At 41.3% G+C, this 144,179-nt stretch overlaps 1 protein-coding gene across 1 annotated transcript; it reads left to right on the plus strand.

The window, feature by feature from the left end:
* The first annotated feature begins 36,912 nt into the window (after positions 1–36,912).
* On the plus strand, positions 36,913–89,356 carry LOC124270294. The gene is made up of 3 exons (XM_046705334.1): positions 36,913–37,010; positions 53,835–53,883; positions 88,887–89,356. The coding sequence occupies exons 1-3, from the start codon at positions 36,959–36,961 to the stop codon at positions 89,317–89,319; spliced, it is 534 nt and encodes a 177-aa protein (XP_046561290.1). The 5' UTR covers positions 36,913–36,958; the 3' UTR covers positions 89,320–89,356.
* Positions 89,357–144,179: the final 54,823 nt, after the last annotated feature.

Raw genomic sequence — 144,179 nt, forward strand, 5'->3', positions numbered from 1 at the left:
TATACGAAATTTCTCAGTTCAATATCGTGTATGGCCGCCCCGCGCATTCACCACTACCAAACACCGTCTCCTCATCGACTGCTTGATGCTTGTGAACACGTGGCTGGGGATTCTGCGCCATTGCTCTTGCAAGGCAGCGCCAAGTTCCTGCAAATTCTGAGGTTAGTTCCTAAGACCACGGAGCCTACAGTTATCTGGCGACAACGCAGTTCGAGTCATCAGAATGTGTAATGCCTGCTGACCGTGTGTATTTGCTCAAAACAGTTATCTGGCGACAACGCAGTTCGAGTCATCTGAATGTGTAATGCCTGCTGACCGTGTGTATTTGCTCCCTTCATTTATCTGGCGACAACGCAGTTCGAGTCCTCTGAATGTGTAATGCCTGCTGACCGTGTGTATTTGCTCCATACAGTTATCTGGCGACAACGCAGTTCGAGTCATCTGAATGTGTAATGCCTGCTGACCGTTCATTGAGTCATCTGAATGTGTATTTGCTCCATACAGTTATCTGGCGACAACGCAGTTCGAGTCATCTGAATGTGTAATGCCCGCTGACCGTGTGTATTTGCTCCATACAGTTATCTGGCGACAACGCAGTTTGAGTCATCTGAATGTGTAATGCCCGCTGACCGTGTGTATTTGCTCAAAACAGTTATCTGGCGACAACGCAGTTCGAGTCCTCTGAATGTGTAATGCCTGCTGACCGTGTGTATTTGCTCCATACAGTTATCTGGCGACAACGCAGTTCGAGTCATCTGAATGTGTAATGCCCGCTGACCGTGTGTATTTGCTCCATACAGTTATCTGGCGACCACGCAGTTCGAGTCATCTGAATGTGTAATGCCCGCTGACCGTGTTATTTGCTCAAAACAGTTATCTGGCGACAACGCAGTTCGAGTCATCTGAATGTGTAATGCCTGCTGACCGTGTGTATTTGCTCCATACAGTTATCTGGCGACAACGCAGTTCGAGTCATCTGAATGTGTAATGCCCGCTGACCGTGTGTATTTGCTCCATACAGTTATCTGGCGACAACGCAGTTCGAGTCATCTGAATGTGTAATGCCCGCTGACCGTGTGTATTTGCTCCATACAGTTATCTGGCGACAACGCAGTTCGAGTCCTCTGAATGTGTAATGCCTGCTGACCGTGTGTATTTGCTCAAAACAGTTATCTGGCGACAACGCAGTTCGAGTCATCTGAATGTGTAATGCCTGCTGACCGTGTGTATTTGCTTCATACAGTTATCATGGCGACAACGCAGTTCGAGTCATCTCGAATGTGTAATGCCCGCTGACCGTGTGTATTTGCTCCATACAGTTATCTGGCGACAACGCAGTTCGAGTCATCTGAATGTGTAATGCCTGCTGACCGTGTGTATTTGCTCAAAACAGTTATCTGGCGACAACGCAGTTCGAGTCATCTGAATGTGTAATGCCTGCTGACCGTGTGTATTTGCTCCATACAGTTATCTGGCGACAACGCAGTTCGAGTCCTCTGAATGTGTAATGCCCGCTGACCGTTTGTATTTGCTCCATACAGTTATCTGGCGACAACGCAGTTTGAGTCATCTGAATGTGTAATGCCTGCTGACCGAGTGTATTTGCTCCATACAGTTATCTGGCGACAACGCAGTTCGAGTCATCTGATGACCGGAGGACATTCCCTTGTTTTGATGAACCGGCCCTGAAGGCGAGGTTTAACATAATACTCGTGAGAAAGACGGACTTTAAATCTACGTCGAACATGCCGATTAATCGAACAGAAGTCAGGTACAGGAATGTCTAACTCGTTTACAGGATGTGCAGGCATTACATTAGGGTTGACACATGACTAATGAAGAATGGCGACAATAATTTTATGGGTATGCAACGTCTTTATTATGTGAAAGGTGACGTTTCGACATAGATTCTAATGTCGTTGTCAGCCATCACTTGCCCGAATCTATGTCAAAACGTCGCCATTCACACAATAATGAAGTTGTATATCCATTAAATTATCATCATTCTTCATCACCATACGTTCTAACATGCCCATCAAAGATCACATGACTAATGTACATACCTTCGAAAGTGGACATCTGGCCAGGGTTTATATGTGACGGCACTTGCAAACGTAAACATGTGACCAGGGTTTCACCCGTGATCGTACTTTAGTACCACTTACAGATGAAAACACGTGGCCAGGGTTTACCTGTGATGGTACTTAGTACTACTTACAGATGAAAACACGGCCAGGGTTTACCAGTGACGGTATTTAGTACTACTTACAGATGTAAACACATGACAAGGGTTTTACCCTGTGATGGTACTTAGTACTGCCACAGATGTAAACACGCGGCCAGGGTTTTACCTGTGATGGTAGTTAAGTACTACTTACAGATGTAAAACACGTGGCACAGGGTTTACTGGCAGATGGTACTTAGTATCTACTTACAGATGTAAACACACATGACAAGGGCTTTACCCTGTGATGGTACTTAGTACTACTTACAGATGCAAACACGTGGCCAGGGTTTACCTGTGATGGTACTTAGTACTCACTTTCTACAGATGTAAACACATGACAAGGGTTTACCTGTGATGGTACTTATACTAGTTACAGAGGTAAACATGTGGCCAGAGTTTACCCTTCATGGTACTCTAGTACCACTTACAGCTGTAAACACGCGGACCAGGGTTTACCTGTGATGGTACTTAGTACCACTTACAGATGTAAACACGTGACCAGGGTTTACCTGTGATGGTAATTCTTACCAGTACTCACTTACAGATGAAAACACGTGGCCATGGTTTATTCCGTGATGGCACTTAGTACCACTTTAGCAGATGAAACACGGGCCAGGGTTCACCTGTGATGGTACTTTAAGTACCACTACTTACAGATGAAAACACGTGGCCAGGGTTTACCTAATGATGGTACATCCTAGTACCACTTACAGATGAAAACACGTAGCCATTGTTTACCAGTGACGGCAATTCTTAGCACTACTCTACAGACGTAAACACATGACAAGGGCTTACCTGTGATGGTACTTAGCACCACTTACAGATGAAAACACGTGGCCTACCCGTGATGGTACCCTTAGTAACTACTTCACAGATGAAAACACGTGGCCAGGGTTTACCTGTGATGGCAATTTAGTGCTACTTACACGAGATGAAAACACGTGGCCAGGGTTTACCATGGACGGTACTTAGTACCACTTACAGATGAAAACACGCGGCCAGGGTTTACTCCGTGATGGTACCTTAGTACTTGTTTTACAGATGTAAACACGTGACCAGGGTTTACCTGTGATGGTACTTTACAGATATAAACACGTGGCCAGGGTTTACCTGTGATGGTACTTGGTACCACTTACAAATGTAAACACGTGACCAGGGTTTACCTGTGATTGTACTTAGTACTTGCTTACAGATGAAAACACGTGGCTAGGGTTTACCTGTGATGGTACTTAGTAATTACTTACAGATGAAAACATGGTACCCTACAGATGTAAATACGTGACCAGGGTTTACCTGTGATGGTAGTTAGTACTACTTACAGATGCAAACACGTGGCCAGGGTTTTACCTGTGATGGTACTTAGTACCACTTTACAGAGGTAAACACGTGGCCAGGGTTTACCAGTGACGGTACCCTTAATACTACTTAAAGATGTAAACACGTGTTCAGGGTTTTACCTGTGATGGTACTTAGTACTACTTACAGATGTAAACACACGTGGGCCAGGGTTTACCTGTGATGGTACTTAGTACTACTTACAGATGTAAACACGTGGCCAAGGTTTACCCAGGTGATGGTAATTCTAGTACTACTTACAGATGAAAACACGTGGCTAGGGTTTACCTGTGATGGTACTTAGTACCACTTACAGATGAAAACATGGTACTTACAGATGTAAATACGTGACCAGGGTTTACCTGTGATGGTACTTAGTACTACTTACAGAGGTAAACACGTGGCCAGGGTTTACCAGTGACGGTACTTAGTACTACTTAAAGATGTAAACACGTGTTCAGGGTTTACCTGTGATGGTACTTAGTACTACTTACAGATGTAAACACGTGGCCAGGGTTTACCTGTGATGGTACTTACAGATGTAAACACGTGACCAGGGTTTACCTGTGATGGTACTTAGTACTACTTACAGAGGTAAACACGTGACCAGGGTTCACCTGTGATGGTACTTAGAACTACTTACAGATGTAAACACGTGGCCAGGGTTTACCTGTGATGGTACTTAGTACTACTTACAGATGTAAACACGTGGCCAGCGTTTACCTGTGATGGTACTTACAGATGTAAACACGTGACCAGGGTTTACCTGTGATGGTACTTAGTACTACTTACAGAGGTAAACACGTGACAAGGGTTCACCTGTGATGGTACTTAGTACTACTTACAGATGTAAACACGTGGCCAGGGTTTACGTGTGATGGTACTTACAGATGTAAACACCTAGCCAGTGTTTACCTGTTATGGTACTTACAGAGGTAAACACCTAGCCAGTGTTTACCTGTGATGGCACTTACATATGTAAACACGTGACCGGGGTTTACCTGTGATGGTACCTACAGATGTAAACACGTGACCGGCGTTTACCTGTGATGGTGGCCTTACAGATGTAAACACGTGACCGGGGTTTACCTGTGATGGTACTTACAGATGTAAACACGTGTTAACCTTAATAGATTTTTCACGATATGGCTAAAATATTTCCAATGTGACTTAAAATCTTACTCACTACATCTTACTTACTTACAATTATGAAGGTGTGGCCTGGGTTTACCGTTGATAGATACTAACAAAGTCGATCACGTGGCCAGGTTTTTTTTATAACTGTGAACAGAGGCCCACGTTTTGTCTCAAAACAGACAAATAGATCAGTGTTCCAGCAGTGTAATGTGCGATTTCATGGTGAGGGAGACGATAAAAACATGTTTCATGGGAATCACTCATGTCCATGACAACGAGTGTCAAGCCAGTGATAGTTAGCTTAGATGTTGCTGGCATTGATGAACAATATACGTCAGTCGGTTGGTGATTGTTGTGATAGTTTGGTAGCGCCGCCAGTGCTGAATCAGAGGTATGGAATGTCTTAAGACGACTGGTGCCAGCAGAAAGGGTTTCCGAGGATGCATGCCTCCTGGGAACCACGAGCTACGTCATTATCTGGGTACACTGCCCGTTTTGACTTTCTGAGTCACTCACTCCTGAAATAGACATATGGTGAATGCTTTCTGAAAACACGCAGGCATGATGGTGTGTATTTCTGTTTGAAGGCCCGGCGGATACCAAGCCGACATCTACCAGACCACGCCACTCATGTCTACATATCTCGTCGCGTTTGTAGTGTCGGATTTTGAATATATAAATGGAACTACCTCCCGTGGTTTACAGGTAAAACCTGCAATGTTAGATATGGATACCTACCTAAAGCGACAAACAGAGCACACAATTAATTCAGCTTTCATAATAGGCGTGTTCTATAACAAGTATCCAGTGTTACAGTCTTCATGCATTTATTATAATATTTATGCATATTCATGGAAAACAGTATTACAAAACGTCACATTTGACGTGTTAGCAAGGGGACTTATCCAATCCTCTATTTACTTCCGATATGGACAAATGCACCCTCGTGAAATAATTCAGTGGGACGTCTAAACGCCCCCCAACCCCACAAACAAACACAGAAACACTGCAGTTTATTTAGAGAAGCAAACATAGCAAAGAAGTGACTCCTTGTGTGGTGCTGTAAGATCAGTTTACAGAAACTTAATGACGGTAACACATGCTGCACGTGCTGCACGTCGTTGGTCGTAACACGTGTACATCCTGTTGTGGTGCACCTGAAGGGTACGAATATCCATACAAATAAACGTCATTATGATATGAATATAAATGGCAAAATGGGGTTTGGAAATCATAGGTGTCTGATGCTTTATTACACATATACATTGTTATCGCTCTCGTCCTTTCTAGCATCCTAATTTTTATCAATGTATTTCTTGAAATACAATCAGCAATCACAGATAGAAAACCATATGTCTGACACATGAAACCAGATATCTCACGTCAGAAACTACATGTCTGACACATGAAACCAGATATATCACGTCAGAAACTACATGTCTGACACATGAATCCAGATATCTCACTTCAGAAACCACATGTATGACACATGAAACCAGATATCTCACGTCAGAAACTACATGTCTGACACATGAAACCAGATATCTCACGTCAGAAACGATATGTCTGACACCTGAAACCAGATATCTCACGTCAGAAACCACATGTATGACACATGAAACCAGATATCTCACGTCAGAAACTACATGTCTGACACATGAAACCAGATATCTCACGTCAGAAACTACATGTCTGACACTTAAATCCAGATATCTCACGTCAGAAACGATATGTCTGACACATGAAACCAGATATTTCACGTCAGAAACCACATGTATGACACTTAAATCCAGATATCTCACGTCAGACTGACTGAGTTTTTAGCTTTTCCGCTTTTAGCAATATTCCAGCAATATCACGGCGGGGGACACCAGAAATGGGCTTCACTCATTGTACCCATGTGGGGATTCGAACCCGGGTCTTCGGCGTGACGAGCCAACCCTTTAACCACAAGACTACCCCACCGCCCCTTCTCACATCAGAAACGTCATATCTTACATCAGAAACCATATGTCTGACACATGAAACCAGATATCTCACATCAGAAACCACATGTCTGACACATGAAACTAGATATCTCACATCAGAAGCCACATGTCTGACTCATGAAAACCAGACATCTCACTTTATAAACCATCTGTCTGACACTTGAAACCAGATATCTCACGTCAGAAACCATATGTCTGACACGGGACACCATATATCTCACATCAGAAATCATATGTCTGACACTTGAAACCAGACATCTGACGTCAGAAGCCATATGTCTGACAACGGGACACCAGATATCTCAATTCAGAAACCACATGTCTGACACGGGACACCAGATATCTCACATCAGAAACCATTTGTCTGACACGAGACACCAGATATCTCACATCAGAAACCACATGTCTGACACGAGACACCAGAGTTCTGAGGACACTTTTACACAGAAACATCTCCACATCCTGTCTTACGAGACATCAAAAGATATCTCACGTTTGGGTTTGTATTGAGCATGGTTTAGATACCCATATCGATAATACTACGGTAACGGTCTTGAAGGAAGTTGGGACCTTATTAAGTAAATGTGATCAGCTCTTCACAAGAAACACGCTGGTAGGGGTGAGGACACTTTATCATCGTAGAGCAGTCATATCAATACACATCATCCTGCAACGTTTGACAAATTATAAATGGACATCAAAATCACCCATCCCATGAAATGTGTTCAGTAATACAACAAATAGGTCTTAATATAATCATATTTTACAGGTTGCATTCAGTAAGCTATGTTTGTGTTATAAAATTACACACCGTAGTCACAACATTCGCCCAGTGTACTGAAGCAATGGGAAATGATAAACCATTTATGGATATTTATTGATGTCTCTACCCTTCTGGCACCTGTAAACAACATAATGTGTAACTACAGGGTTGTTTAAGTATAGGATTGCTCTCGATATATTTCAGTGTTTCTTCCATCAGTTAAGTATTGAGACCGGAATGTATACTGAAAGAAATAAAAGACTTTGTTGTTTGTGCCTGTCACAAAGGATATGTGGAAGAAGAGTACATGGTATATTTACCGTGCAATGAATGTCAACATTTAACCGAATTATAACGTCTCATGTTGCCTACACCAACTGAATGAGGAATTGATCTCACGTCAGAAAACAACTAACCACATCACTCACTTCAGAAATCAGGTATCTTGCATACAAAATGCTATCTTACGTCATAAACCATGTACAGACACATATGTACATCCCTTTCACTACATATTAGACTTCAGCTTGACAAACACGACATAAAGGAAGTTGTTATCCATACAGTCTGTCATATTGTACTTCTCATCTTCAACAAGGACACTCCAAGAAGTAACTTACTATCTGTTTCAGTATCGTGTATGGGCAAGGCAAAACGTCCTGTCTCAGCTGGATTACGATCTGGCTGTGGGGACAAAGGTCATCTCGCATTACGAGACATACTTCAACCACACTTTCCCCTTGCCTAAACAAGGTATGACACAATCCCCTTATCTAAACAAGCTATGACATAATATTTACCTAAACTAGGTATGACACAATCGTTACCTAAACAAGGTATGACACAATCGTTACATAAACATGGTATGACACAATCGTTACATAAACAGGGTATGACACTATCTTTACCTAAACAAGGTATGACACAATCATTACCTAAACAAGGTATGACACAATCGTTACGTAAACATGGTTTGACTCAATCCCCTAACCTTAACAAGCTATGACACAACATTTACCTTTACCTAAACAAAGTATGACCCAATCTTTACTTAAACGAGGTATGACACAATCATTACCTAAACAACGTATAACACAGTCGTTAACTAAACACCCAATAGCAATATCACGGCGGGATTCACACATTGTAACCTTGTGGGGAATCGTCCTATAATTTTCGGCGGGATGAACGGACACTTGAACCCGTAGCTACTCCACTGTCCCAGGGTACTTTGAACAGTATCTCACTGCTGCATGTTTGATTAGGGACGAATACCCCAAATAGTCTTAGAATTTAGAGTGGTGTTTATTTCTTCGTTGTTTAAGGCTACACACAGCAATATTCCAGCTATATGACGGCAGTCTATAAATAATGAAGTCTGAACCAGACAATGCAGTGATCAATGACATGAGCATCGATCCACACAAATTTGGGCGATGATATGTGTCAGCAGAGTCGACGAGCCTGACCACGCGATCCCGTTAGTCATGTATAACAACTAGCATTGGTGGCTGAAGATCATGAGCTTTATCGGAATCGAACACGCACTCATAAGTTTCAGACACGCATATCTTATAGGAAATCATTTCATTGGCATATTGTAACACTTTGTACGGCTGTGCCCCAATGTTACCTGGTCACTGGATCCCTTGACCACTGGTCATTGATAACGACAACACAATTCATTCGGGGGACACGCCATCAGGGCCAGACCTTAATGAGTTGACATTCAATGTATTGTACCTTTTCAAAATGAAATTTATTATATAGCATGTTATTAAAGTAAGTGCAAGCAAATGACTAACGGGATCGGGTGGTCAGGCTCGATCACTTGGTTGACACAAGTCAAGTCAATTGCGTAGATGCTCATGCTGTTGATAACATGCTGTGGCGTAAAACTAAACTCACTCACACACTCACTAACTCATTCGTGTGTTTAACCGCCACGCCCGCACGTGTTGCTTCGATTTAGCGTGTCAGTGTTTTGGGGTAATGTTATTGATTTGAATCAAATGACATTTTCAACTGTTTTAAAAGTGTTACTTTGTTTGTGAGCAAATATCTTTTCAATTATTTAATTTTAGTTATTCTTGATAGGTTTATTTTACGGTAACTATGGGAAGTTACAGTCACGTGTTCTACTATGAATATTCAGAGCCCAGATTTTGCTAATTTTGCTGAAAACGTGCATTTCCGGTTTGGACCGCCAGCCCATGCGATCAGAATTGTTTGTCCTCCCGAGTTCTAAAGAATTGTCAATGCTAGGTGTTTGGGTGGTTCACTCTTCAGGCAACTTTGTTTCATAGTACAAATTACATATCATCTTTACATTGTATGTCTACATTCACGGATCACTGTATTGTCTGGTCCAGACTCGATTATTTACACACCGCCGTCATATAGCTCGAATATTGCTGAGTGCAGCGAAAATCTAAACTCAATCACTCATTCACTCTAATTCACATGTTAATCTTTGTAAAGGGTAATATTTTTAATATTTTCAAAGTGCCCCTGGCAAGTTCATGCTTGGGCGAATCTATTATTATTCAGGGTTGCGATACTGTTTTACGTAATGTAATAGCGTCTTTTAGGATTTCTTTTCATAAAGCAAGTTCAATTTAGGCATATTTCTCTGTTCTAGAGTATGTGTCAGGACAATATTTGTATTTTGCACAGAGAATGTTACATCGTTTTCAATATGAGATATGAGATATGATATATGATATATGAGATATGAGATATGAGATAATTGTTTCCCTTTGAGCAAAGTGGACAAGTCCATGAGTTTCAAGCCACGCTAGTATTTTCATTTAAATGCGCTTTTCAGAGATTATTTTGTGTAATTACTTATTATACATTGCAGAGTTAAGGGTTTTTAGAAGCTGTCAGGGCTTTGTCAGTGGTATATTACTAGCGCTTCACTCACTTTGTGTACTGAATCAGTGAGCATTAGACCCACAAGAGTTACTTCCCTTGAGGAGATAAACAAAGCAATAACAGTGTGCGACTGTATATTGACCTATATTAAAACAGATTCGTGTCAATCTATTTCCTGTTTGTGTATTAGTATTTCTGTATTTGACAGAACTCCAACACTCCAACATTAAAGGCCTTAGAAGAACTCCCAACCAGCCTAGTTGTTCTTACCCAGTTCAAACTAGTTATGTTCTACCCACACAAATCACTCCTGGTGTATGCAAACGTGTGGAATCCATATTTATTATGCCTATTCATTTTATATGTCAGCAAACTCCGTCAAGTAATTCCTGTGTGCCTACGTGAGGTTTGCTTTATCAAGCTTATGATCCAGTTAAGTTGTGTGTTACATTAATGACAAGAGGTAAGGAAATGGTAACATCACTTCAACACGAAGCAAAACCGGAATATAATGATTCATTGAATCTTCCGTGTACTGCCGCAGTCAGCCCAGCGACACCAGGTTGGTCTATCTGTATTCTTATGTTGGGCCTTGTAAACCAGAGGCTAATACCACGGACTACATTCGACATTGGCCAACTTTTGATATTACATTAATGTCAAGGTAATTGCATAACTAAAATCAAAAGAAAATGTTCTCATTTGAGGAGCACTGCACACAGCCCACTCGTTAAACTGGCACATCGGTTATGGAAACACGGCCAATTATATCGTGTTGTCATATGACTACTGACATGACTGTATCGTGTTCTCATGTGAATACTGACATGACTACATCGTGTTATCATGTGACTACTGACATGACTGTGTTGAGTTGTCAAATGACTACTGACATGACTGTGTTGAGTTGTCATGTGACTACTGACATGACTGTGTTGAGTTGTCATGTGACTACTGACATGACTGTGTTGAGTTGTCATGTGACTACTATTGTTGTTTTAATGAATTCCTCCTCTACAAGGTGCGCTGTGTGACAGCGTCATGGAGACACGTATCTGACGCTTTTTTCATAACAAGAGGAGAACACACATATTGGGTGAGGGCTTTTTCCCAGAAACAGGAATTTTCATGTACCCTTGTGTAGAACTAGTATTAACTGTTATAATTTTAAAAAGGGTTACTTCTTGTAATGTTCATCTCTCTGTAAGGGTTACTTCTCTGTGAGGGTTACGTCGTGGGGTGGTCAATTCTTGTATGGGTTACTTCTTGTAATGGTCACCTCTCTGTAAAGGGTTACTTACTCTGTGAGGGTTACGTCAGGGTTGGGGTGGTCAATTCTTGTATGGGTTACTTCTTGTAATGGTCACGTGGGGTGAGTCTCTCTGTAGGGGTTGGTCACTCTGTGAGGGTTACGTCGTGGGGTGGTCAATTCTTGTATAGGTTACTTCTTGTAATGGTCACCTCTCTGTAAGGGTTACTTCTCTGTGAGGGTTACGTCGTGGGGTGGTCAATTCTTGTATGGGTTACTTCTTGTAATGGTCACCTCTCTGTAAGGGTTACTACTCTGTGAGGGTTACGTCGTGGGGTGGTCAATTCTTGTATGGGTTACTTCTTGTAATGGTCACCTCTCTGTAAGGGTTACTTCGTGGGGTGGTCAATTCTTGTATAGGTTACTTCTTGTAATGGTCACCTCCATGTAAGGGTTACTACTCTGTGAGGGTTACGTCGTGGGGTGGTCAATTCTTGTATAGGTTACTTCTTGTAATGGTCACCTCTCTGTAAGGGTTACTTCTCTGTGAGGGTTACGTCGTGGGGTGGTCAATTCTTGTATAGGTTACTTCTTGTAATGGTCACCTCTCTGTAAGGGTTACTACTCTGTGAGGGTTACGTCGTGGGGTGGTCAATTCTTGTATAGGTTACTTCTTGTAATGGTCACCTCTCTGTAAGGGTTACTTCTCTGTGAGGTTACTTCGTCGTAAGGGGTGGTCGTGGGGTGGTCTTGTATAGGTTACTTCTTGTAATGGTCACCCTCTGTAAGGGTTACTACTCTGTGAGGGTTACGTCGTGGGGTGGTCAATTCTTGTATAGGTTACTTCTTGTAATGGTCACCTCTCTGTAAGGGTCACTTGTAATGGTCACCTCCTGTAAGGGTTACGTCGTGGGGTGGTCAATTCTTGCATAGGTTACTTCTTGTAATGGTCACCTCTCTGTAAGGGTTACTTCTCTGGGTGTAAGGGTTACTGTCGTGGGGTGGTCAATTCTTGTATAGGTTACTCTTGTAATGGTCACCTCTCTGTAAGGGTCACCTCTGTAAGGGTTACGTGGTAAGGGTTACTTCTTGTAATGGTCACCTCTGTGTAAGGGGTTACTTCGTGGGGTGGTCAATTCTTGTATAGGTTACTTCTTGTAATGGTCAACTCTTGTATAGGTTACTTCTTGTAATGGTCACCTCTTGTCTGTACTTCTTGGGTCACACCTCTGTAAGGGTCTGTAAGGGTTTCGTGGGGTGGTCAATTCTTGTATGGGTTACTTCTTGTAATGGTCACCTCTCTGTAAGGGTTACTACTCTGTGAGGGTTACGTCGTGGGGTGGTCAATTCTTGTATAGGTTACTTCTTGTAATGGTCACCTCTCTGTAAGGGTTACTTCTCTGTGAGGGTTTCGTCGTGGGGTGGTCAATTCTTGTATAGGTTACTTCTTGCAATGGTCACCTCTCTGTAAGGGTCACCTCTCTGTGAGGGTTACGTCGTGGGGTGGTCAATTCTTGTATGGGTTACTTCTTGTAATGGTCACCTCTCTGTAAGGGTTACATCGGTTGATGGTCACTTCGTGTAATGGTCATTTCTTGTAAAGGTCACTTCTTGTAAGGGTTATTTCTTGTAAGAGTTACGCCATGGAATGGTCAATTCTTGTAAAGGTTACTTTGTGTGATGGTCAGTTCTTGTAATGGTCACTTCTCTTTGATTGTTACTTCGTGTAATGGTTACTTTTATGTAAGTGTCAATTCTTGTGAGGGTTATGTCGTGCAATGGTCACTTCTCTTTGATTGTTACTTTGTGTAAGGGTTACTTCTCTGTAAAATCAGATAGGTATTTCCTGGTAAACAAACAAACACAGACAAGAACATATTTACATTATTATTTATAGGTAACATCACTGCAGATTTCAATCACTCTTGAAATAGATTACTTGATGCACCCATGAATCTAAGGAAGAATTTCATATTGTGTCTTTATTGTCGTAGCTGAATTGACTCAGTGCAAGCATATCCTAGAAACATTTGAGTCATTTTCTCCACTCCATATGCATCTGGGTGTACATCGTTCAAGTGTAGAGCGATGCTCATATCCCAGTAGTTGAGGTACGCCACCTTGTCGTACAGACCGCTGAACTCATCCTTTATGATATCTGCATATGTCGGACCCCAGTATCCGCCTATGAACCGGTTCTTGAGACCAAACGAATGCGGTCCTTTGATGGCTACCACTACATCCGGGGCCCGCTGAAGCAAGTGTGTTACTGACCGCACAATAAGGCGGAGGTTGTTTCGGACCACACCGGGGTGATGGTAGTGGAAATGGGCATACAGATGGATGAGGACGATGTCACGTGACCCAGCTGGTACTTCATCAAGAGCGACATGGACAGGTCTCGCAACGCCACGCCCAGATTCAAAGAAATACAACGGAAGTCCATGAGGACTCCACGACATCTGGAAGTTACTGTCTTCTCTTTCTGCCTCCGTGTACCGGTGCCATTTTTTACCCACCCAGTTCATGGTCACGAACGTCATGTTCAGTCTCGCGTGAATGTACGAGAACATCTGCCTGACTGTTGAGTCTCCAAACATTAGCAGTCGTCTGTTTGAGAGGCAGTGTTTGAGGGCAGTGTCGTCTGTGGGGTACGTACACAGCGCGGGCTGCCACTGTCGGTTGTGGAAGAATCCAATAGGAGATGGCGCGGACCAGGAGAAGAGGAAGTCTCGTCTGCTGCACCACGTGCCTGCTCGCACCGTCTCGCCTCGCTCTGAGGAAACAAATGGACGGTGAGGAGGGGGTCAACTGATGGGGTCAGCATCGATCACTAAGTTGTCATTGCTTCACAAGTACGTATGCCTATTCCCATCATGATAATCACCGGACCATTTGGTCCGAACGGTTTTATATGGACCGACATAATATTGTTGGAATATGGCTTTCTACGGCGTTAAACGGGCATGAATGAACAACATTTTGCTTTTGATTAAGCTAGACCATTAAGCAACTTTGTGGGTTTTGTCTACTTGAAAAAATAGGGTATTTTCCTGGGTTCTTACACAAGATACAAGATACTTTTCTTGAGGAATATTTGCCACAGAATCTTACTTTGGTCACTTCCTGGGATAGCAACATACCTGATCTCACTGTGAGGTGCATCTTTGATTTAAACGTGCGTTTGACCTTTCCCCTGAAATATAACAAAACAAGTTGCTCGTACAGAATATGATTGGCACACAATAGCTTAACCCTGAAATTGATACTTTTCAGTTTGTGTGTTTGCAGAAGTTGAAAAGCTTTTCACTTCAAGATCGTTTCAAGTATTATTGTTCGAAGACTTTTCAAGAACATTTCAAAACGTTTCAGGAACAATTCATGAACATTTGTTAGGAATGTTTAACTATCATTACATTAACTTTTCACTAATTTTTCAAGAACTTTTCAAAACGTTTCAGGAACAATTCATGAACATTTGTTAGGAATGTTTAACTATCATTACATTAACTTTTCACTAACTTTTCAAGAACATTTTAAAACCGTTTCAAGGACATTTCAAGAACGTTGCGAGAGCCTTTCATAACGCAGGGAAATACTAGAGTAAGTAAGATTTGACTTTGTTTACACAGAGCAGTTCATATGCACCAAACTATTGTACAGCACCATGATAAAAAACCTTCAGCATTAATACACATACAACAAACATCCTGCAAACCATCTAACAATGTAACAGAAAAAAAACAACTTAAACATTTTGGCAAATCCAACCATAAAATAACAAAGTCTATACCCCTAAGATATGTTGGGATATTGGGAGAACATTACAACCGGTCGTGAAGTGTTAGGCTGGTGGAGGTGAGCACAGGATACAGTCACCCACACGCCGTCATGGAAGATAAAACGTCTACCCCGTCTAAACTGAACTAATCATCATGGAAGACAAAACGTCTACCCCGTCTAAACTGAACGCATGGTCATGGAAGACAAAACGTCTACCCCGTCTAAACTGAACGCATGGTCATGGAAGACAAAACGTCTACCCCGTCTAAACTGAACGCATCATCATGGAAGACAAAACGTCTACCCCGTCTAAACTGAACGCATCATCATGGAAGACAAAACTTCTACCCCGTCTAAACTGAACGCATCATCATGGAAGACAAAACGTCTACCCCGTCTAAACTGAACGCATCATCATGGAAGACAAAACGTCAACCCGTCTAAACTGAACGCATCGTCATGGAGGACAAAACGTCTACTCCGTATAAAGAGAACACTTCGTCATGGAAGACAAAACGTCTACTCCGTATAAAGAGAACACATCGTCATGGAAGACAAAACGTCTACCCACACGTCGGATGACAAATCGTCTGAGTATGTTGTCTACAGGCTGTGATATTCTCTATCTTGCTGTTTTGCATACAATGCTTGTCGTCACCACTTTTCCTTGTATAGCTTGTAGTACCATGTATATTTCACGATCCCCTCCTTTTTCGGCAGAGTATACTTTATACTGGTAATGAATACAAATGTTGCTCTGTTACTGCTGGAATAGTGCTTGAGCGGCAGAACATTAAGCTCATTCACTACACGCTGTTTTCAACATGTGGTTGAACTGCCACACGTTTCTTGTTTGCCGTTCCAAGTTTAAGTTATCTTAATCTTACGTTTAAGCGACCTTAATCAAGTGAAATGATTACTATTTTACAAATCATAAAGTGTATTTTCACATTATTTTAAGCAATATATTTGCCTGTCAGTTTCCGAGCGTCCCCGTTCGGCAATAGAATTGAGCATAGCATTTCACTAGTCAGCCAATGAATATTTAATAACGCAGCATATATAAGAATGTGTAGATGAGGTATATAGAGAGGTGCGAGATGCATGCCGGCTTGTGCCCAACTCACAGTAAATAGATTTGTTCCAGGAGTTTATCGCTGAAACTTGGGAACTTTTCATACGATAAAGTTGAAACTTTGTCCAGTCTGAGCACAGCAAACCAGGCGTGGTTGGCCTCACGCAGTACCATGGCAACCCGTAGTTCTCCGCTGTCATATTACATAGCCTTTTAACCCCAAACGGCATAGTGGAAGGGTAGGCCAGGGTTATCTCCCTTAGCGACTCAAGTTCGAAAACACAGGTCAAGTTCATGGACGTCCGAAAATCATTTATCAGTTGATACGTCATAGCAAATGATTCCCTTGTACAGAGGATGTTCACCACGATGGTGCAGCTTCCGGTCCACATGGCGCGAAGGATGCCGGTATAACTTCCGTTATGGTGGTCAATGATGTGTCCGGCTGAAGATGAGCCGTTTTGACCATCCATTGCCACAGTGAGTATATCGCCTCCCCGTTGTAAAGGTCTCTGGAATGCGTCGTACAGTAGGATACTGACTGTCACCGTCTCCCCGAGCTGGAACGTTGTCTTGTTGGAGGTGTGCACAACACGTGACTCGACCTCAGATGGAAGTCGGTTCAGGTCAAATGTTAGAGGCTCCTTCAACAGTCTAGATTCGCTTATTTGGGACATGTATGGAGTTCTGCCAGGGTCACCCTTCCAGGGAACATGTGGACCCTCGGCCAAGGCTGAGAGGAGAAACTTCAAGCTGCCGTTTTCATTCAGCCTGGAATAATAATAACGAAATAACGTAATATTGTATTATACTAATGTAGTTGTGTAGTTATAACGTAAAACTGTATTATAGTAAAAAAAGGTAAGATAGTAATATAGTTATGTAGTAATATGTTAATGTAGTAATACAACGTATGGGAGTATTTCTCGACAGCTACACAGGAATCAAAGCGCAAGAAGAAATCGCTCAGTGATAATCGCTGCCTTGACTACATGACAGACTGGAGAGGTGAGAAGAGGGATTGAAAATGCAAACGTCTTCACTTGTAGAGCTGTACATGGTGTGTGGAGAATTTCTGACACCTACTGTTAACGTGTACACACCTTCTGTATGCTGCATGCAGTGTTAGGGTGGGGTGTACATGGTGTGTGGAGAGTTACGGACATCAACTGTTACCGTGTACACACCTTCTGTATGCTGCATGCAGTGTTAGGGTGGGGGTGTACATGGTGTGTGGAGAGTTACAGACATCTACTGTTACCGTGTACACACCTTCTGTATGCTGCATGCAGTGTTAGGGTGGGGGTGTATATGGTGTGTGGAGAGTTACAGACATCAACTGTTACCGTGTACACACCTTCTGTATGCTGCATGCAGTGTTAGGGTGGGGGTGTACATGGTGTGTGGAGAGTTACAGACATCAACTGTTACCGTGTACACACCTTCTGTATGCTGCATGCAGTGTTAGGGTTGGGGTGTACATGGTGTGTGGAGAGTTACTGACATCAACTGTTACCGTGTACACACCTTCTGTATGCTGCATGCAGTGTTAGGTTATGGGGGTGTATATGGTGTGTGGAGAGTTACAGACATCAACTGTTACCGTGTACACACCTTCTGTATGCTGCATGCAGTGTTAGGGTGGGGGTGTATATGGTGTGTGGAGAGTTACGGACATCAACTGTTACCGTGTACACACCTTCTGTATGCTGCATGCAGTGTTAGGGTGGGGGTGGAGAGTTACATGGTGTATGGAGAGTTAGGGTGGAGTTGTGTACATGGTGTGTGGAGAGTTACGGACATCAACTGTTACCGTGTACACACCTTCTGTATGCTGCATGCAGTGTTAGGGTGGGGGTGTATATGGTGTGTGGAGAGTTACTGACATCTACTGTTACCGTGTACACACCTTCTGTATGCTGCATGCAGTGTTAGGGTGGGGTGTACATGGTGTGTGGAGAGTTACAGACATCTACTGTTACCGTGTACACACCTTCTGTATGCTGCATGCAGTGTTAGGGTGGGGTGTACATGGTGTGGAGAGTTACTGACATCTACTGTTACCGTGTACATACCTTCTGTATGCTGCATGTATATGGTGTGTGTAATTTATGGGGTGGTGTACATGGTGTATGGAGAGTTACGGACATCTACTGTTACCGTGTACACACCTTCTGTATGCTGCATGCAGTGTTAGGGTGAGGGTGTAAATGGTGTGTGGAGAGTTACAGACATCAACTGTTACCGTGTACACACCTTCTGTATGCTGCATGCAGTGTTAGGGTGGGGCTGTACATGGTGTGTGGAGAGTTACAGACATCTACTGTTACCGTGTACACACCTTCTGTATGCTGCATGCAGTGTTAGGGTGGGGCTGTACATGGTGTGTGGAGAGTTACAGACATCTACTGTTACCGTGTACATACCTTCTGTATGCTGCATGCAGTGTTAGGGTGGGGTGTACATGGTGTATGGAGAGTTACAGACATCAACTGTTACCGTGTACACACCTTCTGTATGCTGCATGCAGTGTTAGGGTGGGGCTGTACATGGTGTGTGGAGAGTTACAGACATCAACTGTTACCGTGTACACACCTTCTGTATGCTGCATGCAGTGTTAGGGTGGGGGTGTACATGGTGTGTGGAGAGTTACGGACATCAACTGTTACCGTGTACACACCTTCTGTATGCTGCATGCAGTGTGTTAGGGTGGGGACATCAACTGTACCATGTACACACCTTCTGTATGCTGCATGAGTGTTAGTTACATGGTGTATGGAGAGTTACGGACATCAACTGTTACCGTGTACACACCTTCTGTATGCTGCATGCAGTGTTAGGGTGGGGTGTACATGGTGTGTGGAGAGTTACGGACATCAACTGTTACCGTGTACACACCTTCTGTATGCTGCATGCAGTGTTAGGGTGGGGTGTACATGGTGTGTGGAGAGTTACTGGGACATCAACTGTTACCGTGTACACACCTTCTGTATGCTGCATGCAGTGTTATGCAGTGTTAGGGTGGCAGTACACACCTTCTGTATGCTGCATGGTGTGTGGAGTGTACAGTGTGGAGAGACATCAACTGTTACCGTGTACACACCTTCTGTATGCTGCATGCAGTGTTAGGGTGATGGTGTAAATGGTGTGTGGAGAGTTACGGACATCAACTGTTACCGTGTACACACCTTCTGTATGCTGCATGCAGTGTTAGGGTGGGGTGTACATGGTGTGTGGAGAGTTACGGACATCAACTGTTACCGTGTACACACCTTCTGTATGCTGCATGCAGTGTTAGGGTGGGGGTGTACATGGTGTGTGGAGAGTTACGGACATCAACTGTTACCGTGTACACACCTTCTGTATGCTGCATGCAGTGTTAGGGTGGGGGTGTACATGGTGTGTGGAGAGTTACTGACATCTACTGTTACCGTGTGTATGCTGCATGCAGTTAGGGTGGGGTGTACATGGTGTGTGGAGAGTTACGGACATCAACTGTTACCGTGTACACACCTTCTGTATGCTGCATGCAGTGTTAGGGTGGGGTGTACATGGTGTGTGGAGAGTTACTGACATCTACTGTTACCGTGTACACACCTTCTGTATGCTGCATGCAGTGTTAGGGTGGGGGTGTAAATGGTGTGTGGAGAGTTACGGACATCAACTGTTACCGTGTACACACCTTCTGTATGCTGCATGCAGTGTTAGGGTGGGGGTGACATACATGTGTGTGGAGATGGTGTAGTTACTGACATCTACTGTTACCGTGTACCACACCTTCTGTATGCTGCATGCAGTGTTAGGGTGGGGGTGTACATGGGTGTGTGGAGAGTTACTGACATCTACTGTTACCGTGTACACACCTTCTGTATGCTGCATGCAGTGTTAGGGTGGGGGTGTACATGGTGTGTGGAGAGTTACGGACATCAACTGTTACCGTGTACACACCTTCTGTATGCTGCATGCAGTGTTAGGGTGGGGGTGTACATGGTGTGTGGAGAGTTACTGACATCTACTGTTACCGTGTACACACCTTCTGTATGCTGCATGCAGTGTTAGGGTGGGGGTGTACATGGTGTGTGGAGAGTTACTGAAATCTACTGTTACCGTGTACACACCTTCTGTATGCTGCATGCAGTGTTAGGGTGGGGGTGTACATGGTGTGTGGAGAGTTACTGACATCTACTGTTACCGTGTACACACCTTCTGTATGCTGCATGGAGCTTGTAGACGAGCACCGCGCAGAATAGCGACAAACTGGCAACGACCAGCATGGTTGACATTTTGGACGGGCGGGACCTCTGCATTGTTGTTACCTGAAAGGTGTCACGTTAGGTGTGAAAGACATTTAAAACAACTGCGTCTGCTGCTGCTGCTACTACCACTACGCTAACAGTCTGGGTTGGACTTGGTCTTCATTCAAACCAATGCTTTTGTCAATGAGTGTATAGATTTTCTCCTTCCAACCATCACTGACATTGTGAACAAGTCCCACAAAGAGGGTATAGTTCTACAGCATTCAAGCAAGCCGTTGTCGAGACACTTCTCAAGAAGGATAATCTGGATCAAAATGAGTTACAATACTATAGGCCTGTTTCGAACATGTCAAAGGTTCTAGAGAAATGTGTCTGTGAGGCTACAACATCTGAAGAACAACAGTTTATATGAGAACAACCATTTGTTTGAAAAATTCCAGTCTGCTTACAAATGTGGACACAGCACGGAGACTGCTTTGATCCGAGCTACGAATGATATCAAAACCCCTGTTGATGACGGCAAAGTTGTAAGCTTGGTGTCACTAGATCCTTGGATCATAACATTCTCTTAGGAATCCTTAAACATCACCATGGCATTACAGAGATTGCACTTGCATGGTTCAAATCCTATTTAGCCGACCGAAAACAGTCAGTGGTCACAGCTCAACAACAGACTCGTCGGATTTAACTGTGGACTTCTACAAGGTACAATATTAGGTCCTAACTTGTTTCCATTGTATACGCAATCGCTCAGCAACATTGCAGACGTTCATGGTCTACAGCAACATTGCAGACGTGCATGGTCTACAGCAACATTGCAGACAAGCATGGTCTACAGCAACATTGCAGACAAGCATGGTCTACAGCAACATTGCAGACAAGCATGGTCCACAGCAACAACACAAGCATGGTCTACAGCAACATTGCAGACAAGCATGGTCTACAGCAACATTGGAGACAAGCATGGTCTACAGCAACATTGGAGACAAGCATGGTCTACAGCAACATTGCAGACAAGCATGGTCTACAGCAACATTGCAGACAAGCATGGTCTACAGCAACATTGCAGACAAGCATGGTCTACAGCAACATTGCAGACAAGCATGGTCTACAGCAACATTGGAGACAAGCATGGTCTACAGCAACATTGCAGACAAGCATGGTCTACAGCAACATTGCAGACAAGCATGGTCTACAGCAACATTGCAGACAAGCATGGTCTACAGCAACATTGGAGACAAGCATGGTCTACAGCAACATTGCAGACAAGCATGGTCTACAGCAACAGACAAGCATGGTCTACAGCAACATTGGAGACAAGCATGGTCTACAGCAACATTGCAGACAAGCATGGTCTACAGCAACATTGGAGACAAGCATGGTCTACAGCAACATTGCAGACAAGCATGGTCTACAGCAACATTGGAGACAAGCATGGTCTACAGCAACATTGGAGACAAGCATGGTCTACAGCAACATTGCAGACAAGCATGGTCTACAGCAACATTGCAGACAAGCATGGTCTACAGCAACATTGGAAACAAGCATGGTCTACAGCAACATTGGAGACAAGCATGGTCTACAGCAACATTGCAGACAAGCATGGTCTACAGCAACATTGCAGACAACATGGTCTACAGCAACAAGCATGGTCTACAGCAACATTGGAGACAAGCATGGTCTACAGCAACATTGGAGACAAGCATGGTCTACAGCAACATTGCAGACAAGCATGGTCTACAGCAACATTGCAGACAAGCATGGTCTACAGCAACATTGCAGACAAGCATGGTCCACAGCAACATTGGAGACAAGCATGGTCTACAGCAACATTGCAGACAAGCATGGTCTACAGCAACATCAGTACTTTCATTTCCATTTCAAAGCATTTTGAACATCAGCAGAGTACGCCACTATCTTCACATTCAAACCTACAAAATGTTGATGCACTGCCTAGTAACTCCAAAACCTGACTATTGCAACTCACTGTGCGCCAACATGTCATCCAAATCAAGTCAGAAACTTCAAAGAATTCAGAACACAGCGGCCCGATGTATCTCCCGTTATACCTGCTTTGACCATATCTCTCCTGTGCTTCAGTCACTTCACTGGCTTCCCATCTCTGCAAGAATCACCTTCAAACTCCTCACCCTCTCTAACGACTGTCTCTACAATAAAACTTTTCCATCCTATCCTTGGGTATTCAGCTGAGTATGAATCAGACAACAAACTATCATCTCAGAAACACCAGGAAGATCCGTCCATATCTCACCAGACCTGCTGCACACAAACTGACTGTTTTCCTTATTTTATACAGATTGGACTATTGTAATGGTTTACTTGTCAATATCACTAAAGAACAGATTGAAAGCGTCAAAGTGTGACCACGTTTCCCAAGTACTGAAAGAGCTCCATTGGTTGACAGTTTCATCCCTCTTTGACTACAAAATCTTTCTGTAGGCCTACAAGTGTCGCCTCAACATTGCTCCACCGTACCTCACTAAACTGCTCGACATCTATATCATCCTCCGAGATCTCTGAGATATAGAAGCAAAAACTATTATCCATTCCCAAAAAAATCGACCTCAACTTTTGGCAAGAGAACATTCAAATATGCAGCTTCAGAGAAATGGAACTGTCTACCTGAAAACCTGAAATCTGCCTCTTCACTTTAATCTTTCAAGTCACAATTAAAGACCTTTCTCTTCTCCCAGGCTTTCATTCGCTAAGCGCATAGAGACTAGGACTGCGAATGATGCGCAATAGCAATTCATAAATGATTATTATTGATTATGATTAACCAGTGATTGTTTTAAGAGGCGATTAAGGGCATCAGGTGGTCAGGCCAGCTGATATGGTTGACACATGATATCTTAAACAAATGCTCATGATGTTGATCACCGGATTGTTTGGTCCTGACTTGATTATTTACAGACCGCCTCCATTTTGCTAGAACATTGGTGAGAGCGGTGTCAAAACAACGTCCAAACCAAACCGATTCTCGAGTATCATGAAAACCATGCCTGGACAGGAATATTATCTGATCCGTGTGCTTGTAGCCTGGCCGCTTGTTGTAGACTGGAATATTACCTGATCCGTGTGCTTGTAGCCTGGCCGCTTGTTGTAGACTGGAATATTACCTGATCCGTATGCTTGTAGCCTGGCCGCTTGTTGTAGACTGGGACGAGCATGTATCACATACCAAGTGTTGACCGTGTCCAGTGCACTTGTATATTACCTGATCCGTGTACTGTGTCCAGTTGCTTGTCGACTGGGACTGTATCACATGGGCATCCCACGTGTTGACCATGTCCAGTGCACTGGGATCAACGCTTGGACTGTACGGGCGCGTCGGTGTGCGGTGTCTTTCCCCCGACCCAGCGGGTGGTGTCTTTGTCCCTCCCGTATAATGGCGACATCTGTGTGAGTCTGACATAAGTCATGCCGTGTGGCTCTCAGGATATCACACTATATACTCTAGAGGGTATTATGATACGGTGTTCTTAGTCGATCGCAGTTAGATTTACCGATTTGTCCGTCCAACAGACACTGAGCATAGATGATGGATGTCATTTAATCTCATTCGTGCAGATCGATGAACAGGATGTCATTCGGTCGGATTATCTGGTCCAAACTTGATTACTTACAACTAGCATGACGTTGTCATCAAGCTGACGCACTGCACCTTTGTAGCTGACTTTAGTAGAAACACAGCTCCCTTGTAGCTGACTTTAGTAGAAACACAGCTCCCTTGTAGCTGACTTTAGTGGAAATACAGCTCCCGTGTAGCTGACTTTAGTGGAAACACAGCTCCCTTGTAGCTGACTTTAGTGGAAACACAGCTCCCTTGTAGCTGACTTTAGTGGAAATACAGCTCCCTTGTAGCTGACTTTAGTGGAAACACAGCTCCGTTGTAGCTGACTTTAGTGGAAATGCAGACCCTTGTAGCTGAAATGCGGTTCCCGTGTAGCTGACTTGAGTGGAAATACAGCTCCCTTGTAGCTGACTTTAGTGGAAACACAACGTGTAGCTTACGTTGTAGCTGACTTTAATGGAAATAGAGCTCCCATGTAGCTGACTTTAGTGGTAATAGAGCTCCCGTGTAGCTGACTTTAGTGGAAATAAAGCTCCCATGTAGCTGACTTGAGTGGAAAACAACTACGTTGTAACTGACTTTAGTGGAAATGCAGATCCCTTGTAGCTGAATTTAGTGGAAATGCAAATCCCTTGTAGCTGACTTTAGTTGAAATACAAATCCCTTGTAGCTGACATTAGTGGAAACACAGCTCCCTTGTAGCTGACAGCCAAAACTGACAGCTGAAATACAGCCTTCCACAAGTACATGGGCAAGGCTACCTTAGGTATCGCCTTTAGGTGAAGGTCACACTGTGGTCTTCGAGAACTACATGAGCAAGGCTACCTGAAGTATGGCCTCTAGGTGAAGGTCACACTAAATTATTCCACAAATACATGGGCAAGGCTACCTGGAGTATGGCTTCTAGGTGAAGGTCACACTATAGTCTTCCACAACTACATGGCAAGACTACCAGGAGTATAGCCTCTAGTTGAAGGTCACACTATAGTCTTCCACAACTACATGGGCAAGGCTACCTGCAGTATAGCCTCTAGGTGAAGGTCACACTATTGTCTTCTACAACTACATGGGCAAGGCTACCTGGAGTATAGCCTCTAGGTGAAGGTCGAACTATAGTCTTCCACAACTACATGGGCAAGGTTACTTGGAGTATAGCCTCTAGGTGAAGGTCACACTATGGTCTTCCACAACTACATGGGCAAGGTTACTTGGAGTATAGCCTCTAGGTGAAGGTCACACTATAGTCTTCCACAACAACATGGACAAGGCTACCTGGAGTATAGCCTCTAGGTGAAGGTCTCACTTATGGTCTTCCACAACTACATGGGCAAGGCTACCTGGAGTATAGCCTCTAGATGAAGGTCACACTATGGTCTTCCACAACTACATGGGCAAGGCTACTTGGAGTATAGCCTCTAGGTGAAGGTCACACTATGGTCTTCCACAACTACATCGGCAAGGTTACTTGGAGTATCGCCTCTAGGTGAAGGTCTCACTATGGTCTTCCCACAACTACATGGGCAAGGCTACCTGGAGTATCGCCTCTAGGTGAAGGTCACACTATGGTCTTCCCACAACTACATGGGCAAGGCTACCTGGAGTATAGCCTCTAGGTGAAGGTCACACTATGGTCTTCCACAACTACATGGGCAAGGCTACCTCGAGTATCGCCTCTAGGTGAAGGTCACACTATGGTCTTCCACAACTACATCGGCAAGGTTACTTGGAGTATCGCCTCTAGGTGAAGGTCTCACTATGGTCTTCCACAACTACATGGGCAAGGCTACCTGGAGTATCACCTCTAGGTGAAGGTCACACTATGGTCTTCCACAACTACATCGGCAAGGCTACCTGGAGTATGGCCTCTAGGTGAAAGGTCACACTATGGTCTTCCACAACTACATCGGCAAGGTTACTTGGAGTATCGCCTCTAGGTGAAGGTCTCACTATGGTCTTCCACAACTACATGGGGCAAGGCTACCTCGAGTATCGCCATCTAGGTGAAGGTCACACTATGGTCTTCCACAACTACATCCCGGCAAGGCTACCTGGAGTATGGCCTCTAGGTGAAGGTCACACTATGGTCTTCCACAACTACATGGGCAAGGTTACCTGGAGTATCGCCTGTAGGTGAAGGTCTCACTATGGTCTTCCACAACTACATGGGCAAGGCTAGCATGGAGTATCGCCTCTAGATGTAGGTCTCTGTGAAGGTCTCACTATGGTCTTCCACACAACTACATGGGCAAGGCTACATGGAGTATCGCCTGTAGGTGAAGGTCTCACTATGGTCTTCCACAACTACATGGGCAAGGTTACATGGAGTATCGCCTCTAGGTGAAGGTCACACTATGGTCTTCCACAACTACATGGGCAAGGCTACTTGGAGTATATCGCCTGTAGGTGAAGGTCTCACTATGGTCTTCCACAACTACATGGGCAAGGTTACATGGAGTATCGCCTCTAGGTGAAGGTCACACTATGGTCTTCCACAACTACATGGGCAAGGTTACTTGGAGTATAGCCTCTAGGTGAAGGTCTCACTATGGTCTTCCACAACTACATGGGCAAGGTTACATGGAGTATCGCCTGTAGGTGAAGGTCACACTATGGTCTTCCACAACTACATGGGCAAGGTTACATGGAGTATCGCCTGTAGGTGAAGGTCTCACTATGGTCTTCCACAACTACATGGGCAAGGTTACTTGGAGTATCGCCTCTAGGTGAAGGTCTCACTATGGTCTTCCACAACTACATGGGCAAGGTTACATGGAGTATCGCCTCTAGGTGAAGGTCTCACTATGGTCTTCCACACTACACATGGGCAAGGCTACATGGAGTATCGCCTCTAGGTGAAGGTCTCACTATGGTCTTCCACAACTACATGGGCAAGGTTACTTGGAGTATCGCCTCTAGGTGAAGGTCTCACTATGGTCTTCCACAACCTACATGGGCAAGGCTACTTGGAGTATCGCCTCTAGATGAAGGTCTCACTATGGTCTTCCACAGCTACATGGGCAAGGCTACTTGGAGTATCGCCTCTAGATGAAGGTCTCACTATGGTCTTCCACAACTACATGGGCAAGGTTACTTGGAGTATCGCCTGTAGGTGAAGGTCTCACTATGGTCTTCCACAACTACATGGGCAAGGTTACCTGAGTATAGCCTCTAGGTGAAGGTCTCACTATGGTCTTCCACAACTACATGGGCAAGGCTACCTGGAGTATCGCCTCTAGGTGAAGGTCTCACTATGGTCTTCCACAACTACATGGGCAAGGCTACTTGGAGTATCGCCTCTAGGTGAAGGTCTCACTATGGTCTTCCACAACTACATGGGCAAGGTTACTTGGAGTATCGCCTGTAGGTGAAGGTCTCACTATGGTCTTCCACAACTACATGGGCAAGGCTACCTGGAAGTATAGCCTCTAGATGAAGGTCTCACTATGGTCTTCCACAACTACATGGGCAAGGCTACCTGGAGTATAGCCTCTAGATGAAGGTCTCACTATGGTCTTCCACAACTACATGGGCAAGGCTACTTGGAGTATCGCCTCTAGGTGAAGGTCTCACTATGGTCTTCCACAACTACATGGGCAAGGTTACATGGAGTATCGCCTGTAGGTGAAGGTCTCACTATGGTCTTCCACAACTACATGGGCAAGGTTACTTGGAGTATCGCCTCTAGGTGAAGGTCTCACTATGGTCTTCCACAACTACATGGGCAAGGTTACATGGAGTATCGCCTCTAGGTGAAGGTCTCACTATGGTCTTCCACAACTACATGGGCAAGGTTACATGGAGTATCGCCTCTAGGTGAAGGTCACACTATGGTCTTCCACAACTACATGGGCAAGGCTACTTGGAGTATCGCCTGTAGGTGAAGGTCTCACTATGGTCTTCCACAACCATGGGCAAGGCTACTGGACATCGCCTCTAGATGAAGGTCTCACCATGGTCTTCCACAACTACATCGGCAAGGTTACATGGAGTATAGCCTCTAGGTGAAGGTCTCACTATGGTCTTCCACAACTACATGGGCAAGGTTACATGGAGTATCGCCTGTAGGTGAAGGTCTAACTATGGTCTTCCACAACTACATGGGCAAGGTTACATGGAGTATCGCCTGTAGGTGAAGGTCACACTATGGTCTTCCACAACTACATGGGCAAGGCTACTTGGAGTATCGCCTCTAGGTGAAGGTCTCACTATGGTCTTCCACAACTACATGGGCAAGGCTACTTGGAGTATCGCCTCTAGGTGAAGGTCTCACTATGGTCTTCCACAACTACATGGGCAAGGCTACTTGGAGTATCGCCTCTAGATGAAGGTCTCACTATGGTCTTCCACAACTACATGGGCAAGGCTACTTGGAGTATCGCCTCTAGATGAAGGTCTCACTATGGTCTTCCACAACTACATGGGCAAGGCTACTTGGAGTATCGCCTCTAGATGAAGGTCTCACTATGGTCTTCCCACAACTACATGGGCAAGGCTACTTGGAGTATCGCCTCTAGATGAAGGTCTCACTATGGTCTTCCACAACTACATGGGCAAAGGTTACTTGGAGTATCGCCTGTAGGTGAAGGTCTCACTATGGTCTTCCACAACTACATGGGCAAGGCTACCTGGAGTATAGCCTCTAGATGAAGGTCTCACTATGGTCTTCCCACAACTATATGGTCAAAGGCTACCTGGGTATCGCCTCTAGATGAAGGTCTCACTATGGTCTTCCCACAACTTTACATGGGCAAGGCTACTTGGAGTATCGCCTCTAGATGAAGGTCTCACTATGGTCTTCCACAACTACATGGGCAAGGTTACTTGGAGTATCGCCTGTAGGTGAAGGTCTCACTATGGTCTTCCACAGCTACATGGGCAAGGCTACCTGGAGTATAGCCTCTAGATGAAGGTCTCACTATGGTCTTCCACAACTACATGGGCAAGGCTACCTGGAGTATAGCCTCTAGATGAAGGGTCACTACCATGGTCTTCCACAACTACATGGGCAAGGCTACTTGGAGTATCGCCTCTAGATGAAGGTCTCACTATGGTCTTCCACAACCTACATGGGCAAGGTTACATGGAGTATCGCCTGTAGGTGAAGGTCACACTATGGTCTTCCACAACTACATGGGCAAGGTTACTTGGAGTATCGCCTGTAGGTGAAGGTCTCACTATGGTCTTCCACAACTACATGGGCAAGGTTACATGGAGTATCGCCTCTAGGTGAAGGTCTCACTATGGTCTTCCACAACTACATGGGCAAGGCTACATGGAGTATCGCCTCTAGATGAAGGTCTCACTATGGTCTTCCACAACTACATGGGCAAGGCTACCTGGAGTATCGCCTCTAGGTGAAGGTCTCACTATGGTCTTCCACAACTACATGGGCAAGGTTACATGGAGTATCGCCTCTAGGTGAAGGTCTCACTATGGTCTTCCACAACTACATGGGCAAGGCTACATGGAGTATAGCCTCTAGGTGAAGGTCACACTATGGTCTTCCACAACTACATGGGCAAGGCTACTTGGAGTATCGCCTCTAGGTGAAGGTCACACTATGGTCTTCCACAACTACATGGGCAAGGCTACATGGAGTATCGCCTCTAGGTGAAGGTCTCACTATGGTCTTCCACAACTACATGGGCAAGGTTACATGGAGTATCGCCTCTAGGTGAAGGTCACACTATGGTCTTCCACAACTACATGGGCAAGGTTACATGGAGTATCGCCTGAAGTTGGGTCTCACTAGGTGAACTACATCACTACTTGGGTATCGCCACTAATGAAGGTCTCACATGGTCTTCCACAACTACATCGGCAAGGCTACTTGGAGAGCCTCTAGATGAAGGTCACACTATGGTCTTCCACAACTACATCGGCAAGGGTGGAGTATCGCCTGTAGGTGAAGGTCTCACTATGGTCTTCCACAACTACATGGGCAAGGTTACATGGAGTATCGCCTCTAGGTGAAGGTCTCACTATGGTCTTCCACAACTACATGGGCAAGGCTACTTGGAGTATAGCCTCTAGGTGAAGGTCTCACTATGGTCTTCCACAACTACATGGGCAAGGTTACCTGAAGTATGCTAACAACTAAATGTTAATATCAATACCGATTATTTTGTATACTATAGACATTGTGTGCTAACAAATAATTGCTAATATTAATACTAATTATGTTATATACTATATGCATTTTATGCTAACAATTGAATGCTAATATCATTGCTAACTATATCAGATAGTTTATACATTATATACTAACAACTAAATGCTAATATCATTGCTAATTATATTATATAGTATATACATTATATGCTAACAACTGAATGCTAATACCATTGCTAATTATATCATATAGTAAATGCATTTTATGCTAACAATTGAATGCTAATATCATTGCTAATTCTATTATATAGTATATACATTATATGCTTACAACTACATACTAATATCATTGCTAATTATATCATATAGTATATACATAATATACTTAAAAGTAAATGCTAATTTCATTGCTAATTATGTTATATAGTATATACATTATATGCTAACAACTACATGTTAATATGATTGCTAATTATATCAGATAGCATATACATTTTATGCTAACAACTAAATGCTTATATCATTGCTAATTATATCATATAGTATGTACATTATATGCTAACAACTAAATGCTAATATCATTGCTAATTATATCATATAGTATATACATTATATTCTATCACCTAAATGCTGATATCATTGCTAATTATATCAGATAGTATATACATTATATGCTAACAACTAAATGCTAATAGTATTGCTAATTATATCATATATTATATATATATTATATGCTAACTACTAAATGCTAATATCATTGCTAATTATATGATATGGTATATATATTATATGCTAACAACTAAATGCTAATAGTATTGCTAATTATATCATATATTATATATATATTATATGCTAACTACTAAATGCTAATATCATTGCTAATTATATGATATGGTATATACATTATATGCTAACAACTAAATGCTAATAGTATTGCTAATTATATCATATATTATATATATATTATATGCTAACTACTAAATGCTAATATCATTGCTAATTATATGATATGGTATATATATTATATGCTAACAACTAAATGCTAATAGTATTGCTAATTATATCATATAGTATATACATTATATGCTAACACCCAAATGCTCCTATTAATACTCACATTAGTAATATAAATACTTCTAATAACTACACTACATGTTTTATTGATTAGTTGACATGCAGACACGTGACTTCCGTATACACATAAGCATTAATCAAGCTCGGCACAACAACACTTACATGTTTTTGGATATGTTTAGTACCGCGTCCGAAAATCATAAGTGTAGCAATCACTCTAATTGAAACAAATACAAAACTAAACTTGAGTTATAGTCCGAGAGGTTAAATCCTACACATAATGGTGAAATAAGAAATGGCGGAAAGTATGGTTACCATGATTAATCTATCCGTCTCATTGTCACAGTTCCAAATAGTGACTGTTGTGATTGTATGAACCACAGCTGGTGTAACCTCCTCTGGTGTAACCTCCGCTGGTGTAACCTCCGCTGGTGTAACCTCCTCTGGTGTAACCTCCGCTGGTGTAACCTCCTCTGGTGTAATCTTATCTGGTGTAACCACCTTTGGTGTAACCTCCGCTGGTGTAACCTCCGCTGGTGTAACCTCAGCAGGTGTAACCTCCTGTGGTGTAACCTCCTGTGGTGTAACCTCCTGTGGTGTAACCTCCGCTTGTGTAACCTCCGCTGGTGTAACCTCCTCTGGTGTAACCACCGTTCGTGTAACCTCCGCTGGTGTAACCTCCGCTGGTGTAACCTCCTCTGGTGTAACCTCCTCTGGTGTAACCTCCTCTAGTGTAACCTCCTCTGGTGTAACCTCAGCTGATGAAACCTCCTCTGGTGTAACCTCCTCTGGTGTAACCACATCTGGTGTAACCTCCTCTTGTGTAACCTCCTCTAGTGTAACCTCCTCTAGGGTAACCTCAGCCGGTGTCACCTCAGCCGGTGTCACCTCATCGGATGTAACCTCAGCTGGTGTAACCTCCTCTAGTGTAACCTCCTCTAGTGTAACCACATCTGGTGTAACCTCCTCTAGTGAAACCTCCTCTGGTGTAACCTCCTCTTGTGTAACCTCAGTTGGTGTAACTTCAGCAGGTGTTACCTCCTCTGGTGTAACCTCCTCTGGTGTAACCTCCTCTGGCGAAACCTCCGCTGGTGTAACCCCCTCTGGTGTAACCACCGCTCGTGTAACCTCCTCTGGTGTAACCTCCTCTGGTGTACCCTCAGCTGATGTAACCTCCTCTGGTGTAACCACAGCTCGTGTAACCTCCTCTGGTGTAACCTCCTCCAGTGTAACCTCCTCTAGTGTAACCCCATCTAGTGTCACCTCCTCTGATGAAACCTCCTCTGGTGTAACCTCCTCTGGTGTAACCACATCTGGTGTAGCCTCCTCTAGTGTAACCTCCTCTGGTGTAACCTTCTCTGGTGTAACCTCCTCTTGTGTAACCTCCTCTAGTGTAACCTCCTGTAGGGTAACCTCAGCCGGTGTCACCTCATCGGATGTAACCTCAGCTGGTGTAACCTCCTCTAGTGTAACCAGATCTGGTGTAACCTCCTCTAGTGAAACCTCCTCTTGTGTAACCTCAGCTGGTGTAACTTCAGCAGGTGTTACCTCCTCTGGTGTAACCTCAGCAGGTGGAACCTCTGCCCTTATAGCCCTTGTGTAACTTCAGCTGGTGTAACCTCCTCTGATGTAACCTCCTCTGATGTAACCTCCTCTGATGTAACCTCCCCTGATGTAACCTCCTCTGATGTAATCTCCTTACAGTCAATAGAAACACACATCCACATCATCACCGAGTCACCTTACAGTCAATAGAAACACATATCCACATCATCACCGAGTCACCTTACAGTCAATAGAAACACACATTAACACCCTCACCGAGTCACCTTACAGTCAATAGAAACACACATGCACATATTCACTCAGTCATTTTACAGTCAATAGAACCACACATCCACATCATCACCGAGTCACCTTGCAGTCAATAGAAACACACATCCACATCATCACCGAGTCACCTTGCAGTCAATAGAAACACATATCCACATCATCACCGAGTCACCTTACAGTCAATAGAAACACACATTAACACCCTCACCGAGTCACCTTACAGTCAATAGAAACACACATGCACATGTTCACTCAGTCATTTTACAGTCAATAGAAACACACATGCACATATTCACTCAGTCATTTTACAGTCAATAGAACCACACATCCACATCATCACCGAGTCACCTTACAGTCAATAGAAACACACATCCACATCATCACCGAGTCACCTTACAGTCAATAGAAACACACATCCACATCATCACCGAGTCACCTTACAGTCAATAGAAACACACATCCGCATCATCACCGAGTCACCTTACAGTCAATAGAAACACACATCCACATCATCACCGAGTCACCTTGCAGTCAATAGAAACACACATCCACATCATCACCGAGTCACCTTGCAGCCAATAGAAACACACATCCACATCATCACCGAGTCACCTTACAGTCAATAGAACCACACATCCACATCATCACCGAGTCACCTTGCAGTCAATAGAAACACACATCCACATCATCACCGAGTCACCTTTGTCAGTCACATCATCACCGAGTCACCTTACACACATCCACATCATCACCGAGTCACCTTACAGTCAATAGAAACACACATCCACATCATCACCGAGTCACCTTACAGTCAATAGAAACACACATCCACATCATCACCGAGTCACCTTACAGTCAATAGAAACACACATCCACATCATCACCGAGTCACCTTACAGTCAATAGAAACACACATCCACATCATCACCGAGTCACCTTACAGTCAATATCCACATCAAGTCACACAGTCACATCCACATCATCACCGAGTCACCTTACAGTCAATAGAAACACACATCCACATCATCACCGAGTCACCTTACAGTCAATAGAAACACACATCCACATCATCACCGAGTCACCTTACAGTCAATAGAAACACACATCCACATCATCACCGAGTCACCTTACAGTCAATAGAAACACACATCCACATCATCATCACCGAGTCACCTTACAGTCAATAGAAACACACATCCACATCATCACCGAGTCACCTTACAGTCAATAGAAACACACATCCACATCATCACCGAGTCACCTTACAGTCAATAGAAACACACATCCACATCATCACCGAGTCACCTTACAGTCAATAGAAACACACATCCACATCATCACCGAGTCACCTTACAGTCAATAGAAACACACATCCACATCATCACCGAGTCACCTTACAGTCAATAGAAACATCCACATCATCACCGACACATCCACATCATCACCGAGTCACCTTACAGTCAATAGAAACACACATCCACATCATCACCGAGTCACCTTACAGTCAATAGAAACACACATCCACATCATCACCGAGTCACCTTACAGTCAATAGAAACACACATCCACATCATCACCGAGTCACCTTACAGTCAATATAAAACACACATCACCCACATCATCACCGAGTCACCTTACAGTCAATAGAAACACACATCCACATCATCACCGAGTCACCTTGCAGTCAATAGAAACACACATCCACATCATCACCGAGTCACCTTACAGTCAATAGAAACACACATCCACATCATCACCGAGTCACCTTACAGTCAATAGAAACACACATCCACATCATCACCGAGTCACCTTACAGTCAATAGAAACAAACATGCACATATTCACTCAGTCGTTTTACAGTCAATAGAACCCCACATCCACATCATCACCGAGTCACCTTACAGTCAATAGAAACACACATCCACATCATCACCGAGTCACCTTACAGTCAATAGAAACACATATCCACATCATCACCGAGTCACCTTACAGTCAATAGTCAAACACACATTCACATCATCACCGAGTCACCTTACAGTCAATAGAAACACACATCACACATCATCACCGAGTCATTTTACAGTCAATAGTCAAAACACATGCACATCATCACCGAGTCATTTTACAGTCAATAGAAACACACATCCACATCATCACCGAGTCACCTTACAGTCAATAGAAACACACATCCACATCATCACCGAGTCACCTTACAGTCAATAGAAACACACATCCACATCCTCACCGAGTCACCTTACAGTCAATAGAAACACACATCCGCATCATCACCGAGTCACCTTACAGTCAATAGAAACACATATCCACATCATCACCGAGTCACCTTGCAGTCAATAGAAACACACATCCACATCATCACCGAGTCACCTTACAGTCAATAGAAACACACATCCACATCATCACCGAGTCACCTTGCAGTCAATAGTCAAACCACACATCCACATCATCACCGAGTCACCTTGCAGTCAATAGAAACACACATCCACATCATCACCGAGTCACCTTACAGTCAATAGAAACACACATCCACATCATCACCGAGTCACCTTACAGTCAATAGAAACACACATCCACATCATCACCGAGTCACCTTACAGTCAATAGAAACACATCCACATCATCACCGAGTCACCTTACAGTCAATCAAGAAACACACATCCACATCATCACCGAGTCACCTTACAGTCAATAGAAACACACATCCACATCATCACCGAGTCACCATCCACATCATCAGTCAATAGAAACACACATCCACATCATCACCGAGTCACCTTACAGTCAATAGAAACACACATCCACATCATCACCGAGTCACCTTACAGTCAATAGAAACACACATCCACATCCCTCACCGAGTCACCTTACAGTCAATAGAAACACACATCCACATCATCACCGAGTCACCTTACAGTCAATAAAAACACACATCCACATCATCACCGAGTCACCTTTGCAGTCAATAGAAACACACATCCACATCATCACCGAGTCACCTTGCAGTCAATAGAAACACACATCCACATCATCACCGAGTCACCTTACAGTCAATAAAACCACACATCCACATCATCACCGAGTCACCTTACAGTCAATAGAAACACACATCCACATCATCACCGAGTCACCTTACAGTCAATAGAAACACACATCCACATCATCACCGAGTCACCTTACAGTCAATAGAAACACACATCCACATCATCACCGAGTCACCTTACAGTCAATAGAAACACATCCACATCATCACCGAGTCACCTTACAGTCAATAGAACCAAACATCGCCTCCATCACAGTCAACCAAACATCGCCTCCATCACTGGGCCACCGTCAACTTAGAGTCAACAGAAATACACACCACCACTTTTTTTTAATTCTTACGCGAAGCACGTGCTTTACATGTGCTTTCACATATGCTTGGGTATGATCTTTCTTTTGACCAAACTTTTAAAATTTGCCTTTTGTTCCAGGCAGTTCTCAATGACTGCCCAGGTGTATTTGTTCCCAGCACCTACAGTGAGCTGGGGTATCGATCTCGTCACTACCTACTGATGTGCACTATACCTGCAGCTGCTGAGCTTAGGAACAAGTTGGAATCAATTTTGAACAGCTGTTCCACACCGTGACGTCGCAGCGCATGCGCACAACTTGCCCTGCCAACTGTGATAATGTGAGTGATCCCGCTACATGTAAGTAGTTTTATTCTAATGAGGATCTATCAAAGTATAATTGTGAGATGAAGACGATTAAACCGCCGCGTCAGTATTTAACGTTGGCTTTATTTTAACATGGACTGATGTGTCAGTCTTGAGTAACAGATTGCTGGCAAATATCGATTAGGAAAGGGGTTGTATAGTCATCATCCATAACTCGTATTGCAACTCCTTCCTAGTTATATCGATTAGAATTCTTTGTGAGTCATCATCCATAACTCGTACTCATAGCCTTTATATCGATTAGGGTATTGTATAGTCATCATCCATAAACTCGTATTGCAACTCCTTCCTGGTTATATCGATTAGAAAAGGGGTTGTATAGTCATCATCCATAACTCGTATTGCAACTCCTCCTGTTATATCGATTAGGAAGGGGTTGTATAGTCATCATCCATAACTCGTATTGCAACTCCTCCTAGTTATATCGATTCGCTTTGTTGTATAGTCATCATCCATAACTGTATTGCAACTCCCTCCTGTTATATCGATTAGGATCGGGTTGTATAGTCATCATCCATAACTCGTATTGCAGCTCCTCCTAGTTATATCGATTCGGAATGGGTTGTACACTCATCATCCATAACTCGTATTCTCCTCCTAGTTATATCGATTCCAGTGTATAGTCACATCCATGTCAACGTATTGCAACTCCTCCTAGTTATATCGATTAGGAAGGGTTGTATAGTCATCATCCATAACTCGTATTGCAACTCCTGCTGTGTTATATCGATTAGGAAGGGGTTGTACTGTCATCATCCATAACTCGTATTGCAGCTCCTCCTAGTTATATCGATTAGGAAGGTTGTATAGTCATCATCCATAACTCGTAGTGCAACTCCTTCCTAGTTATGGAAGAATTCTTTATTGAAAATCCTCAAGGAATCGTCATAGCCTTTACCCAGCCCGGGTATTGTTAACATCCTATAAGATAAACTTATGTTGATCGCTTTGTGTGTTACACTATGTTAACGTACGTATCTGCTGTTGATCGCTCGGTGTGTATCACACTATGTCAACGTATCTGTTGTGTTGATCGCTTTGTGTGTATCACACTGTGTCAAGGTATCTGCTGTGTTGATCGCTCGGTATGTGTTACACTGTGTCAACGTATCTGTTGTGTTGATCGCTCGGTATGTGTTACACTGTGTCAACGTATCTGTTGTGTTGATCGCTCGGTGTGTATCACACTGTGTCAACGTATCTGTTGTGTTGATCGCTCGGTGTGTGTTACACTGTGTCAACGTATCTGCTGTGTTGATCGCTCGGTGTGTGTTACACTGTGTCAACGTATCTGTTATGTTGATCGCTCGGTGTGTATCACACTGTGTCAACGTATCTGCTGTGTTGATCGCTCAGTTTGTGTTACACTGTGTCAACGTATCTGCTGTGTTGATCGCTCGGTATGTGTTACACTGTGTCAACATATCTGTTATGTTAATCGCTCGGTGTGTGTTACACTGTGTCAACGTATGTGCTGTGTTGATCGCTCGGTGTGTGTTACACTATGTCAACGTATCTGCTGCGTTGATCGCTCGGTGTGTGTCACACTGTGTCAACGTATCTGTTGTGTTGATCGCTCGGTATGTGTTACACTGTGTCAACGTATCTGTTGTGTTTGATCGCTCGGTGTGTATCACACTGTGTCAACGTATCTGTTGTGTTGATCGCTCAGTGTGTGTTACACTGTGTCAACGTATCTGTTGTGTTGATCGCTCAGTATGTGTTACACTGTGTCAACGTATCTGCTGTGTTGATCGCTCAGTGTGTGTTACACTGTGTCAACGTATCTGTTGTGTTGATCGCTCGGTATGTGTTACACTGTGTCAACGTATCTGTTATGTTGATCGCTCGGTGTGTGTTACACTGTGTCAACTGTTATGTTGATATCTGTTATGTTGATCGCTCGGTGTGTGTCACACTGTGTCAACGTATCTGCTGTGTTGATCGCTCGGTGTGTGTGTGTCACACACTGTGTCAACGTATGTGTTGTGTTGATCGCTCGGTGTGTGTATCACACTGTCAACGTATCTGCTGTGTTGATCGCTCGGTGTGTGTACACACTGTGTCAACGCATCTGTTGTGTTGATCGCTCGGTGTGTGTTACACTGTGTCAACGTATCTGTTGTGTTGATCGCTCGGTGTGTGTTACACTGTGTCAACGTATCTGCTGTGTTGATCGCTCAGTTGTGTTACACTGTGTCAACGTATCTGCTGTGTTGATCGCTCAGTTTGTGTTACACTGTGTCAACGTATCTGCTGTGTTGATCGCTCAGGTGTGTTACACTGTGTCAACGTATCTGCTGTGTTGATTGTGTTACACTGTGTCAACGTATCTGCTGTGTTGATCGCCTCTTACACTGTGTCAACGTACGTATGTGTTACACTGTGTCAACGTATCTGTTGTGTTGATCGCCTCAGCGTGTGTTGATCGCTCGTATCTGTTGTGTTGATCGCTCATGTGTGTATCACTGTGTCAACGTATCTGCTGTGTTGATCGCTCGGTGTGTATCACACTGTGTCAACGTATCTGCTGTGTTGATCGCTCGGTGTGTATCACACTGTGTCAACGTATCTGCTGTGTTGATCGCTCGGTGTGTATCACACTGTGTCAACGTATGTGCTGTGTTGATCGCTCGGTGTGTATCACACTGTGTCAACGTACGTATCAACGTATCTAATCACACTGCTGCTGTGTTGATCGCTCGGTGTGTACTGTGTCAACACTGTTGTCTCGGTGTGTCAATGTGCTGTGTTGATCGCTCGGTGTATCACACCGTGTCAACTGTGTCAACGTATCTGTTATGTGTGATCGCGCTCGGTGTGTGTTACACTGTGTCAACGTATCTGCTGTGTTGATCGCTCGTTAATCGGCTCGGTGTGTATGTTACACTGTGTCAACGTATCTGTTGTGTTGATCGCTCGGTATGTGTTACACACTGTGTCAACGTATCTGTTATGTTGATCGCTCGGTATGTGTTACACTGTGTCAACGTATCTGTTGTGTTGATCGCTCGGTATGTGTTACACTGTGTCAACGTATCTGTTATGTTGATCGCTCGGTATGTGTTACACTGTGTCAACGTATCTGTTATGTTAATCGCTCGGTATGTGTTACACTGTGTCAACGTATCTGTTATGTTAATCGCTCGGTGTGTGTTACACTGTGTCAACGTATCTGTTATGTTAATCGCTCGGTGTGTATCACACTGTGACAACGTATGTGCTGTGTTGATCGCTCAGTGTGTGTTACACTGTGTCAACGTATCTGCTGTGTTGATCGCTCGGTGTGTATCACACTGTGTCAACATATCTGCTGTGTTAATCGCTCGGTGTGTGTTACACTGTGTCAACGTATGTGCTGTGTTGATCGCTCGGTGTGTGTTACACTATGTCAACGTATCTGCTGCGTTGATCGCTCGGTGTGTGTCACACTGTGTCAACGTATCTGTTGTGTTGATCGCTCGGTGTGTGTTACACTGTGTCAACGTATCTGTTATGTTGATCGCTCGGTGTGTGTTACACTGTGTCAACATATCTGTTATGTTAATCGCTCGGTGTGTGTTACACTGTGTCAACGTATGTGCTGTGTTGATCGCTCGGTGTGTATCACACTGTGTCAACGTATGTGCTGTGTTGATCGCTCGGTGTGTATCACACTGTGTCAACGTATGTGCTGTGTTGATCGCTCGGTGTGTATCACACTGTGTCAACGTATGTGCTGTGTTGATCGCTCGGTGTGTATCACACTGTGTCAACGTATCTGCTGTGTTAATCGCTCGGTGTGTATCACACTGTGTCAACGTATGTGCTGTGTTGATCGCTCGGTGTGTATCACACTGTGTCAACGTATGTGCTGTGTTGATCACTCGGTGTATCACACTGCGTCAACTTGTATCAACGTATGCTGCTGTGTTAATCGCTCGGTGTGTATCACACTGTGTCAACGTATCTGCTGTGTTGATCGCTCGGTGTGTATCACACTGTGTCAACGTATGTGCTGTGTTGATCGCTCAGTGTGTATTACACTGTGTCAACGTATCTGTTGTGTTGATCGCTCGGTATGTGTTACACTGTGTCAACGTATCTGTTATGTTGATCGCTCGGTGTGTGTTACACTGTGTCAACGTATCTGTTATGTTGATCGCTCGGTGTGTATCACACTGTGTCAACGTATCTGCTGTGTTGATCGCTCAGTGTGTGTTACACTGTGTCAACGTATCTGCTGTGTTGATCGCTCGGTATGTGTTACACTGTGTCAACGTATCTGTTATGTTGATCGCTCGGTGTGTGTTACACTGTGTCAACATATCTGTTATGTTAATCGCTCGGTGTGTGTTACACTGTGTCAACGTATGTGCTGTGTTGATCGCTCGGTGTGTATCACACTGTGTCAACGTATGTGCTGTGTTGATCGCTCGGTGTGTATCACACTGTGTCAACGTATGTGCTGTGTTGATCGCTCGGTGTGTATCACACTGTGTCAACGTATCTGCTGTGTTAATCGCTCGGTGTGTATCACACTGTGTCAACGTATGTGCTGTGTTGATCGCTCGGTGTGTATCACACTGTGTCAACGTATGTGCTGTGTTGATCGCTCGGTGTGTATCACACTGTGTCAACGTATGTGCTGTGTTGATGGCTCGGTATGTATCACACTATGTCAACGTATCTCGATATTTGTGACACTACCTCCGCTGTTCAGTAGGAGCAACTCGACTTGCTGAATGTGTTCGCTATTTTGAAATTTTTAAACAGATTCGTGACTATTGCTGGGCATCTACTACTTGATATTAGGTATTTAAGGTAATATTTCCCTCCTTACGAATTGTAAATATCTGGTTGCAAATACTTACTGTTTCCTCTGGGTTATGTAATCCGAGAAGGGACATTGTCGCGTTGTCGCCCTCTCAAAATCAAGCAAACTAAAGCAAAATTAACCAATGCGCGACAATGCGACAACGCGACATTTCGCCCATTTGTCGCGATGTCGCATGCCCGTTTTGAACAATATATTTCTACTCCTCCAAAGGTCGACAATGCGACAATGCGACAATTTTCAAGGTCAAAATATGTCGCGTTGTCGCATTGTCCCTCTATCTAAGATGCGTAAAAAAAGCCTAAAATTTGACTATGAAATATTGACATTTCACCGATATCAAGCTGACAGGTTGTGAAAATACTGGAATATTGTTAAAATTTAGGCCCCATCGGCATAAACATCAGGTGAAGTCCTGGAGTGGGTCACTATGTTCCACAGTGTGGCTCCTGTTTTTCTTGGTACAGTCCTGTCCGGCGCTGGTGAATGTGTCTGACATCTGCCTCTGTTCAGCCAGCAGTGGTTGGATACCAGGTAGAATGAGATGGTAATATCACTTAACCATCCAGCACCTCAAAGGCAGTTTACGTCGTCTTTGAACGTGATATTCTTCTGGGAAAAGGCCATACAAATGGACTGTTATCATTATGATATTAAAAACGATGAAATCGCTTGGCAGAGTTGCGTACCCTCACTCACTCACTCACTCACTCACTCACTCCCTCCTCTCACTCTACTCACTCCTTTCCACTCAACTCCAGTCCACTGCGCTCAGCTCCACTCCACTCCACTCCGTTCCGCTCAACTCAAGGTTTAGAGAGCTTGGTAAATTAGCAAGGTATTTCATTACAATAATGTGTTGTGATGTCTGTTTTTCATTTCTATTTGAATCCTATATAATTAATCCTGCACATGCCATGATTCACAATATATCGATAATTTTCGCAGACGATACTATACCCAGCGATACACATGTACTTGTTTCGTTTCAAACATACACCTACTCAGTCATAATAATTTCAGCAAAATGGCCAGTTTGAATACATCCAGCCCATTAAACAACGACTCTTAACCCACAGACTTCACGGCCACATGTACGTTCATTTATTATTGTTCTGAGTTCGATCCCTGAGTATACTAGCCCTTTAAAAATATCGAAAAATAATCATGCTTGTGATAGTTTTTAAATTCCGCCGTAACTAATAACCGCTTCACGCGACGATGCGACAACGCGGCATTTTGATGAGGTGTCGCGTTGTCGCATCGTTGGGTGTCGCGCTTTGTTAAAATATTGAGTACAGTATGTATTATAACGTATTGACTAAAACACGACACGCGACAATGCGACAACGCGACATGTTGATACTATAGTATGCATTATAACCACAAGAGTTCGAATCTCTGTTTGGACAATAATATTAAAAAATATAAATCTAGACTTTTACAATATGTTGTTGTTTTTTTAAGTTATGATCAACCTATATTTCAAATTTGAACGAGATCGGTGAAGAAATGAATGTGTAAGAAAATTCTACCTCTACACTCGTTACATAAAATACACAAGGGGTGACACTCGCGATGCTACAGTGCGGTTCAATCAAAATTCCGTTTTTCACAAAACATTGTGTTGAGCTTGTAGGTTCTTCTTACCTTTCTGCTCATCGTATTCAGTTTGTCTACCTGCTTTTGATATTTGGACACTGACCCTCGCATTAGCACTACCCTCTGCTTTCAACAAACGTCTGGCCTCTCTTTGGTAAACATCGACAGTTTCCGTAAATCTTTCAGTGTACGAAGACGTTATTTATGCAGTTTTGAGACACTAAAATCGTTACATAGACATAATGTAGACAGTAACAAAGACCCTATTTCCAACACCGACATGTCAGCTCGCTATTGTGTCGAAATCGTACACATAAATCATAGATCTGAACAACCACATTGATTGAATATAGTTAACATCTTTATTTTAGCATATTTGATGACGTGTAATTCGATGATTTGGTCAATTTTCTCCTGTAGTAGGCTGGAAATAAACTGAACACCCAGTAATAGTAACTAGAAAATTGTTGTTTACCACATTATGTAATTAATAATAAATAGATCTAACACATGTGTAAGACATAACTAATTAATTCATCCATGTACTTTTGACAATGTACATCCCGATGTATGTGCTTTCAAAAAGGGAATAATAATAAAGAAGAATATATATATTATTTTTACTCCTTTTGCATATATCATTTCAAAATAACATCCATATCTATTCTTCCATTTTGCATGGGGTTGATCATGGTGATGCAATAGACATAATGATCTTCAGTGATCATGGCATTACAACATCTGCGTGATGCCCGTTATCTACTGGATACGTAAAATCACATGACTGTGATAAAACTAAAACTTAATGTACCCCATTACCCATCCCACTCCAACTCCAGATACAGCTACAGTTTATTTATGCAATAGGAAAACGGACACATTTTATGGAATATAAATAGAAGGAGTCAGATAAACTGTTGATAGAACAACACCATGATAGTTGAAGGTTGTTAAATAATCATGGTTTAAAAAGTAGAATAAATATCTTCACATTTCCCACCTCTTGTGTTAACCACATATTCAAATCCAAGTCTAAACAGAATATTTTTAATATGAGTAGCCCACGTGGTACAGCCAGAGGCATCCTTTAGGTAGCATTGGCAGTCTGTGTGCACCCAAATACAGTAGCCTGCGCCGATACTTAATAGCCCTTGTGGTGTTGACAAGTTGGAGAGGGGCTGTGCCACATTCTCCCCAAACCATACCATTGTTTTGAGAAACCATTTACACGTTTTATACTGAACATCTTCAATAGTTCAATAATAATGAGGTGCCATATACTTCTGTACCACAACACACTATAGGAACATCTTCAATAGTTCAATAATAATGAGGTGCCATATACTTCTGCACCACAACACACTATAGGAACATCTTCAATAGTTCAATAATAATGAGGTGCCATATACTTCTGTACCACAACACACTATAGGAACATCTTCAATAGTTCAATAATAATGAGGTGTCATATACTTCTGCACCACAACACACTATAGGAACATCTTCAATAGTTCAATAATAATGAGGTGCCATATACTTCTGCACCACAACACACTATAGGAACATCTTCAATAGTTCAATAATAATGAGGTGCCATATACTTCTGCACCACAACACACTATAGGAACATCTTCAATAGTTCAATAATAATGAGGTGTCATATACTTCTGCACCACAACACACTATAGGAACATCTTCAATAGTTCAATAATAATGAGGTGTCATATACTCTCTGCACCTGCACCACAACACAACACACTATAGGAACATCTTCAATAGTTCAATAATAATGAGGTGCCATATACTTCTGTACCACAACACACTATAGGAACATCTTCAATAGTTCAATAATAATGAGGTGCCATATACTTCTGCACCACAACACACTATAGGAACATCTTCAATAGTTCAATAATAATGAGGTGCCATATACTTCTGCACCACAACACACTATAGGAACATCTTCAATAGTTCAATAATAATGAGGTGCCATATACTTCTGCACCATAACACACTATAGGAACATCTTCAATAGTTCAATAATAATGAGGTGCCATATACTTCTGCACCACAACACACTATAGGAACATCTTCAATAGTTCAATAATAATGAGGTGCCATATACTTCTGCACCACAACACACTATAGGAACATCTTCAATAGTTCAATAATAATGAGGTGCCATATACTTCTGCACCATAACACACTATAGGAACATCTTCAATAGTTCAATAATAATGAGGTGCCATATACTTCTGTACCACAACTATAGGAACACTATAGGAACATCTTCAATAGTTCAATAATAATAATGAGGTGCCATATACTTCTGTACCACAACACACTATAGGAACATCTTCAATAGTTCAATAATAATGAGGTGCCATATACTTCTGTACCACAACACACTATAGGAACATCTTCAATAGTTCAATAATAATGAGGTGCCATATACTTCTGCACCACAACACACTATAGGAACATCTTCAATAGTTCAATAATAATGAGGTGCCATATACTTCTGCACCACAACACACTATAGGAACATCTTCAATAGTTCAATAATAATGAGGTGTCATATATACTTCTGTACCACAACACACTATAGGAACATCTTCAATAGTTCAATAATAATGAGGTGCCATATACTTCTGTACCACAACACACTATAGGAACATCTTCAATAGTTCAATAATAATGAGGTGCCATATACTTCTGTACCACAACACACTATAGGAACATCTTCAATAGTTCAATAATAGGTGTCATATACTTCTGCACCACAACACACTATGCCATATACTTCTGTACCACAACACACTATAGGAACATCTTCAATAGTTCAATAATAATGAGGTGCCATATACTTCTGTACCACAACACACTATAGGAACATCTTCAATAGTTCAATAATAATGAGGTGTCATATACTTCTGCACCACAACACACTATAGGAACATCTTCAATAGTTCAATAATAATGAGGTGCCATATACTTCTGTACCACAACACACTATAGGAACATCTTCAATAGTTCAATAATAATGAGGTGCCATATACTTCTGCACCACAACACACTATAGGAACATCTTCAATAGTTCAATAATAATGAGGTGCCATATACTTCTGCACCACAACACACTATAGGAACATCTTCAATAGTTCAATAATAGTGAGGTGCCATATACTTCTGTACCACAACACACTATAGGAACATCTTCAATAGTTCAATAATAATGAGGTGCCATATACTTCTGCACCACAACACACTATAGGAACATCTTCAATAGTTCAATAATAATGAGGTGCCATATACTTCTTTATCATCCAAAACTGTGTTCCACAGGAGATATCGCTTGTGTGAGATCAAACGATATCTCCTAGGAGATATCGTTTTGACAGTAGATTTTGTACAATGCCCTTACAATGCTATGACGTCATGTACTTGATTACATCACAATGCTATGACATCGCTGCACTGCAAGTCTAATGGCAGTACCATGTTCAGAGATGTACATTTTTCATTGAAAATTAATGAAGAGTGATTTTGGATGATAAATAGAATCTCACCCTCGTGTCTTCTGATATCAAATATATCAACACTCGTTGATAAAGTGAAAATATCCTCGGCAAGCCTCGGATATTTATAACTTTATCAACTCGTGTTGATATAATTGATATCAGAAGACACTCGGGTGAGATCCTCTATGTACCACAACACACTATAGGAACAATCATAGCATCAAATATCTTAAATAAATCTGGACATGGTATATTTCCAACTTTGTTTTAATATCCGTACAATGTCATAATAGCCCTTTCACTCTGTACACCAAGCGTAGTTAGTGCTTTAGTCCAAATAGGTCTAGGTGTTAACACGATACCCAGATATCTATAAAAACACTCAACTTCTAGATACACACCATACAATTTTATTTTTTAAAAATATCAATAGTGAACTGGTCAACAAATTCAGAGCACTGTCATTCTCCAAATATTCTAAGCAAAATCAGTGATTATGTGTTGAACTATGTTTGTATGCACAGCCCTCACAGCCCTACAGTATAATAAAGTAATGCAAAAAGACTCCATTACAGCATTAAATCAAACTTGTTAACTGCTGAATAATTGCTGATATCAAATTATATGATTATTAACATGTATCAAATCTATTCTAATATCACCAGGGTTATCATGCTCAAAATGATCCATATACATGTACAACACATGTATACTCTGATACTGGCTTCAAGCCATGAAAACTACATGTACAGTACTCAGGACAAGTTTCATCGGTAAAAATCGCTAATAGCGAAATGTACATCTGTCTTAAAAGTTCATCTTCAAATATATGTACTTTTAAGGCAATGTATGTATTTTTATGGTAGTGTATTAGCATACTGATCATACTGTACTATATTTTTATATGTTCATTGTAGTAAAATACTGTGTCAAATTCATTGAATTCAGCAGTATAATTGTGTGCATTTTTATGTACAGATCATTTAATTCCCCATGTTTATATTAATCATAAACATTTCTGAATAATATTGGTAAAACCTGTTCATGTTGTTTTGCAAACCGATCCAGACAACCTTCTTCGAAAAAAGTGTGTACATGGATGGATCTGTTTAATTTTATTACAAATTATATGCACAAAAGTAACTCAAGATAAGGAATATATTATTCTGCATTATGTTACTGAGAGCCGACAATTTTACAAGCACACCCACAGTTAAAAAACAATGGTTAGAACTATATCAATTATCCTCATAATTCATTAGAAAAGAATCAGATAATAAATGTTTTCAGTGTCGAAGCGTTAGCGCAGCAGACCATGGGAACCAGGCTGAGCCGTTTTCTGTTTCCAAGTCATTAAAAAATCCACGGAAACTGTCGATGTTTATCGAAGTGAGGCCAAACAGTGATCGAACCCCTGTGGTTATAACACATACTACAGTCAATATTCTAACAAAGCGCAACACGCGACATTTCATCAAAATGTCAGGTTGTCGCATTGTCGCGTGTCGTGTTTTAGTCAATACGTTATAATACATACTGTACTCAATATTTTAACAAAGCGCGACACCCAACGATGCGACAACGCGACACCTCATCAAAATGCCGCGTTGTCGCATCGTCGCGTGAAGCGGTTATTAGTTACGGCGGAATTTAAAAACTATCACAAGCATGATTATTTTTCGATATTTTTAAAGGGCTAGTATACTCAGGGATCGAACTCAGAACAATAATAAATGAACGTACATGTGGCCGTGAAGTCTGTGGGTTAAGAGTCGTTGTTTAATGGGCTGGATGTATTCAAACTGGCCATTTTGCTGAAAATTATTATGACTGAGTAGGTGTATGTTTGAAACGAAACAAGTACATGTGTATCGCTGGGTATAGTATCGTCTGCGAAAATTATCGATATATTGTGAATCATGGCATGTGCAGGATTAATTATATAGGATTCAAATAGAAATGAAAAACAGACATCACAACACATTATTGTAATGAAATACCTTGCTAATTTACCAAGCAGATCTGTGCAACATTACCCGTAAACCGGTATATACAGGTACAGTATCTCGCGATACAGTTATCGCCATATAGTTCAGATTGTGCAATATATTGGGTCATTTAGAGTTAGCTCCCTTTGAATTATCTGCCCTTGATTTCCATACCATCAAAACGTGCCCTAAAAGTGCCAAATATACTTTAATTTCTGTTGGTTTCTTGTAACATTTTACAAGTGGAAATGTCTTTATAAGTGGCTCTAAAGGTTCCCAATATTCTACCAAATGCTTTAAGTTTCGTAGGTTTGAATGGTTTTATATGTGACGTTTTGGATGAATTAAGTGGCCTCAAATGGACCAATCTTTGAAGAAAAGCGAGATTAAAGGATGCCAACTTCTTGTTGTGAATACCACGACGTATCGGAATGTATGTTCACTCACTCCTTCATCAGATCAGGAAGGAGCAAGCATACAGTCCGAAACGTCGGGCTCTTCACAATAAAGAAGTTGACATCCATAAATCTTGCTTTTCTTATGCATTCCACTTCTAAATGCCCTTCAAAGATTTGAACAATCTTTTATTTGGATTTATTAGTACAGCTTCTGGTTCTGAGTGACCATTTTGTTTGTTTTATAATGGGACATATTTTATCAATTTATCGAAAAGGCCAAAATCTTATATATTTTGTACTACTGTATAATGACATTCTTGTCAAGGATCTAAGTTATTGGAGGTCACATGAAGTTTTAAGCTTCAAGTAGTTCACCTGAATCATATTTTTTTTTCATTTTGCAATAGTTCTTGTTATCATCATGTTATAGTATTACCCTTATCATCATGTTATAGTATTACCCTTATCATCATGTTATAGTATTACCCTTATCATCATGTTATAGTATTACCCTTATCATCATGTTATAGTATTACCCTTATCATCATGTTATAGTATTACCCTTATCATCATGTTATAGTATAACCCTTATCATCATGTTATAGTATAACCCTTATCATCATGTTATAGTATTACCCTTATCATCATGTTATAGTATTACCCTTATCATCATGTTATAGTATTACCCTTATCATCATGTTATAGTATTACCCTTATCATCATGTTATAGTATTACCCTTATCATCATGTTATAGTATTACCCTTATCATCATGTTATGGTATTACCCTTATCATCATGTTATAGTATTACCCTTATCATTATGTTATAGTATTACCCTTATCATCATGTTATAGTATTACCCTTATCATCATGTTATAGTATTACCCTTATCATCATGTTATAGTATTACCCTTATCATCATGTTATAGTATTACCCTTATCATCATGTTATGGTATTACCCTTATCATCATGTTATAGTATTACCCTTATCATTATGTTATAGTATTACCCTTATCATCATGTTATAGTATTACCCTTATCATCATATTATAGTATTACCCTTATCATAATGTTCGCAAACTTTTGTTGCAATGCAGTACTTCAAGTAAACATTCTACATTGAGACTCTATATCATTTGATGTATCTGTAAACCACTGACATACAACCATACACAATGGGGACAGGGAGCCTGAAGGTTGGTACGTTGTAACAGCAACTTAGAAGATGATGTCGCACACAGAGAGGTATTATGAATTTATGATGTACGCACTTGGACAGAAACCATCCAGTCAATATACCACAAATTAATGAATGTGTATTGCTATATCTATTAAATTACTGCAATATACCGCAATATGAGCATCAGGGCAATATCCAGCCCTATTACCAAGCTCCCGAAACCGTGAAAAGAACGGAGCGCTTTGGAGTGAAGTAGAGTGAGAGGAGAGAGTGAGTGAGTGAGTGAGTGAGGGAAGGAGGGAGGGAGGGTTGGTTTCTGGCACTCCAAGGGTTCTCAACTCTGCCAAGCGATTTCATAGCTTTTAATATCATAATGATAACATTCCATTTGTATGGCTTCCGGAGAAGAATATCACGTTCAAAGGCGACCTAAACTCTCTTTGAGGTGCTGGATGGTTAAGTGATATTACCATCTCATTCTATAATAATAATAATAATAATAATAATAATAGGCCATTTATATAGCGCCTTTCCACGTCAAAGGGATATGCTCAAAGCGCTTCCTCAGCTCAAGTTAAAACTATATACAGCTGGCAGTTACAGTAAGGTGAGGTGAGGTGAAATTGGTTTTACGTCGCACTTGAGAATATTTCGCTCATATGACGAAGTGCATGCGTGTGTATGTGTATGTGCGGCTGCTTGTACTAGCCCAGACTTAAGCTGGTTTTATAGTGCTAGCCCACTGAGATACCATGCCGCGGTGAAGCATGAATACCCCACTCAGACACATTATACTGACTCCGAGCCGACGAGACCTTGTTGTACCCATTAATGCCGAGCGCCAGGCAGGGACCAACAAGTACCATATTTTAACGTCTTTTGGTATGACGCGGTCGGGGATCGAACCCGCGACCTTTCGCTCTCCGGGCGGACGCTCTAGCAACTACACCACGGAGGTGGTCCACAGAAAGGTGGTAGCTGTTACACTAGCATCACAGTAAGGCGTTAGCTGTTACACTAGCATCACAGTAAGGCGTTAGCTGTTACACTAGCATCACAGTAAGGCGTTAGCTGTTACACTAGATTCACAGAAAGGTGATAGCTGTTACATTAGCATCACAGTAAGGTGTAAGCTGTTACACTAGCATCACAGTAAGAAGTTAGCTGATACACTAGCATCACAGTAAGAAGTTAGCTGATACACTAGCATCACAGTAAGAAGTTAGCTGTTACACTAGCATCACAGTAAGAAGTTAGCTGATACACTAGCATCACAGTAAGAAGTTAGCTGATACACTAGCATCACAGTAAGATGTTAGCTGATACACTAGCATCACAGTAAGAAGTTAGCTGTTACACTAGCATCACAGTAAGAAGTTAGCTGATACACTAGCATCACAGTAAGAAGTTAGCTGATACACTAGCATCACAGTAAGAAGTTAGCTGATACACTAGCATCACAGGAAGATGTTAGCTGTTACACTAGCATCACAGTAAGAAGTTAGCTGTTACACTAGCATCACAGTAAGGCGTTAGCTGTTACACTAGAATCACAGTAAGATGTTAGCTGTTACACTAGCATCACAGTAAGGCGTTAGCTATAGCTGTTACACTAGCATGACAGTAAGGTGTTAGATGTTACACTAGCATGACAGTAAGGCGTTAGCTGTTACACTAGCATCACAGTAAGGCGTTAGCTATAGCTGTTACACTAGCATGACAGTAAGGTGTTAGATGTTACACTAGCATGACAGTGAGGCGTTAGCTGTTACACAAGCATCACATGAAGGCGTTAGCTGTTAAACTAGCATCAGAGCAAAGCGTTAGCTGTTACAGTAGCATCACAGTAAAATGCTAGCTGTTACACTAGCATCACAGTAAGATGTTACCTGTTCCACCAGAATCACAGTAAGGCGTTAGCTGTTACACTAGCATCACAGTAAGATGTTAGCTGTTACACTAGCATCACAGTAAGATGTTAGCTGTTACACTAGCATCACAGTAAGATGTTAGCTGTTACACTAGCATCGCAGCAAGGTGTTAGCTGTTACACTAGCATCACAGTAAGATGTTAGCTGTTACACTAGCATCACAGCAAGGTGATAGCTTTTACACTAGCATCACAGTAAGGCGTTAGCTGTTACACTAGCACCACAGTAAGGTGTTAGCTGTTACACTAGCATCACAGTAAGGCGTTAGCTGTTACACTAGCATCACAGTAAGATGTTAGCTTTTACACTAGCATCACAGTAAGATGTTAGCTGTTACACTAGCATCGCAGCAAGGTGTTAGCTGTTACACTAGCATCACAGTAAGATGTTAGCTGTTACACTAGCATCACAGTAAGGTGTTAGCTGTTAGACTAGCATCACAGTAAGATGTTAGCTGTTGCACTAGCACCACAGTAAGATGTTAGCTGTTAGACTAGCATCACAATAAGATGTTAGCTGTTACACTAGCATCACAGTAAGGTGTTAGCTGTTACACTAACATCACAGGAAGATGTTAGCTGTTACACTAGCATCACAGTAAGGCGTTAGCTGTTACACTAGCATCACAGTAAGGCGTTAGCTGTTACACTAGCATCACAGCAAGGCGTTAGCTGTTACACTAGCATCACAGTAAGAAGTTAGCTGTTACACTAGCATCACAGTAAGATTTTAGCTGTTACACTAGCATCACATGAAGGCGTTAGCTGTTAGACTAGCATCACAGTAAGGCGTTAGCTGTTACACTAGCATCACAGTAGGATGTTAGCTGTTAGACTAGCATCACATTAAGATGTTAGCTGTTACACTAGCATCACAGTAAGATGTTAGCTGTTACACTAGCATCACAGTAAGGTGTAAGCTGTTACACTAGCATCACAGTAAGATGTTAGCTGTTAGACTAGCATCACATTAAGATGTTAGCTGTTACACTAGCATCACAGTAAGATGTTAGCTGTTACACTAGCATCACAGTAAGGTGTTAGCTGTTACACTAGCATCACAGTAAGGTGTTAGCTATTACACTAGCATCACAGTAAGATGTTAGCTGTTACACTAGCATCACAGTATGGTGATAGCTGTTACACTAGCATCACAGTATGGTGTTAGCTTTTGATATTACTATAGTGTTGGAGTATGGTTTTAGCTATTACTTTAATGCTATGTTATGGTTTAAGCTACTGTGTTAGTGTCACAGTATAGTTGGAATTGAACTGCCTGTATGTTTCTGGATGTTTTTTAAGCAGATACAAAAGCGAGAAAGAACAAACCCTATTTATCAAATGAAATCTTTTGTTTCAGTGAATCCAAGTGAATCCGAGTTAATGGATGCAGGAAACTATGATGACAGGTAGGAATCCAAATTCCGCCAATAACGATAGTCTGGTAACACGTAACCAGGAACCTGTAACTATAAGATGGAGGTTCCTCGACCTTTCATACATCTATAGTATCATTGAAACCTGTTGTTGAGGCTGTTCCACGGCCTTCATACATCTATAGTATCAGTGTAACCTGTTGTGGAGGGTGTTCCTCGACCTTCCATACATCTATAGTATCATTGTAACCTGTTGTGGAGGGTGTTCCTCGACCTTCCATACATCTATAGTATCATTGTAACCTGTTGTGGAGGGTGTTCCTCGACCTTCCATACATCTATAGTATCATTGTAACCTGTTGTGGAGGCTGTTCCTCGACCTTCCATACATCTATAGTATCATTGTAACCTCGACCTTCCATACATCTATAGTTCATTGTAACCTGTTGTGGAGGGTGTTCCTCGACCTTCCATACATCTATAGTATCATTGTAACCTGTTGTGGAGGGTGTTCCTCGACCTTCCATACATCTATAGTATCATTGTAACCTGTTGTGGAGGGTGTTCCTCGACCTTCCATACATCTATAGTATCATTGTAACCTGTTGTGGAGGGTGTTCCTCGACCTTCCATACATCTATAGTATCAGTGTAACCTGTTGTGGAGGGTGTTCCTCGACCTTCCATACATCTATAGTATCATTGTAACCTATTGTGGAGGGGTGTTCCTCGACCTTCCATACATCTATAGTATAGTATCATTGTAACCTGTTGTGGAGGGTGTTCCTCGACCTTCCATACATCTATAGTATCAGTGTAACCTGTTGTGGAGGGTGTTCCTCGACCTTCCATACATCTATAGTATCATTGTAACCTGTTGTGGAGGGTGTTCCTCGACCTTCCATACATCTATAGTATCAGTGTAACCTGTTGTCGAGGCTGTTCCTCGACCTTCCATACATCTATAGTATCATTGTAACCTGTTGTGGAGGGTGTTCCTCGACCTTCCATACATCTATCACTACAAAAATAAGTTGGTTTCCGGAACACTGAAACTGAGAAGAAACGACATGGAAACCAACCATTTCCAGTGGGTTTCCAGGTAGCTTCCTATAGTTTCATTGTGGTTTCCATGAAAACTGAAACTGAATTTTGCACCATTTCGGGTTGGTTTCCAGTCCGATTCATTATCCACTCCTCCATGTCGGATCCAGCTGGTTTCCGTGTTTTCGTTTATGGTAGGTTTCAACCTGGTTTCCATGTTTTAGTTTGTTGTAGGTTTCAACCTAGTTTCCATTAAATCTGAAACTACATTTTGCACCAGTATCTGGATGGTATCCATGTCGGGACTTTGCCCACTCGTCCATGGAGGCTCCTGCTGGTGCTTAGTTTATTGTTGTTTCCAACCTAGCTCCCAGCTTATAACCTGGTTTCCATGAAACTGAATCTGTTGTGCCGGCCCCTTACCCACTCCTCCAGGAAAGAGGTTGTGTTTCACGCAACACACATACCAGATCAGGTCTTTTATACAATTGCACTATGGTAAAACCGTCAGGATGACAAATAACAGAATAAAACACAAAGTAATGATAGGTTTATTTACATGCAACAATTTGTTGATAAAAAATGATATTTGGAATGTTCACATTAATAAAAACTGAATTTTCAAAATGCATAAATAATTAAAAGCAATAAGGGAATAAATAGCATTGAGTATGGAATGTTTTCCTAAACTCATCAATGTAGATGAATCCATATTATTTGGTTTCCCAATTTTAGAAATGTTGACTCTTTCTCCAAGAGAGGAAGAACTTTCTGCGTATTCTTCTCCGACAAGTCAATCGCTGTCAGGACCTTCTTCCTGCTTCCCGCTTCTGAAGGTTAGAAAACAATAAACAATCAGTACAAACAAGCATTCGTCAACAATATCGCTAGCTGGAGAAAGGAAACACTGATGTTGCATATAATGAAAGGCATTGCCTGTTTTGTAAATTAAATGGTATCTTCGTTGTTGAAGATGAATGGCATGTGTTTTATACCTGTGACGCATATTCTCATATCAGAAATAAGTACATATCAAAATATTTTAGTAAATGTCCATCAATTATTAATTTTATATCAATATTACAGAGTAAAAATGTTAATATTATCAAGGATGTATGTCTATTTTTATACTTTGTTGACAAGAAACACAAATCTAAATGAAATATATATGTGCTCTACTTATCATCAATTTATGTACATGTATTTTGGGCCGGAGGCCTGTTACTGAAATAAAATTCTGTTCTGTTCTGAAAGTAAAACTGTCCAATGTTCCTTAAGCTTGAGGAAAAATAAACTGTAACCACTGTCCAATAAGCACGAAGTTCAATAAATCAAAACTGATCATTTGACCTGAAAAGTGACAAAAGTTTCAATCGCAGAAAAACTTAGTGAAATTTGTAGTAGAGAGACAAGCGAGAGAAGGACAGATTTTAAGAAAACATTGACATTGAATTAATAACATCTCTTAGGAATGCACACTAAATTCATACTATCATTGCCTTATATTTCCGAGGAATTCTCATGTGAAAGCTATCACTTATTTTCTGAATGTTACATACATTATGCTTTGATATTATATGTATAGAACTACGAATTATCCATTATTTTGAAAACAATGTGAAAAAAAATTCTGGGTTTGAAAAATAATGTGGGGTCATTCTGGCAGACAAGAAATTGAATTGGTCATATGCGGACCTCCATAACTAATATCTCATACTGCTGTTGACAATGTATTTGCAGCTACTATTTAGTGGGGTGTTGTTAATAAATTGTTAATTGATGTGTACAAGGTGAAATATGTCCAGACCAAAACATAATGTACATTGGCGCTTTACTATGTACTATTTAAAACTCATTTAGTTGCATATTTCTAATTATACATTGCACATATCAAACAAGTGTTTATTTTAAAAGTTCTTTGGAATATCAGTGTACATTTTCAAGAAATTACATTAACTTGATTTTTTTTCAAATAAGGTTTTCCTTAAATTTTAACCGGTGTAAGATTAGAATTGAGAACGATTAGAATTTACTTACACATATGAATCTTTTGTTGTTCTTTGCGGACAAAGGCCTCTGCTTTCCCCCTTCTTTGTCTTCTAGGTGAACGAACTCTCTTGTTCGTCCAAAACCGCCAAACTGCTTCTGAAAGGAGATGTGTATACGTGTACAATATTTCAAGTTGGAAGTTACGAAAAAAGCGCTTGTGTAATTTTTAAGTATTTTTCTGATTCACAGGATTTGCATTATTTGGATAATTTTATGTACATCATTTACTGAAGGGTCTGGATTACACATACCTGTTGCAGGTCAAGATCAGTTAGTCATCTTCAGATTTTCCAACACTGCCCCAATGGAATGCTGGAAATGTAGAAATTAAAAAAACAGTTTCCAAAAATATTGTGTTGACAATTTATCCACTTACAGCATTATAGTATCATGATAGATATCGTCATAAAAGTTGGCTGAATTTTTTTTTGTCCATTTTTTGTGTCATAGGCTGTCTTGTAACTCTAATAACTAGACAGAACTTTTTTTTGAAACTTCACTCTAACCATGCACCAAATCTGGTCAGAGAATTCCTTCAAATGCCCAAATGTATTGCTTTCAGTGGTACAAATATCAAAAGCAATTTTCAATAACTTTAAAATAGAACTTCCAATCATTGGATTTCTTGCAATAATATTCGAATTCTTCTAAATACGTTTGGAAGTTATCTTGAGTCGTGACATTGCTGGATATATTTGTGGTTCATTTTGTTTCTTGCAAAAATAATATTTCATACATTACGATAATGAACCATTTAGTCGTATGTGACCTGATCCAAATCTTAATCGAGTCCTTGAGTTGACTAAGTGAAGGAAGCCATATCTCTTGCCAAAACTACGACACGCAATTGCCTATCGAGTTCCATCAAGCCTAAAATTTTAATTTCATATTTATTGTCCTATCTACTTATGTACATTAATCGTTACACATAGCATGAGCTATTGCTTAATTCAAGAAATTTACACTGTAAATGACATAGTCGTGGAATGTTCCATTTCTCCCTCCGCGATCGACGACTGCTCCTGTCTTTCACGTACCCGAGCCTCCAAAGCTCCTAGTGTAACTCGCATTGCCATTTTCTTGATTCAGATAACATGGACAAGCGAAGGAATAATTCATTGTGCTGGGTTCCTTGTTCTGTTAAAAACGGGAGACACTTTGGCCCACTTTCAAAACAACTTCTCATGATCAAGTGACAAAATGGCGGCAATTGTGTGTAGGGACATTGTGGGTAATAACAAATACCTAATCCCTTTTCGATTGGCAGGTATGGAAACATTCTTTGACCCAATGTGGTTGTGATTTCAAGACATAAAAGACGAAAATGACCACTTCAGTACATAAAACCATTGTTTTATTAAATGTCACGAGTTCGCGCGTGCCCACGGAGTACCGACTCATTACTTCTACAGCAATTTAATTTTGATAACAGGTGCCCGTTAAGACGAGACAACCCCACGGAAGCCGACACACAGACCCCGACATACAAATGACATGACACTGATTGTTTGTCAAGTACTTGAACTCACTGTCAAAGCTTAAGCATACTAACTTTAAATGCTTTTAATGGTAAACATTACTCACAACCTCTATTCATAGTACAATTCCCTGATATTCTAGTTATTGAGAAATCCGTAATGTATGTACCGGATTGACAGTTGTTTGAATTACATTATTCTAAACTTCCTAAATGCTTATACTCTTTTACATTCTAAAGCAAACATAATTAAACCGATTTTTCTCTCATATTTCACTTTTTGACGTTTAAGATTTTCCATTACTACAGTGAAAATTGTTACTCATCGTAAAATATCATCCATCTATTTAGATTTTAAAACTTTCCCATCATATGAAATGCCAGGATGGTAAACTTCATGCCAAATACTTGCATATTTTAAGTTACTCAGTTCAAAACAGTGCACAGGGAAGCAACATGAAACTACATATTCTGGTTTTATGTTGGTTTCCATTTAATGAAACTTCAAATGCAAATTCTAGGAATGGAAACCAACAAGAAGCCTCTAACCTTAGTTTCTTGTTGGTTTCCATTTAAAGAAATGCAAAAATCACAGAATCAAAAATGGAATCTACTAGTAGTTGGAAACTCAGTTACTCTGAAACCAACTGGATTCCCAAATTACCCAGTATACGGATGGTTTCCAGGTTTCCGGAAACCAAGCCATTTTTTGTAGTGTATAGTATCACCGTAGCCTGTTGTGGAGGCTGTTCCTAGACCTTCCATACATCTATAATATCATTGTAACCTGTTGTAGAAGTTGTTCCCTAACGTTCCATGCATCTATATCATCATTGTAACCTGTTGTGGAGGCTGTTCCATGGCCTTCATACATCCATAGTATCATTGTAACCTGTTGTTAAGGATGTTCCTCGACATTCCATACATCCATACTGTCATTGTAACCTGTTGTGGAGGCTGTTCCTCGACCTTCATACATCTATAGTAAAATTGTAACCTGTTGTTGAGGCTGTTGCACGACCTTCATACATCTATAGTTTCATTGTTACCTGTTGTGGAGGCTGTTCCACGGCCTTCCATACATCTATAGTATCATTGTAACCTGTTGTTGAGGCTGTTTCACACATCCATAGTATCACTGTAGCCTGTTGTGGAGGCTTTTCCACAGCCTTCATACATCTATAGTAAAATTGTAACCTGTTGTTGAGGCTGTTGCACGGCCTTCATACATCTATAGTATCAATGTAACCTTTTGTGTGGGCTATTCCACAGCCTTCATACATCTATAGTATCATTGCAACCTGTTGTTGAGGCCGTTACACGGCCTTCATACATCTATAGTATCATTGTAACCTGTTGTGGAGGCTCTTCCACGACCTTCATACATCTATAGTATCATTGTAAACTGTTGTTGAGGCTGTTTCACGACCTTCATAAATCTATAGTATCATTGTAACCTGTTGTGGAGGCTGTTCCACGGCCTTCTTAAATCTATAGTATCATTGTAACCTGTTGTTGAGGCTGTTCCACGGCCTTCATACATCTATAGTATCATTGCAACCTGTTGTTGAGGCCGTTACACGGCCTTCATACATCTATAGTATCATTGTAACCTGTTGTGGAGGCTGTTCCTCGACCTTCCATACATCTATAGTATCATTGTAACCTGTTGTGGAGGCTGTTCCACAGCCTTCCATACATCTATAGTATCATTGTAACCTGTTGTTGAGGCTGTTCCTCGACCTTCCATACATCTATAGTATCATTGTAACCTGTTGTTGAGGCCGCTCCACGACCTTCCATACATCTATAGTATCATTGTAGCCTGTTGTCGAGGCTGTTGCACTGCCTTCATACATCTATAGTATCATTGCAACCTGTTGTTGAGGCCGTTACACGGCCTTCATACATCTATAGTATCATTGTAACCTGTTGTCGAGGCTGTTGCACGGCCTTCATACATCTATAGTATCATTGCAACCTGTTGTTGAGGCCGTTACACGGCCTTCATACATCTATAGTATCATTGTCACCTGTTGTGGAGGCTGTTCCTCGACCTTCCATACATCTATAGTATCATTGTAACCTGTTGTCGAGGCTGTTGTAAGGCCTTCATACATCTATAGTATCATTGTAACCTGTTGTCGAGGCTGTTCCTCGACCTTCCATACATCTATAAAATCATTGCAACCTGTTGTTGAGGCCGTTACACGGCCTTCATACATTTATAGTATCAATGTAACCTGTTGTAGAGGCTGTTTCACGACCTTTCATACATCTATAGTATCATTGTAACCTGTTGTTGAGGCTGTTTCACGACCTTTCATACATCTATAGTATCATTGTAAACTGTTGTTGAGGCCGTTACACGGCCTTCATACATCTATAGTATCATTGTAACCTATTGTTGAGGCTGTTCAACCACCTTCATACATCTATAGTATCATTGTAAACTGTTGTCGAGGTTGTTCCTCGATCTTCCATACATCTATAGTATCATTGCAACCTGTTGTTGAGGCTGTTCCACCACCTTCCATACATCTATAGTATCATTGTAAACTGTTGTTGAGGCCGTTACACGGCCTTCATACATCTATAGTATCATTGCAACCTGTTGTGGAGGCTGTTCCTAGACCTTCCATACATCTGTAGTATCATTGCAACCTATTGTTGAGGCCGCTACACGGCCTTCATACATCTATAGTATCATTGCAACCTGTTGTTGAGGCCGTTACACGGCCTTCATACATCTATAGTATCATTGTAACCTGTTGTGGAGGCTGTTCCACGGCCTTCATACATCTATAGTATCATTGTAACCTGTTGTGGAGGCTGTTCCTCGACCTTTCATACATCTATAGTATCATTGCAACCTATTGTTGAGGCCGTTACACGGCCTTCATACATCTATAGTATCATTGTAACCTGTTGTGGAGGTTGTTCCACGGCCCTCTCTACATCTATAGTATCATTGAAACCTGTTGTTGAGGCTGTTCCGCGACCTTCCATACATCTATAGTATCATTGTAACCTATTGTTGAGGCTTTTCCTCGACCTTCCATACATCTATTGTATCATTGTAACCTGTTTCCGAGGCTGCTGCACGGCCTTCATACATCTATAGTATCATTGTAACCTGTTGTGGAGGCTGTTCCTGGACCTTTCATACATCTATAGTATCATTGTAACCTATTGTTGAGACTGTTCCTCGACCTTCCATACATCTATAGTATCATTGTAACCTGTTGTCGAGGCTGTTGCACGGCCTTCATACATCTATAGTATCATTGAAACCTGTTGTTGAGGCTGTTCCTCGACCTTCCATACATCTATAGTATCATTGTAACCTATTGTTGAGGCTTTTCCTCGACCTTTCATACATCTATAGTATCATTGTAACCTATTGTTGAGGCTGTTCCACCACCTTCCATACATCTATAGTATCATTGTACCCTTTGTGGAGGCTGTTCCTCGACCTTCCATACATATATTGTATCATTGTAACCTGTTGTTGAGGCTGTTCCTCGACCTTCATACATCTATAGTATCATTGTTACCTGTTGTGGAGGCTGTTCCTCGACCTTCCATACATCTATTGTATCATTGTAACCTGTTGTTGAGGCTGTTCCTCGACCTTCATACATCTATAGTATCATTGTTACCTGTTGTGGAGGCTGTTCCTCGACCTTTCATACATCTATAGTATCATTGCAACCTATTGTTGAGGCCGTTACACGGCCTTCATACATCTATAGTATCATTGTAACCTGTTGTGGAGGTTGTTCCACGGCCCTCTTTACATCTATAGTATCATTGAAACCTGTTGTTGAGGCTGTTCCGCGACCTTCCATACATCTATAGTATCATTGTAACCTATTGTTGAGGCTTTTCCTCGACCTTCCATACATCTATAGTATCATTGTAACCTGTTTCCGAGGCTGCTGCACGGCCTTCATACATCTATAGTATCATTGTAACCTGTTGTGGAGGCTGTTCCTTGACCTTTCATACATCTATAGTATCAGTGTAACCTATTGTTGAGACTGTTCCTCGACCTTTCATACATCTATAGTATCATTGTAACCTATTGTTGAGGCTGTTCCACCACCTTCCATACATCTATAGTATCATTGTACCCTTTGTGGAGGCTGTTCCTCGACCTTCCATACATATATTGTATCATTGTAACCTGTTGTTGAGGCTGTTCCTCGACCTTCCATACATCTATAGTATCATTGTTACCTGTTGTTGAGGCTGTACCTCGACCTTCATACATCTATAGTATCATTGTTACCTGTTGTTGAGGCTGTGGGCTTTACCTCGACCTTCATACATCTATAGTATCATTGTTACCTATTTTGAGGCTGTTCCACGGCCTTTATACAAGTATTGTATCATTTTAAAATGTTGTGGAGGCTGTCTCACGACTTTCCATACATCTATAGTATCATTGTAACCTTTTATGGAGGCGGTACCTCGACCTTCATAGATCTATAGTATCACTGTAACCTGTTCCATGGCTTTCATACATATATTCTGACAAGCGCAATTACACCGCATACGTAAAACAGTAAAACATTTGAAGTCGTTTACGCATGGTTGAAACGATATAACAGAGTATTAAATTAATATCTGGCGTATTGAAGAGGTGCTTGAACTTTCCAAGTGATTGCGAGATGTTACAAATGGGAGTCGTTTGACTTACATATTCTATTCCTGTGTTGTATGGCACATGTAACTTCTCCGAATGCCTTTAACTCGTCTTATATGACACAGGCTGAAATATTCCTCATCTGATATTCCTATTCCGGTCATATGAAGTGTGAGGTTTTATCTGAAATCCCTGTGCCAACTACTCGTGACATTTAGATCACACGGTATGTTTGGGATCACACATTCTCAGTAAAGCACAGATTCTGGTACTTTTGTTGGGCTGATTCCCATCCAGGATTCGACCACACACACCCAGAGGCAGGCGCCCAGTTTGTGTGCTGGCGGTTAAGTGACTTACTCTGGTTTATGTGGTATTTTCCTAACGATCTGACACATTGTCCTTTCCTAACGATCTGACACATTGTCCTTTCCTAACGATCTGACACATTGTCCTTTCCTAACGATCTAACATATTGTTACACTGTGGTCGTTTCATAAACATTTGACACTTTGGTTTACTGTAGATCTTTATTAACTATTGTTTACTTTGTCTTTGTTACTTCACAACACGTTGTTTTACTGTGTCCTCCTTGGTAATTCACAACACGTTGTTTTACTGTGTTCTCCTTGGTAATTCACAACACGCTGTTTTATTGTGTCTCTTTTGGTAATTGACGCCACGTTGTTTTAATTCACAAGTTTTAATTCTTCGTAATTCACAAATCATTTTTTATGTTATTAACCGTGTCCTCCGTGTTACTTCACATATTGCTTACTGTGTCCTCTATGTTACTTCACATGTTGTTTACTGTGTCCTCCTTTTAACTTCACATGTTGCCTACTGTGTCCTCCGTGTTACTTCACGTGTTGTTTACTTCACATGTTGTTTACTGTGTCCTCCGTGTTACTTCACATGTTGTTTCCTGTGTCCTCCGTGTTACTTCAAATGTTGTTTCCTGTGTCCTCCGTGTTACTTCACATGTTGTTTACTGTGTCCTCCGTGTTTCTTCACATGTTGTTTACTGTGTCCTCCTGTGTTACTTCACATGTTGTTTACTGTGTCCTCCGTGTTACTTCACATGTTGTTTCCTGTGTCCTCCGTGTTACTTCACATGTTGTTTACTGTGTCCTCCGTGTTACTTCACATGTTGTTTACTGTGTCCTCCTCACTTCACATGCTGTATACTGTGTCCTCTTGGTTACTTCACGTTTCTTACTGTGTCCTCTTGGTTACTTCACATGTTGTATACTGTGTCCCTTCTTGGTTACTCCACATGTTGTTTACTGTGTCCTCCTGATTACTTCACATGTTGTTTACTGTGTCCTCCTAGTTACTTCACATGTTGTTTACTGTGTCCTCCTAGTTACTTCACATGTTGTTTACTGTGTCCTCCTGGTTACTTCACATGTTGTTTACTGTGTCCTCCTGGTTACTTCACATGTTGTTTACTGTGTCCTCCGTGTTACTTCACATGTTGTTTACTGTTGTCCCTCCACTGTGTCCTCCGTGTTACATTTTCACATGTTGTTTACTGTATCCTCCTCACATGTTTGTTTATTTTCTTTCATTTTTCCCTCCTATGTCATGTACAACCCTGTTTTCATCTCTGTTTCGTCCTCCTGTGTTATGTACAACCCTATATTCCTCTCATTTCTGCCTCCTTTGTCATGTACAACACTGTTTACTTCTCTTTCTCTGCGTCCTATTTTATGTACAACCCTGTTTTCCTCTCTATTTCTGTGTCCGATGTTATGTTCAACCCCGCTTTCCTCTCATTTCTCCCTCCTTTGCTATGTAGAACCCTGTTCTCCTCTCATTTCTGCCTCCTATGTTACGTACAACCCTCTTTTCATGTCAGTTTCTGTAACCTGTGTTATGTACAATCCTGTTTTCCTCCCTGTTCCTCTCTGTTGCTGCTCAACCTATTATGTACAACAATATGTCCCTCGCTGTTTCTGCCTCCTGTGTTTCGTACAACACTGTGTTTCTTAGTTATATTTTATGTACAACCCTGTTTTTCTCTCATTTCTGCCTCCTGTGTTATGTATAACCCTAGTTCCCTTTCATTTCTGCTGCCTATTTTATGTAAAAACCTACCTTGCTCTCTGTTTCTGCCTCCTATTTTATGTACAACCCTGCTTTCCTCTTTGTTTCTGCCTCCTGTGTTCTGAACAAACCCCGTTTTACTCTCATTTACTCCTCCTGTGTCGTGTACAACCCTGTTTTCCTCTCATTTCTGCGTCGTATGTTCTGAACAACCCTATTTCCCTCTTATTTCTGGCTCCTATATAATGTACAGCCGTGTTTTCCTCTCTGTTTCTGCATCCAGTGTTATGTAGGAACCTATTTTCTTCTAATTTCGGCCTCGTATGCAATATACAACCCTCTTTTCCTCTCTGTTTCTGCCTCTTATGCTATGTACAACTCTATTTGCCTCGCATTTCTGCCTCCTTTGTTGTGTACAACCCTGTTTTCATCCCTGTTTCTGCCTCTATGTTATGTTCAACCCCGTTTTCTTCTCTTTTTTTTGCCTCCTATTTTATGTACAACCTGTTTTCATCTCTGTTTCTACCTCCTATGTTATGTACAACCCTGCTTTCCTCTCTGTTTCTGCATCCTATTTTATGTACAAACCTAGTTTCCTCTCAATTCTGCCTCCTATTTTATGTACAAACCTATTTTCTTCCCATTTCTACCTTCTATGTTAGGTACAACCCTGTTTTCATCTCTGTTTCTACCTCCTATGTTTTGTACAACCTTATTTTCCTCTCATTTCTGCCTGCTATGTTATGTACAGCCCTGTTTTCATTTAAGTTTCTGCCTCCTGTGCAAGATACATTACGTGAAAATATGTAGACCAGCAATCCAACTGAGGCATTAAAAACTTTACAGCCTATCACGTTTCATGCACAATCCTATTTTCTTCTCTTATCTGCCTCCTATTTTATGCATACCCCTATGTTCCTGTCTGTTTCAGAATCCTATGTTATGTACAACCCTGTTTTCCTCTCATTTCTGACTCCGTTGTTCTGTCCAACCATATTTCCCTTTCTCTTACTGCCTAATATGCTGTGTGCAAACTTAATTTTGTTCTCTGTTTCTGCCCTTTATTTGATGTACAACCCTATTTTCCTACAATTTCTGCCCCCTATGTTATGTACAATCCTGTTTCCATCTCTGTTTCTGCCTTATATGTTATGTACAACCCTGTTTTTGCTCTGTTTGTGTCTTGTGAGATGTATCATCCTGTTCTCTTCCCTGTTTATGTGTCCAAAGTTATGTACAACCGTGTCTTCCTCTCTTTTTCTGCCGCCTATGTTATGTACAACCGTGTTTTCCTCTCAGTTTCTGCATCGTATTTTATGAACAACCCTATTTTCCTCTCTCTTTCTGCCTCTTATGTTATGTTCCAGCCGTTTTTCCTCTCATTTCTCCCTCCTATGCTATGTACAACCCTGTTTACACCTGAGTTCTCCCTTTTACGTATGCTCTTTATTTTTCTTCCCTGTTTCTGTCTCCTGTGTTATGTACAACCTTGTTTACAACTCATTTCTTCCTCCTATTTTAAGTAAAAACTTATTTTCCTCTCTGTTTCTGCCTCCTATAGGATCTACAACCCTATATTCATCTCATTTCTCCCTGTTCTGATTTCTGTTTCTGCCTCCTGTGTTATGTACAACCCTGTTTTCCTCTCATTTCTGACGCCTTTTTTATGTGCAGACCTATTGTCTTCTCATTCTGCCTCCTATTTTATGTACAACCCTGTTTTACTCTCATTTCGGCCTCTTAAGTTATCTAAAACCCAGTTTATCTTTCTATTTTATTTTATTTTATGTACAACCCTTGTTTTCCTCCTCTGTTTCTGACTCTCTATCTTATGTAATAACCCTGTTTTTTCATCCTTAGTTCTGCTCTTTTATGTAATAAAGTTATTTTTCTCATTTCCGCTTCCTGTGTTATGTAAAACAAAGTTTCTTTGTTTTATATTCTATTTTATGTAATAACCCTTGTTTTCCTCTCTGTTTCTGCCTCCCTATGTTAGGTCAACCCTTTTTCCTCTCATTTCTGCCTCTGTTTGTCATGGCCAACCCTTTATGTTCCTCTCTTTCTGTGTCCTGTGTTATGGTCAACCCTGTTTACCTTTCTATTTCTGTTTTATGTTCTGTGTTTCATCTTTTTTTGTCTTGTTTCTGTAACTTGTGTTATGCACAACTCTAGTTTCATCTCATTTCTGTCTCCGTTATGTTAGAACACTGTTGTCCTTGTTTGTTTAAACCCTATGTTAGAGGTATAACACTATTTTCCTCTCCTTCTGTGTCCGTGTTATTGAGAAACCTATTTTAATCTCTATTCCTGCCTCCTATCATATGTAAAAGCCTATTTTTCTCTGTTTCTGCCCCCCTATGTTATGCTAACAACCTTTATTCATCTCATATTTCTCCTGGCAGCAGGAGTAACCCTGTGTTCATATTTGTTTGTGTCTCCGAGGTGTTATGTACAACCCTTGTTTTATTCTCTTATTTCTGCCTCTTTATGTTATGTAAACCCAGTTTATCTCTCTGTTTTACATTCTATTTATGTACAAACCTTGGTTTCTCACATTTCTGCCTCTTCTTTTATGTAATAAACCTATTTTCCTCTGTTTCTGCCTCCTTATGTTATGTTGAACCTTCATTTCTCCCTCCTGTGTTATGGCTTAACCCAATTCTTTTTCTGTTTCTGCCTCTGTTATGTATTAACCCTGTTTTCTTGTTTTTGTCTTGTGTTATGTATAACCCTTGTTCTCCTCGATGTTTCTATGTCCAGTGGTCTTTATAACCCTGTTTTTCTCTCTGTTTTTCATCCTATGTTATGTGTAACCTTTTTTTCTCCTATTTCTGCCTCCGGTTATTTATAAACCTATATTCCTCTGTGTTTTGCCTCCTATGTTATGTAATGACCTTGTTTACACCTCATTTCTATTCCTAGTTTATGTACAACCCTGTTTTCCTCTCTTTTTCTGTGTCCAAAGTTATGCTCAACACTCCTTTCCTCTCATTTCTCCCTCCTTTGCTCTATAGAACCCTGTTTTCCTCTCTCTTTTTCAGCCTGCTATGCTATGTACAAGCTTATTTTCCTCCCTGTTTCTGTGTCCAATGTTATGTGCAACCCTTTTTTCCTCTCTATTTCTGCCTCCTATCTTATATACAAAACTAATTTGCTCTCTCTTTCTGCCTCCTATGGTATATACAACCCTATATTCATTCATTTCTCTCTCCTATGTTATGCATAACCCTCTTTTGATTTCTGTTTCTGCCTCCTATGTTATGTACAACCCTGTTTTCCCCTCATTTCTGACGCCTTTTTTTCACGTACAGACCTATTGTCTTTTCATTTCTGCCTCTTATGTTATGTAAAACCCAGTTCATCTCTCTGTATTTCGAGCTATATTTTGTACAACCCGGTCCTCCCTGTTTCTGACTCCCATGTTATGAACAACTCTTTTTTTGCTCTCATTTCTGCCTTTTTTTCTACGTACAAACCTATTTTCCTCTCATTTCTGCCTCCTATGTTATGTTCCACCCTTTTTTCCTCTCATGTCTCCCTCCTGTGTTATGTACAACCCAATTTTGTTCTCTGTTTCTGCCTCCTCTGTGATGTACAACCCTGTTTTTTTCTCTGTTTCTGTCTTGTGTTATGTATAACCCTGTTCTCCTCGATGTTTCTATGTCCAGTGGTCTTTACAACCCTGTTTTCCTCTCTGTTTCTTCATCCTATGTTATGTACAACCCTTTTTTCCTCTCATTTCTGCCTCCTATGTTATTTACAAACCTATATTCCTCTGTGTTTCTGCCTCCTATGTTATGTACGACCTTGTTTACACCTCATTTCTGGCTCCTAGTTTATGTACAACCCTGTTTTCCTCTCTTTTTCTGTGTCCAAAGTTATGCTCAACACTCCTTTCCTCTCATTTCTCCCTCCTTTGCTATGTAGAACCCTGTTTTCCTCTCTCTTTTTCAGCCTCCTATGCTATGTACAAGCTTATTTTCCTCCCTGTTTCTGTGTCCAATGTTATGTGCAACCCTTTTTTCCTCTCTATTTCTGCCTCCTATCTTATATACAAAACTAATTTGCTCTCTCTTTCTGCCTCCTATGGTATATACAACCCTATATTCATCTCATTTCTCTCTCCTATGTTATGCATAACCCTCTTTTGATTTCTGTTTCTGCCTCCTATGTTATGTACAACCCTGTTTTCCCCTCATTTCTGACGCCTTCTTTTACGTACAGACCTATTGTCTTTTCATTTCTGCCTCTTATGTTATGTAAAACCCAGTTCATCTCTCTGTATTTCGAGCTATATTTTGTACAACCCGGTCCTCCCTGTTTCTGACTCCCATGTTATGAACAACTCTTTTTTTGCTCTCATTTCTGCCTTTTTTTCTACGTACAAACCTATTTTCCTCTCATTTCTGCCTCCTATGTTATGTTCCACCCTTTTCTCCTCTCATTTCTCCCTCCTGTGTTATGTACAACCCAATTTTGTTCTCTGTTTCTGCCTCCTCTGTGATGTACAACCCTGGTTTTTTCTCTGTTTCTGTCTTGTGTTATGTATAACCCTGTTCTCCTCGATGTTTCTATGTCCAGTGGTCTTTACAACCCTGTTTTCCTCTCTGTTTCTTCATCCTATGTTATGTGCAACCCTTTTTTTCCTCTCATTTCTGCCTCCTATGTTATTTACAAACCTATATTCCTCTGTGTTTCTGCCTCCTATGTTATGTACGACCTTGTTTACACCTCATTTCTGGCTCCTAGTTTATGTACAACCCTGTTTTCCTCTCTTTTTCTGTGTCCAAAGTTATGCTCAACACTCCTTTCCTCTCATTTCTCCCTCCTTTGCTATGTAGAACCCTGTTTTCCTCTCTCTTTTTCAGCCTCCTATGCTATGTACAAGCTTATTTTCCTCCCTGTTTCTGTGTCCAATGTTATGTGCAACCCTTTTTTCCTCTCTATTTCTGCCTCCTATCTTATATACAAAACTAATTTGCCCTCTCTTTCTGCCTCCTATGGTACATACAACCCTATATTCATCTCATTTTTCTCTCCTATGTTATGTATAACCCTCTTTTGATTTCTGTTTCTGCCTCCTATGTTATGTACAACCCTGTTTTCCCCTCATTTCTGACGCCTTTTTTTACGTACAGACCTATTGTCTTTTCATTTCTGCCTCTTATGTTATGTAAAACCCAGTTTATCTCTGTTTTTCGAGATATGTTATGTACAACCCTGTTTTCCTCCCTGTTTCTGACTCCTATGTTATGAACAACTCTTTTTTGCTCTCATTTCTGCCTCTTTTTTTATGTACAAACCTATTTTCCTCTCATTTCTGCCTCCTCTGTTATGTACAACCCTGTTTTCATCTCAGTTCTGCCTCCTGTGTTATTTAAAACGAAGTTTATCTCTCTGTTTTTATATTCTATTTTATGTACAACCCTGTTTTCCTCTCTGTTTCTGCCTCCTTTGTTATGTCAACCCTTTTTTCCTCTCATTTCTGCCTCTTCTTTCATGTACAACCCTATTTTCCTCTCTTTCTCTCTCCAACTGAGGCATTAAAAACTTTACAGCCTATCACGTATTAGCACAACATATTTACATATCCAAACTGCCAACATTATTTAATATTAATAGACGTTTTTTAGTCTAGAACTTTATTTTATATGCATTAGTGAGATATTATACCCTAAAACTTTAGAAACCATTCTACAACCAAATATAACTAACCTGGTGACTCCTCTGACTCGACCTCACATTATCGGCTCTCAGAATGCAATGAAACTCACAAGACACCACGAGGTATAATCATGTTGAAGCAGACGATCCAATCAACCAATCAAAATCCTCCATGTTATAACAAAGATTCCCATAAACATGAAATGCACGTGCAATGCATATTCATTAACCTGGCCTACGCAGGACAAGCACAAATAATACTGTTGGCCACAAAACTGTATAAAACCAACAAGAAATGTTTTTATATGATTTTTTTATTGACATTTTAAATAAAACAAAATATATAATACAAAGTGAAATGTCACTGCTACATACAATCCTATTTTCCACTAATTTTTACCTCCTAAAATATGTACAACTTTGCTTTCCTCTCATTTCTGACTCCTATTTTATACAGAAACCTATTTTCCTCTCTATTTCTGCCTTACAATTTATGTACAAACCTATATTCCTCTTATTTCTTTCTCCTATGTTCTGAACAAGATTGTTTTCATTTTTGCTTCTGCCTCTTATGTTATGTACAACCCTATTTGCCTATTATTTCTGCCTCCTATGATATACACAACTATGTTTTCCTCGCTTTTCTGCCTCGTATGTAATGTAGAAACCTAATTTCTTCTTAGTTTCTGCCTACTATGTTATGTACAAACCTATTTTCCTCTCTGTTCCTCCCTTTATAGCATGGACAACCCTATCTACCTCTCATTTCTGCCTCTTATGTTATGTACAACCTAGTTTATCTCTCTGGTTTTTCCTCCTATGTTATGTACAACCCTTTTTTCTTTCATTTCCTCCTCCTATTTTATGTACAAACCTATTTTCCTCTCTGTTTCTGCCTCCAATGTTATTTACAACCATGTTTTCATCTCTTTTTCTCCCTCCTGTGTTATGTACAACCCTGTTTTCATTTCTGCTTTTGCCTGCTGTGTTATGTACAACCCTATTCTCCTGTCATTTCTTCCTCCTATGATATGTACAACTCTGTTTTCCTCTCATTTCAGACTCCTATTTTATGTAGACACCTATTTTCCTCTTAGTTTCTGCCTCCTGTGTTATGTACAACCCTGTTTTCCTCTGATTTCTGACTCCTGTTTTATGTGCAGACCTATTGTCTTCTCATTTCTGCCTCTTATGTTATGTAAAACCCATTTTATCTCTCTGTTTTTACATTCTATTTTATGTACAACCATGTTTTCCTCTCTGTTTCTGCCTCCTATGTTATGTACAACCATATTTTACTAACATTTCTGCCTGCTGTGTTATGTACAACCCTATTTTCCTCTAATTTCCCCCTCCTATGATACGTACAACTCATTTTTGTTTTGTTTTCATTTCAGACTCCTATTTTATGTAGAAACCTATTTTCCTCTATGTGTCTGCCACCTATGTTATGTACAACCCTGTTTTCATCTCATTTCTAACTCCTTTTTTATGTTCAAACCTATTGTCCTCTCTGTTTCTGCCTCCTATGTTATGTACAACTCCGTTTTCCTGTCTGTTTCTTCCTCCTATGTTATGTACAACCCATTTTTCCTCTCTGTTTCTGCCTCCCATGTTATGGACAACCCTGTTTTCCTCTCATTTCTGCCTCCTCTTTTATGTACAAACATATTTTCCTCTCTGTTTCTGCACTTTATAGTATGTACAACCCTGTCTTCCTCTCTGCCCCCTTCCCCCTTATGTTATGTACAACCCTATTTTCTTCTCATTTCTTCCTCCTCTTCTATGTACAAACCTATTTTCCTCTCTGTTTCTGCCTCTTATTTGATGTACAACCCTGTTTTCCTCTCATTTCTGCCTCCTGTGTTATGTAGAATCTTCTTTCCTTTGCGATTCACGTTTGTCTTCAATGTAAAATAAATGGTTCGTCTCCTATTTTCTCCGGTCGAGATTAAAGGGCTTGCCTTCGCATAACTTGGAAGCAACTGGTTTTTTTCCTCGATTGACCTGATGTGTTAAATACATGTATTAACTTCCGATAACATCAAGGGAATTGTGACGCGAGGCAGGTGCATGTGACGTCACGCTACTCTCGTACTTAACACAAGGAGTGAAACCCGCTCAAAGAAAATCTCCCAGAAAGCATTGCATCAGTAGCTACTGACATCCGGTCGTGATGTCACCTTGAAGTGGAGTGGAGAAAAGATAACTCCCCCTCGTCATTGCCCGTCTCATCTATGTTTTTATCCTATGTTAGTTTCAGTCATCCATAAAATACGTGGGGCACTTCCGTCATTGATGTGATGTGTGTATCTGAACGCACCCTTGTGATTGATTCACGCCGCTATGTAGAGATCCTCAGTAGGAGCAGTCACTAATTGTACATGCAAAACATACACTACGAGGATCGTGGTATTTATAGCATACATAGTCGATTCCAACGTAATGTGTACACAGCATGTTTGGGCCCATACCATTTTACCATTAATACCTTCATTTATTTCAGGGTGGCCATCACATCGGCACAAGTGAAACGAAGCTTATGGGGGATAAAAACAGCTATTTGTATTCATTTGACTTGTATTTTACAAATGTTTTGTTGAAAACATGTGTGTTTAATACTAATCAAAGTGGATGAACAGAAGTTTATTAACCCGATTGCCAAATATTCCATGGATATACCCCCTGAAATGATTTTGTCTTGGGCTTTATTCGTAATTTTGGTAAGTTGTTTACAAGTGGTAATTTATTCCATTAAAGAAATTCCATTTTGGACACCTTCTGTACACAAGCTGTGTACACCTTTCGTTAGAATCGAAAACATGTTCTTTATATTTTACTTATAAAATACAGGCGAGCTGAGAAATTGATCACATTGTTCAAAACACAAATATACTTGCAGGCAACGATGAGGTCTCCTTGGCTTTACTTTCTATCTATTGTTTCTGAGGGCTTGATATCATCGTCCAAAACGGAGCCAGAACACGTGTTTTGACAGGCGAGCGGATCTCCCAAATACAGCCGGGTTCGCGGGGGTTCATGTACCATTTAAAGTTACGGAGAAGAAATAGTTCCCTCTTTAAAAGGCTGTATCTCAGTTGTTCCTGGGTCTACGTTCAAAACAATTAGTGTTCTGGAATCACCAGGACATCATCTACCATATTGCCATAATGTGCACATTTTGGGAGCAAACTACTCAGAAAAGTGCTGAAAAGCATGGCCAAAAACTGAAAACAAAAATAACTGCCAAACGGTACGTTTTAGCGACTTGACCCGACCAGGCAAAATTGTTGGGAATTCGATTGTGCATCTGTACAAGAAATTTGGAAGTGTTGGAACAATTAGTTCTTGATATATTTGGTGTCAAACGTTGAAATTTTGAAATTAATTTTGAATTATGTTCCCTTTGCTATTGGGCCAAGAGCCTAGAGATTTTTAAGGGGAATATCTACACCTCGGTGCGCATCTGTGGGATCTTTTGTAAACGATTCGGACCATTGGTTTAGGAGTTATGTTTGGTACAACTGACTGACTGAGTTTAGTTTTACGCCGCTTTTGGCAATATTCCAGCGGGGGACACCAGAAATGGGCTTAACACATTTTGCCCATGTGGGGAATCGAATCCGGGCCTTCGGCGTGACGAGCCAACGCTTTAACCACTAGGCTACCCCACCGCCCTGTTTGGTACAAAGATCGGCGGAATAATAAATAATAATAATAATAATGCGAACGATTACAATTGGTCACCTGCCTAGAGGCAAGGAGCCCTAATAAAACCTCAAAGATGAACACACATTTGCCAACACAGGTGGAAGACCAGTGGAGTCATGATGAACAAACAGATAAGTGAACGCAGATGTACATAACATTAAACAGATAGATAAACTATGGGACAGAATATTATTGAGGTTAACTTCTTCTATTCACTTGACGAAGGGGCAAAGAATAGCACAGAAATGTTGTGTATGCAATAAAGAGGAAGTTGACATCCATAATATTTTGTCTTATACTAAAATACAAACTTCTCTATGCCTCCCAAGAACCACAGATAAGATAATACTGATCGGTGAACAGACAGAACCATTCTTAGATGAATCCACAGATTGAGGCGAATAGAAGCACACAAACACAACATTGAACATTGCTAACTCACAATTGAGATAAACGCGACAATAACATATCCGAAGATAAAAATGAACACACACAGTCAGCATTTACGAGGATGAGCTCGGGAATGTAAAACCATTATGTGTGCACGTGCAGGTGCCAGGTAGACTAGCATGCACACTGACAGTACCTGTAGGCACGTGACAGGAACACTAGCATGTAAACTGACAGTAACTGTAGGCACGTGACAGGAAGACTAGGATGTACACTGACAGTAACTGTAGGCATGTGATAGGAAGACTAGGATGTACACTGACAGTAACTGTACGCATGTGACAGGAAGACTAGCATCTACACTGGCAGTAACTGTAGGCATGTGACAGGAAGACTAGCATGGACATTGACAGAAACTGTAGGCATGTGACAGGAAGACTAGGATGTACACTGGCAGTAAATGTAGGCATGTGACAGGAAGACTAGCATGTACACTGACAGTAACTGTAGGCATGTGACAGGAAGACTAGCATGTACACTGGCAGTAACTGTAGGCATGTGACAGGAAGACTAGCATGCACACTGACAATAACTGCAGGCATGTGACAGGAAGACTAGGATATACACTGATAATAACTGCAGACATGTGACAGGAAGACTAGCATGTACACTGCCAGTAACTGTACGCATGTGACTGAAAGACTAGGATGTACACTGACAGTAACCAGATGCACGTGACAGAAAGACTAGCATGTACACTGCCAGTAACTGTACGCATGTGACAGGAAGACTAGCATCTACACTGACAATAACTGTAGGCACGTGACGACAGAAAGACTAGGGTGTACACTGATAGTAACTGTAGGCATGTGATAGAAAGACTAGCATCTACACTGACAGTATATGTAGGCATATGACAGGAAGACTAAGTTGCACACTGACCGTAAATGTAGGCATGTGACAGGAAGACTAACATGTACATTGACAGTAACTGTAGGTACGTGACAGGAAGGCTAACATGTACATTGACAGTAACTGTAGGCACGTGACAGGAAGACTAGCATGCACCATGACAGTAACTGTAGGCATGTAACAGGAAGACTAGGATGTACATTGACAGTTACTGTAGGCATGTGGCATGAAGACTAGGATGTACACTGACAGTAACTGTAGGCATGTGAGAGGAATAGCAGCATGCACATTGACAGTAACTGTAGGCATGTGACAGGAAGACTAGCATGTACACTGACAGTAACTGTAGACGTGTGAGAGAAAGACTAGGATGTACACTCACAGTTCCTGTAGGCATGTGAGAGGAAGACTAGCATGCACACTGACAATAACTGCTGACATGTGACAGGAAAACTAGCATGTACACTGATAGTAACTGTAGGTATGTGACAGAAAGACTAGGATGTACACTGACAGTAACTGTAGGCATGTGAGAGGAAGACTGGCATGTGCACTACCAGTAACTGCGGGCATGTGACAGGAAGACTAGCATGCACACTGACATTATCTGCGGGCATGTGACAGGAAGACTAGCATGTACACTGACAGTAACTGTCGGCATATGACAGGAAGACTAAGATGCATGACCGTAAATGTAGGCATTGACAGGAAGTATGTACTGACAGTAGGCATGTGACAGGAAGACTAGGCATGCACATTGACAGTAACTGTAGGCATGTGACAGGAAGACTAGGATGTACACTGACAGTAACTGTAGGCATGTGACAGGAAGACTAGGCATGTACAGTGACAGTAACTGTAGGCATGTGACAGGAAGACTAGCATGCACAGTGACAGTAACTGCTGACATGTGACAGGAAGACTACCATGTACACTGACAGTAACTGCTGACATGTGACAGGAAGACTACCATGTACACTGTCAGTAACTGCTGACATGTGACAGGAAGACTAGCATGTACACTGACAGTAACTGCTGACATTTGACAGGAAGACTAGCATGTACACTGACAGTAACTGCTGACATGTGAGGGGAAAACTAGCATGTACACTGACAGTAACTGTAGACATGTGACAGGAAGACTAGCATGCACACTGACAGTAACTGCGGGCATATGACAGGAAGACTAGGATGTACACTGACAGTAACTGTAGGCATGTGACAGGAAGACTGGCATGTGCACTGACAGTAACTGTAGGCATGTGTGATAAAGACTAGCATGCACACTGACAGTAACTGTAGGCATGTTACAGGATGAAAAGCATGTACACAGACAGTAACTGTAGGCATGTGACAGGAAGACTAGGATGTACACTGACAGTAACTGTAGCCATGTGACATGAAGACATGTAACTGACAGGAAGACTGATGAACAGACAGACTGTAGGATGACAGGAAGACTAGGATGAACACTGACAGTAACTGTAGGCATGTGACAGGAAGACTAGGATGTACACTGACAGTAACTGTAGGCATGTGCATGTACATGACAGTAACTGTAGGCATGTGACAGGAAGACTAGGATGTACAGACAGTAACTGTAGGCATGTGACAGGAAGACTAGGATGTACACTGACAGTAACTGTGACAGGAAGACTGGCATGTGACAGGAAGACTAGTAGCAGGAAGTAGCATGTACACTGACAGTAACTGTAGGCATGTGACAGGAAGACTAGCATGTACACTGACAGTAACTGTAGGCATGTGAGAGGAAGACTAGGATGTACATTGACAGAAACTGTAGGCATGTGACAGGAAGACTAGCATGTGCACTGACAGTAACTGTAGGCATGTGTGATAAAGACTAGCATGCACACTGACAGTAACTGTAGGCATGTGACAGGAAGACTAGCATGTACACAGACAGTAACTGTAGGCATGTGACAGGAAGACTAGCATGTACACTGACAGTAACTGTAGGCATGTGACAGGAAGACTAGGATGAACACTGACAGTAACTGTAGGCATGTGACAGGAAGACTAGCATCTACACTGACAGTAACTGTAGGCATGTGACAGGAAGAGTAGCATGTACACTGACAGTAACTGTAGGCATGTGACAGGAAGACTAGGATGTACATTGACAGAAACTGTAGGCATGTGACAGGAAGACTAGCATGTACACTGACAGTAACTGTAGGCATGTGACAGGAAGACTAGCATGTACACTGGCAGTAAATGTAGGCATGTGACAGGAAGACTAGCATGTACATTGACAGTAACTGTAGGCATGTGACAGGAAGACTAGGATGTACATTGACAGTAACTGTAGGCATGTGACGGGAAGACTAGCATGTACACTGACAGTAACTGTAGGCATGTGACAGGAAGACTAGCATGTACACTGACAGTAACTGTAGGCATGTGACAGGAAGACTAGCATGTACACTGACAGTAACTGTAGGCATTTGACAGGAAGACTAGCATGTACACTGACAGTAACTGTAGGCATGTGACAGGAAGACTAGCATGTACACTGACAGTAACTGTAGGCATGTGACAGGAAGACTAGCATGTACACTGGCAGTAAATGTAGGCATGTGACAGGAAGACTAGCATGCACGCTGACAATAACTGCAGGCATGTGGCAGGAAGACTAGGATATACACTGATAATAACTGCAGACATGTGACAGGAAGACTAGCATGTACACTGCCAGTAACTGTACGCATGTGACTGAAAGACTAGGATGTACACTGACAGTAACCAGATGCACGTGACAGAAAGACTAGCATGTACACTGCCAGTAACTGTACGCATGTGACAGGAAGACTAGCATCTACACTGACAATGACTGTAGGCACGTGACGACAGAAAGACTAGGGTGTACACTGATAGTAACTGTAGGCATGTGATAGAAAGACTAGCATCTACACTGACAGTATATGTAGGCATGTGACAGGAAGACTAAGTTGCACACTGACCGTAAATGTAGGCATGTGACAGGAAGACTAACATGTACATTGACAGTAACTGTAGGTACGTGACAGGAAGGCTAACATGTACATTGACAGTAACTGTAGGCACGTGACAGGAAGACTAGCATGCACCATGACAGTAACTGTAGGCATGTAACAGGAAGACTAGGATGTACATTGACAGTTACTGTAGGCATGTGGCATGAAGACTAGGATGTACACTGACAGTAACTGTAGGCATGTGAGAGGAATAGCAGCATGCACATTGACAGTAACTGTAGGCATGTGACAGGAAGACTAGCATGTACACTGACAGTAACTGTAGACGTGTGAGAGAAAGACTAGGATGTACACTCACAGTTCCTGTAGGCATGTGAGAGGAAGACTAGCATGCACACTGACAATAACTGCTGACATGTGACAGGAAAACTAGCATGTACACTGACAGTAACTGTAGGTATGTGAGAGAAAGACTAGGATGTACACTGACGGTAACTGTAGGCATGTGAGAGGAAGACTGGCATGTGCACTAACAGTAACTGCGGGCATGTGACAGGAAGACTAGCATGCACACTGACATTATCTGCGGGCATGTGACAGGAAGACTAGCATGTACACTGACAGTAACTGTAGGCATATGACAGGAAGACTAAGATGCACATTGACAGTAACTCTAGGCATGTGACAGGAAGACTAGCATGCACATTGACAGTAACTGTAGGCATGTAACAGGAAGACTAGGATGTACACTGACAGTAACTGTAGGCATGTGAGAGGAATAGTAGCATGCACACTGACAGTAACTGTAGGCATGTGACAGGAAGACTAGCATGCACAGTGACAGTAACTGCTGACATGTGACAGGAAGACTAGCATGTACACTGACAGTAACTGCTGACATGTGACAGGAAGACTAGCATGTACACTGTCAGTAACTGTAGACATGTGAGAGGAAGACTAGCATGCACACTGACAGTAACTGCTGACATCTGACAGGAAGACTAGCATGTACACTGACAGTAACTGCTGACATGTGAGGGGAAGACTAGCATGTACACTGACAGTAACTGCTGACATGTGACAGGAAGACTAGCATGTACACTGACAGTTACTGTAGACATGTGAGAGGAAGACTAGCATGCACACTGACAGTAACTGCGGGCATGTGACAGGAAGACTGGTATGTGCACTGACAGTAACTGTAGGCATGTGTGATAGAGACTAGCATGCACACTGACAGTAACTGTAGGCATGTTACAGGATGAAAGGCATGTACACAGACAGTAACTGTAGGCATGTGACAGGAAGACTAGCATGTACACTGACAGTAACTGTAGCCATGTGACATGAAGACTAGGATGTACACTGACAGTAACTGTAGGCATGTGACAGGAAGACTAGCATCTACACTGACAGTAACTGTAGGCATGTGACAGGAAGACTAGCATGTACACTGACAGTAACTGTAGGCATGTGAGAGGAAGACTAGCATGCAAACTGACAGTAACTGCGGGCATGTGACAGGAAGAGTAGGATGTACACTGACAGTAACTGTAGGCATGTGACAGGAAGACTGGCATGTGCACTGACAGTAACTGTAGGCATGTGTGATAAAGACTAGCATGCACACTGACAGTAACTGTAGACATGTGACAGGATGAATAGCATGTACACAGACAGTAACTGTAGGCATGTGACATGAAGACTAGCATGTACATTGACAGTAACTGTAGACATGTGACAGGAAGACTAGGATGAACACTGACAGCATCTGTAGGCTTGTGACAGGAAGAGTAACATGTACACTGACAGTAACTGTAGGCACGTGACAGGAAGACTAGGATGTACATTGACAGAAACTGTAGGCATGTGACAGGAAGACTAGCATGTACACTGACAGTAACTGTAGGCATGTGACAGGAAGACTAGCATGTACACTGACAGTAAATGTAGGCATGTGACAGGAAGACTAGCATGTACATTGACAGTAACTGTAGGCATGTGACAGGAAGACTAGGATGTACATTGACAGTAACTGTAGGCATGTGACAGGAAGACTAGCATGTACACTGACAGTAACTGTAGGCATGTGACAGGAAGACTAGCATGTACACTGACAGTAACTGTAGGCATGTGACAGGAAGACTAGCATGTACACTGACAGTAACTGTAGGCATTTGACAGGAAGACACTAGCATGTACACTGGCAGTAAATGTAGGCATGTGACAGGAAGACTAGCATGTACACTGACAGTAACTGTAGGCATGTGACAGGAAGACTAGCATGTACACTGGCAGTAAATGTAGGCATGTGACAGGAAGACTAGCATGCACACTGACAATAACTGCAGGCATGTGGCAGGAAGACTAGGATATACACTGATAATAACTGCAGACATGTGACAGGAAGACTAGCATGTACACTGCCAGTAACTGTACGCATGTGACTGAAAGACTAGGATGTACACTGACAGTAACCAGATGCACGTGACAGAAAGACTAGCATGTACACTGCCAGTAACTGTACGCATGTGACAGGAAGACTAGCATCTACACTGACAATAACTGTAGGCACGTGACAGAAAGACTAGGGTGTACACTGACAGTAACTGTAGGAATGTGATAGGAAGACTAGCACCTACACTGACAGTATATGTAGGCATATGACAGGAAGACTAAGTTCCACACTAACCGTAAATGTAGGCATGTGACAGGAAGACTAACATGTACATTGAAAGTAACTGTAGGTACGTGACAGGAAGACTAACATGTACATTGACAGTAACTGTAGGCACGTGACAGGAAGACTAGCATGCACCATGACAGTAACTGTAGGCATGTGGCGTGAAGACTAGGATGTACACTGACAGTAACTGTAGGCATGTGAGAGGAATAGTAGCATGCACATTGACAGTAACTGTGGGCATGTGATAGGCAGACTAGCATGTACACTGACAGTAACTGTAGACGTGTGAGAGAAAGACTAGGATGTACACTGACAGTTCCTGTAGGCATGTCAGAGGAAGACTAGCATGCACACTGACAGTAACTGCTGACATGTGAGAGGAAGACTAGCATGTACACTGACAGTAACTGTAGGTATGTGAGAGAAAGACTAGGATGTACACTGACAGTAACTGTAGGCATGTGAGAGGAAGACTAGCATGCACACTGACAGTAACTGCGGTCATGTGACAGGAAGACTGGCATGTGCACTGACAGTAACTGCGGGCATGTGACAGGAAGACTAGCATGCACACTGACATTATCTGCGGGCATGTGAGAGGAAGACTAGCATGTACACTGACAGTAACTGTAGGCATATGACAGGAAGACTAAGATGCACACTGACCGTAAATGTAGGCATGTGACAGGAAGACTAGCATGTACATTGACAGTTACTGTAGGCACGTGACAGGAAGACTAGCATGCACATTGACAGTAACTGTAGGCATGTGACAGGAAGACTAGGATGTACATTGACAGTTATTGTAGGCATGTGACATGAAGACTAGGATGTACACTGACAGTAACTGTAGGCATGTGAGAGGAATAGTAGCATGCACAGTGACAGTAACTGTAGGCATGTGAGAGGAAGACTAGCATGTACACTGACAGTTACTGCTGACATGTGACAGGAAGACTAGCATGTACACTGACAGTAACTGTAGACATGTGAGAGGAAGACCAGCATGCACACTGACAGTAACTGTAGGCATGTGAGAGGAAGACTAGCATGCACACTGACAGTAACTGTAGACCTGTGAGAGGAATAGTAGCATGCACAGTGACAGTAACTGTAGGCATGTGACAGGAAGACTAGCATGTACACTGACAGTTACTGCTGACATGTGACAGGAAGACTAGCATGTACACTGACAGTTACTGCTGACATGTGACAGGAAGACTAGCATGTACACTGACAGTAACTGCGGACATGTGACAGGAAGACTAGCATGTACACTGACAGTTACTGCTGACATGTGACAGGAAGACTAGCATGTACACTGACAGTAACTGCTGACATGTGACAGGAAGACTAGCATGTACACTGACAGTAACTGCTGACATGTGACAGGAAGACTAGCATGTACACTGACAGTAACTGTAGACATGTGAGAGGAAGACTAGCATGCACACTGACAGTAACTGTAGGCATGTGAGAGGAAGACCAGGATGTACATTGACAGAAACTGTAGGCATGTGACAGGAAGACTAGGATGAACACTGACAGCATCTGTAGGCTTGTGACAGGAAGACTAGCATGTACACTGACAGTTACTGCTGACATGTGACAGGAAGACTAGCATGTACACTGACAGTAACTGCTGACATGTGACAGGAAGACTAGCATGTACACTGACAGTAACTTTAGACATGTGAGAGGAAGACTAGCATGCACACTGACAGTAACTGTAGACATGTGAGAGGAAGACCATGATGTACATTGACAGAAACTGTAGGCATGTGACAGGAAGACTAGGATGAACACGGACAGTAACTGTAGGCATGTGACAGGATGAATAGCATGTACACAGACAGTAACTGTAGGCATGTGACAGGAAGACTAGCATGTACATTGACAGTAACTGTAGGCATGTGACAGGAAGACTAGGATGAACACTGACAGCATCTGTAGGCTTGTGACAGGACGAGTAGCATGTACACTGACAGTAACTGTAGGCATGTGACAGGAAGACTAGGATGTACACTGACAGTAACTGTAGGCATGTGAGAGGAAGACTAGCATGCACACTGACAGTAACTGCGGTCATGTGACAGGAAGACTGGCATGTGCACTGACAGTAACTGCGGGCATGTGACAGGAAGACTAGCATGCACACTGACATTATCTGCGGGCATGTGACAGGAAGACTAGCATGTACACTGACAGTAACTGTAGGCATATGGCAGGAAGACTAAGATGCACACTGACCGTAAATGTAGGCATGTGACAGGAAGACTAGCATGTACATTGACAGTTACTGTAGGCACGTGACAGGAAGACTAGCATGCACATTGACAGTAACTGTAGGCATGTGACAGGAAGACTAGGATGTACATTAACAGTTATTGTAGGCATGTGACATGAAGACTAGGATGTACACTGACAGTAACTGTAGGCATGTGAGAGGAATAGTAGCATGCACAGTGACAGTAACTGTAGGCATGTGACAGGAAGACTAGCATGTACACTGACAGTAACTGCTGACATGTGAGAGGAAGACTAGCATGTACACTGACAGTAACTGCTGACATGTGAGAGGAAGACTAGCATGCACACTGACAGTAACTGCTGACATGTGACAGGAAGACTAGCATGTACACTGACAGTAACTGTAGACATGTGAGAGGAAGACTAGCATGCACACTGACAGTAACTGCGGGCATGTGACAGGAAGACTAGCATGCACACTGACAGTAACTGCTGACATGTGACAGGAAGACTAGCATGTACACTGACAGTAACTGTAGGCATGTGAGAGGAAGACTAGCATGTACACTGACAGTAACTGTAGGCATGTGAGAGGAAGATCTAGACTAGCATGCACACTGACAGTAACTGCTGACATGTGACAGGAAGACTAGCATGTACACTGACAGTAACTGTAGGCATGTGACAGGAAGACTAGCATGTACACTGACAGTAACTGCTGACATGTGACAGGAAGACTAGCATGTACACTGACAGTAACTGCTGACATGTGACAGGAAGACTAGCATGTACACTGACAGTAACTGCTGACATGTGACAGGAAGACTAGCATGTACACTGACAGTTACTGCTGACATGTGACAGGAAGACTAGCATGCACACTGACAGTAACTGCTGACATGTGACAGGAAGACTAGCATGTACACTGACAGTAACTGTAGGCATGTGAGAGGAAGACTAGCATGCACACTGACAGTAACTGTAGGCATGTGACAAGAAGACTAGGATGTACACTGACAGTAACTGTAGGCACGTGACAGGAAGACTAGGATGTACACGGACAGTAACTGTAGGCATGTGACAGGAAGACTAGCATGTACACTGACAGTAACTGTAGGCATGTGACAGGAAGACCAGGATGTACACTGACAGTAACTCTGACCTATTGATTAAAACATGAAGTATGTATAAGACATTTCTGTGTTCATTTATTGGGAACGAAAATGGATGAAAAGCGAAGAAAGATGAAACGTGAAACGTATATATGGCAACTCAATGTATGCAAATCAATGTACTTTTGAACCTGACTGAGTTCACCAGGGACCCTCTCATATGTTCCGTCAAATGCAATGAAATTTACCGAACATACAATCTTCGTTTACTAAAGAGATTCTGAAAAATTCAAAATGTCAACGGATTGAGAGACCACTTGACTTTTCTATAATTGTCTTCTTTTGTAACTGTTCCAAGCGAATCTCTTATATCACTGACGAGATGCTTCTGATAACAATACAACACGTTACTTCAGTGTCTGAGGCGGACCTCCTCGCCGCCAGTAATTATTACCGCCTACAGGCACAGATAGTCCAGTGTTCCAGCACCTACATTATGTGGGTCCACCACCCACCTTTTTATTATAACAGGAAGGTAGCTCCAGAGGGGGAGGTCCACCACGCACTTTGTTCATTAGAGGGGGAAGGCGGCACTAGAGGGGGAAGGCAGCACAGAGGGGAAGGCAGCACTGGGGGAAGAGGGGAAGGCAGCACTAGGGGGGAAGGCAGCAGCACTAGGGGGAAGGCAGCTGCAGAGGGGAAGGCAGCACTGGGGGAAGGCAGCACTAGAGGGGAAAGGCAGCACAGGGGGGGAGGCAGCACTGGGAGAGGGGAGGCAGCACTAGAGGGGAAGGCAGCACCAGGGGAAGGCAGCACAGGGGAAGGCAGCACTAAGAGGGGAAGGCAGCACCAGAGGGGAAGGCAGCACAGGGGGAAGGCAGCACTGGGGAAGGAGCACTGGAGGCAGCACTGGGGGAAGGCGGCACCAGAGGGGAGGCAGCACAGAGGGGAAGGCAGCACTGAGGGAAGGCAGCACCAGAGGGGAAGGCAGCACCTGAGGGGAGGAGCACAGCACTGGGGGAAGGCAGCACTGGGGAAGGCAGCACTAGAGGGAGGGCAGCACTAGGGGAAGGAGGCACTCAGAGGGGGAAGGCAGCACTGGGAGGGAAGGCAGCACTAGGGGGAAGGCAGCACTGGGAGGGGGGGAAGCACACTAGAGGGGAAGGCAGCACAGAGGTGGCTGGGGGAGGCACCCACTGGGGGAGGCAGCACTAGGGGGGAAGGCAGCACCACTGGGGGAAGGGGCACTGGGGAAGGCGCAGCACCAGCAGAGGGAAGGCAGCACTAGGAGGGGAAGGCAGCACTGGGGGAAGGCAGCACCAGAGGAGGAGGCAGCACTGGGGAGAGGGGAAAAGGCAGCACTAGGGGGAGGCAGCACTAGAGAAGGAAGGCACTAGGGGAAGGCAGCACCAGAGGGGAGGCAGCACTAGGGGAAGGCAGAAGGCAGCACTGGAGGGAGGGCGGCGCACTAGAGGGAGGAAGGCAGCACCTGGGGGAAGGCAGCACTAGAGGGAGGCACTAGAGGGAAGGCAGCACTGAGGGGAAGGCAGCACTAGAGGGGAAGGCAGCACCAGGGGGAAGGCAGCACTGGGGGAAGGCAGCACCTGGGAGAGGCAGCACTGGGGAAGGCAGCACTAGAGGGGAAGGCAGCACTAGAGGGGAAGGCAGCACTAGAGGGGAAGGCAGCACTAGAGGGGAAGGCAGCACTAGGGGAAGGCAGCACCTGGGGAGGCGGCAGAGGCAGCACTAGAGGGAGGCAGCACTAGGGGAAGGCAGCACTAGAGGGGGCACTGAGGGGAAGGCAGCACTAAGGGGAGAGGCAGCACGCAGAGGGGGAAGTGGCAGCACTGGGAAGGCAGCACTGAGGGGAAGGCAGCACAGAGTGGCAGGCTCCAGAGAGGAAGGCAGCACTAGAGGGGAAGGCAGCACTAGGGGGAAGGCAGCACTGGGGAAGGCAGCACTGCAGGGGGAAGGCAGCACTAGAGGGGGAAGGCAGCACTGGGGGAGAGGCAGGGGAAGGCAGCACTAGAGGGGAAGGCAGCACACCAGAGGGGAAGGCAGCACTCAGAGTGGGGGAAGGCAGCACTAGAGGGGAAGGCAGCACCAGGGGGAAGGCAGCAGGGGAAGGGGGAGGCAGCACTAGAGGGGAAGGTAGGAGGGGGAAGGCAGCACTAGGGGGGAAGGCAGCACTAGAGGAAGGGAAGGCAGCACTAGGGGGAAGGCAGCACTAGAGGGGAAGGCAGCACTAGAGGGGAAGGCAGCACTGGAGGGGAAGGCAGCACTAAAGGGGAAGGAGAATCCTTGGATCCACTGATAGATCTCCCATCTACCAGACTCACAGATTGTAATACAATACATATTACAGTGTGTTGTACACTTCTACAGCCGCGGGTTAGTATCGCCATTATGTGGGCTTATACCCGTGGTGGACTATCTGTAGAGAGTTTAGTTTCCAGCAATGTCCCAACAGAGGCAGCTAAAGGGAGTTATACACTGTACCCATGTGAGAACTCAGGTCTCCGGAGTGACTGACTTGGTTTGGTTTTACGCCGCTTTTAGCAATATTCCAGCAACAACACGGCGGGGGACACCAGAAATGGGCTTCACTCATTGCACCCATGTGGGGACTCGAACCCGGGTCTTCGGCGTGACGAGCCAACGCTTTAACCATTAGGCTACACCACCGTCCCCAGGTCTCCGGAGTTACGAAGGAACACTTGTCATGTTGCTTCACACAAGTAAACATCGGGCAGTCAGTATCAATCAGTCCCTAAAGGGGGAACACAGCCGTTTTCCGGAAACCATGTCCCGGTAGTTGCTATAGTTACAGGGTTAGGGGGTCCTCCTCGTGTACTCACTATATGTTTGTGTTTGCTACAGTTACAGGGTTAGGGGGTTCTCCTCGTGTACTCACTATATGTTTGTGTTTGCTACAGTTACAGGGTTGGGGGTTCCCACGTGTACTCACTATATGTTTGTGTTTGCTACAGTTACAGGGTTGGGGGGTTCTCCACGTGTACTCACTATATGTTTGTGTTTGCTACAGTTACAGGGTTGGGGGGTTCTCCACGTGTACTCACTATATGTTTGTGTTTGCTACAGTTACAGGGTTGGGGGGTTCTCCACGTACTCACCATATGTTTGTGTTTGCTACAGTTACAGGGTTGGGGGTTCTCCACGCACCTCACCATATATGTTTGTGTTTGCTACAGTTACAGGGTTAGGGTTCTCCATGTGCTCACTATATGTTTGTGTTTGCTACAGTTACAGGGTTGGGGGGTTCTCCACGTGTACTCACTATATGTTTGTGTTTGCTACAGTTACAGGGTTAGGGGTTCTCCACGTGTACTCACTATATGTTTGTGTTTGCTACAGTTACAGGGTTGGAGGGTTCTCCACGTGTACTCACTATATGTTTGTGTTTGCTACAGTTACAGGGTTGGGGGTTCTCCACTGTGTACCTCACTATATGTTTGTGTTTGCTTACAGGGTTGCAGATTTTACAGGGTTGGGTTCCGCTGTACTCCATGTTTGTGTTTGCTACACAGGGTTGGGGGTTCTATGTTTCACCTATATGTTTTGTTTACAGTTACAGGGTTGGGGGTTCTCCACGTGTACTCACTATATGTTTGTGTTTGCTACAGTTACAGGGTTGGAGGGTTCTCCACGTGTACTCACTATATGTTTGTGTTTGCTACAGTTACAGGGTTGGGGGGTCTCTCCACTATATGTTTGTGTTTGCTACAGTTACACTCCACATTATATGTTTGTGTGTTTGCTACAGTTACAGGGTTGGAGGGTTCTCCACGTGTACTCACTATATGTTTGTGTTTGCTACAGTTACAGGGTTGGAGGGTTCTCCACGTGTACTCATTATATGTTTGTGTTTGCTACAGTTACAGGGTTGGAGGGTTCTACACGTGTACTCATTATATGTTTGTGTTTGCTACAGTTACAGGTTTGGAGGGTTCTACACGTGTACTCACTATATGTTTGTGTTTGCTACAGTTACAGGGTTGTAGGGTTCTACACGTGTACTCACTATATGTTTGTGTTTGCTACAGTTACAGGGTTGGAGGGTTCTCCTTGTCCCATCTCATCGCTGCCTTCATTGTGACAGCAGTGTTTGCCTTTGTGGTGTACCTTCTGTGGGACTGTTCGTGCAAACGGAAGAAGGATGAGGAGCGGCACCGTCTGAGTCCAGAGTCCCACAGGATTGACACAAAGACTATGTACGCCCTGGAGCTGGAACCTGGCGTTGTTCTCCTACAGAGTCAGGACGGCGAGTTCTTCAGGATCCTGCACGAGTACGACGCTGTCAAACACGCACGTGATTATGGAACAGCGCCACCTGGTGGTGTGGCTTTGCAAGGGCAGACGATCCATTATATTCCCAACTACACCCGTGCTCACATGCAGACCCAAGCGTCTGCCCCCCAACCCGCTGAAGAGCTAATGGTGTGGGACGGCCAGACTTCCCCTCCCCCGTATCAGTAACAGAAGACACCAGTTTCTCACCTTTATTTTTCCTCATTTGCTAAATCCGTTATTTCTGTCTTTTTTAAAAAGATAGACAGTACCCCTGGCGTGATTGAAGACTGGTACAGCATGAGTGATTGATGATGATATAATATCCTCATATTTAGAACTCGGACTAGAGAAAATATACCGCCGTTTGAAGTTAATAAGGGATAATATTACGGTGATGCGCAAAAATACAAAAAGAAAGTGCCTTAGCAACATAATTAAAATAACATTCTTCAAGTTGTCTCAACGTCCCGTGAATGTCCTGGACAAGGTATATACGGGTTGTCAACTGACTTGTAACTGACTAACTGGCTTGTAATCTTATTAACTGGCTTGTAACTGTCTAACTGCGGGATAAAACACGTGTAACGCTTGGTCACCTACACAAATCCATATATCGTGTTGTGTCATTATTTCTTGGATACATGTACTCCGGTACACTGATGAATCTCAGCCCTGTATGTGAGTACCACGTCGACAACAGAGGACAGCCCTGTATGTAAGTATCACGTCGACAACAGAGGGCAGCCCTGTATGTGAGTTTCACGTCGACAACAGAGGACAGCCCTGTATGTGAGTATCACGTCAACAGAGGACAGCCCTGTATGTGAGTACCACGTCGACAACAGAGGACAGCACTGTATGTGAGTATCATGTCTATAATAGAGGACAGCCTTGTATGTGAGTATCACGTCGACAACAGAGGACAGCCCTGTATGTAAGTATCACGCCGACAACAGAGGACAGCCCTGTATGTTAGTACCACGTCGACAACAGAGGACAGCCCTGTATGTAAGTATCACGTCGACAACAGAGGACAGCCCTGTATGTGAGTATCACGTCGACAACAGAGGACAGCCCTGTATGTGAGTATCACGTCGACAACAGAGGACAACCCTGTATATGTCAGTATCACGTCGACAACAGAGGACAGCCCTGTATGTCAGTATCACGTCGACAACAGAGGACTTTTCCTGCTCGCGTGGCTGTGGTTTCATTGCACATTCAGTTGAAGGGAATATGAATTTATACACGACTGATATGTCCTCAGTGTTATCCCACAAGTTTGCAGTATAGTATGTAGCACATTGTCGACATAGGAATGATTGCTGTATAGTATGTAGCACATTGTCGACATAGGAAAGTTTGCAGTATAGTATGTAGCAAAATGTCGACATAGGAAAGTTTGTAGTATAGTATGTATAACATTGTCGACATAGGAAAGTTCAGTGTAAGGATAACAGACGTATATGATGTTGTTTAACGCCGCAGTTAGAAATGTTCCATGTGTGGAGTTGTTAACGTAGGAAAGTTCAGTGTAAAGATAATAGACTATACATGAATGGGGAACAATAACACTCAGCGGAAGAAAGAGAAGTTAATGTGAACGCGATGGAGATTAACATTGTATATCCAATTTGTGTAGAAGTTATTAGGGGAAGGGAACCCTCGGCAGCTTCGTATCTTCCTGCAAGTTTCCCTCTGAAGTACAGGATCAGATCTGACATTATGGAGGAGACAGAGTATCACCGCTAAATGATTAAATGAAACAGGAGAACTAACTTGTATTATAGTATTGAAATATATTTTTTTCACAGCATCGATTTTGTCGATAAGCTAAAACCAGAAACAAAACATAATAGGGCTATGTTATACACGGATCTCTGTTGTCATTGTGAGCAAACAGGGTTTAAATTGGCGTGTACTGAAGTCTTTGTAATTAAGCGTGATGATATATTGACACAACGATACGGTAGCTGTCTGCCTTTGTCGTACCAACTCACATCAGCTAAATTAAAACATCTCAGGTGGAAGTGTCAGGTGACTCGGCGATGTCTGTCGACTACCGGGGATTCTGTGTCTTCTACTTACTGAATACATGATTACTTGGAGTAGAGAAACAAATGTTTCATTGCGCTAATCGAGGTAGCGATATACCATCAGACTTGACAAACACTGACTAAAGAGACGAAATTGTCAACACATTTATTATCTTCTATGTATTTATATGCTATATATTACCAGTTTAATGTTTGTTCGACGGCCTGTGAATAATATTGAGTGAGTGAGTGAGTGAGTTTGGATCAGATAGTACAACGACTGACACAGTGATCCACACAGCCATAGTACAGTCTACATGGAGTGAGTGAGTCTTGATCAGACAGTACAACGACCGGTACAGTGATCCACACAGCCCAAATACAGTCTACATGGAGTGAGTGAGTGAGTCTGGATCAGATAGTTCAACAACTGATGCAGTGATCCACACAGTCCAGGTACAGTCTACATGGAGTGAGTGAGTGAGTGAGTGAGTCTGGATCAGACAGTACAACGACCGGTACAGTGATCCAAACAGTCAACGTACAGTTTACATGGAGTGAGTGAGTGAGTCTGGATCAGACAGTACAACGATCGGTACAGTGATCCCCACAGTCAAAGTACAATCTACATGGAGTGAGTGAGTGAGGCTGGATCAGACAGTACAACGACCGGTACAGTGATCCACACAGTCCAAGTACAGTCTACATGGAGTGAGTGAGTGAAAGTACAACGACTTATACAGTGATCCACACAGCTCAAGTACAGTCTACATGGAGTGAGTGAGTGATGAGATGATTACCTCCCCTGGTGAATAGACACACTGTTCACTGCAGAACAAATAATTTCAAGAAATTACAAAATCAAAAAAGGCTGGACGGTTGACAAATTGTTCACGTGTACGTAAGTACCCAGTGAGTGATCTGAGAGAAGTCATGATCGACCTACAGACCTACAGAGCTAGGATTGGACATTTAGTCCAACCACCTGGGTCGTGACAGGTGAGACATGTCGCCATTGAATATACACCGTTTACATCTGCGTCTGATATGCCGCTCTGTTAACGGTACGCTTAATGCTATACACAATTAATACATCTGCGTCTGATATGCTGCTCTGTTAACGGTACCCTTAATGCTATCCACCGTTTACATCTGTGTCTGATATGCCGCTCTGTTAACGGTACCCTTAATGCTATACACCGTTTACATCTGCGTCTGATATGCCGCTCTGTTAACGGTACCCTTAATGCTATCCACCGTTTACATCTGTGTCTGATATGCCGCTCTGTTAACGGTACCCTTAATGCTATACACCGTTTACATCTGCGTCTGATATGCCGCTCTGTTAACGGTACCCTTAATGCTATACACAATTAATACATCTGCGTCTGATATGCCGCTCTGTTAACGGTACACTTAATACTATACACCGTTTACATCTGCGTCTGATATGCCGCTCTGTTAACGGTACCCTTAATACTATACACCGTTTACATCTGCGTCTGATATGCCGCTCTGTTAACGGTACCCTTAATGCTATCCACGGAGTGAGTGAGTGATGAGATCATTGCCATCCACCATGGCATTCAGATGCGGGGATCATTATGCTAGTATTGGATTTAATCTCCTTGATTCACACTCATTTGAACACAACTGTGCATACACTCGTGACGTCACAGATCACTTAACCATGAGAAATGAAGCGTATGTTTGTAGTGTACTGTAGTCTCGCGGGTCTATCACATCAGCAAGTGTGGTTAGACTCCAGATACTTCTGTCTAGTGTACTGTCGTCTCGCGGGTCTATCACATCAGCAAGTGTGGTTGGACTCCAGATACTTCTGTCTAGTGTACTGTCGTCTCGCGGGTCTATCACATCAGCAAGTGTGGTTAGACTCCAGATACGTCTGTCTAACGATATGGACCAACCCAGGCCCAGCATATAACCTCAGATATAACCTCAGATATAACCTCAGATATATAACCTCAGATATAACTTCAGATATAACTTCAGATATAACCTCAGATATAACCTCAGATATAACCTCAGATATATAACCTCAGATATAACCTCAGATATAACTTCAGATATAACCTCAGATATAACCTCAGATATAACCTCAGATATATAACCTCAGATATAACTCTCAGATATAACCTCAGATATAACCTCAGATATATAACCTCAGATATAACCTCAGATATAACTTCAGATATAACCTCAGATATAACCTCAGATATATAACCTCAGATATAACCTCAGATATAACCTCAGATATAACCTCAGATATAACCTCAGATATATACCTCAGATATAACCTCAGATATAACTTCAGATATAACCTCAGATATAACCTCAGATATAACCTCAGATATAACCTCAGATATAACCTCAGATATAACCTCAGATATAACTTCAGATATAACCTCAGATATAACCTCAGATATAACCTCAGATATAACCTCAGATATAACCTCAGATATATAACCTCAGATATAACCTCAGATATAACCTCAGATATAACTTCAGATATAACCTCAGATATAACTTCAGATATAACTTCAGATATAACCTCAGATATAACTTCAGATATAACCTCAGATATAACTTCAAGATATAACTTCAGATATAACTTCAGATATAACTTCAGATATAACTTCAGATATAACCTCAGATATAACCTCAGATATAACCTCAGATATAACCTCAGATACAACTTCAGATATAATCAGATATAACCCTTTGATATAACTCCTCAGATATAACGGCTTCAGATATAACTTCAGATATAACCTCAGATATATAACCTCAGATATATAACCTCAGATATAACCTCAGATATAACTTCAGATATAACCTCAGATATAACCTCAGATATAACCTCAGATATATAACTCAGATATAACTTTGATGCTCTTCAGATATCAGATATAACCTCAGATATATAACCTCAGATATAACCTCAGATATAACCTCAGATATAACCTCAGATATAAACCTCAGATATAACCTCAGATATAACCTCAGATATAACCTCAGATATAACCTCAGATATAACCTCAGATATAACTTCAGATATAACCTCAGATATAACCTCAGATATAACCTCAGATATAACTTCAGATATAACCTCAGATATACCTCAGATATAACCTCAGATATAACTCTCAGATATAACCTCAGATATAACCTCAGATATAACCTCAGATATAACCTCAGATATAACTTCAGATATAACTCTCAGATATAACCTCAGATATAACCTCAGATATAACTTCAGATATAACCTCAGATATAACTTCAGATATAACCTCAGATATAACTTCAGATATAACTTCAGATATAACTTCAGATATAACCTCAGATATAACTTCAGATATAACTTCAGATATATTTCAGATATAATCCTCAGATATAACCTCAGATATAACCTCAGATATAACTTCAGATATAACTTCAGATATAACTTCAGATATAACCTCAGATATAACCTCAGATATAACTTCAGATATAACTCTCAGATATAACCTCAGATATAACCTCAGATATAACCCTCAGATATAACCTCAGATATATAACCTCAGATATAACCTCAGATATAACCTCAGATATATAACCTCAGATATAACCTCAGATATAACTTCAGATATAACCTTCAGATATAACCTCAGATATAACTTCAGATATAACTTCAGATATAACCTCAGATATAACTTCAGATATAACTCAGATATAACTTCAGATATAACTCAGATATAACTTCAGATATAACCTCAGATATAACTTCAGATATAACCTCAGATATAACCTCAGATATAACTTCAGATATAACCTCAGATATAACCTCAGATATAACCTCAGATATAACCTCAGATATAACCTCAGATATAACCTCAGATATAACCTCAGATATAACCTCAGATATAACCTCAGATATAACCTCAGATATAACTTCAGATATAACCTCAGATATAACCTCAGATATAACCTCAGATATAACCTCAGATATAACCTCAGATATAACCTCAGATATAACCTCAGATATAACCTCAGATATAACTTCAGATATGTAACCTCAGATATAACCTCAGATATAACTTCAGATATAACTTCAGATATAACCTCAGATATAACTTCAGATATAACTTCAGATATAACCTCAGATATAACTTCAGATATAACTCTCAGATATAACTTCAGATATAACCTCAGATATAACTTCAGATATAACCTCAGATATAACTTCAGATATAACTTCAGATATTACTTCAGATATAACCTCAGATATAACTTCAGATATAACCTCAGATATAACTTCAGATATAACTTCAGATATAACTTCAGATATAACCTCAGATATAACTTCAGATATAACCTCAGATATAACCTCAGATATAACCTCAGATATAACCTCAGATATAACCTCAGATATAACCTCAGATATATAACCTCAGATATAACCTCAGATATAACCTCAGATATATAACCTCAGATATAACCTCAGATATAACTTCAGATATAACTTCAGATATAACCTCAGATATAACTTCAGATATAACTTCAGATATAACCTCAGATATAACTTCAGATATAACTTCAGATATAACTTCAGATATAACCTCAGATATAACTTCAGATATAACCTCAGATATAACTTCAGATATAACCTCAGATATAACCTCAGATATAACCTCAGATATAACCTCAGATATAACCTCAGATATAACCTCAGATATATAACCTCAGATATAACCTCAGATATAACTTCAGATATAACTTCAGATATAACCTCAGATATAACCTCAGATATATAACCTCAGATATAACCTCAGATATAACCTCAGATATGTAACCTCAGATATAACCTCAGATATAACTTCAGATATAACTTCAGATATAACCTCAGATATAACCTCAGATATAACTTCAGATATAACCTCAGATATAACTTCAGATATAACTTCAGATATAACTTCAGATATAACCTCAGATATAACTTCAGATATAACCTCAGATATAACTTCAGATATAACTTCAGATATTACTTCAGATATAACCTCAGATATAACTTCAGATATAACCTCAGATATAACTTCAGATATAACTTCAGATATAACTTCAGATATAACCTCAGATATAACTTCAGATATAACCTCAGATATAACCTCAGATATAACCTCAGATATAACCTCAGATATAACCTCAGATATATAACCTCAGATATATAACCTCAGATATAACCTCAGATATAACCTCAGATATATAACCTCAGATATAACCTCAGATATAACTTCAGATATAACTTCAGATATAACCTCAGATATAACTTCAGATATAACTTCAGATATAACCTCAGATATAACTTCAGATATAACCTCAGATATAACTCTCAGATATAACCTCAGATATAACTTCAGATATAACCTCAGATATAACCTCAGATATAACCTCAGATATAACCTCAGATATAACTTCAGATATAACCTCAGATATAACCTCAGATATAACCTCAGATATAACTTCAGATATAACTCTCAGATATAACTCAGATATAACCTCAGATATAACCTCAGATATAACTTCAGATATAACCTCAGATATAACCTCAGATATAACCTCAGATATAACTTCAGATATAACCTCAGATATAACCTCAGATATAACCTCAGATATAACCTCAGATATAACCTCAGATATGTAACCTCAGATATAACCTCAGATATAACTTCAGATATAACTTCAGATATAACCTCAGATATAACTTCAGATATAACTTCAGATATAACCTCAGATATAACTTCAGATATAACCTCAGATATAACTTCAGATATAACCTCAGATATAACTTCAGATATAACCTCAGATATAACTTCAGATATAATCCTCAGATATTACTTCAGATATAACCTCAGATATAACTTCAGATATAACCCTCAGATATAACTTCAGATATAACTTCAGATATAACTTCAGATATAACCTCAGATATAATCCTTCAGATATAACCTCAGATATAACCTCAGATATAACCTCAGATATAACCTCAGATATAACCTCTCAGATATAACCTCAGATATATAACCTCAGATATAACCTCAGATATAACCTCAGATATATAACCTCAGATATAACCTCAGATATAACTTCAGATATAACTTCAGATATAACCTCAGATATAACTTCAGATATAACTTCAGATATAACCTCAGATATAACTTCAGATATAACTTCAGATATAACTTCAGATATAACCTCAGATATAACTTCAGATATAACCTCAGATATAACCTCAGATATAACCTCAGATATAACCTCAGATATAACCTCAGATATATAACCTCAGATATAACCTCAGATATAACCTCAGATATATAACCTCAGATATAACTCTCCTTCAGATATAACCTCAGATATAACCTCAGATATAACCTCAGATATAACCTCCTCAGATATAACTTCAGATATAACTTCAGATATAACTTCAGATATAACCTCAGATATAACTTCAGATATAACTTCAGATATAACTTCAGATATAACCTCAGATATAACCTCAGATATAACCTCAGATATAACCTCAGATATAACCTCAGATATAACTTCAGATATAACTTCAGATATAACCTCAGATATAACTTCAGATATATAACCTCAGATATAACTTCAGATATAACCTCAGATATAACTTCAGATATATAACTTCAGATATAACCTCAGATATAACCTCAGATATATAACCTCAGATATAACCTCAGATATAACTTCAGATATATAACCTCAGATATAACCTCAGATATAACTTCAGATATAACCTCAGATATAACCTCAGATATAACCTCAGATATAACCTCAGATATATAACCTCAGATATAACCTCAGATATAACCTCAGATATAACCTCAGATATAACCTCAGATATAACTTCAGATATAACTCAGATATATAACCTCAGATATAACCTCAGATATAACCTCAGATATATAACCTCAGATATAACCTCAGATATAACCTCAGATATAACCTCAGATATATAACCTCAGATATAACCTCAGATATAACCTCAGATATAACCTCAGATATAACCTCAGATATAACCTCAGATATAACCTCAGATATAACCTCAATGAAAAATGATCTTGTAGCTGAAACTAAAGAGTTCAGGCTATACATGCAAACAGAACTGACGACGATTAAAAGAACACAAAGTAAACTGTCAGACAAATGCTCAACGCTAGAAAAGGCTGTGTCGGAGCTACGTAAGGATATAGATAACGTTTCGTGTGAGCACAGCGCTATATACAGTGATGTAGATGCGCTACATAGCAAGCTTGAACACATAGAAGAGAGATTAGATTCTCAAGGCACTGAGCTTGATAAACTAGAAGCCGTTAGTCACAGAGACAATGTCGTGTTCTATGGTTGTCCTGAACGTGAAAACGAAACTTTTGAGGCTTGCAAGCAATATATTGTAGAACTATTAAACACGCATGTCAACACTAAGGTGTGGCAACACAGTGACATTATACCTGCGCATCGTATTGGTAAACAACAACAATCAAACAAGGTCACGCCCCCTTATAGCGAAATTCGCGTCAACTGATGACAAAATTGAAACCTTAGGACACCGAGGGCAGTTTAAAAAGTCTAATATCGGTGTTGCCAATGACTTAACGGAAGTACAACGAGAGACACTGGCTGGTCTGAAACAAAAGGTTTGCTTGGCTACTACAAGAATGGCCAACTATTCACTAAACCAGCCCGACTTGACACGTTCAGGCGATTCGCACGCCCCAGACCTACATCATCGACACCCAGGGACACGGCCGCTACTCCAGTCGCATCCAGGGACACCGCCGGTGCAGAGACACCAACCCCCGGAGAGACGTCGAGGTCACGTGACTCCCCTACCACCGAAACGATGGATGACGAATAGGGAGGAGGCCGGGTCCGACAATTCAATACAGACTCACCAGGTGCTAATGTTTCCTTACATGCTCAAGACCTATTTCTATTCTGACACGGAATGTTGACGGTCTAATGTCCAAGATTTATGACTGTGAATTCATTCAATTTCTGCAACAATTTGATAATGTATGTCTAGTAGAAACATTCCTGGATACAATCATACATATACCACAACGTTCTGCTTATGATGTTTATGTTGCTAATGCTCATAGACAAGCTGCTGTTGGTAGATTATCGGGCAGTGTCTACATGTTCATTCATAAATCAATTGCTAAACACTGCCAACATTTGAATTTGAATATTGCTAATGCTGTTGGCATTAGACTTGATAAGTCACTCACTAGAGAGGATAAAGATCTAGTTGTGATGGGAATTTATGTACCCCCACTGGCTCCTCGTTCTATCTGTCTACAGACAGGGTCACGGCAATAGAAGAGGTGGACCAGTGGCTGACCCACAACGCTGACGACAGCGTCGACACTGTCCTGGGTGGGGACTTTAACGCACGAGTCGGTTGTGGTAACAAGCCCCCAGAGACAGTCGACCGACCAGTGGCTGACCCACAACGCTGACGACAGCGTCGACACTGTCCTGGGTGGGGAATTTAACGCACGAGTCGGTTGTGGTAACAAGCCCCCAGAGACAGTCGACCGACCAGTGGCTGACCCACAACGCTGACGACAGCGTCGACACTGTCCTGGGTGGGGACTTTAACGCACGAGTCGGTTGTGGTAACAAGCCCCCAGAGACAGTCGACCGACCAGTGGCTGACCCACAACGCTGACGACAGCGTCGACACTGTCCTGGGTGGGGACTTTAACGCACGAGTCGGTTGTGGTAACAAGCCCCCAGAGACAGTCGACCGACCAGTGGCTGACCCGCAACGCTTGCGACCGACTGTCCTGGGTGGGGACTTTAACGCACGAGTCGGTTGTGGTAACAAGCCCCCAGAGACAGTCGACCGACCAGTGGCCGACCCACAACGCTGGCGACAGCGTCGACACTGTCCTGGGTGTGGACTTTAACGCACGAGTCGGTTGTGGTAACAACGCTCACCGAGGAGGAAAGTACTCCTTTGGACCAGAGACACTCTTGTGATATAACTGTAAATACGTTTGGAAGAAAGTTACTTGATGTTTGCTTTACTCATCACTTGTACATATGTAATGGTAGATGTCCAGGGGACAGACAGGGCAGGTATACTCATATATCAGAAGCGGGTTGTAGTGTTACTGATTACGTTATTGCATCTGTAATTACCCATTCATATTGTAAATACTCATATATCAGAAGCGGGTTGTAGTGTTACTGATTACGTTATTGCATCTGTAATTACCCATTCACATTGTATTGAAAAGACTTTCATATTATCAAGATAAAGATTGTATGTGTTACTTTGTAAAGTTACCGAAGATGAACGTCACATTATATTATCATTGTCATATATCTGTACGGGTTGAATTTCGTATTACGTTATTGCATCTGTAATTACCCATTCATATTGTAAATACTCATATATCAGAAGCGGGTTGTAGTGTTACTGATTACGTTATTGCATCTGTAATTACCCATTCATATTGTAAATACTCATATATCAGAAGTGGGTTGTAGTAAGATTGAGAATATCTTTGATCTGTAAATACCGATTCATATTGGCAATTAATGAACAAAAATGTAATTACGTTATTATGGGTCACCCATTCATATTGTAAATACATATATCAGAATTGGTTGTAGTGTTATTGATTACGTTATTGCATCTGTAATTACCCATTCATATTGTAAATACTTATATATCAGAAGCGGGTTGTAGTGTTACTGATTACGTTATTGCATCTGTAATTACCCATTCATATTGTAAATACTTATATATCAGAAGCGGGTTGTAGTGTTACTGATTACGTTATTGCATCTGTAATTACCCATTCATATTGTAAATACTTATATATCAGAAGCGGGTTGTAGTGTTATTGATTACGTTATTGCATCTGTAATTACCCATTCATATTGTAAATACTTATATATCAGAAGCGGGTTGTAGTGTTACTGATTACGTTATTGCATCTGTAATTACCCATTCATATTGTAAATACTTATATATCAGAAGCGGGTTGTAGTGTTACTGATTACGTTATTGCATCTGTAATTACCCATTCATATTGTAAATACTTATATATCAGAAGCGGGTTGTAGTGTTACTGATTACGTTATTGCATCTGTAATTACCCATTCATATTGTAAATACTTATATATCAGAAGCGGGTTGTAGTGTTACTGATTACGTTATTGCATCTGTAATTACCCATTCATATTGTAAATACTTATAGATAATAGTGTTACTGATTACGTTATTGCAGCTGTAATTATCAGAATACGGGTTGTAGTGTTACTGATTACGTTATTGCAGCTGTAATTACCCATTCATATTGTAAATACTTATACATCAGAAGCGGGTTGTAGCGTTACTGATTACGTTATTGCAGCTGTAATTACCCATTCATATTGTAAATACTTATATATCAGAAGCGGGTTGTAGTGTTACTGATTACGTTATTGCATCTGTAATTACCCATTCATATTGTAAATACTTATATATCAGAAGCGGGTTGTAGTGTTACTGATTACGTTATTGCATCTGTAATTACCCATTCATATTGTAAATACTTATATATCAGAAGCGGGTTGTAGTGTTACTGATTACGTTATTGCAGCTGTAATTACCCATTCATATTGTAAATACTTATACATCAGAAGCGGGTTGTAGTGTTACTGATTATGTTATTGCAGCTGTAATTACCCATTCATATTGTAAATACTTATATATCAGAAGCGGGTTGTAGTGTTATTGATAATGTTATTGCAGCTGTAAATACCCATTCATATTGTAAATACTTATCAGTGCACTCTCAAGTTGAATCGAAGCACATGCCTGTTAGTTTACTGTTAACCTTTGACTCTGCTGAATTTACATGCGTAGATAATCCCAGTATAAGAACATTTATATCGCTATATATGGAATGAGAACCACAAGGAAACATTGGTAGATTTGCTACATAAACAGCAACCAGCATTTAACGTATTAACTGACTGAATAAATGCTGATATCAACCAAGCACTGGATTTATTTATCAGAAATGTTTTGAACGCAGCTGAAATATTCAAGAAAACACCAAGTAAAGCAAACAAGCGTGGTTTTATACTAGAAGTTGTCAACATGCTGAACGAGAGGCTAGACGTGCACTTAGACGCTTCAGAAATATACTAGAAGTTGTCAACATGCTAAACTAGAGGCTAGACGTGCACGTAGACGCTTCAGAAATATCCTAGAAGTTGTCAACATGCTAAACTAGAGGCTAGACGTGCACTTAGACGCTTCAGAAATATACTAGAAGTTGTCAACATGCTAAACTAGAGGCTAGACGTGCACTTAGACGCTTCAGAAATATCCTAGATGTTGTCAACATGCTAAACTAGAGGCTAGACGTGCACTTAAACGCTTCAGAAATATCCTAGAAGTTGTCAACATGCTAAACTAGAGGCTAGACGTGCACTTAGACGCTTCAGAAATATCCTAGAAGTTGTCAACATGCTAAACTAGAGGCTAGACGTGCACGTAGACGCTTCAGAAATATACTAGAAGTTGTCAACATGCTAAACTAGAGGCTAGACGTGCACTTAGACGCTTCAGAAATATACTAGAAGTTGTCAACATGCTAAACTAGAGGCTAGACGTGCACTTAGACGCTTCAGAAATATCCTAGATGTTGTCAACATGCTAAACTAGAGGCTAGACGTGCACTTAAACGCTTCAGAAATATCCTAGAAGTTGTCAACATGCTAAACTAGAGACTAGACGTGCACTTAGACGCTTCCAGAAATATACTAGAAGTTGTCAACATGCTAAACTAGAGGCTAGACGTGCACTAAGACCTTCAGGAAATACCCTAGATGTTGTCAACATGCTAAACTAGAGGCTAGACGTGCACTTAAACGCTTCAGAAATATCCTAGAAGTTGTCAACATGCTAAACTAGAGGCTAGACGTGCACTTAGACGCTTCAGAAATATCCTAGAAGTTGTCAACATGCTAAACTAGAGGCTAGACGTGCACTTAGACGCTTCAGAAATATCCTAGAAGTTGTCAACATGCTAAACTAGAGGCTAGACGTGCACTTAGACGCTTCAGAAATATCCTAGAAGTTGTCAACATGCTAAACTAGAGGCTAGACGTGCACTTAGACGCTTCAGAAGTATACTAGTTGTCAACATGCTAAACTAGAGGCTAGACGTGCACTTAGATGCTTCAGAAGTATCCTAGAAGTTGTCAACATGCTAAACTAGAGGCTAGACGTGCACTTAGACGCTTCAGAAATATCCTAGAAGTTGTCAACATGCTAAACTAGAGGCTAGTGGATGCACTTAGACGCTTCAGAAGCATCCTAGAAGTTGTCAACATGCTAAACCAGAGGCTAGACGTGCACTTAGACGCTTCCAGAAGTATCCTCCGTCAACATGCTAAACTAGAGTTAGACGCTTCAAGCATCCTAGAAGCTGTCAACATGCTAAACTAGAGGCTAGACGTGCACTTAGACGCTTCAAAAATATCCTAGATGTTGTCAACATGCTAAACTAGAGGCTAGACGTGCACTTAGACGCTTCAGAAATATACTAGGAAGCTGTCAACATGCTAAACTAGAGGCTGTCCGCATGACTCCAGAAAACTAGATGTTGGCTAGACGTGCACGTAGACGCTTCCAGAAATATCCTAGAAGTTGTCAACATGCTAAACTAGAGGCTAGACGTGCACTTAGACGCTTCAGAAATATACTAGAAGTTGTCAACATGCTAAACTAGAGGCTAGACGTGCACTTAGACGCTTCCAGAAATATCCTAGATGTTGTCAACATGCTAAACTAGAGGCTAGACGTGCACTAAACGCTTCCAGAAATATCCTAGAAGTTGTCAACATGCTAAACTAGAGGCTAGACGTGCACTTAGACGCTTCAGAAATATACTAGAAGTTGTCAACATGCTAAACTAGAGGCTAGACGTGCACTAAGACGCTTCAGAAATACCCCCTAGATGTTGTCAACATGCTAAACTAGAGGCTAGACGTGCACTTAAACGCTTCAGAAATATCCTAGAAGTTGTCAACATGCTAAACTAGAGGCTAGACGTGCACTTAGACGCTTCAGAAATATCCTAGAAGTTGTCAACATGCTAAACTAGAGGCTAGACGTGCACTTAGACGCTTCAGAAATATCCTAGAAGTTGTCAACATGCTAAACTAGAGGCTAGACGTGCACTTAGACGCTTCAGAAATATCCTAGAAGTTGTCAACATGCTAAACTAGAGGCTAGTCGTGCACTTAGACGCTTCCAGAAGTATACTCAGTTGTCAACATGCTAAACTAGAGGCTAGACGTGCACTTAGATGCTTCAGAAGCATCCCTAGAAGTTGTCAACATGCTAAACTAGAGGCTAGACGTGCACTTAGACGCTTCAGAAATATCCTAGAAGTTGTCAACATGCTAAACTAGAGGCTAGACGTGCACTTAGACGCTTCAGAAGCATCCTAGAAGTTGTCAACATGCTAAAACTAGAGGCTAGACGTGCACTTAGACGCTTCCAGAAGTATCCTAGAAGTTGTCAACATGCTAAACTAGAGGCTAGACGTGCACGTAGACGCTTCAGAAGTATCCTAGAAGTTGTCAACATGCTAAACTAGAGGCTAGACGTGCACTTAGACGCTTCAAAAATATACTAGAAGTTGTCAACATGCTAAACTAGAGGTTAGACGTGCACTTAGACGCTTCAGAAATATCCTAGAAGTTGTCAACATGCTAAACTAGAGGCTAGACGCACTTAGACGCTTCCAGAAATATCCTAGAAGTTGTCAACATGCTAAACGAGAGGCTAGACGTGCACTAAGACGCTTCCAGAAATATCCTAGAAGTTGTCAACATGCTAAACTAGAGGCTAGACGCACCAAGACGCTTCAGAAATATCCTAGAAGTTGTCAACATGCTAAACGAGAGGCTAGACGTGCACTAAGACGCTTCAGAAATATCCTAGAAGTTGTCAACATGCTAAACGAGAGGCTAGACGTGCACTAAGACGCTTCAGAAATATCCTAGAAGTTGTCAACATGCTAAACGAGAGGCTAGACGTGCACTAAGACGCTTCAGAAATATCCTAGAAGTTGTCAACATGCTAAACGAGAGGTTAGACGTGCACTAAGACGCTTCAGAAATACTAAATCAGGTTCAGGTCGACGCAGTTACTGTGAATTAAGAAATAGATATAATAATGAATGTAGAAAAGCTAAACGAATATTCCAAACAAAGAAAGGCGATATATCAAAATCATCACTCCATAATAGTTCTATCTTTTGGAAAGAGTTAAGACGCTTGAATAACGCTCGAAACGCATTTTGTACTCTGGATAAATCTGTTATACTCAATCATTTTAAGGATTTGTTTAGCACAACAATCATGTTGATGATACGACAAAGAATGAGTTTAACTCTGATGACCACAAGCCTTTAAACGAGATTGATTATTGTATTCTTGAATATTTATCTACAATGCATTTTTGTTAAGAAAAGAATTGATTAGTTAGAAAGTTGATTATATATGCCATTGTCAAGATGTATCTCTTTTGTATATGGGCCTATGGCCTTTCATACAATAAAGAATTGAATTGAATCTCCTTCTACTGAAGATGAAATAAGTTCTTGTCTTAGCCATTTGAAAAATGGGAAGTGAGCTGGAATTGATGGGGTTATTGTGGAATTTTTAAAATCATCTGAACATATTATTATGCCATTTTGAAAAACATTTTTTACAATATCTTTGACATGGAGACTTTTCCCGCTACTTGGACAAAGGCAATAATTATCCCCCTACATAAAAAGGGTGATCGGACAAATCCTGATAATTACAGAGGAATATCCTTACTATGTATTTTAAGCAAATTATAAACATCCATTTTAAATGTTCGTATCACGAAATAGGCAAATATGTGGAATAAAATACCTGAGACACAGGCTGGATTTAGGCAAGGATACTCTACAACAGATCATATTTTTACTTTACACGGTATCATTGAAAAATGTCTCCTAAAGAAATGAAAAAAGTTATATGTTGCTTTCATTGACTTTAAAAAAGCCTTTGATTGAATTGACAGCTCTAAGCTATGTAATTGTTTATTTAAATCCGGCTTATACGGGAAAATGATAATTGATATTATGAGTATTTATAGCTCTGTTAAAGCTTGTGTTAGAAATGATAATGGATTTACTGATTATTTTGACTGTCCGGTCGGTTTAAAGCAAGGGTGTGTCCTCAGTCCTCAATTGTTTTCTCTATTCATTAATGAATTATCAGATGAATTATCAAAAGATGGTAAATATGGTATACAGTTATTTCCTGACTTTATAGAAATTGTATTACTTATGTTTGCAGACGGCGTCGTTCTTGTGTCTGATACAATCCCTCGGTTGCAAAATCAACTAAATATTTTGCATAATTTCTCTGAATAATCGAGCTTAAAAATTAATTTAGATAAGACAAATATTGTTGTTTTCAGAAGGGGAGGTCGCCTAGCGAAAAAAAAAGTGGTTTCGGGAATGATGAGCCAATAACAACAATTAATACTTATAAATATTTGGGGATAATTTTTTCCTCAATTGCAACTTTTAAAAAGAAATTGTGTTTCAGATCTGGCACTAAGAGGTAAACGGGCTTTAATGGAGGTAATTACCAATCTCAGTAAAATTGGAATTATAGATCCAAGTGTATTTTTTAAAATATTTGATACGCATATACAACCAATATTACTTTATGGGGCTGAAATATGGGGAATGCACACATTTGATGAAATAGAAAAGGTCCATTTGATAGCCTGTAAAAGATTTTTAAATGTCACTCCACAAACTCCTACCGCTATTGTCTATGGTGAGTGTGGAAGGTACTCTCTTTTTATAAATGCAATGTGTAAAACCTTGAAATATTGGTTACAAATCACTGGTATGAATGAAGACAGAATTCCTTTAAAAGTCTATAAAATGCAAATGTACTATGATAACTTGGGATACAATACATATGCTTCGTATATAAGAAATATTCTTTTTTCACATGGTTTTGGTTATGTCTGGATTTCGCAGACGGTCGGTGATAAAATTTCTTTTATAAATGAATTCAAATGAGTTGCAATCAATATGTCTTTCCAGACATGGACGTGTATATTAAATAACAGCTCACGATATTGTATGTATAGAGAATTTAAAAGTCTTTTAGCTCCCGAAAATATTTATCATGTATTGTCGACAGAAAACTCCGTAAAATATTGATTAAATATAAATGTGGATTGCTAAGATTAAAGTATAATCAAGGTAGATGGCAAAACATTAATGTAACGGAACGCAACAGTCCATTGTGTAATTTAGGAGTAGAAGATGAGTACCACTTTATATTTGTCTGTAATGTCTATAATGCTCTTAGATCGAAATATTTACAATCTGTATATAATCCAAAACCTAATTATCATAAATTGAAATCCCTATTAACTACTAATAAAGAAACACTTCTAAGAAAATTAAGCACATATTTATACCATGCATATGAACTAAGAGAACTGAAATACCTGTCAATTCAGTAAGATAATATTATATATTTTTGTATGAATTCTCCATGTACTATGTCATTATATATGTGTGTTGTTAACTGAACCTTTGTTATGGTATACATGTGTAAATGTATGTGAGTGAGTGAGTGAGCCTAGATCAGAAGGTACAACGACCGGTACAGTGATCCACACAGTCCAGATATAGTCTACATGGAGTGAGTGAGTGAGTCTGGATCAGATAGTACACCGACTTATACAGTGACCCACACAGTCCAGGTACAGTCTACATGGAGTGAGTGAGTGAGTCTGGATCAGATAGTACACCGACTTATACAGTGACCCACACAGTCCAGGTACAGTCTACATGGAGTGAGTGAGTGAGTCTGGATCAGATAGTACACCGACTTATACAGTGATCCACACAGTCCAGATACAGTCTACATGGAGTGAGTGAGTGAGTCTGGATCAGAAGGTACAACGACCGGTACAGTGATCCACACAGTCCAGGTACAGTCTACATGGAGTGAGTGAGTGAGTCTGGATCAGAAGGTACAACGACCGGTACAGTGATCCACACAGCCCAGGTACAGTCTTCATGGAGTGAGTGAGTCTGGATCTGATAGTACAACGACCGGTACAGTGATCCATACAGTCCAAGTACAGTCTACATGGAGTGAGTGAGTGAGTCTGGATCTGATAGTACAACGACCGGTACAGTGATCCACACAGTCCAGGTACAGTCTACATGGAGTGAGTGTGTGAGTCTGGATCAGTGATAGTCCAAGGTACAGTCGACATGGAGTACAGTGTGTGATCCATACAGTGATCCATAAGTACAGTCTACATGGAGTGAGAGTGAGTGGATCTGAGTACAACGACCGGAAGGTACAACGACCGGTAATGAGTGATCCATACAGTCCAAGTACAGTCTACATGGAGTGAGTGAGTGAGTCTGGATCTGATAGTACAACGACCGGTACAGTGATCCACACAGTCCAGGTACAGTCTTCATGGAGTGAGTGAGTGAGTCTGGATCAGAAGGTACAACGACCGGTACAGTGATCCATACAGTCCAAGTACAGTCTACATGGAGTGAGTGTGTGAGTCTGGATCTGATAGTACAACGACCGGTACAGTGATCCATACAGTCCAAGTACAGTCTACATGGAGTGAGTGTGTGAGTCTGGATCTGATAGTACAACGACCGGTAAAGTGATCCATACAGTCCAGGTACAGTCTACATGGAGTGATGAGTGAGTCTGGATCAGAAAGTACAACGACTGATACAGTGATCCACAAAATCCAGGTACAGTCTACAAGGAGTGAGTGAATGAGTCTGGATCAGATAGTACAACGACTGATACAGTGATCCACAAAATCCAGGTACAGTCTACATGGAGTGAGTGAGTGAGTCTGGATCAGATAGTACACCGACTTATACAGTGACCCACACTGTCCAGGTACAGTCTACATGGAGTGAGTGAGTGAGTCTGGATTAGAAGGTACAACGACCGGTACAGTGATCCATACAGTCCAAGTACAGTCTACATGGAGCGAGTGTGTGAGTCTGGATCTGATAGTACAACGACCGGTACAGTGATCCATACAGTCCAAGTACAGTCTACATGGAGTGAGTGTGTGAGTCTGGATCTGATAGTACAACGACCGGTAAAGTGATCCATACAGTCCAGGTACAGTCTACATGGAGTGAGTGAGTCTGGATCAGAAAGTACAACGACTGATACAGTGATCCACACAATCCAGGTACAGTCTACAAGGAGTGAGTGAATGAGTCTGGATCAGATAGTACAACGACTGATACAGTGATCCACACAGTCCAGGTACAGTCTACATGGAGTGAGTGAGTCCGGATCAGATAGTACAACGACTGATACAGTGATCCACACAGTCCAGGTACAGTCTACATGGAGTGAGTGAGTCTGGATCAGATAGTACAACGACTGATACAGTGATCCTCACAGTCCAAGTACAGTCTGCAATAGTACAACGACTGACACAGTGACCCACACAGTCCAGGTACAGTCTACATGGAGTGAGTGAGTCTGGATCAAAGAGTACAACGACTGACACAGTGATCCACACAGTCCAGGTACAGTCTACAAGGAGTGAGTGAATGAGTCTGGATCAGAAAGTACAACGACTGATACAGTGATCCACACAATCCAGGTACAGTCTACATGGAGTGAGTGAGTGAGTCCGGATCAGATAGTACAACGACTGATACTGTAATCCATACAGTCCAGGTACAGTCTGCATAATTCTTAGTCTTCCACTTTTGGTGCGAAATGGGTCAAATTGAAACTTGTATATCGATGTCATGATGGAGATGTGGAGCTGTGGTGGACGTTGAAGTCTCTGATCTTTGTTTACGTCTTAAATTTCTTGAAGAAATGCTGAATTTGGTTTAGCCCTTAATAGCCGATGTCTATACTCATGTGTCCGACACATTACACGAGCATTACGTGGAAAACATCTTTTTGCATACACTTTGCATATATCGTTTTCAGTTTTTATGGCAAACGTTTAAAAACACATTTGGGATGCGTTTGCATGCAATGCACAACAGCCACGACTTGAATAACGGAATTGAAACATAGGAATTGTCTTAATGACGATTGCTGTCAAAATATATCAAAATGAACTGCTGGAAACACCTTCTCGTTTCATTTTTTGAAGAGTGCAGTAACGATCAACATGTTTGACTCAGTTATCAGACATGATCCTTCTGTACTGTATTGTTGGTAGTCGTTCCCAATCACAAGGGAAATACCTGTCTATTAATATTGCCCTGACATTCAACATTTCTTTAACGGATAGTCAATGTCAGCAGTTATTTATCCCGCAAAATCTTTTAGATAACTTTTTTTGAGTGCCTGTAAAACAATTATTTGAATATTTCAGCATTTCCATAAACAGGTAGGACCTTGTATGGAATTACTTGACTCGATTCATATGAATCGAAGCATCCCTTCAAGGTAAGAAAGAAAGTAAAATTATGAGAGAATATAAATTTACAAAATCTGTTTAGCGTTTATGTGTTTGTGGGTTTATGACTACCGGTGCCACCTGTCACCGCTCAACAGCTGAAACAATGTTTCCTACATTCGCCGTTTTCACTGAAACCAAATAAGCAGGTCCAAATGCTGTCCCACTGTCATATGTACAAACATAAACTTATTTTGCATGATTTTGTGTGTGGTAAATAAAGGGTTTGATCTATGCAACTTGTACCAAAACATTCAGCTTCATAAGTACAACAGTCATTCTGAAATAAGGCTTTGAGTATGTGAAAATGAAATGTACGTTACTGTCCCAACCTGGAAGTACTCGAACTTCACTATGATCTGGTCTTACTGTAGCTGCATTCAAAGTTCCTTGTAGTGTTTCCCTTTATTACCATCATGTACACTTCACATACAAGCATCTGTTTTAAATCTTGATGAATTTCTTCCAAAGTTAGACTTCAGCCCTTCTATGTCCAAACCTTGGCAGAAATGTACGCTACCCTCACATTGCGATTCCATTACAGCCAAAGTAGTTATTTACCGGACTCATTTACCTGTCAGATATAAAGGGGGCAGTCATTTCTTTTAGGATATTCACAAATTCACATCATTTCAAAACTGCTATATACAATTATACAATATACAAAAATTAAAATCCGAGAGTAATGTTAACAATGAAAGTACGTTACTGCCTTTTTCTTCTCAAGAATAATTTAACAAATCTTGTAAGGCTAATTGTGTTTATGTACCTTACATAGACTACCAGTATCCCAAATTTCGATTCAAAGTCGATTTTAGCTAGTGAGATAATGGTTAAATTGATCCAATGTGAAAGTTTGGACGACGCTAACTAAAGACAGTGTTGCACAAAGGTTTTGTGCAAGGTTCATGAACCATTTCCATGTGGCAAGTCACAGTGTATGTTCAAACTGAGTCGTGGAGACCTATACCTGGTTGAAGAGAAGTTTAAAAATTACAAGTGAAATGTCCGTTACCATCTGAAAACCTCGTGTATTTGGCAAAAAGCCTTTTTAGTTCCAAATGTTTTATCGTTTTAAAGTTTGAATTTACAATTGTCTTTTTGTTTTAAGCCTTTGTTGCCCCCTCATTGCTACACTAGTATTTACTTGGCGAAAACAAATTAACAGGAGAAAGCAACTGAGTTTGAAATGTACATTATATAACAGGTTAAGTTGTGGAGTTCACAAACTAGGAGCATTTCTCTTGTAGTTCTATTTGTTTTATGTTTCCCGCATTTGTGTGAATCACGATCTGGCGCAATTTATTGACGGGTTATTTGACCAGAATACGTGTTTAATGTTTTTTCCTTTGTCTGTAGGTAAATTAAAAGACTATTTCAATGGAAAAGCCTCTATCTATAGGTTAATTATGCTCTCTGCTTTCTCACTGATACAAAAAAGTGTTTTAGTCACGGTACACACCATTGTAGGAGACCACAAATCGATAGAGCAGTGGCACTTATGAAATGTACGTTACATTTATTCTGAGTTACAATATTGACTTATATGAGAGATCGTTTCACCTCAGTGTCTATTTTTATCCGAAATAAGACCAAACATTATATTTGGATGGACACGAAAACGCTTTAGGTATTCAGACACTATTCGTCTTTAAACCTTGGAGTTCGAATGATCAAGTTTTCAATTTCTGTCCATGTTCGAGTGAGGCATTCATTTTATGCTGACTACTGCCCTGATCCTTGTGCTTTTTCTGCATTTATTGATTTTCTGTGAGCGAATTAAAACCACTGAAGCGCTACAATATATTTCTGATCTATTTCTATGTATAATGAGCATTTTCAGAGGTCAGAGAGTCTGGTAACGTACATTTCCAAGCTGACTTCGCGAGTTGCCAGACACTGATATTGCACGGATTGTAACTGAAAATATATACAACTTAACATGAAAAATATTTCAGTTATGTAATCCCAAAATAACATATTACGAAATGAATAGGTAATTGTTGAACTTCTGGGAATTTTTTTCTCAAGTTTTCTCACATGCAAATGGACCTGCTTATTGAGTTTCAGTGACTTACGTCATCAATGCGACAACGTGTTTTGGCGTGTATAGAAGCCAGTGGTGGTCACTCACTGTTGATTCCATATTTGATGACAGTTTGTTGATTTGTGTAAAAGTTATGACTATGATACCACGTGTCTTTCATTGTCAGTCAAATTGTACTTTCAACTTTGTATGAATTGAAATCATGTACATTTGCTGTAGAATTGCATACTCTGTTGACATATTAAACATTTGTTCATTTATGCATCCGTTTGTTTTGTTTTCAGGTTGCTTCAAACACACTACATACTTTCTTTTGAGCACAAGTTTAAAAACAAAGGGTTCCTTTTCGTTACACGCCAGTCAGGCATTATTCCATTCTGGAGCAGGATGTATTACTTAAGTCTCAGTTGTTTTTTTCTAAAATAGAGGGCTGAATAAATTAAATAAGTACATTTAACACAGATCTTTTTTTCTTAATCATCGGTCGGATATTGAGGAGTTTGCCGACATTCGATTACTGATAAAAAACAGGACAAATTGCCATAGATTCGGTGAAGGTTATTTGGAAAATGAGCTTCATATCTTCTTGCAAAGGGGTTTACCTCCCCGTCCTCCACGTGTCTGCTGACATACAGCCCCGAGATGCGATCTCGTCTAACTTAAACCCTACCTCCCTGCCATCCACGTGTCTGCTGAAGTAGGATATATGCGCCCGTGAAGTGTCAGGTAGCGTCTCAAAGTTCTACCTATCGCAAGACCGAAAATCGTGGAGTTTATATATAATTTATGATTTATATAGAACTGTCAGTGGTTCCAGTGTAGCTTGTCAATTTCAATAAACAACAGTTTTAAAGAGCTTATAGGACATTCGCTTTCACGGCAAACCGTAATACAAGGCATAATCGATCACTTAACCCACGGAATTAAGAGACAGACAGATGTTCTACGCAGTATATTGCACATTCCATTACTATTATAAGAGAAGGATCATCATAAAATCCCTGTATATACTGCACAGAATGTCGATGCTCTTGTTTCTTTATGCAATTATACTGAAGCACTGGGTGTTAATCTGCATGTGTGTCTATATACACACTGAAGCACCGAGTGTCAATATTCATGCATGTCTGTATACACTGAAGCACCGAGTGTCAATATTCATGTACGTCTATATACACACTGAAGCACCGAGTGTCAATCTTCATGTATGTCTATGTACACACTGAAGCACCGAGTTTCAATATTCATGTATGTCTATGTACACACTTAAGCACCGAGTGTCAATATTCATGTGTGTCTTTATGCACACTGAAGCACGGAGAGTCAATATGCATGTATGTCTATGTACACACTGAAGCACCGAGTGTCAATATTCATGTATGTTTATATCTACTGAAGCACCGAGTGTCAATATTCATGTATGTCTGTATACACACTGAAGCACCCAGTGTAAATATTCCTGTGTGTCTATTTACACATTAAACAACAAAGTGTCAATATTCATGTGTGTCTATATACACACTGAAACACCGAGTGTCAATATTCATGTATGGTTGTATGCACACTGAAGCACCGAGGGTCAATGTTCATGTATGTTTATATGTACTGAAGCAACGAGTGTAAATCTTCATGTATGTCTATGTTCACACTTAAGCACCGAGTGTCAATCTCCATGTGTGTCTATGTACACACTGAAGAACCGATTGTCAATCTTCATGTATGTCTATATACACACTGAAGCACCGAGTGTCAATATTCATGTATGTCTGTATGCACACTGAAGCACCGAGTGTCAATATTCATGTATGTAGATATGTACTGAAGCCACGAGCGTCAATCTTCATGTGTGTCTATGTACACACTGAAGCACCGAGTGTCAATATTCATGCATGTCTGTATGCACACTGAAGCACCGAGTGTCAATATTCATGTATGTTTATATGTACTGAAGCACCGAGTGTCAATCTTCATGTATGTCTATATCAGTGTCAATCTTCATGTGTGTCTATACACACTGCTGAAGCACCGAGTGTCAATATTCATGTGTGTCTGTACACACTGAAGCACCGAGTGTCAATATTCATGTATGTCGAGTGTCAATATTCATGTATGTCTATATACACACTGGAAGCACCGAGTGTCACACTGAAGCACCGAGTGTCAATATTCATGTATATACACACTGAAGCACCATGTATGTCTTATATGTACATGAAGCAACGAGTGTCAATCTTCATGTGTGTCTATATACACACTTAAGCACCGAGTGTCAATTTTCATGCATGTCTATATACACACTGAAGCACCGAGTGTCAATATTCATGTATGTTTATATGTAATGAAGCAACGAGTGTCAATATTCATGTATGTCTATATACACACTGAAGCACCGAGTGTCAATATTCATGTATGGCTGTATACACACTGAAGCACCGAGTGTCAATCTTCATGTATGTCTGTATACACACTGAGGCAACGAGTGTCAATATTCATGTATATCTATGTACACACTAAAGCACAAAGTGTCAATATTCATGTGTGTCTATATACACACTGAAGCACCGAGTGTCAATCTTCATGTATGTTTATATGTACTGAAGCACCGAGTGTCAATATTCATGTATGTCTGTATACACACTGAAGCACCGATCGCAATATTCCTGTGTGTCTATATACACACTGAAGCACCGAGTGTCAATATTCATGCATGTCTGTATGCACACTGAAGCACCGAGTGTCAATATTTATGTTTGTGTATATGTAATGAAGCAACGAGTGTCAATCTTCATGTATGTCTATATACACACTTAAGCACCGAGTGTCAATCTTCATGTGTGTCTATGTACACACTGAAGCACCGAGTGTCAATATTCATGTATGTCTATATACACACTGAAGCACCGAGTGTCAATATTCATGTATGTTTATATGTACTGAAGCACCGAGTGTCAATATTCATGTATGTCTGTATACACACTGAAGCACCGAGTGTCAATATTCAGGTATGTATATGTACACACTGGAGCACCGAGTGTAAATATTCATGCATATCTGTATACACACTGAAGCACCGAGTGTCAATATTCATGTATGTTTATATACACACTGAACCACCCAGTGTCAATATTCATGCATGTCTGTATACACACTGAAGCACCGAGTGTCAATATTCATGTATATCTGTATAGACACTGAAACAACGAGTGTCAATATTCATGTATATCTATGTACACACTGAAGCACCGAGTGTCAATATTCCTGTGTGTCTATGTACACACTAAAGCACAAAGTGTTAATATTCATGTATGGTTATATGTACTTAAGCACCGAGCGTCAATATTAATGTATGGTTATATGTACTGAAGCACCGAGTGTCACTATTCATGTGTGTTTATATGTACTGAAGCACCGAATGTCAATCTTCATCTGTGTCTATATACACACTGAAGCACCGAGGGTCAATATGTATGTATGTTTATATGTTCTGAAGCACCGAGTGTCAGTATTCATGTATGTTTATATGTACTGAAGGAACGAGTGTCAATCTTCATGTATGTCTATGTACACACTGAAGCACCGAGTGTCAATATTCATGTGTGTCTATATACACACTGAAGCAGCGAGTTTCAATATTCATGTATGTCTATATACACACTGAAGCACCGAGTGTCAATATTCATGTATGTCTATATACACTGAAGCAACAAGTGTCAATCTTCATGCATGTCTATATACACACTGAAGCACCGAGTGTCAATATTCATGTATGTCTATGTGAGAGTCAATATTCATGTATGTCTATATACACACACCGAAGCACCGAGTGTCAATATTCATGTATGTTTATATGTACTGAAGCACCGAGTGTCAATATTCATGTATGTCTGTATACACACTGAAGCACCGAGTGTCAATATTCATGTATGTCTATATACACACTGAAGCACCGAGTGTCAATATTCATGTATGTCTATATACACACTGAAGCACCGAGTGTCAATATTCATGTATGTCTATGTACACACTGAAGCACCGAGTGTCAATATTCATGTATATTTCACATAAAGCACAAAGTGTCAATATTCATGTACTACACACTGAAGCACCGAGTGTCAATATTCATGTATGTCTGTATACACACTGAAGCACCGAGTGTCAATATTCATGCATACCTGTATACACACTGAAGCACCGAGTGTCGATATTTAAGTGTGTCTATATACACACTGAAGCACCGAGTGTCAATATTCATGTATGTCTATATACACACTGAAGCACCGAGTGTCAATATTCCTGTGTGTCTACATACACACTAAAGCACAAAGTGTCAATATTCATGTATGTTTATATGCACTGAAGCACAGAGTGTCAATATTCATGTATGTTTATATGTACTTAAGCACCGAGCGTCAATATTAATGTATGTTTATATGTACTTAAGCACCGAGCGTCAATATTCATGTATGTTTATATGTACTGAAGCATCGAATGTCAATCTTCATCTGTGTCTATATACACACTGAAGCACCGAGTGTCAATATTCATGTATGTCTATGTACACACTGAAGCACCGAGCGTCAATCTTCATGTATGTCTATATACACACTAAAGCACCGATTGTCAACTTCCTTGTATATCTATGTTCACACTGAAGCACAAAGAGTCAATATTCATGTATGTCTGAATACACACTGAAGCACCGAGTGTCAATATTCATGTATGTCTATGTTCACACTGAAGCACCGAAGCGAGTGTCAATATTCATGTATGTATGTGTATGTACACACTGAAGCACCGAGAGTCAATATTTATGTATGTCTATGTACAAACTGAAGCACCGAGTGTAAATATTCATGCATATCTGTATACACACTGAAGCACCGACTGTCAATATTCATGTATGTCTATGTACACACTGAAGCACAAAGAGTCAATATTCATGTATGTCTATGTTCACACTGAAGCACCGAGAGTCAATATTCATGTATGTCTATGTACACACTGAAGCACCGAGTGTAAATATTCATGCATATCTGTATACACACTGAAGCACCGAGTGTCAATATTCATGTATGTCTATGTACACACTGAAGCACCGAGTGTCAATATTCATGTATGTCTATGTACACACTGAAGCACCGAGTGTCAATATTCATGTATGTCTATGTACACACTGAAGCACCGAGTGTCAATATTCATGTATGTCTATGTACACACTGAAGCACCGAGTGTCAATATTCATGTATGTCTATGTATACCGCAGCACCAGTTGTCAACACTCTTTTTTTTACAATGAATTATCGCGACTGGTTTGTTCTTTGCCGGGGACTGCTCCTGCCTTGCACATTCACTTTATTCTCATCTTCACGGTGTTGTGTCATAGATGGGGGTGTCCTTTATCATGGTGTCCTAAAGGCGAGTGCCCTTCATCGTGATGTCCTAAAATAAGTGTTCTACATTGTGATGTCCTAAAATAAGTGTTCTACATCGTGATGTCCTAAAGGTAAGTGTTCTACATCGTGAGGTCCTAAAGATAAGTGTTCTACATCGTGATGTCCTAAAATAAGTGTTCAACATCGTGATGTCCTAAAATAAGTGTTCTACATCGTGATGTCCTAAAGGTAAGTGTTCTACATCGTGATGTCCTAAAGATAAGTGTACTACATCGTCATGTGCTAAAGGTAAGCGCCCTACATCGCCATGTGCTAAAGGTAAGCGTCCCATATTGTGTTGTCATAAGAGCATATGTCCTACATCGTGATGTCATAATGTGAAACTCATTCACAGCTGGGTGGACTGGGACACATAGTCACAGTACTTCGTCCAAGTTTACTGCACGTTGCTCTACCCGCAACTTATTGTTTGCCCGTAATCATGCGGCTACCATCTGGTCATATACCAACGGATTCGTCGGTTCTTTTACGTGTACAGGGTTGTGACAACACTGAAAGAGTCTGCACACAAAGTTGACTCCAGGTAGGCTCGATCCTGGCACCTTAAACTCCCTGGATCACTAGCCTGGCGTCTCAGATCGCTCGCCCACTGCGCCCAACTATTTATAGATATAAGTTGTTACTGTGACTAGATTGGTTGTGTGTTTGCTGTGATAGATCAGTAACACCAAGACATCTGTATCATCCACATAAACAACCACTTCATCCGTGCTTCCGGGCATCATGATAGTTTGCCTTGCAATAACAACAGCAGCATCTCCACCAGCATGTTCAACAGGTATTCCTTCTGAGGTTCTGAGAGCAGGTAGATTAAAGCCTGCTTATTCTGCTAGTTTGACAGGAAACCTGCTTTATCTTGAGGGACTGGAGTTGTGTTCTTCACTATTATGGCTGGTGAAGGTATCTTTTTAACTTTTCTCCTCATCTGCTCAGGCTCCTTTGGTGGTCGCATGTGTCAAACACTTCACAACAAGGAAGGTTCTGTGTTGTTCTGTGCAGAAGACTATCAACATAGATCTTGCATATGTCAGCAATGGTACCAATCCTTGGCCATGGTATATGCTGGAGACGTGCACATCCATCAATGGCTACGCCTGGTGTTGTGTGTGCTTCTACTTTGTGGTAATGCGTAAGCAGATATCTGGACAGGGCAGACTTGTATCCCTTCGTGTTGTACTAAAGGCATGGTTCGAACATCTTGGTGTACTAAAGGCTTATGTTCTACATCGTGGTGCCCTAAAGGTAAGTGTCCTACATCGTGGTGCCCTAAAGGTAAGTGTTCTACAACGTGGTGCCCTAAAGGTAAGTGTCCTACATCGTGGTGCCCTAAAGGTAAGTGTTCTACAACGTGGTGCCCTAAAGGTAAGTGTCCTACATCGTGGTGCCCTAAAGGAAAGTGTCCTACATCGTGGTGCCCTAAAGGTAAGTGTTCTACAACGTGGTGCCCTAAAGGTAAGTGTCCTACATCGTGGTGCCCTAAAGGTAAGTGTCCTACATCGTGGTGCCCTAAAGGTAAGTGTCCTACATCTTGCTGTACTAAAGGTTTATGTTCTACATCGTGGTGCCCTAAAGGTAAGTGTCCTACATCGTGGTGCCCTAAAGGTAAGTGTCCAACAACGTGGTGCCCTAAAGGTAGGTGTTCTACAACGTGGTGCCCTAAAGGTAAGTGTCCTACATCGTGGTGCCCTAAAGGTAAGTGTCCTACATCGTGGTGCCCTAAAGGTAAGTGTCCTACATCGTGGTGCCCTAAAGGTAAGTGTCCTACATCGTGGTGCCCTAAAGGTAAGTGTTCTACAACGTGGTTCCCTAAAGGTAAGTGTCCTACATCGTGGTGCCCTAAAGGTAAGTGTCCTACATCGTGGTGCCCTAAAGGTAAGTGTCCTACATTTGTGGTGCCCTAAAGGTAAGTGTCCTACATTTGTGGTGCCCTAAAGGTAATTGTCCTACATCGTGGTTCCCTAAAGGTAAGTGTCCTACATCGTGGTTCCCTAAAGGTAAGTGTCCTACATCGTGGTGCCCCTAAAGGTAAGTGTCCTACATCGTGGTGCCCTAAAGGTAAGTGTCCTACATCGTGGTGCCCTAAAGGAAAGTGTCCTACATCGTGGTGCCCTAAAGATAAGTGTCCTACATCGTGGTGCCCTAAAGGTAAGTGTCCTACATCGTGGTGCCCTAAAGGTAAGTGTTCTACAACGTGGTGCCCTAAAGGTAAGTGTCCTACATCGTGGTGCCCTAAAGGTAAGTGTTCTACAACGTGGTGCCCTAAAGGTAAGTGTCCTACATCGTGGTGCCCTAAAGGTAAGTGTTCTACAACGTGGTGCCCTAAAGGTAAGTGTCCTACATCGTGGTGCCCCTAAAGGAAAGTGTCCTACATCGTGGTGCCCTAAAGGTAAGTGTTCTACAACGTGGTGCCCTAAAGGTAAGTGTCCTACATCGTGGTGCCCTAAAGGTAAGTGTCCTACATCGTGGTGCCCTAAAGGTAAGTGTCCTACATCTTGCTGTACTAAAGGTTTATGTTCTACATCGTGGTGCCCTAAAGGTAAGTGTCCTACATCGTGGTGCCCTAAAGGTAAGTGTCCAACAACGTGGTGCCCTAAAGGTAGGTGTTCTACAACGTGGTGCCCTAAAGGTAAGTGTCCTACATCGTGGTGCCCTAAAGGTAAGTGTCCTACATCGTGGTGCCCTAAAGTAAGTAAGTGTCCTACATCGTGGTGCCCTAAAAGGTAAGTGTCCTACATCGTGGTGCCCTAAAGGTAAGTGTTCTACAACGTGGTTCCCTAAAGGTAAGTGTCCTACATCGTGGTGCCCTAAAGGTAAGTGTCCTACATCGTGGTGCCCTAAAGGTAAGTGTCCTACATTTGTGGTGCCCTAAAGGTAAGTGTCCTACATTTGTGGTGCCCTAAAGGTAATTGTCCTACATCGTGGTTCCCTAAAGGTAAGTGTCCTACATCGTGGTTCCCTAAAGGTAAGTGTCCTACATCGTGGTGCCCTAAAGGTAAGTGTCCTACATCGTGGTGCCCTAAAGGTAAGTGTCCTACATCGTGGTGCCCTAAAGGAAAGTGTCCTACATCGTGGTGCCCTAAAGATAAGTGTCCTACAAGTGCCCTAAAGGTAAGTGTCCTACATCGTGGTGCCCTAAAGGTAAGTGTCCTACATCGTGGTGCCCTAAAGGTAAGTGTCCTACATCGTGGTGCCCTAAAGGTAAGTGTCCTACATCGTGGTGCCCTAAAGGTAAGTGTCCTACATCGTGGTGCCCTAAAGGTAAGTGTCCTACATCGTGGTGCCCTAAAGGTAAGTGTCCTACATCGTGGTGCCCTAAAGGTAAGTGTTCTACATCGTGGTGCCCTAAAGGTAAGTGTCCTACATCGTGGTGCCCTAAAGGTAAGTGTCCTACATCGTGGTGCCCTAAAGGTAAGTGTTCTACAACGTGGTGCCCTAAAGGTAAGTGTCCTACATCGTGGTGCCCTAAAGGTAAGTGTCCTACATCGTGGTGCCCTAAAGGTAAGTGTCCTACATCGTGGTGCCCTAAAGGTAAGTGTCCTACATCGTGGTGCCCTAAAGGGTAAAGTGTCCTACATCGTGGTGCCCTAAAGGTAAGTGTCCTACATCATGGTGCCCTAAAGGTAAGTGTTCTACAACGTGGTGCCCTAAAGGTAAGTGTCCTACATCGTGGTGCCCTAAAGGTAAGTGTCCTACATCGTGGTGCCCTAAAGGTAAGTGTCCTACATCGTGGTGCCCTAAAGGTAGGTGTTCTACAACGTGGTGCCCTAAAGGTAAGTGTCCTACATCGTGGTGCCCTAAAGGTAAGTGTCCTACATCGTGGTGCCCTAAAGGTAAGTGTCTTACATCGTGGTGTGCTAAAGGTAAGCGTCCCATATCGTGATGTCATAAAGGCATATGTCCTACATCTTGGTGTCCTTAAAGGCATATGTCCTACATAGCGATGTCCTAAAGGCAAGTGTCCTACACATTGGTGTCCTAAAGGCTAGTGTCCTACACATTGGTGTCCTAAAGACAAGTGTCCCATATCACGATGGCATAAGGGCATGTGTCCTACATCATCATGTCATAAGGGCATACGTCCTGCATCGTGATGTCATAAGGGCATGCGTCCTACATCGTGATGTCTTAAACGTAGGTGTCCTACATCATGAAGTCCTAAAGGCCAGTGTCCGAAATCGTGATATTCTAAAGGTATGTGGCGTACATCTTTGGTGTCCTAAAGGCATGTGTCCTACATATAGCTGTATTAAAGGCATATGGTTTACATCGTGGTGTCCTAAAGGTAAGTGTCCTCCTTCGTAGTGTCCTAAAGGCATATGTCCTACACCATGGTGTCCTCAAGGCGAGTGTCCTGCACTGTGCTGTCCTAAAGAATGGGTCCTACATCTAGGTGTCCTAAGGCAATTTCTTATATCGTTGTGTCCGAAAGGCATATGCCCTTCATCATGGTGTTCTAAAAATATATATACCCTGCTTTGTGGTATTCTAAAGGAATATGTCATACGTCTTGGTGTCCTAAAGGCATGTGTCCTACATCTTGGTGTCCTAAAGCTAAGTTTCCAGCCTCGTGGTGTTTTAAAGACATGAGTCCCACATCTTGTTGTCCTAAAGGCATTTGTCCTCCTTCGTGATTTCTTAAAGACATGTGTCCTACATCTTGGTGTCCTAAAGCTAAGTTTCCAGCCTCGTGGTGTCCTAAAGACATGAGCCCCACATCTTGTTGTCCTAAAGGCATTTGTCCTCCTTCGTGATTTCATAGATATGTGTCCTACATTTTGATGTTCAACATCTTGGTGTCCTAAAGGCATGTGTTACATCTTGGTGTCCTAAAGGCATGTGTTACATCGTGGTGTCCTAAAGGCATGTGTCTAAAGGCATAGATATGTGTGTTACATCATCTTGGTGTCCTAAAGGCATGTGTTACATCGTGGTGTCCTAAAGGCATGTGTCTATCCTTCGTGATTTCTTAAAGACATGTGTCCTACATAGTGGTATCCTAAGCGCACGTGTCGTCATACATCGTGATGACCTAAGGGTACGAGTCCTAGATCGTGCTTTCTAAAGGCGAATGTTCTACACCGTGCTGTCCTAAAAAATTGGTCCTACATCTTTGTGTCCTAAAGGCAAGTGTTAAATCGTGGTGTCCTAAAGGCATGTGTCCGACTTCTTGGTGTCCTAAAGGCATGTGTCCTACATATTGGTGTCCTAAAGGCATGTGTTACATAGTGATGTTCTAAAGGCATGTGTTACATAGTGATGTTCTAATGGTATGTGTCCTACATCTTGGTGTCCTAAAGGCATGTGTCCTACATATTGGTGTCCTAAAGGCATGTGTTACATAGTGATGTTCTAAGGCATGTGTCCTACAACTTGGTGTCCTAAAGGCATGTGTCCTACATATTGGTGTCCTAAAGGCATGTGTTACATAGTGATGTTCTAAAGGCATGTATCCTACATATTGGTGTCCTAAAGGCATGTGCCCTATTTCGTGCTGTCCTAAAGGTATGTGTCCGACATCGTGGTGTCCTTAATACATGTGTCCTGCACCTTGCTGTCCTAAAGGCAAGTGTCTTACATATTTGTGTCCTAAAGATATGTGTCCTACATCGTGCTGTCCTAAGGGTGGTGTCCCTGAACGTGTCGTCATACATCGTGATGACCTAAGGGTACGTGTCCTAGATTATGGTTCCTAAAGTCGCGTGTCCTACACCGTGCTGTCGTAATGAATGGGTCCTACATCTTTGTGTCCTAAAGGCAAGTTTCTTATATTGTTGTGACCGAAAGGTATATGCCCTATATCGTGGTGTCCTAAAAATTTATACCCTGCTTCGTGGTATTCTAAAGGAATGTGTCCTACGTTTTGGTGTCCTAAAAGCACGTTTTCAATATCGTTGTGTCCTAAAGGCATGTGTCCTACATATTGATGTCCTAAAGCTGAGTGTCCTACATCTTGGTGTCCTAAAGGCATGTGTCCTACATATTGGTGTCCTAAAGTAAGTGTCCTACATATTGGTGTCCTAAAGGCAAGTGTTACATCGAGGTGTCCTAAAGTCATGTGTCCTACATCTTGGTGTCCTAATGGCATGTGTTACATCGTGGTGTCCTAAAGGCAAGTGTTACATCGAGGTGTCCTTAGGCATACGTCTTACATCGAGTTGTCCTAAAGGCAAGTGTTACATCATGGTGTCCTAAAGGTAAAGTGTTCTACATCGTGGTGGACTAAAGGTATGTGCCCTATTTCGTGGTGTCCTAAAGGTGTCCCAATAGACTAAGCATCATTGAAAATTCATTTTCAATGAACCAAGTGTATATTGTAGGGAGAAATTTCACCCGGGAGACAAGCGTTTGCGCCTCCAACGTTTAATTGCTTCTAGAATAAGTCATAGTCATAGTTGACAGAGTGTGGCTGAATGAGTCATATTTGACAGAGTGGGGCTGAATGAGTCATATTTGACAGAGTGGGAATGAATGAGTCATAGCTCAGTGGTGGAGGGGGTACTTTAGATATGTTATGGGGTTGTGGAGGGGGTACTCTGTTATGGGGTGGTGGAGGGGTACTCTGTTATGGGGTGGTGGAGGGGTACCCTGTTATGGGGTGGTGGAGGGGGTACTCTGTTATGGGGTGGTGGAGGGGTACTCTGTTATGGGGTGGTGGAGAGGGGTACTCTGTTATGGGGTGGTGGAGGGGTACTCTGTTATGGGGTGGTGGAGGGGTACTCTGTTATGGGGTGGTGGAGGGGGTACCCTGTTATGGGTGGTGGAGGGGGTACTCTGTTATGGGGTGGTGGAGAGGGCACCCTGTTATGGGGTGGTGGAGGGATACGCTGTTATGGGGTGGTGGAGGGGGTACTCTGTTATGGGGTTGTGGAGGGGGTACTCTGTTATGGGGTGGTGGAGGGGGTACCCTGTTATGGGGTGGTGGAGGGGGTACTCTGTTATGGGGTGGTGGAGGGGTACTCTGTTATGGGGTGGTGGAGGGGTACTCTGTTATGGGGTGGTGGAGGGTATGGGGTGGAGGAGATCTGTTTATGGGGTGGTGGAGGGGTACTTGAGATCTATGTTATAGGGGGTCTGTTATGGAAGCGGTACCCTGTTATGTATGGTGTAGGGGTACTCTGTTATGGGTTGGTGGAGGGGCTACTCTGTTATGTATGGTAGAGGAGTACTCTGATATGGGGTTGTGGAGGGGGTACTCTGTTATGGGGTTGTGGAGGGGATACGCTGTTATCTATGTTGGAGGGGCTACTCTAGATCTGTTATGTATGGTGGAGGGGGAACTCTGTTATGTATGGTGGAGAGGGTACTCTCTTATGGGGCTGTGGAGGGGATACGCTGTTATGGAGTGGTAGAGGGGGCACTCTGTTATGTATGGTTGAGAGGGTACTCTATTATGGGGTTGTGGAGGGGATACGCTGTTATGGAGTGGTAGAGGGGTACTCTGTTATGTAATGTGGAGGGGGTACTCTGTTATGGGGTGGAGGAGGGGTACTCTGTTATGTATGGTGGAGGGGTACTCTGTTATGTATAGTGGAGGGTAATCTGTTATGGGGTGGAGGAGGGGTACTCTGTTATGGGGTGGAGGAGGGTACTCTGATATGTATGGTGGAGGGTACTCTGTTATGTATGGTGGAGGGGTACTCTGTTATGTATGGTGGAGGGGTACTCTGTTATGTATGGTAGAGGAGTACTCTGTTATGGGGTGGTGGAGGGGATACGCTGTTATCTATGTTGGAGGGGCTACTCTAGATCTGTTATGTATGGTGGAGGGGATACTCTGTTATGTATGGTGGAAGGGATACTCTGTTATGGGGTGGTGGAGGGATACGCTGCTATGGGGGTGGTGGAGGGGATACTCTGGGGGGGTGGTGGAGGGTACTCTGTTATGTATGGTGGAAGGGTACTCTGTTATGGGGTGGTGGAGGGATACGCTGCTATGGGGTGGTGGAGGGATACTCTGTTATGGGGTGGTGGAGGGGTACTCTGTTATGTATGGTGGAAGGGGTACTCTGTTATAGGGTGGTGGAGGGGTACTCTGTTATGTATGGTGGAAGGGATATTCTGTTATGGGGTGGTGGAGGGTACTCTGTTATGTATGGTGGAAGGGTACTCTGTTATGGGGTGGTGGAGGGATACGCTGCTATGGGGTGGTGGAGGGATACTCTGTTATGGGGTGGTGGAGGGTACTCTGTTATGTATGGTGGAAGGGTACTCTGTTATGGGGTGGTGTAGGGGATACGCTGTTATCTATGGTGGAGGAGCTACTCTAGATCTGTTATGTATGGTGGAGAGGGTACTCTGTTATGGGGTGGTGGAGGGGATACGCTCTGTTATGGGGTGGTGGAGGGATACGCTGCTATGGGGTGGTGGAGGGATACTCTGTTACAGGGGTGGTGGAGGAACTCTGTACTCTGTTATGTATGGTGGAAGGGTACTCTGTTATGGGGTGGTGGAGGGATACCTGTTACGCTGCTATGGGGTGGTGGAGGGATACTCTGTTATGGGGTGGTGGAGGGGTACTTCTGTTGTTATATGGTGGGGGTACTCTGTTATGTATGGTGGAAGGGTACTCTGTTATGGGGTGGTGGAGGGTACTCTGTTATGTATGGTGGAAGGGGGTACTCTGTTATGGGGTGGTGGAGGGTACTCTGTTATGTATGGTAGAGGGATACTCTGTTATGGGGTGGTGGAGGGGTACTCTGTTATGTATAGTGGAGGGATACGCTGTTATTGGGTGGTGGAGGGATACGCTGTTATGGGGTGGTGGAGGGATACTCTGTTATGTATGGTGGAGGGATACTCTGTTATGGGGTGGTGGAGGGGTACTCTGTGTTATTATGTATGGTAGAAGGGATACTCTGTTATAGGGTGGTGGAGGGGGTACTCTGTTATGTATGGTGGAGAGGATACGCTGTTTGGGGTGGTGGAGGGGTACTCTGTTATGTATGGTGGAGGGATACGCTGTTATGGGGTGGTGGAGGGTACTCTGTTATGGGGTGGTGGAGGGGTACTCTGTTATGGTATGGTGGAGGGGTACTCTGTTATGTATGGTGGTGGAGGGGTACTCTGTTATGGGGTGGTGGAGGGGGTACTCTATTATGGGGTGGTGGAGGGGGTACTCTGTTATGGTGTTGCGGAGAGGGTACCCCCAACAGGAGGATATGTCCACCTTACACAGGGCTCGTATTGTGACTGAGTACCCCCTACAGGAGATCAAAACTACCCTGCCATGACCAGCACCCAGTCCACCATTGTCAGCCCTCGATATCCATGGACGGTGTGTACACCATTGTCAACAGCCAATGACCAGTCTCAACGAACTTAGCTCTGCCCTGCAGGAAGAATGTGATTGAATTAACCAAGCTATCATTGGACGTGTAATTAGGATTAGAATCCAGCATCGTCTGGAGGTAGAGGCGAATCGACTTAATATTGATTTGTTGGACTTTTCATGGTAAATGATGTGACGGGAAGTAGGGCACTTTGGTCATTCATTTAACACAATCTATGGTCATCGGGCGTTAAACGACTAATGCAAACTTCCGTCAAACATTCCTCTTATACTGTCGTCAAACTATTTATTTCATTAACGACATCAAATCGTGACATCGTGACACTTTCTCACTCAATATCCGCTCCTTAGTAGTATATATGCTATATCATCTTAGTAGTATATATATTAAATCATCTTAGTAGTATATATGCTATATCATCTTAGAAGTGTATGTGCTATATCATCTTAGTAGCATATATGTTATATCATCTTAGTAGTGTATATGCTATATCATCTTAGTGGTATATATGCCATATCATCTTAGCAATGTATATGCTATATCATCTTAGTAGTGTATATGCTATATCATCTTAGTAGTGTATATGCTATACCATCTTAGTAGTGTATATGCTATATCATCTAAGCAGTGTATATGCTATATCATCTTAGTAATGTATATACTATATCATCTTAGCAGTATATATGCTATATCATCTAGTAGTATACATGCTATATCATCTTAGTAATATATATGCTATATCATCTTAGTAGTGTATATGCTATATCATCTTAGTAGTGTATATGCTATACCATCTTAGTAGTGTATATGCTATATCATCTAAGCAGTGTATATGCTATATCATCTTAGTAATGTATATACTATATCATCTTAGCAGTATATATGCTATATCATCTAGTAGTATACATGCTATATCATCTTAGTAATATATATGCTATATCATCTTAGTAGTGTATATGCTATATCATCTTAGTAGTATATATGCTCTATCATCTTAGTAGTGTATATGCTATATCATCTTAGTAGTGTATATGCTATATCATATAAGTAGTATATATGCTATATCATCTTAGCAGTGTATATGCTATACCATCTTAGCAGTGTATATGCTATATGATCTTAGTAGTGTATATGCTATATCATCTTAGTAGTGTATATCCTATATCATCTTAGTAGTATATATGCTATATTTTCCTAGTAGTATATATGCTATATCATCTTAGTAGTATATATGCTATATCATCTTTTTATGCTGGTAACCTATTTAGTTAGATGTCAACGTTTTAGGGAGATCAACTTCTTTGCAACAACGGTCCCATCAAGCATGTTGAAGAGTGACTGTTTGAGACGGGTGGGTGACATCTATTGATTCTTCAGAAACTTATGACAAAAAGAAAGACTTTTTACAAAAGGGCGACTCATGACAAGAGGAAAGACTTATGACAAGAGGAATGACTTATGAGAAGAGGTATGACTTATGACAAGAGGAATGACTTATGACAAGAGGAATGACTTATGACAAGAGGAATGACTTATGACAAGAGGAATGACTTATGACAAGAGGAATGACTTATGACAAGAGGAATGACTTATGACAAGAGGAATGACTTATGATAAGATGATAAGAGGAATGACTTATGACAAGAGGAATGACTTATGATAAGAGGAATGACTTATGATAAGAGGAATGACTTATGACAAGAGGAATGACTTATGACAAGAGGAATGACTTATGACAAGAGGAATGACTTATGACAAGAGGAATGACTTATGACAAGAGGAATGACTTATGACAAGATGAATGACTTATGATAAGAGGAATGACTTATGATAAGAGGAATGACTTATGACAAGAGGAATGACTTATGATAAGAGGTATGACTTATGACAAGAGGAATGACTTATGACAAGAAGAATGACTTATGACAAGAGGAATGACTTATGACAAGAGGAATGACTTATGACAAGAGGAATGACTTATGACAAGAGGAATGACTTATGATAAGAGGAATGACTTATGACAAGAGGAATGACTTATGACAAGAGGGAATGACTTATGATAAGAGGTAATGACTTATGACAAGAGGAATGACTTATGACAAGAGGAATGACTTATGACAAGAGGAATGACTTATGATAAGAGGAATGACTTATGACAAGAGGAATGACTTATGACAAGAGGAATGACTTATGACAAGAGGAATGACTTATGACAAGAGGAATGACTTATGACAAGAGGAATGACTTATGATAAGAGGTAAGACTTATGACAAGAGGAATGACTTATGACAAGAGAATTGACTTATGATAAGAGGTATGACTTATGACATGAGGAATGACTTATGACAAGAGAATTGACTTATGATAAGAGGTATGACTTATCATAAGATGAATGACTTATGACAAGAGAAAAGACTTATGATAAGAGGAATGACTTATGATAAGAGGAATGACTTATGACAAGAGGAATGACTTATGACAAGAGGAATGACTTATGACAAGAGGAATGACTTATGATAAGAGGAAAGACTTCTGACAAGAGGAATGACTTATGACAAGAGGAATGACTTATGACAAGAGGTATGACTTATGACAAGAGGAATGACTTATGACAAGAGGAATGACTTATGACAAGAGGAATGACTTATGACAAGAGGAATGACTTATGACAAGAGGAATGACTTATGATAAGAGGTATGACTTATGATAAGAGGTATGACTTATGACAAGAGGAATGACTTATAACAAGAGGAATGACTTATGACAAGAGGAATGACTTATGACAAGAGGAATGACTTATGACAAGAGGAATGACTTATGATAAGAGGAATGACTTATGACAAGAGGAATGACTTATGACAAGAGGAATGACTTATGACAAGAGGAATGACTTATGATAAGATGATAAGAGGAATGACTTATGACAAGAGGAATGACTTATGATAAGAGGAATGACTTATGATAAGAGGTATGACTTATGACAAGAGGTATGACTTATGACAAGAGGAATGACTTATGACAAGAGGAATGACTTATAACAAGAGGAATGACTTATGATAAGAGGTATGACTTATGATAAGAGGTACTTATGATAAGGGGTATGACTTATGACAAGAGGAATGACTTATGACAAGAGGAATGACTTATAACAAGAGGAATGACTTATGATAAGAGGAATGACTTATGACAAGAGGAATGACTTATGACAAGAGGAATGACTTATAACAAGAGGAATGACTTATGATAAGAGGAATGACTTATGACAAGAGGAATGACTTATGACAAGAGGTATGACTTATGACATGAGGAATGACTTATGACAAGAGGAATGACTTATAACAAGAGGAATGACTTATGATAAGAGGTATGACTTATGATAAGAGGTACTTATGATAAGAGGTATGACTTATGACAAGTGGAATGACTTATGATAAGATGAATGACTTATGACAAGAGGAATGACTTATGACAAGAGGAATGACTTATGACAAGAGGAATGACTTGTGACAAGAGGAATGTCTTATGACAAGAGGAATGACTTATGATAAGAGGTATGACTTATGATAAGAGGTACTTATGATAAGAGGTATGACTTATGACAAGAGGAATGACTTATGATAAGAGGAATGACTTATGACAAGAGGAATGACTTATGACAATGACTTATGATAAGAGGAATGACTTATGACAAGAGGAATGACTTATGATAAGAGGAATGACTTATGACAAGAGGAATGACTTATGACAAGAGGTATGACTTATGACAAGAGGAATGACTTATGACAAGAGGAATGACTTATGACAAGAGGTATGACTTATGACAAGAGGAATGACTTATGACAAGAGGAATGACTTATGACAAGAGGAATGACTTATGACAAGAGGAATGACTTATGATAAGAGGTATGACTTATGATAAGAGGTATGACTTATGATAAGAGGAATGACTTATGATAAGAGGAATGACTTATGACAATGACTTATGACAAGAGGAATGACTTATGACAAGAGGAATGACTTATGACAAGAGGTATGACTTATGACAAGAGGAATGACTTATGACAAGAGGTATGACTTATGACAAGAGGAATGACTTATGACAAGAGGAATGACTTATAACAAGAGGAATGACTTATGATAAGAGGTATGACTTATGATAAGAGGTACTTATGATAAGATGAATGACTTATGACAAGAGGAATGACTTATGACAAGAGGAATGACTTATGACAATGACTTATGATAAGAGGAATGACTTATGACAAGAGGAATGACTTATGATAAGAGGAATGACTTATGACAAGAGGAATGACTTATGACAATGACTTATGATAAGAGGAATGACTTATGACAAGAGGAATGACTTATGATAAGAGGAATGACTTATGACAACACTGACTGACTGAGTTTGGTTTTACGCCACTTTGAGCAATATTCCAGCAACATCACGGCGGGGTACACCAGAAATGGGCTTCACACATTGTGCCCATATGGGGATTCGAACCCGGGTCTTCGGCGTGACGAGCCAACGCTTTAACCATTAGTCTACCCCACCGCCCCTCTTATGACAAGAGGAATGACTTATGATAAGATGAATGACTTATGACAAGAGGATGACTTATGACGAGAGGATGACTTATGACAAGTGGATGACTTATGATAAGAGGAATGACTCATGATAAGATGAATGACTTATGACAAGGGGAATGACTCATGATAAGATGAATGACTTATGACAAGAGGAATGACTCATGATAAGATGAATGACTTATGACAAGAGAGATGACTTATGACAAGAGGTCGACTTATGACAAGAGTTTTCTGTTTGATATGTACAAGACATTTTCCAACTTCACGAATCAGTGACAAATACAGTGTGAGAGAAACTTCTCGATTTTGACTTGCACTATGCGTTCAGCGTGTCTCCTTCCTGTAAACAACTGGCTAGCCTTTGTATTTGTTTAGGGCCAGTGCCACCAGAGTGGTGGGGTGAGGGTGTGGGTGGGTGGGTGAGGTGTGTGTGGGTGTTGGGGGTGGGGGTGGGTTGGGGGGGGGGTGTTGGGATATAGGGTACGCTATCCGCTTCGCCACCATCTGGTATCACCATTATTTGATTGTGACTCGTATGCACATATATTCACATACGAATATACGCGGTGTGTGTGGGTGTTGGGGTGAGGGTGGGTTGGGGGTGGGTGTTGGGATATAGGGTACGCTATCCGCTTCGCCACCATCTGGTATCACCATTATTTGATTGTGACTCGTATGCACATATAATCACAGTAGACAATATAGTGACAATTGTGCAATCGACTCTGCTTTCAGGAGATATTTGCTATGGATGCGTTATTTGCATTTCAGCACACATCCATTGAGATAATATATTGAATTCTTTAATAACGTCAGAAAATTGCCACCAGTTTAGCCCTGGACAAGTTACATTACATCTCCATATCGTGTTTCGGCTCTCTGTTGAAACAGGACATCAAGTGTCTCAACGCTCAAATATCACCAAACGTGTTTAGAACATTGTTGAGCGTGTTTCAAACCTAGCTTGTATTTCGAGGCATCTTGTGTTTGTAACTGTTATAACAAGACGATTAAATCAGCCGAAAATATACATAGACGATATATGTACATGTGAGATGATAACATATACGTATATGCAGAGGTAGCTGTGGTTAACGTCGTAGATGTAGACGTACGTATGGCAAGTTTCGTAGATATAGACTTACCTGTGATATACGCTGTAGATAGATATGTTAGAAGATGACGTGTACGTACATGTAGACTAACCTGTGGTAAAAACGTCGGAGATATAGACTTAACTATGGTGAACGCCGTAGATGTAGAGGTACCTGTTGTAAACGTCCTTTAATGTAGAGGTACCTGTGGTAAACTTCGCAGATGTAGACTTACATGTGTTGAATGTTGTAGATGTAGACTTACATGTGATGAACGTCGTAGATGTAGACTTACCTGTGATGAATGTTGTAGATGTAGACTTACATGTGATGAACGTCGTAGATGTAGACGTAACTGTGGTGAAGGTCGTAGATGTAGACTTACCTGTGATGAATGTTGTAGATGTAGGCTAACCTGTGATAAATGTTGTAGATGTAGACTTACAAGTGATGAATGTTGTAGATGTAGACTTACATGTGATGAACGTCGTAGATGTAGACTTACCTGTAAATGAAAGTTGTAAATGTAGACTTACCTGTGGTGAACGTCGTAAATGTAGACGTACCTGTGGTGAAGGTCGTAGATGTAGACTTACCTGTGGTGAACGTCGTAGATGTAGACTTACCTGTGATGAATGTTGTAGATGTAGACTTACCTGTGATGAATGTTCTACATGTAGACTTACCTCTGATGAATGTTGTAGATGTAGACTTACCTGTGGTGAAGGTCGTAGATGTAGACTTACCTGTGATGAATGTTGTAGATGTAGACTTACCTGTGATGAACGTTGTAGATGGAGACGTACCTGTGGCGAAGGTCGTAGATGTATACTTAACTGTAGTGAAGGTCGTAGATGTAGACTTACCTGTGATGAACGTCGTAGATGTAGACTTACCTGTGATGAATCTTGTAGATGTAGTCTTTCCTGTGGTGAATGTTGTAGATGAAGATTTAACTGTGATGAATGTTGTAGATGTAGACTTACCTGTGATGATGGTTGTAGATGTAGATTTACCTGTGATGAATATTGTAGATGTAGACTTACATGTGATCAATGTCGTAGATTTAGTCTTACATGTGATGAATGTCGTAGATGTAGACTTACCTGTGGTGAACGTCGTAGATGCAGACTTACCTGTGATGAATGTTGTAGATGTAGACGCAATGTGGTGAATGTTGTAGATGTAGGCTTACCTGTAATGAATGTTGTAGATGTAGACGTACCTGTGATGAATGTTGTAGATGTAGACTTACCTCTGATGAATGTTGTAGATGTAGACTTACCTGTGGTGAATGATGTAGATGTAGATTTACCTGTGATGAATATTGTAGATGTACACTTACATGTGATGAATGTTGTAGATTTAGTCTTACATGTGATGAATGTTGTAGATGTAGACTTACCTGCGATGAACGTCGTAGATGTAGACGTACCTGTGATGAATGTTGTAGATGTAGACGCAATGTGGTGAATGTTGTAGATGAAGGCTTACCTGTAATGAATGTTGTAGCTGTAGACTTACCTGTGATGAATGTTGTAGATGTGATGAATGTTGTAGATGTAGGATTACATGTAATGAATGTTGTAGATGTAGACTTACCTGTGATGAATGTTGTAGATGTAGACTTACCTGTGATGAATGTTGTAGATGTAGACGCAATGTGGTGAACGTCGTAGATGTAGACATACCTGTGATGAATGTTGTAGATGTAGACTTACCTGTGGTGAACGTCGTAGATGTAGACGTACCTGTGATGAATGTTGTAGATGTAGACTTACCTGTGATGAATGTTGTAGATGTATACGAACATGTGATGAATGTTGCATATGTAGACTTACCTGTGATGAACGTCGTAGATGTAGACTTACCTGTGATGAATGTTGTAGATGTAGACTTACATGTGATCAATGTTGTGGGTGTAGACTTACATATGATGAACGTCGTAGATGTAGACTTACCTGTGATGAAGGTCGTAGATGTAGACTTACCTGTAAATGAATGTTGTAGATGTAGACTTACCTATGGTGAACGTCTCAGATGTAGACTTACCTGTAAATGAATGTTGTAGATGTAGACTTACCTGTGGTGAACGTCGTAAATGTAGACGTACCTGTGATAAACGTCGTAGGTGTAGACTTACCTGTGATGAATGTTGTAGATGTAGACTTACCTGTGATGAATGTTGTAGATATAGACTTACATGTGATGAATGTTGTAGATGTAGACTTACATGTGATGAACGTCGTAGATGTAGACTTACCTGTAAATGAAAGTTTTAAATGTAGACTTACCTGTGGTGAACGTCGTAAATGTAGACTTACCTGTGGTGAAGGTCGTAGATGTAGACTTACCTGTGGTGAACGTCGTAGATGTAGACTTACCTGTGATGAATGTTGTAGATGTAGACTTACCTGTGATGAACGTTGTTGATGGAGACGTACCTGTGGTGAAGGTCGTAGATGTAGACTTACCTGTGGTGAAGGTCGTAGATGTAGACTTACCTGTGATGAACGTCGTAGATGTAGACTTACCTGTCATGAATGTTGTAGATGTAGTCTTTCCTGTGGTGAATGTTGTAGATGAAGATTTACCTGTGATGAATGTTGTAGATGTAGACTTACCTGTGATGATGGTTGTAGATGTAGATTTACCTGTGATGAATATTGTAGATGTAGACTTACATGTGATCAATGTCGTAGATTTAGTCTTACCTGTGATGAATGTTGTAGATGTAGACGCAATGTGGTGAACGTCGTAGATGTAGACATACCTGTGATGAATGTTGTAGATGTAGACTTACCTGTGGTGAACGTCGTAGATGTAGACGTACCTGTGATGAATGTTGTAGATGTAGACTTACCTGTGATGAATGTTGTAGATGTATACGAACATGTGATGAATGTTGTATATGTAGACTTACCTGTGGTGAACGTCGTAGATGTAGACTTACCTGTGATGAATGTTGTAGATGTAGACTTACATGTGATGAATGTTGTAGATGTAGACTTACATGTGATCAATGTTGTGGGTGTAGACTTACATATGATGAACGTCGTAGATGTAGACTTACCTGTGATGAACGTCGTAGATGTAGACTTACCTGTAAATGAATGTTGTAGATGTAGACTTACCTGTGGTGAACGCCTCAGATGTAGACTTACCTGTAAATGAATGTTGTAGATGTAGACTTACCTGTGGTGAACGTCGTAAATGTAGACGTACCTGTGATAAACGTCGTAGGTGTAGGCTTACCTGTGATGAATGTTGTAGATGTAGACTTACCTGTGATGAATGTTGTAGATATAGACTTACATGTGATGAACGTCGTAGATGTAGACGTACCTGTGGTGAACGTCGTAGAGGTAGACTTACCTGTGGTGAACGTCGTAGATGTAGACTTACCTGTGATGAATGTTGTAGATGTAGACTTACCTGTGATGAATGTCGTAGATGTAGACGTACCTGTGATGAATGTTGTAGATGTAGACTTACCTGTGGTGAACGTCGTAGATGTAGACTTACCTGTGATGAATGTTGTAGATGTAGACTTACCTGTGATGAATGTTGTAGATGTATACGTACATGTGATGAATGTTGTATATGTAGACTTACCTGTGGTGAACATCGTAGATGTAGACTTACCTGTGATGAATGTTGTAGATGTAGACTTACATGTGATGAATGTTGTAGATGTAGACTTACATATGATCAATGTTGTGGATGTAGACTTACATGTGATGAACGTCGTAGATGTAGACTTACCTGTAAATGAATGTTGTAGATGTAGACTTACCTGTGGTGAACGTCTTAAATGTAGACGTACCTGTAAATGAATGTTGTAGATGTAGACTTAGCTGTGATGAACGTCGTAAATGTAGACGTACCTGTGGTAAACGTCGTAGGTGTAGACTTACCTGTGATGAATGTTGTAGATGTAGACTTACCTGTGGTGAATGTTGTAGATATAGACTTACCTGTGATGAACGTCGTAGATGTAGACGTACCTGTGGTGAAGGTCGTAGATGTAGACTTACCTGTGGTGAACGTCGTAGATGTAGACTTACCTGTGATGAATGTTGTAGATGTAGACTTACCTGTGATGAATGTCGTAGATGTAGACGTACCTGTGATGAATGTTGTAGATGTAGACTTACCTGTGGTGAAGGTCGTAGATGTAGACTTACCTGTGGTGAAGGTCGAAGATGTAGACTTACCTGTGATGAACGTCGTAAATGTAGACTTACCTGTTATGAATGTTGTAGATGTAGACTTACATGTGATGAATGTTGTAGATGTAGACTTACATGTGATGAATGTTGTAGATGTAGACTTACATGTGATGAACGTCGTAGATGTAGACTTACATGTGATGAATGTTGTAGATGTAGACTTACATGTGATGAATGTTGTAGATGTAGACTTACCTGTAAATGAATGTTGTAGATGTAGACTAACCTGTGATAAATGTTGTAGATGTAGACTTACATGTGATGAATGTTGTAGATGTAGACTTACATGTGATGAAAGTCGTAGATGTAGACTTACCTGTAAATGAAAGCTGTAGATGTAGACTTACCTGTGGTGAACGTCGTAGATGTAGACTTACCTGTGGTGAAGGTCGTAGATGTAGACTTACCTGTGGTGAACGTCGTAAATGTAGACGTACCTGTGGTGAAGGTCGTAGATGTAGACTTACCTGTGGTGAACGTCGTAGATTTAGACTTACCTGTGATGAATGTTGTAGATGTAGACTTACCTGTGATGAATGTTGTACATGTAGACTTACCTGTGATGAATGTTGTAGATGTAGACTTACCTGTGGTGAACGTTGTAGATGTAGACTTACCTGTGATGAATGTTGTAGATGTAGACTTACCTGTGATGAACGTTGTAGATGTAGACGTACCTGTGGTGAAGGTCGTAGATGTAGGCTTACCTGTGGTGAAGGTCGTAGATGTAGACTTACCTGTGTTGAACGTCGTAGATGTAGACTTACCTGTGATGAATGTTGTACATGTAGACTTACCTGTGATGATGGTTGTAGATGTAGATTTACCTGTGATGAATATTGTAGATGTAGACTTACATGTGATCAATGTCGTAGATTTAGTCTTACATGTGATGAATGTCGTAGATGTAGACTTACCTGTGGTGAACGTCGTAGATGCAGACTTACCTGTGATGAATCTTGTAGATGTAGACTTACCTGTGGTGAACGTCGTAGATGTAGACGTACCTGTGATGAATGTTGTAGATGTAGACGCAATGTGGTGAATGTTGTAGATGTAGGCTTCCCTGTAATGAATGTTGTAGACTTAGACGTACCTGTGATGAATGTTGTAGATGTAGACTTACCTGTGATGAATGTTGTAGATGTAGACTTACCTGTGGTGAATGATGTAGATGTATATTTACCTGTGATGAATATTGTAGATGTACACTTACATTTGATGAATGTTGTAGATTTAGTCTTACATGTGATGAATGTTGTAGATGTAGAGTTACCTGCGATGAACGTCGTAGATGTAGACGTACCTGTGATGAATGTTGTATATGTAGACGCAATGTGGTGAATGTTGTAGATAAAGGCTTACCTGTAATGAATGTTGTAGATGTAGACTTACCTGTGATGAATGTTGTAGATGTAGACTTACATGTGATGAATGTTGTAGATGTAGGATTACATGTAATGAATGTTGTAGATGTAGACTTACCTGTGATGAATGTTGTAGATGTAGACTTACCTGTGGTGAACGTCGTAGATGTAGACATACCTGTGATGAATGTTGTAGATGTAGACGTACCTGTGGTGAACGTCGTAGATGTAGACTTACCTGTGATGAATGTCGTAGATGTAGACGTACCTGTGATGAATGTTGTATATGTAGACTTACCTGTGATGAATGTCGTAGATGTAGACTTACCTGTGATGAATGTCGTAGATGTAGACTTACCTGTGATGAATGTTGTAGATGTAGACTTACCTGTGGTGAACGTCGTAGATGTAGACATACCTGTGATGAATGTTGTAGATGTAGACGTACCTGTGGTGAACGTCGTAGATGTAGACTTACCTGTGATGAATGTCGTAGATGTAGACGTACCTGTGATGAATGTTGTATATGTAGACTCTCCTGTGGTGAATGTTGTAGATGAAGATTTACCTGTGATGAATGTTGTAGTTGTAGACTTACATGTGATCAATGTCGGAGATTTAGTCTTAGATGTGATGAATATCGTAGATGTAGACTTACCTGTGGTGAAGGTCGTAGATGTAGACTTACCTGTGATGAATGTTGTAGATGAAGACTTACCTGTGGTGAACGTCGTAGATGTAGACGTACCTGTGATGAATGTTGTATATGTAGACTTACCTGTGGTGAATGTCGTAGATGTAGTCTTACCTGTGATGAATGTCGTAGATGTAGACGTACCTGTGATGAATGTTGTATATGTAGACTTACCTGTGGTGAACGTCGTAGATGTAGACTTACCTGTGATGAATGTTGTAGATGTAGACTTACCTGTGATGAACGTTGTAGATATAGACGTACCTGTGATGAATGTTGTAGATGTAGACTTACCTGTGATGAATGTTGTAGATGTAGACTAACCTGTGATAAATGTTGTAGATGTAGACGTACATGTGATGAATGTTGTAGATGTAGACTTACATGTGATGAATGTCGTAGATGTAGACTTACCTGTAAGTGAAAGTTGTAGAAGTAGCCTTACCTGTGGTGAAGGTCGTAGATGTAGACTTACCTGTGGTGAAGGTCGTAGATGTAGACTTACCTGTGGTGAACGTCGTAGATGTAGACTTACCTGTGATGAATGTTGTAGATGAATGAATGAATGAATGAATGAATGATCTTTATTTCCTCCAGTAGCTTCGGAGAGTGATAAACACAACATACTTACAGAAATATGATAAAAAGAAAACATGAAGTTTCACAAAGCCACATAGTTACATGATTCTGGTGAGAATTAGGTCATTGTCTATAGATCGCTGTCTATAGATAAAGCAGTGATCGCAGGCTCCAGGAGCTAATGTCACGTGATACAGAACCTATGAATTCAGCCCAGGTGTCAAGGCTCATATTCTCTATAATAGAGGTTATTCCACCTAGGAATGTCACAATTCTGACTTCGTCATCTGCACAGTCTTCGATACAGATGTACTGTTCCAGGCTTAATGTGTCAAACAGATGCTCATAAAGAATGTTTCTTGCATCAGCTAAAGCTGTACAATATACCAGTTGGTGTTTTATTATATCATTGCACTCTTCATTACACATTAGACACTGACCAGGTGTTATTGGTAGCATTCCTAGTTTCACAAGTGCATACACAGGTCTGGTTGGGATATTGTATAGTATACACATATTCCAAAGTCTATGTGGAACCAGTTTACTGTGGATTCTATAGAATCTGTCCAATTCAGGGCGACCTTGCAGGCATGTATGCCAATGAGCAGTTTCATGCTCTGTTATCTTGGCCCGTATAGTTTTGTTCCACGCCTCCTTGGATGGAAACTGGTTAGTTTTCATAAAGAGATCAATTGCATTCCATAATTCATATTTCTTGGCTACATTGAGAAGATCGTGTGTTACAGACTCACATTTGTAGCCGGCTGCTATATACTGAGCACACTTGAAATAGAATATCTTTTAAAGGCATATCTGTGGTTGCTTCGGCACAACCTTCCAAGGAACATCAGCTTCATTTTGTCGATAGTAGCTGTCATAGTCCACAGTCCTAGAGTTTGAATAGTTGCAGCGGTCGGAGATCTTTGATGAAAATTTTGCACAGTTCGTGCAAAGTAGCGCTGGGTATTTTCAATGGTATTTATTTCTGTGCGTGACATATTTGACCACAGCTCACTCGCGTAGAAGGCACAAGGAATTATTACTCTTCGCCAAATGTTAACACAACAGACTGGGTTTAGACCACCAGCTTTAAGTCCAATATCTCTAAGTGAGTTCAAGGTTTGTCTCGCCTTAGCACACGCTCTCGTACTCCTTTCGGATTCCAAATGAGAATTTATAAAGGAACCTGCGTATATTGTGTTCGACTTAATGGACAGTATGTGGTTGCCCAGGCTGAAAGGTGAAGACTGGTCAATTTTGTTTCCACCTTTAAATATTAATACACAGCTTTTGCTTGCATTATATGTCAGCCTCCATTGGCAAGCATATTGATGGACAGTTTCTAAAGACATACGCAGGCCACTACTTGTCGGGCTTACGAGTGTCGTGTCATCCGCGAGTAGGACTACTGGATAGTGGTCACCTCCAAGGATAAGGCCTTGTCTCAGCTGATCAAGGCGACATATTAGCTCGTTTATATACACAAGGAACATCCACGCGGATAGCACACGCCCTTGTCCTACGCCTTGTCTGATTTTGAACGTCCGACTTGTCTTGTCATCATATCTGACACATCCGGTTGATTCGTCGTACGACTGTCGTATTATATGCCAGGCTTTTCCTTGCACACCTAGGTTAAATAGTTTTAGTAGTAGACCGTTGTGCCAGATGCGATCGAACGCTTTCTCATTGTCGAGAAACACAGTGTATACATTGGAGGATCTTTCCGTATAAAATGATATCACTGATATCAGGTCGTAGATGTAGACTTACCTGTGGTGAAGGTCGTAGATGTAGACTTACCTGTGGTGAACGTCGTAGATGTAGACTTACATGTGATGAATGTTGTAGATGTAGATTTACATGTCATGAATGTTGTAGATGTAGACTTACCTGTGATGAATGTTGTAGATGTAGACTTACCTGTGATAAATGTTGTAGATGTAGACTTACATGTGATGAATGTTGTAGATGTAGACTTACTTGTGATGAAAGTCGTAGATGTAGACTTACCTGTAAATGAATGTTGTAGATGTAGACTTACCTGTGGTGAACGTCGTAAATGTAGACGTACCTGTGGTGAAGGTCGTAGATGTAGACTTACCTGTGGTGAACGTTGTAGATGTAGACTTACCTGTGATGAATGTTGTAGATGAAGACTTACCTGTGATGAATGTTCTACATGTAGACTTACCTGTGATGAATGTTGTAGATGTAGACTTACCTGTGGTGAACGTCGTAGATGTAGACTTACCTGTGATGAATGTTGTAGATGTAGACTTACCTGTGATGAATGTTGTAGATGTAGACGTACCTGTGGTGAAGGTCGTAGATGTAGACTTACCTGTGGTGAAGGTCGTAGATGTAGACTTACCTGTGATGAATGTTGTAGATGTAGTCTTACCTGTGGTGAATGTTGTAGATGTAGATTTACCTGTGATGAATGTTGTAGATGTAGACTTACCTGTGATGAATGTTGTAGATGTAGACTTACATGTGATGAATGTCGTAAATTTTGTCTTACATGTGATGAATGTCGTAGATGTAGACTTACCTGTGGTGAACGTCGTAGATGTAGACTTACCTGTGATGAATGTTGTAGATGTAGACTTACCTGCGGTGAACGTCGTAGATGTAGACTTACCTGTGATGAATATTGTAGATGTAGACTTACCTGTGGTGAATGTTGTAGATGTAGGCTTACCTGTAATGAATGTTGTAGATGTAGACGTACCTGTGATGAATGTTGTAGATGTAGACTTACCTGTGATGGATGTTGTAGATGTAGACTTACCTGTGGTGAATGTTGTAGATGTAGACTTACCTGTGATGAACGTTGTAGATGTAGACGTACCTGTGATGAATGTTGTAGATTTAGACATACCTGTGATGAATGTTGTAGATGTAGACTTACCTGTGATGAATATTGTAAATGTAGACTTACATGTGATGAATGTTGTAGATGTAGACTTACCTGTGGTGAACGTCGTAGATGTAGACTTACCTGTGATGAATGTTGTAGATGTTGATTTACCTGTGATGAACGTCGTAGATGTAGACGTACCTGTGGTGAAGGTCGTAGATGTACACTTACCTGAGGTGAAGGTCGTAGATGTAGACTTACCTGTGGAGAACGTCGTAGATGTAGACTTACATGTGATGAATGTTGTAGATGTAGATTTACATGTGATGAATGTTGTAGATGTAGACTTACCTGTGATGAATGTTGTAGATGTAGACTAACCTGTGATGAATGTTGTAGATGTAGACGTACCTGTGATGAACGTCGTAGATGTAGACTTACCTGTAAATGAAAGTTGTAGAAGTAGACTTACCTGTGGTGAACGTCGTAAATGTAGACGTACCTGTGGTGTGAAGGTCGTAAATGTAGACTTACCTGTGGTGAACGTCGTAGATGTAGACTTACCTGTGATGAATGTTGTAGATGTAGACTTACCTCTGATGAATGTTCTACATGTAGACGTGCCTGTGATGAATGTTGTAGATGTAGACTTACCTGTGGTGAACGTCGTAGATGTAGACTTACCTTTGATGAATGTTGTAGATGTAGATTTACATGTCATGAATGTTGTAGATGTAGACTTACCTGTGATGAATGTTGTAGATGTAGACTTACCTGTGATAAATGTTGTAGATGTAGACTTACATGTGATGAATGTTGTAGATGTAGACTTACATGTGATGAAGGTCGTAGATGTAGACTTACCTGTAAATGAATGTTGTAGATGTAGACTTACCTGTGGTGAAACGTCGTAAATGTAGACATTACCTGTGGTGAAGGTCGTAGATGTAGACTTACCTGTGGTGAATGTTGTAGATGTAGACTTACCTGTGATGAATGTTGTAGATGAAGACTTACCTGTGATGAATGTTCTACAGGTAGACTTACCTGTGATGAATGTTGTAGATGTAGACTTACCTGTGGTGAACGTCGTAGATGTAGACTTACCTGTGATGAATGTTGTAGATGTAGACTTACCTGTGATGAATGTTGTAGATGGAGACGTACCTGTGGTGAAGGTCGTAGATGTAGACTTACCTGTGGT

The sequence above is a fragment of the Haliotis rubra genome, unplaced genomic scaffold, assembly GCF_003918875.1.
Source record: "Haliotis rubra isolate DU_JTF1 unplaced genomic scaffold, ASM391887v1 Scf1503, whole genome shotgun sequence".
Classification (NCBI taxonomy): Eukaryota; Metazoa; Mollusca; class Gastropoda; order Lepetellida; family Haliotidae; genus Haliotis; species Haliotis rubra.

What these genes read in the sequence shown, in the direction of transcription:
- LOC124270294 (XM_046705334.1), top strand. Translation starts at nt 36,959, where the DNA reads ATGCGCACAACTTGCCCTGCCAACTGTGATAATGTGAGTGATCCCGCT. An exon ending in TGTGAGTGATCCCGCTACAT is followed by an intron (nt 37,011 to 53,834) that starts GTAAGTAGTTTT and finishes CTTTTGTTTCAG; the next exon opens with TGAATCCAAGTGAATCCGAG. An exon ending in GCAGGAAACTATGATGACAG is followed by an intron (nt 53,884 to 88,886) that starts GTAGGAATCCAA and finishes TGTTTGCTACAG; the next exon opens with TTACAGGGTTGGAGGGTTCT.